At 28.1% G+C, this 141,606-nt stretch overlaps 15 protein-coding genes and 2 long non-coding RNA genes across 19 annotated transcripts; 5 read left to right on the top strand and 12 right to left on the bottom strand.

The window, feature by feature from the left end:
• Window positions 1-6,423: 6,423 nt before the first annotated feature.
• Window positions 6,424-7,619, bottom strand: LOC126549279 (uncharacterized). 3 transcript variants are annotated; one of them, XR_007603427.1, is made up of 4 exons: window positions 7,531-7,619; window positions 7,376-7,465; window positions 6,710-6,786; window positions 6,424-6,622 (listed from the first exon to the last, which is right to left on the bottom strand). It is a non-coding gene; the product is annotated as an uncharacterized LOC126549279 (long non-coding RNA). The 3 variants fall into 3 exon arrangements; XR_007603426.1 differs by having other exon boundaries at window positions 7,376-7,453; XR_007603428.1 differs by having other exon boundaries at window positions 7,408-7,453.
• Window positions 7,620-20,732: 13,113 nt separating this feature from the next.
• LOC114129694 (medium-chain acyl-CoA ligase ACSF2, mitochondrial-like) lies at window positions 20,733-31,676 on the top strand. The gene is made up of 13 exons (XM_050197126.1): window positions 20,733-20,956; window positions 23,439-23,616; window positions 23,711-23,839; window positions 23,924-24,147; window positions 24,207-24,324; window positions 24,429-24,524; window positions 25,155-25,303; window positions 25,656-25,833; window positions 28,673-28,780; window positions 30,617-30,765; window positions 30,842-30,983; window positions 31,039-31,149; window positions 31,240-31,676. The coding sequence occupies exons 1-13, from the start codon at window positions 20,925-20,927 to the stop codon at window positions 31,372-31,374; spliced, it is 1,749 nt and encodes a 582-aa protein (XP_050053083.1). The 5' UTR covers window positions 20,733-20,924; the 3' UTR covers window positions 31,375-31,676.
• Window positions 31,677-35,695: 4,019 nt separating this feature from the next.
• Window positions 35,696-48,365, bottom strand: LOC114129690 (elongation of very long chain fatty acids protein AAEL008004-like). Its single transcript, XM_050211083.1, has 8 exons — window positions 47,970-48,365; window positions 42,245-42,324; window positions 41,911-42,101; window positions 38,016-38,096; window positions 37,535-37,591; window positions 37,371-37,476; window positions 36,574-36,710; window positions 35,696-36,468 (listed from the first exon to the last, which is right to left on the bottom strand). The coding sequence occupies exons 2-8, from the start codon at window positions 42,306-42,308 to the stop codon at window positions 36,292-36,294; spliced, it is 813 nt and encodes a 270-aa protein (XP_050067040.1). The 5' UTR covers window positions 42,309-42,324; window positions 47,970-48,365; the 3' UTR covers window positions 35,696-36,291.
• A 28,713-nt stretch (window positions 48,366-77,078) lies between these two features.
• LOC114129693 (uncharacterized) lies at window positions 77,079-82,448 on the bottom strand. The gene is made up of 2 exons (XM_027994493.2): window positions 82,289-82,448; window positions 77,079-80,068 (listed from the first exon to the last, which is right to left on the bottom strand). The coding sequence occupies exons 1-2, from the start codon at window positions 82,367-82,369 to the stop codon at window positions 77,084-77,086; spliced, it is 3,066 nt and encodes a 1,021-aa protein (XP_027850294.2). The 5' UTR covers window positions 82,370-82,448; the 3' UTR covers window positions 77,079-77,083.
• Window positions 82,449-85,585: 3,137 nt separating this feature from the next.
• On the bottom strand, window positions 85,586-86,733 carry LOC114129689 (uncharacterized). Its single transcript, XM_027994489.2, has 2 exons — window positions 86,655-86,733; window positions 85,586-86,574 (listed from the first exon to the last, which is right to left on the bottom strand). Exons 1-2 carry the CDS (start codon window positions 86,703-86,705, stop codon window positions 85,753-85,755), a joined length of 873 nt encoding a protein of 290 aa, XP_027850290.2. The 5' UTR covers window positions 86,706-86,733; the 3' UTR covers window positions 85,586-85,752.
• Window positions 86,734-87,926: 1,193 nt separating this feature from the next.
• LOC114129691 (uncharacterized) lies at window positions 87,927-88,643 on the top strand. The gene is made up of 2 exons (XM_027994491.2): window positions 87,927-88,038; window positions 88,162-88,643. The coding sequence occupies exons 1-2, from the start codon at window positions 87,988-87,990 to the stop codon at window positions 88,456-88,458; spliced, it is 348 nt and encodes a 115-aa protein (XP_027850292.2). The 5' UTR covers window positions 87,927-87,987; the 3' UTR covers window positions 88,459-88,643.
• A 3,635-nt stretch (window positions 88,644-92,278) lies between these two features.
• LOC114129682 (uncharacterized) lies at window positions 92,279-93,614 on the top strand. The gene is made up of 2 exons (XM_027994482.2): window positions 92,279-92,451; window positions 92,686-93,614. Exons 1-2 carry the CDS (start codon window positions 92,398-92,400, stop codon window positions 93,574-93,576), a joined length of 945 nt encoding a protein of 314 aa, XP_027850283.2. The 5' UTR covers window positions 92,279-92,397; the 3' UTR covers window positions 93,577-93,614.
• A 3,811-nt stretch (window positions 93,615-97,425) lies between these two features.
• Window positions 97,426-98,682, top strand: LOC114129688 (uncharacterized). Its single transcript, XM_027994487.2, has 2 exons — window positions 97,426-97,567; window positions 97,654-98,682. Exons 1-2 carry the CDS (start codon window positions 97,517-97,519, stop codon window positions 98,479-98,481), a joined length of 879 nt encoding a protein of 292 aa, XP_027850288.2. The 5' UTR covers window positions 97,426-97,516; the 3' UTR covers window positions 98,482-98,682.
• A 987-nt stretch (window positions 98,683-99,669) lies between these two features.
• LOC114129683 (leucine-rich repeat-containing protein 51-like) lies at window positions 99,670-101,271 on the bottom strand. The gene is made up of 3 exons (XM_027994483.2): window positions 101,055-101,271; window positions 100,562-100,773; window positions 99,670-99,953 (listed from the first exon to the last, which is right to left on the bottom strand). Exons 1-3 carry the CDS (start codon window positions 101,170-101,172, stop codon window positions 99,687-99,689), a joined length of 597 nt encoding a protein of 198 aa, XP_027850284.2. The 5' UTR covers window positions 101,173-101,271; the 3' UTR covers window positions 99,670-99,686.
• Window positions 101,272-102,027: 756 nt separating this feature from the next.
• Window positions 102,028-108,509, bottom strand: LOC114129692 (radial spoke head 1 homolog). Its single transcript, XM_027994492.2, has 5 exons — window positions 108,279-108,509; window positions 103,756-103,975; window positions 103,364-103,608; window positions 102,608-102,725; window positions 102,028-102,456 (listed from the first exon to the last, which is right to left on the bottom strand). The coding sequence occupies exons 1-5, from the start codon at window positions 108,396-108,398 to the stop codon at window positions 102,170-102,172; spliced, it is 990 nt and encodes a 329-aa protein (XP_027850293.2). The 5' UTR covers window positions 108,399-108,509; the 3' UTR covers window positions 102,028-102,169.
• A 1,469-nt stretch (window positions 108,510-109,978) lies between these two features.
• Window positions 109,979-111,335, bottom strand: LOC114129684 (uncharacterized). Its single transcript, XM_027994484.2, has 2 exons — window positions 111,267-111,335; window positions 109,979-111,204 (listed from the first exon to the last, which is right to left on the bottom strand). The coding sequence occupies exons 1-2, from the start codon at window positions 111,315-111,317 to the stop codon at window positions 110,179-110,181; spliced, it is 1,077 nt and encodes a 358-aa protein (XP_027850285.2). The 5' UTR covers window positions 111,318-111,335; the 3' UTR covers window positions 109,979-110,178.
• Window positions 111,336-113,970: 2,635 nt separating this feature from the next.
• Window positions 113,971-114,757, top strand: LOC126555873 (histidine-rich glycoprotein-like). The gene is made up of 3 exons (XM_050210803.1): window positions 113,971-114,065; window positions 114,129-114,279; window positions 114,351-114,757. The coding sequence occupies exons 1-3, from the start codon at window positions 114,015-114,017 to the stop codon at window positions 114,755-114,757; spliced, it is 609 nt and encodes a 202-aa protein (XP_050066760.1). The 5' UTR covers window positions 113,971-114,014.
• LOC126555874 (uncharacterized) lies at window positions 114,745-114,956 on the bottom strand. Its single transcript, XR_007606987.1, has 2 exons — window positions 114,866-114,956; window positions 114,745-114,787 (listed from the first exon to the last, which is right to left on the bottom strand). It is a non-coding gene; the product is annotated as an uncharacterized LOC126555874 (long non-coding RNA).
• A 1,403-nt stretch (window positions 114,957-116,359) lies between these two features.
• Window positions 116,360-120,050, bottom strand: LOC114129686 (integumentary mucin A.1-like). Its single transcript, XM_027994485.2, has 2 exons — window positions 119,674-120,050; window positions 116,360-117,241 (listed from the first exon to the last, which is right to left on the bottom strand). The coding sequence occupies exons 1-2, from the start codon at window positions 119,737-119,739 to the stop codon at window positions 116,648-116,650; spliced, it is 660 nt and encodes a 219-aa protein (XP_027850286.2). The 5' UTR covers window positions 119,740-120,050; the 3' UTR covers window positions 116,360-116,647.
• Window positions 120,051-123,315: 3,265 nt separating this feature from the next.
• LOC114129687 (proline-rich protein 36-like) lies at window positions 123,316-125,574 on the bottom strand. The gene is made up of 2 exons (XM_027994486.2): window positions 125,432-125,574; window positions 123,316-125,246 (listed from the first exon to the last, which is right to left on the bottom strand). Exons 1-2 carry the CDS (start codon window positions 125,483-125,485, stop codon window positions 123,708-123,710), a joined length of 1,593 nt encoding a protein of 530 aa, XP_027850287.2. The 5' UTR covers window positions 125,486-125,574; the 3' UTR covers window positions 123,316-123,707.
• A 9,475-nt stretch (window positions 125,575-135,049) lies between these two features.
• On the bottom strand, window positions 135,050-136,003 carry LOC114130222 (uncharacterized). Its single transcript, XM_027995151.2, has 2 exons — window positions 135,927-136,003; window positions 135,050-135,863 (listed from the first exon to the last, which is right to left on the bottom strand). Exons 1-2 carry the CDS (start codon window positions 135,975-135,977, stop codon window positions 135,264-135,266), a joined length of 651 nt encoding a protein of 216 aa, XP_027850952.2. The 5' UTR covers window positions 135,978-136,003; the 3' UTR covers window positions 135,050-135,263.
• A 1,443-nt stretch (window positions 136,004-137,446) lies between these two features.
• On the bottom strand, window positions 137,447-139,982 carry LOC114130223 (uncharacterized). The gene is made up of 4 exons (XM_027995152.2): window positions 139,832-139,982; window positions 139,374-139,439; window positions 139,034-139,108; window positions 137,447-138,922 (listed from the first exon to the last, which is right to left on the bottom strand). The coding sequence occupies exons 1-4, from the start codon at window positions 139,880-139,882 to the stop codon at window positions 137,894-137,896; spliced, it is 1,221 nt and encodes a 406-aa protein (XP_027850953.2). The 5' UTR covers window positions 139,883-139,982; the 3' UTR covers window positions 137,447-137,893.
• Window positions 139,983-141,606: the final 1,624 nt, after the last annotated feature.

Here is a 141,606-nt window from a genome sequence, read left to right as displayed (position 1 = left end):
TTATTTATAGGTACAAGAACGGATTGTGGATGTAAAAAATCAATTCGCATCCGCATACGCATATTCGTGTAATCGTGTTGTTGTGACGTAAGTATATACCTTTTGCCAACGGGCACAATATATACCTAGGTAATAACAATAATTTAGGTTTTTTAAATTTACTTACTCTATTAAGGTTTCATACGTCAATTGTTATTGTTTGTAAGCCAGTTTTATTTAAGAACTATTCAAAATAATAACTACTTACTAACAAAGTTTAAAACAAGTAATTACATTAATTTAGCACTTTGAATTCATTTGAATCCATAAGATGGATAACTTATACACATGGCTTAGTTATTCATCCAACTGTCAAACTCATTGTGCATTCCCATTTTCCTTTAATCGTGCGTTTCATTCAAATTTTATTGTTTTGGAAATTTTAATTTTTAAAAGTTAAAGTTAAAGTATTTTTAAGTTTTCTTAAAGATCATACTTTTAATTAGGTAGGTACTTAGATTAATTATAACATATTAAGATTTCTCTAAAAAGTACTCAATTTTATTAACAAATAAAAACTACCTGTTTTTACGGCAAATTATTAAGTAAATAATTTATTTAAAATGTTGTTATAAGAGCAGTTGTTTAAATTAGTTCTAAACTAAAGCATTAAATTCTTTGTATTAATGTTGCTAAAAATACTTGAATTTATTTTAATTTATTTATTTTTTATACAATAAAAATTTTCCAGGTATAAAGTACAAGGCTAAAACATTATGTCTATTTTATATTTTAAACATAAAATTATTATTTGTACAATATATATACTTACATTTTAATAACTTAGAAACTATTCGTTCGAAAATCTATTTAGATAATTATAGCATTATTTAAAAAAAAATAACTTTTTAAACAATATTAACAATCAAAAAATGGTAATTATTATAAGACTATAAGTTATAAGATATTATAAGTTTATATTGCTACAATACACTCAGTACATCTCGGTATAATTTTAAAGTATATTGGTCTTACTTTTTAATCTTAAATATAATTTAGAACCAAAAAATCAGAAATTGAATACATATTAAGTGCGTTATAAAAGGATAAAAGCATGTGACCACATATATTTGCAGAAAACCACTCAGTATAAAACTATATTATGCTCTTTACTCGTAAATTCAAATAATTATACATGTGAGTTAACAATGTTAACAATGTACAATGTTTGTATGAAAAAAACAATGTATTTTTGTGTTCACATAAATTTGCTGTAATAAATAGAAAAAAATACATAAATTTCACAAAAATCTGGACAGATTCCTGTCAAAGTGATAGATGAGGGGGTTAACGTGACGACCCTGACCGACTGATATCTCGAAAACCGACGGACGGCGAGCGACCTGTGAGACATTATGCACGTCGGCGACAGGTTTTAGACCTTTTGGCTCTTAGTGATCGTCTACACTATACGATTGTATTGCGTATACCAGCGGTTCCCAAACTTTTTGTTTGCAGCGTTTTGTTATGAATACCATGAAAGACAGAACAAAAAAAAAAATTCTTTAAATATTAAATTATTTATAATGAACCGTAGACCTCGGTGCACAGTCTGGGGACCACTGAAATATACTACTTACGTCCTAGAATCTTTTAATAGGTAAGTTGTGATTTGTGACTGGTTCAAAAATGTCAAAAACAGGTCAAAGCCTACTTGCGTGGCAGTACATTTTTTGCACTTTTTGTTATATCTTAATCGCGTCCCAAAATCGATAATTTGGATGCACTTAGTTAATAAAGACTTGAATTATTAGGATTATTCCTATGCAAATAAAGACTAGATACAAGAAATAATATGCTATATATTTTATAAATACCATATGACTGATGTGCAGGACGAGTGACAACAACGATATAAATCTTATTTCATCACCACTAGAATATTTATGTCGTAAACTCGTAAGTACCTACCTACTTCTAACAGTAAATTACAAATAAATAATTTGTAAAATTGATTTAACACACAAGCGTGGTAGTAAACGATACTAATACAATAAGTAATTAGGTAGTTAACATATAGATTTTAGACTTTATCTACCTATATCTAATGTTTTGTTAGTTAATAAATAAACATTATTTAATAGAATATTGTTCATTAACTTCTTAATTGTAAAATTTATAATTATGTATTTATGTAGGTATAATATGTGATCCAGGTTACAAAAAATAAAAAATAAAATTGGAAATTATTCAATTTTTTTACTTAATTATTTATTTTTTGTTAAATTAAAATTAATAAATATTTCAATATTAAGAAATAAAATATAAAATTAAAAATATTACTAAAAAAATAAACCATTGATGTTTAATAATAAATCAATAATAACTATCGAGTTTAGTGATAGGATAACATTGATAATAATAGTGATATAACCATTAGTCCTCCAAACAGGACTCAAGTTACTAGTCAAATTTACAACCTGTAAAATAAATCTCATTCTTGGTGATCTAGGACAAATCACCGTCGTTACTTCATCGTTGCCGCTTCACAGTCACCGTATGGTCAAAACAATTTTGCCTTCGAAATTTCAATATAAGGTCACTTTGCTGTTAAAAAATATCCGATAAAATACGTCTATAGGTTAAATGAGCATATTACTACTAATCTACTACTAAAAGTGGTTTTTATTTTTATAAAAACTGTATATATGTTTTGAAAAATATTCTGACATCTTTTGTCACACCGCGCGTGTGCGGGTTTTTGTGTGTGAGGTTTGTCATAACTTACAATTTGAGATTGACGATAGGCGCACATGAGTAATTTATTATAAATAGGTAATACAATAAGTAATAACTGGTAATTCTCAGTCTAAAGTTGAGTGTGTATTAAAGTATGTTATATATTTTTATCATCAGTAGTACTTAAATGGCCATTGTATACAGATCATCCGTCGACGTAGTCTCTTGGTAGATAATGGTTGTTCTAGAGAGCTTTTTATTTTGAGTGGACTGTAATTTTTTTCTATTACGTTAATTAATTTTTTGTTGATATAGTAGCTGTTGGTTTTCGTAATATTGCGAGTGTACTGACTGAAACATTTGCGTTTCGTAATACGGACGTGGTTTTGTCTATGACGTCAGTAACGTGATTGAGTCTGGCAGTGTTTGAAAAAAGACAAAGCCACGTGGAAAAATCCCGGTGGCGCTGGGCGAAAGACCCATCGCCGGTGGTAGTTGTTGATATCGTCAACAATCGTTGTTGTTACGTCCGTAGAATTCCATCGTCAAGCGAAAGCGTCCGGCGTCGATCATAATTGGGTTGACGGTGCAGTCAATGGTCGTTCTTTATGATTAATTTATCCCTTTATTCCTTTTGATTTTACTGGTGTTTCCTTGACTGATTATGATTTATAACCACATAGTTTGCATTAATAACCCAATATGCCCTGTTTAACTCATCCCGACACTCAATACGAATTGTCAAGTGCATAAAAACATTACGATATAATAATCACTTATCGTAATTACAGAAATGCACGTATGGTCATTAGGAATAGATCGATTGGGCAAGTTTGTACATGTTGTCCTTTATTGCAATCAGTGCCTGCCACCGCCCACCGGTCAGCTTTGCACTCCACATATATCTCTGATCACACAGTCGACGTGAGGTTAGTAAGTAGGATCAATTCTACGTTCATTCCCGAAAATCAGCATGCCTGGATGCTGACTAACCATGTCGCTCATGAATCGAATGACTCAGATGCCGCTATAGTTGAAACCGAAATTGCTGTAACTAAAATTAATATTCGATACCCAAAAAACACTAGAGTTTGCATACATTTTAATAAAACGAGTGTACAAGTCTTTTATATGTAGTTTAAGTAAATAATGTAATAATTTTTTAGTGTATTAAGTTAAAAATATAAATTACTATAGTATTTAATATATTTTTATATTATTATAAATATATTGTTTATAACGAAGAAATCTAACGATTATTTCGACAAATTATAAATTGAGTTCCCTAGTCCCTATACATTTAAACATTTTTTTTTTTTTTTTTAATAATTCTTAAAGTTTATATAATTTATTTATTATCTAAAGTTGTTAATGAGAAAATTTTAACTCGATGATAGTTATTCAGGTCTAGACAGAATTTTTAACTTTTGGTAGATCAAACAGCTTCGATGTATATTAAAATAATAAAAAATATGATTTTGTGACCAAACATTTAAGATTACGCCTTTCGTTTTAGTTTTTACATAAGTATATACCTATTACGATTGGTAAAAATATTGGAATTATATTATTAATTCACCCATTTTTCTGAATAAACTAACAAAAACATACTAATAACTTTTTTATAGACTAAACAATTAAAACCCAATTTATGTGCCGATTTGATATTATATGATTTTGACAATACCTTGTGAAATTATCTCATTATTTTCATTATCTCATTATCATTTGATTCATATATTCTGAACTGCGCTAAAGATTCTTCCATCTGTCGTTAGTTCTAATATGTGTTCCATGCACAGTGATCATTTTTCTCGTTCTTTGACGTTTTCTGTTTTTTTTCTCCAATTTTTTTTTTTTTAGCTGATGTTTATTCATCACAGTCACAGTCACTGAACCAGGATAAAACTCAGTCATGCATAGGCTTATCACCATCATGAAACTCATCAGGATTGCAATTAATGGTTGGTCAGAGTCTGATACTCCGACACGTTCCCTAAAAAACTCTCTATGTTGATATAGACTTACAGTATTGTGCAGTGGTATTCTATACATTTAATCAAATTAGTGTGTGAATACCATATCATTTGTATTATAAACGTCTGGTTAGGTTTGAAAATCTGGCATCTTGTGATCTATTTATATTAGGTACGTCTATACATTGCCACGTATAAAATCACACTAATAAAATGGGTATCAATTGAACATTTGATAAAAATCTGAGGCAAAAAATTCAAATACATAAGTACCTACACCAAATGTGAGCGTAATTTAGAGCAGAAATTTTAGGAGGACTAGCAGTTCCACTTTTGAAATTAGCATCTTTATTATTTATGCAATTTGTGAACTAACTGAAAAATAAGGGGTTTTAGAGTTCCTTATTTTTAATTGAAATTGTGTCACTGGTATCAAGTGATTTTAAAAGGGCTCAAATGGGATGCAATGCTATATCAGTCGTGTCCATCAACGTATTATATTATTGTTTAATATATAATGGTGTAACATAATACCTATAGAAGGTTTGATAAGATGATTGTATGATACAATAATTATTATTTTTACTATTTTACAGTGTGATTAATATTATTGCTATTTGCTATCAATGTTGCAGTTTTTACTAATGAAATTATAAGAATAACTATTAAGCCATTATCCTAAAAAAAGTTTACTTAGGTAACACTAGTTAAAGTTCTTTCAAAATGTAAAATGTAGGCATTATAAATGATTGTTCACCACGAACATTTGATATGATTTCACGATATTGTATTTTATAATTAGTCAAAATAAAAGTTATCAAAAGTAACATTACTTTATAATGCTTCATATTATAATCAATAATCATATATAATTTATTTATATAAATCGATTACCAAAAACAGGAACATCTGCTGTTGACCATTGTACATAAGATTTTCAAATATGAATACTACTGAGATACTTACCTATATTATATTGAACGATTCACATTGATCTTCCCATTTTTCCATTGTATAGTATAATTCACACATAGTTTGATTCATTTTATTTTATCCTTGAAAAAAAGTCAGTTGATCGTGATCAAAAATAATGTGATGTATCAAAATGTTTAATAATACCTATTACCAAACAGATCTCATATCGGAAATTATATATTACACGTGTCTTTAATCAAACCGATTTTGTTTTTTCTGAATTTTATACATATATGTCTATAGTATGTTACAAGGTTACAAGGTTATATTATAATACAAAATTATAAATAAATAAGAATATTTTTAGAAAATAATTGTGCGTCGTGTTGATCAATAAACAGTGCGACCCCCATAAACTTGTAAATGCTTTCACTATATTGGAGCTTGGTAATTAAGTCCAAGCATAAAATAATTTAGAAGATACATATTTTGATCAGATAGTCAGTCTACTATATCCTTATTCTCTAGAGCAGCGTTTCCTAAATCAATAGTGGTTTGCGAAATTTATTTGATGAGTTGTGACTCGTGGTTACGACAACAATTTTCATACTCTACTATTTTTTTTGTATTTTTTATAATTTATTTTATTTATTTATTATGTATTTATTATTCAGTATTGTATTTTATAAAATTCTATGATAAAAATATTATTTATTTATGGCATAATTGATTTTTTTTTTTAGTAGGGGGTCGCGTACCTAATAAAGATTAAATTTATGGATCACCATTGCAAAAAGTTTGGAAAACACTGCTCTAGAGTATAAATATTGGTCACTAAGTTGAAATCGTATTCATAACCTGATAGAATGGTCTTAATCTGCATACTTTTGTGTTAGGTAAAAGGAAACAATACATTGATCGACAAATGCATTTTTATTTGTGAATATTTTTACTTTTCCAATATTCTCATGTACCTATTGTACGTTTTTGGTGTATTATCAATACTCATTTTACTATGAATTAAATATTATAATATATTAATATTGTTATTTATAAGTTTATTTATTGATATGATTTATTTAATTATTGATAACGTTTACCAAGTCTCCTTCGAGTTCGTGTTCAAGGCCAAAATCACTGGTTTTGTGTATAAAGACACAGTGTCTAAGGTTTGGTCCTAGAAAGTCAAAAAATTTATTTCTCAATAATTACAGTATAATACTTTAGCTTCTAAAACATTATGATTATAATACTATGAACGTCAGCAGATAATAATATTATCAAAATAATATTCATGTAGGTATGCATTGTACGTATAAGATTAAAATAACTACCTAATTCATGGGTGGAGACTAGAGAGGTTGTAGGTACGTCAAAAACAAAATTGAGTATATTATGATTTTTACAATTCAAACACATTCGGCGTGATATGTCTTTACCCAAATATTCTCTATGTGAGTAAGTAAGTAAGAGATGCCAGTATACTATAATTATATGATATATTATCAATCTATCATGTATTTATGTTGTATTATAAGCTATTGGTATTTTGTATTTAATTATTGGTCAAATATCATATTATTTACTACGTGTAGAGTAATTTGTTTAATATTATATAGCGTGGTAATGAACGGAGAATAATAAAAAAAAAATTGGTGTGCTTAAGACCTCACGGCAGATGTGAAAACTTCAACAAGGTGAAATTAATAATACGAAATACAATTTTTTTTTGAATTCTATATTGATAAATAAATTATAACTTTTACAATGTACTGAATTATAATTCTGTATAAATTACTCCAGTGAATTTTGCTCTGAGTGGCCTTCATCTGCATCATCATACTCTAAAAATGAAACTATAGGTTTATGGTAACTTAAATATGAAATTAATATTTTTGAACGGAATATATTTTCTAAATACCTAAAAAAACTCCTTTTTTGGCAGTAATTTGTCGAAACACTTCTGAGTGCAACAGAAAATTAAATCAAAATACTTCAAAAAATATCTATATTAAATGCTGCTGATAAGTATTGTTGATACTTGTTGTTGCTATAGCGACAGTTATTGCTATTAGTCGACTCGAGCCTACTTCACCCGGCTGAGCGTTACATTATTAGAGTGACGGCTTAGTTAAATTCAGTACCCACAAAAAGTGCTAAACACGCCTAAAGAAGTTTTAACTTGAATAATTACTCGTCACCTAACTAGTATTTGATAATAGGTACATTTATTTTATAAACAGCTTAAGATTAAAGTTAAATATAACTCTTAGTATATAAGTACTAAGTAGCTTATAAATGCGGCATGACAGCCCACATTGTAAATACAGTCCATATCACTAATATACAAATTTAAAATGAGTAGTTATTAGTAGTCATAAATGGTAGTTGCATAACGTGCGTTGATTAAAACGCATAGCAGTATAAGTTCATTTGTTTTAAGTTTTGCTTCAAGATCAGATTTTGTAGGACGTAGGTACGTTTTAGCGCTGTTTTGTAATATTGTTGTTGTTTTATCAAAATTTCAAAATTCTTTAATAATAACTATGGCTCGGAGTTAAAAGCATAGTAAGTAACTAAAAAAGCACAAGATTGTTTTAAAAAATCAAAAAAGAAGCATATTTATTTTTGATAAAAGCATGACCAAAAATTAACATGAATTAGTTATAAAAACGAATAAAAAAATTTGAAAAATTAATATAAATTAAAAAAAGAATGAACTACCAAGTATGTATTTACCTAGATTTTCAGTAGTGAAACTGACTCTATTGTCTGACAGAATAATTTTATTCGTGGAAAACGAACTCTCTACATCCATTGAAGTGATCGATGCATACTTCATACAAGAGGTTTCAAATTAAAACACTAAATCTTAAATTTTGAAATGGTCAATATCGATGTTATTGGCATACTGACTATATACGAGTAGGTAATATTTGCTATAATATTATGTAGATATTGTAGATCGATAATCTATACGTTTAATACATTTAATACACACGCTGATACGAAAACAATAATAATCTAATATCCGCATTCTGGGCTTTTAAATTTCTTATTTTGGAATTAGAATGATATGAAACGAATTTATATACAAAAAAAAAAGAATATGCTTCTTTTCGGAGCATATATATATATATTATATTTTTTACAACAATATGATTGGCGATAATTTTATATGACAATTTGATCAATTATTCCCATGCTTAAACAGTTTTCAAAAATATTTATACAGATACTCTATATAGTAATAACCACGGACTAAGTTAGAATGGACTGATATCGAATGTTTTATCAGTATGACACAAATGTTTCTCTAGACAAGGTATACAGAGTACACTACATTAGGTTAGATAGCGTTGAACAGAGTGTACTTTTGATGACTGTGGAGTGTAGCGGGGCAGAAACATTTGGGGATCAGACCCCACAACCTCACAGTCCTTACTATTATCAGTTCATTCTAACTAAGTCCGTGGTAATAACTAATATTGATACGAGTATCAATATAAGACAATCGTATAAGTCAATGATAAAATAATATTATAGAGAAGGAAAGATGAAGCCTGCTTTTAGAATTCTCTGCCTATACCAACCCAACACGCGATACTACCATCTAGTGCGTCGCAATGATATTATAAAATTTTACAAATCAACGACAATGATAAAAAAACATAATGTAGCCAATAAAATGTTCCAGTTGTATAATAATATTCATTACACGAGATTCATGGATAGTATTTATCAACTTAATGTATATGCATTCAAAGGTTAAAGAAGTTATGGGAAAATGGGAAATTAATCATGATTTCATTACTTACTGTGTTTCTTCCCTTTTTTATGTACATGATTTTAGTATTATTACGATTTTCTCAAACACTGCCGAAAATTCGTCGAATTTGATTAATTTGAAATCGTTTTAGTATTATAATATGATGTGGCACATGAAATTTTTTGAGATTTATAATCATCCCAAAAATATATAGGTAATATATTATAACTTTCTTATCTCCCTCTTCACTGTTATTACTATTATTGCGCCGCTGTCGCGCTATTATACGTGTGGAGAATATGAATAGTTGTTACTTGTTGGTAATGTAATAATAAAAATATTTAAAAATGTTGTTCATATACATAAATGCAAACAAATTTTTGGCACTGGTAATTTAAACGCAAAGAGTTCTAATATAGGTACTACTGTCAAGGTCTGCAATTGCCTGTGATCACGGTTGGTATATTCGCAAGCAATTGACATGCATATTATTATTGTTCAATGTTGAGTAAATGTCGAGTATTTAGAAATTAATGACTCTTTTGTCCAAAACCATGTATACATTAATTTTAAAAATAGAATCGTCTTCACGCACCGGTTGATTACTTAATTTGTCAAGGTAAAAAATTAAAATTGTATAGACCAATGACACGTCAACATTTCTTTGGTAATAAGTATTCTATCATTTAATTTGTAAATTTTTAGATTATTGTGGTGAGTTCTTAAATCTCGCATTAGATCGTATCAAAACACATAATTACCGCACGGGGAAATAATAAAAGAACGACAAATTTTAATCATGAACAAAATGCATTCAGATTACGATAAAGCAAGTAATAATCTTAAATAGATATAGTAACTCTGATTGTAAGACTAATGTTCAGAAATGAGATGAATTTTACAAATTCTATTTATAATTTATTTGTAACTACCTGAGTGCATGATGATGCATATTTCAATTAATTATAGTTAACAGAAAATCAAAGTCACTTCATTAATTTGCTCTAATTTGAGCAATAGTGGCTATAATAATAGTCAATACTCTAGAGTCTAGATAGAGATGGTAAGTGAAGCAGGAGTTTCTTGAAAATGTTTTGTACAATATTCAAACATTTCAAACACACTAAATTGTAAATGGCTCAAATAATAAAACTATTGGTTCAATATAAAATTTTTACATTTTTATACATCTATACTACGAAAATAATTTTTTTTAATATGAGATAGTCAAAATGCGTTCGAATGAAAAAAAATTTCAAAATGTCAAAAAGTATAATTTTTTTTGCGAAATGTAATGTCGATTATAGAGTTAAAATTTTTATCTATACGAAGTACTTTTTAAAAAACTTATAAGAAAAAAAGTGTTTTATGTTAAATTTATTACATGCAACTATTGAAAGTCGAAGAGTTGTTTACTGATTACTACAATACTTGATGTTACCTTAAATATAATTAGTATATTTAATAAAAATAATTATTGATAGGATATATTTTAATAATTCTGTATTAATATTATACATTTTAAATTTATTCTAAAGCTATATAACCCGACTTTGTCCTAGAAATCATTATTTCTATTTTGCTATTTATTACCTAGCCATAGTAACATATTATAAACATTTTCCGTAGTAATTATTTATAAAGATCTATTAGTGTATAAAATTACTTGAAAAAAAAACAATTTTTTATATGGTAGAAAAACACATGTAATAACACATTATGTCTTAATGACCTAATAGATAACCAAATATAGTAATAATAATAATTTAGTAATATTATACTTTAATTATTTTATTAAGTTTTCTTTACCTCAACACAAATTGTATCATAATATAATTATTGTATCTATATTTATAAATAATAACAAATTACTTATTCGGCATAGTCATATTCTCCATAAACGTTTCATGTATATTATTAAAAAATGTTTTATTTACATTTTAGAAAAAAAAAATAATAAATATCTACAAGTTACGGACTGTATTTCAGTCTTAATATTGTGGTTTTAATGTTATACTTATCATTGATTGTGCATAAATAAAGATGTAAATAGTAAAACATCGTATTATGTGTATTTTTTAAGAACTCTAAGAAAAGTGATGTATTTGATCATATAAATAAAACCAGTTTACTGCGTTAGATGCATACAACATCCCCACCTAACGTCCACAATTATAAGCGGAGTCGTGCGACAGAAATCATCTCACATCAGGTTAGGTTAGGTTAACTTAATAGTATATACATATAATGCAACTATAAATATCCATTATAATTCATTGTTTTAAAAATTCTACTCAACTAAATGTAATACCTTTAGTTTGTGTAGGTACTGTCGTATTTTAGATTCTAAACGAAGTATTGATTTTACAATGTGTACACTGTACAGCATAACTTTTGTCGAAATAAAGCTTAAATTTTAAACTTTAGGGGTGGTTTCCAATAGCAAAGTGAGTATCCTTGGTGCATTATAAAAGTCAAAAGTAAGAATTTTCCAACAGTTTTCAAAAAAATCGGAAAAAAAAAAGTGAAGGGAAAACAGCAATTTTTACAAAAAACCAATTTTCGACAAAATTGACTTTTCTAAATATTTTTTTTTTTTGAAATTTCGATAACAAAATTTTGGGTGGGTGCACAAAAAACTTAAAAATTTTAATCAAGGTTTCTCATTTGTTATTCTTATTATAGTTAAAAAAAAAAATCAAAAATCATTTGTCACAAAGTTAAATTTAAAGAAATATGTCAAAAAAATCTGTAAGTAATTTTGTAGTTGAAAATTCATAAAATTTTTTTTATTTATACCTATTTCAGGTTAAAAAATTCAATTCTGTTTTCCATAAGTTTTCCTTCAAATAGCTATACAGAAAAACTCGAAGCGTTGTTATAGGGAACAATGTTATGAGTGTTTGAATCTTAATTTTTTACTAAGGCGCATAACGATAACCAATAATCCTCAAACGATTTTAAATATTTCCCATTATTTAAAAAGTATAAGTCATAAATACTTGAAAATTTCACCAGTTATTTAGATTGGAATTTTCAAAATATTTCACTTATTTTAAAGCTATTTATAAACATTTGAAATATTTAATATACATTTTTTTATAAATATTGATAAAATTGTTTTGGCTGAGCCAAAATAGTTGAAAATTTAATGCAAAGTTCTTCATAAGTTAATCTTATTGTGGTTCAAACATTTCAAGAATACATATTATGCATTATTTTATAATAATACAAGGTTTTCCATAATTTTCTTACGATAATTACAAAAGAACTTGAACGTTAGCCAACTAAAAAAATGTAGTCTTAAATTCAAATGTTTACAAAATCAAAAATTTACTCGTTTTACTATCAAATAATTTTAGATTTTTTATTAAAATTAAACACAACTAGTCGTAGAAACTTGAAACATACACCATCCGTTGAAATTGACATTTTCTCTTTATGATTTAATTTTGGAGTATTCACATCATTAAAACAAACCAACCTTTTCACAACCCATTGGAAAATATAATATCTTAGGTTGACAAATCATCTCCGATCAGAATCGTTTTTCATATACAATGATACCTATCATTGGATTCAAATTTAATACATAATAGTAACCTATACTGCTGTACAGCAGAGCATCATTTTATCGCGTTTTGCCATCTATATTTATTTTTTGAAAAATAAATATGGTTCATAGATCCATCCCAATGGGCTATGTTACCAATGGCTGTTGTAAATAATATTAAAAGCACACACATATAATATATATCCGTTAAATATATTAAATTATTACTTTTTATCTTTTTATCGAAGATAATATTGAATTATTAGTGGTTATTATTATTCTCAGTTATGAGATATTATTGTAAAATTTAAAAAAAATTAAGTATAGGACAGTAATGCATAGATTAGAATATTACTACCTAAATAACTATTGGTAATAAACTTCAACGGAGTTATAACAATAGATATCTGGTATAGTGAAACTTACGATTATAGAATCATAATTTATAATAAATCATACATCTTTTGAGTACATGCATTTTTCATCAAAATTGGTTAGTTTAGTCATAATTGTATTTTATTAAGTATAATATATATATTTCATTAGAGTCTAATTGGGTTAGAATTCTATGTCTATAATAAAATTCTTTGTAATTTATGAATAGTTTATACTTATAAAATATTTAATACAGAAACTTTAATTCAATTAAATTAAAATACAATATAGTTCTTAATATAATGTATTTATGTCAAATATAGAACCATAGAAATTAAATTTAAAAACGGGTACAAGATACGATAGAGAGCGTAGCAATGTATGTATATTATAATAATAATTCTATAATTCTAAAAACGGTTTTATAGAGTTTTTAAAAAGGCATTTGTAGTATAATACAATTCATAAACACAAAACGTAGGATAAATCAATTTTAAATAAATAGTGATCTGTATAAACTAGCCGTTTCAAATCAAATTCATAACAAATAAGACTGTAGGCTCCTAAACTGGTGTGCTTGATTTATCGTGTAATTCATGTTATTTCAATTTTTTAAATGTGTATTTATTATGGATATTTAATTATTGTTTCAACAATAATATATAGTTAAATAATAACATAACAATAAATTAAGGAAGTAGTTTAATGATAGTTACAGACAACAGTCGTTAGAGAGTGTCAGAGTGCTTGTTGAACATCGAAGTCAGGGAAGTGAAGGAAAACCCAGCTAGTTTAGTATATCAGAATATAATATAAGTGTTTAGTGTCAAATTAATTATTAGCTTGAAAATAAATGATAAATATAATATAATATGTGTAGTTACATTATTATATATAAGTGTAGCTGGGTAATTCATATACAGTGGTTGAAAGCCATAAATATTTTACCACATCAAGGTCCATAGCCTATAGGATAAAGTTTAGTGTATTATTAAAAAACTTTTTAAAAAAACAATTTTTATAATAGCTGTACAAGAAAGAAGATGTTACAATAAACGAATAATCAAGAATGGTTATGTAATTGGTTTATTTATTAAGAAATGTATTCTGATTATAACATTTCCAAAGAACTGGAATTATTTCTGTAAAAAATAAAAAGTGGTTGAAATTATATAAACAAAATTATACATTAATCATAATAATTAATGTTATCATAATTTATTTTTATATTATAGAATACCTAAATGTATAAATTTGAACTAATATTTATTAAAGTTTGTACTGGATAAATCTTATGAATTAAATAATAAGAGCGGATCCAAAGGGTTGAGGGGGTGAAAGTTTGGATAAACCTAACCTAACCCTACCCATATCTTTAAATATGCATGATATGTATGTAATAATATAATATATTGGGTGTTCCGATTGTTTTTGTAGATAATATTATTATAAATTTACAAAAAAAAAGAAGAATATTATTATATTGTGTCTAGTGATTAGTGTGTAATAGATATTTTTGTTGATACGTTGCATTATCGATCGTCGTCAATGATAAACAATTTTCGAACTGGATAGTTTTAATCAATATATCTGCAGTAAAACCATCAAAATAAAATATATTTGACAAATCCATAACAATGTGTTAACAGATGTATTACAGCTAAATGATTGGAACCAATAATACATATAATATCCCTAGTTCTTTTATTTTAGAAATTGAACAAATTACATAAACAAATAAATTTACATCACTACATAATATTAATAAAAATATAAAATTAATATTTTGCCTAAAAAACAATTAAGAAATTAGATATTCATACATTAAAATATAATACTAATAATAATAACGTAATAATATATATATATATAAATATAAATATAATATTATTTATTTGTATATTGAAGACGATAATAGTAGGTAGGTACCTACGTTAAAAAAAAATAAAACATTAAGTTCTATTTTTACTTAAAAAATTTGGTCGTAGTATTAGCAAAGAATTATATTTAATGATATCTCATTATTTTTAGTATTTTTCCAAGTAAATATTATAAGTTTGTAGATAAATTATTAGGTATTGGAATTTTTTTTTATGGGTATGATTTTATTAGTCTTTGGAATGTACCGGAACGGTACATTAAAAATAATAGTTGAAAAAGTAATACTACGTTTGAACACCACTCGCACTTATTACAGTTGACTGTAATAAAATATTATACACAGACCAGTAGCCGCTAGTATCCGTTGGGTGTAGTAATTGCATAAGTACGTAGTACTGATAGTATATTGAGTCCAATACCAGGTGATCTATTTCACATAATATACACTCTTCATTTCATAAACTTACGTTGCATTTTACGTTAGGTTAGGTTAGGTTAAACTTACCTATTATACTCAATGGTATTAGGTTGGTACCTACTGTGGTGGAATTTTTAAACTTTAATAATGTAAGTCTACAAATTAAATTAATAGAAAATATCCATAATACTTGCGTCATCATATTGTTTTTTTTTCAACTAAAAACCTAAAAACCGATTGAAAAAGGCAATTTTAAAAAGGAAGCATCATTATTTTTTAGTTTTGACCAATAAGAACCAATTTTCATTCTGCGATTTGCTACTGCTACTGCTTTAAAGGTGATATTTTTATAAAAAAAAAAAAAACATAGTTAAAACATATCATAGTTTAAAAATAAAATCTATAAAAACATAATCAATTTTTTCTTGCCAGTTACTTTTTTTTTGTATGTGTACATACTGTATACGATATGTAGTTGATAAATACTTCAATTTTAAACTTTGAAGATGGGTTTGGATAGAACATTGAATCTAATTTTTACTTTGAAGAATAAAAAATAAAATATTCCCACTATTTTTAAAATAATCGGGAAAAACAAATAAAAAATTAAGGAAAAATAAGAATTTTTACACAAAATCAGTTAATGATATCTCTAATGAGATTTTGTTGCAATTCATAAACAAATATTCGTAGATAATTGAAAATTTCACCTATTTAATTTTATATACATGGTTTTTTATAATATTTTAACTTTTGAGCTATTTATAGGGATGATAAATTTTAAATTTTTAAAATTGTCTATAAATTTTGATTAAAAATTATTTACTGGGTTTTATTACTTAAAAATTTTATACAAGATCCCACATAAGTTTTTCTTATATCTGTATAAAAATATAAAAATATATAGTTGAATTCAAAATAAATACACCCTTTATTATAGTGACCCGTTCGATACCTAATGTACTACAGAGCGTAGGTTTCTAATATCTTGCCTACTTTTTTGAATTTAATTTCTTCTTTAAGTTAGTATGTACTTCATATAGAATTAATTTAACATAATACATTTTTATATACTTGAAATTATTTTAAGCGTAAATATATTTTTTTCTGATTTAAAATTATTTTATAAACAGATTTTTTCCTGAATTGTATTCCCTATAAAAACACACCTATACGTTTTACTAATATTATACTACTTCCCACGACATTAATTATGAGTTAACGTAGCTTGGTATACTAAACACGACCACTTAACTGCCGTAAGAGAGGTCAGCAGAATGACGGAATATATGCAAATATTATACCTTTAGCTACGTAAAATATTTTTGCTGGCGTGTTGGAGTTGCGAGGGTCATTGACTGTTGTTTTTCACGTTTACTGCAAATCGTTTCAACGCTGATGGGATGTTGCCGGTGCTGTTTGCACATTTTTGGTCCAACTATGGATGAACAGGTTTTTTGTAAACAAGCCGTATACTTTATTCTCTCACACTGATTGGATATTATACAATTATGGTTTATTGACTACAACAGTCAACAACAGTGATAGTACTAACAGGACGTTTCTGAACGTTTGCAGAATGCACGTGCAGGACCACATATTATACTGCTGTTTTTTAGCAAAAAAAATTGTTTAAAAAAAAAAAAAAACTGCAATGATTACAATAGCTTTTAATAAATTCTTAACGGAGATGCAATTGTTAGTTGATTTTATTAATCAGAGCTTCAAATTTTCACCACTGTTTCCTGTCACTGTATCTAACTGTTCTAATAACATAAATTACAAATTATAGATGAATTTGTTTTCAATGTCATTAACCAATAGAGTTGAATTGGAAAGTTTTATTGCTATACTCTTTTATCATTAGATGAATTATTATTATCAATACCATAGAGAAAAAAATAGTGTCACGTCCATAATACAATGTTTTAATATTGTAATACTTATACCTATATTAATATGCAGAGCTTTGAATTTAACATATTAAAAAAACTGTTAACTATGATCATAATGCATTAGGAAATAAACAATAGATATAAAATGATTTTGTTTTAGTACAACATTATCAAATAAACCTTTGTCAGGATTACCAATGTTTGTTGTTTTTTTTTTTATTGTTTTTATACATTATACATGTTATGTACTGTGATCTATTGTTTTGTTGTTAAAGATAACAATTAAAAACAGATGAAATATTTTTTTTTCGTAGGCATTCATCAACAAGTAATATATTGACAATAATATGGTAAAAAATAATTTTCTTCAGTAAACAATGTTATATTATAGGAAAAATAATCTGTACGATTGCTTCCCTATCTCCACACAAAAAATTAAACTATGAACTATAAAAATGTGAAAAACAAGGTTTTGTACCTATCAACATGTTGTAAAACTTCACCACTTAAAAAAAAATTTTCTTTTCTTTTTGACACATTATTTTATAGGTATTGTATACGATCTCAAATTTGTAAAATTATAACTGATGAGCTAAACATAAATAAAAATGGTTAATGAAATGTATTTTGATCTATTTATTTATATTTTTCGTTATAAATAGAAAACTTCAACTAAAATAGTCATTGGCCGCTATTGTGTGTTATATATTGGTCTTTAGTACATCATAAAGATTTTTTCTGATTTGAACTAATACTACAATATTTTGAAAATATTATGTTTACTGTTATCGTATCTACATCGTGATCCTACTGATTCCAAAACGAAATGTTTAGACGTTCAACACCTCAGACTCAGTGATTAATTTCAGCTATCTAACGGTGATGTAGTGTAATATGGGTTTATTGAGTTTATGATGATTAGAATTAAAATACTAGACAAAACTGTTTGCATGTCAAATGTCAATGACCCAATGATGGGTTAAGCAACTTAAGGTACAAAGGCATAAGTTTTTATTTTGACATATAGGTATATTATACAGTTTGTATAGTTATTCATTTTTTTAATATGCTGTTATCTTATTTCAGCATAAATATTGATCATTATACCATATACATTTTTTTTTAATATAATATAGTCTTCAAAATTTTAATTTAATTTGTAATAGCACATTTGTTTAATTAAATATTTTAGTATTTTACATGAGTGTTTATTAAAAAGAAATTGGGTTAATTCAAGTTGTATAATACTCACGTAGAAAAAAACTATATAATATATAGATATATTATATATATATATTATAGCTTAATGATAATGATAAACATTAGGTAGGTTTAATTTATTGAAAATACTAACTGGCTTTTAGTAAAAAAAGTATTGAAAACGATTAATATTCGACCATTAATCAGTCTTTAACCAATTTTTTGTTTAAATTATGGTAAATTGTTGGCAGTGAGACTAGATCATATTATTATTAAATAAATAAATATTATAGTAGGTATAAACAATCATGAGTGCAAATCTTATATAATATTAATACTATTTTCGTTAGGTACATCAACAATTACAATTTACATATTTCGGCTCGTTGATTATAATTTATGTAAATAATTGCGTAGTTTTGTATACAAGTCTGAAATTAGATTGATATAAACTATAAAGGATGATTTGCTATACTTATAATAGAAATATTCAGATATAATATGCATAAATATTGGATTATGTATGATGTGTCAAAATACATAAAAGTATGATAAGTATGTTATAGATGTTTTAGATATATTGATGTTTTATTAATCGTTTTTAAACTACGATTTTTAAATGCTTATTCATTAAGCTACTAACAATTTTTTTTTTATCTTAATTATTGCGAGCTATTGATAGTAGAAAGCTGATTGATATTAAAATGTATTGGTTAATTATCAGTTTAGAAAAACAAGATAAAACTGTTAACATTACTGGAATTATAAAGAAGTTATTTCAATGCGCATTAGTTATTATTTATATTATATAGATTTAAATAATAGTTATTTTACTTATTTTTTTTTAATATATATATATTATAGTATATACATACATACATATAATAAATTTAATTTTATGAAATGTATTTAAAATTAAAACTCAGAAACAATAATAGTCACTTTAACGGTCAACAGTATCTACACGATGAAAAATATTTATTTTTTATATCATTAAAATACCTGAGTTTATACTTACATGTATTACTTCGCGAGAAAAACACATTAGCACTTAATACACGTACAATTGTTTATTGGTACTAAAATAACCTATCTCATATTATTTAATTAAGGTAGGTAGGTACTCATATATTATTTGTGTTGGTGACCACACAATTTTTTAATACATTTTTATTTACAAATTGTGCAAGTATTATTAAAACACAAATACATCATAAGTACATTTATAGGAACTTATTTATTCACAATACATGGACATGGGCATAGAGATAATATTACAACAAAAATAGTCATAGATATTTTGAGAAAAAATAAAAACTAACCTAGGTAATGTTATTTTTTATTTAAATTTTTAGATAAAAAATTCTTTTATCATCTATGAATGAAACATAGAAATATAATGAGCAGCGAGTTAAAATATAATTAAAAATATCTATAGGTATCATCGGTATCGACCTATATCAGATACGTCTTCCCTAATAAATTAAATTATATGGTTACAAAAATCGATTTAAATAAAATTTAAAAGTAATTTGTGAAAATTGCTGTTAAAAGTGTTGAGTTTTCTAATGGTGATATATTTTGATTTGACATATTACAATTAAATATTTTTAATTTATTTATTACATAATAATGTAGTACCTATCTTACATGTGTTTATACTAAATATTTTAATAAAATTGTATTGTGTTGCTGTGGATTATAAATACAACTTAGGGAGTCAATACTTAGTGTAAATGTCATGTTCGAGGTTTGACAAGATAAATAAATAAATAAATTATAGAAAAAAATAATAATAAATTGACACGTGTGTCAAGTCAATTCTAAAAATCAACCTTTGTAATTATACTATATTGACTATTCATAGAATTATTATCAAAATATTGAATATAATAGGGGGCTATAGAAAATACTATTATAAATCAAATTCTGTGAATCATAAGGAGAAATAAAAAATTTTAAATTATAATTTCAAATAGGTACTATGCAAATACGAAATAATGATTTAAATTTCAATGGAACGTTATTGTTTTAGTTAGTCGTTTTTTTACAGGTGTTCATTTTGTTATAACATATTCAATCAGTATTTCATTTGAGTTAAAGTTTATTTGATGATTAAAATCACAATAATTGATCATCTGCAGATTTAATAGTTTACAGTACATATCGTATTCAATAATTATTATTGTTTGTCAACCTAAATAATAAACGTAACTCTTATAAAATGATTGAAGATTATTTCGGAAAAGGAAATAAGTAAGCTTAAATTGTAATTTTATATTCGGGTATAAGAAGTTAGTTTTTAAACTAAACTATTAACAACAAATCTCGGAAAAAGCGTAGAAACATAATAGGTATATTAACTATAATATTGTTATAGAACTATTAATTATTGCATTATTTATAACGATGTTGGGTAATTATTGGGTACAGTATTCTACTCAGATACAAAGCCTCACTATTCATTACTGTATTGATTATATTACAACGATACATTTTTTAAAATTAATTTTTACATTTACATACTAACATACGTAGGTACCTACCTATCTAATGTTATGACGTAGGGCCAGTGTAAAATATAAATCAAAAATACAATTACAAATATTACGTTTTTACCTACGAGCTTAATAATAACCATATAATGTATCTTATATAAAATACTTAATTATTATTATTGATAGTTATACATTTACATGTTGTTTACCTATAAATAGTATTAAAAGTAATTTTTTATAATAAATTTGTAAGATGTATTTGAACCATAATACATATAGAATTCAAAAAACCTTCGATTGATCAATGAGTATAATCGTGTAATTAAAATTCTGATACATTAATAATATTATAGTAAGTATCTATTGGTATATTATAAAATAATATTCTATACTATTGAGTGAGTTTATAAGGTAAAACATCATTATTTTAAACAATGAAATATATATAAAAATTTGAAATAAAATAAATAATAAGGAATCCTAAACTACAGTATTTTGGTAAACTAAAACGCAGTCTTGATAATAAATATGAAAAATCATATTTTTTCTAACTACAAGCATGTATATTGTATGTACCTACGAATATAGATATATTTAATGATAATTAAAATTTGTATTTATTTAATTTCGTTGAAATTCACAACTATTTCATCGGTAAATTCAAGTCAATTTATTAAACGTAAATCGTCTATAATAGTAAAATATAATCTTTTAAAATAAATTTCACTATTTGTCTTGACATTTAAGAGAAAGTTTATAGGCATATTATAAATTACCTAGTAATAATAACAGCTAATAATATCCGTTAACGATAAGCAAGCGGCGCGAAGAGTAGTTCATATTATTTACTGAAATATTGATAAAAAAAATATATTATTGCATAGTTAAATTAGAACGTAATATATATATATATATACCACTAGGTAATAAAATAAAATTTTAAATATTATTATCTATTACAGAATTGTAAGAATACCTGAATAACTTAATATTTAAAAGTATCATATACCTAACTCATCACCTACTCAGAAATAAAAACTGAGATGTATTTTATTAATTAAGGATGGCCATGTACCTAAATTATAATGTATTTTGATTAAGATTTCCGAGTGCCATCATGTTTAAACGTTTTACATATTAAAGCAATGTAATATATTGAAAATACATATATATATAGGTACCTACCTACTTGACATATATCTACCTAAGTTAAGCATAATTTATGCTTACCACAAAACGTCTCTTTTAGAATCCCATCCGGCCCATCCAGCCAAAAACAAGACAAATATGGTTTCGTGTAAATTTATTACAATATGATTTATGCTAAGTAATTTTACATATCACGTTTTTTTTTTTTTGAATAAGTTTTATAAAGTTATATATTTTAATAAAATGTTGAAAGAATTAATGGTGTTGTCAGTATAGTAACACTAAATGACATTCATAATTCTAAATGAATTCATCATAACCGTTAACAAAATATTATTATTATTATTGTAATAATTTGTTTTTAAATTGTTTTATTTTAAATCCTTGAAAAGACAAAATATGTGTCTATATGATATTCACAATCATATTTATTTTCTAGTTTAATTTAGTTTAAACTTTTATGAAGGTTATATACTTTAGGTTGTGATATGTTATATCTATAAGATGATCTGATGATTTATTAAAATATAAGTATAATACCCTAATAATTTTACTATATTCCATATGTTATTAAGAATTGCTACATTAATGTTTTATATACGACTTAATTTATTACGTGCTTTATTTTATTATTATTATTTTTTTATATCAACATAACATTATACAGTCCTTGTTTTGAAGGACGATTTTTTTTAAGTCAAACTTATACATATAAAAATCAAATACATTATAATAGTTTACAAAATAAATTTAAATTGATACAAATAATACAAATTAACTAAAAATATACGTGTTAGATGATGTGCTTTTATAATTTAATATATTTTTTTTAATTTTCAATTTTAAAACTATATAGGTGTTAGCCCCAAAAAAGTTTAATTGTAGTAGGTATTCTTTTTATTCTTGTAAACTTATATATAATATATATAATAATATAGTTTAGTGGATTATGATTTGATGTCGTTTTTATTATTGCCCTTGTATTTTAAAACTTTTTATAAAATATATGTATTTATGGATAATTGTACTTAATATATTAAACAATTTATAATCTTGGAATATTTATATTTTTAAAATTTTATAATTGCCAGGTCCACAGCTTCTATTATTCCAAAACCTAGTTATTATAAAGGCCCTAAAAATGAACCGTTGAAAAACATAACCGTTGGAAATTTGGTTGATGAAGCGGCAGAAAAATACCCAAACAGAGAAGCTATAGTTTCTGTTCATCAAAATCGAAAAATTACGTTCTCAGATCTCAAACATGAGGTTGTAAAAATGAAAGGACCATATTTTTTTTAGCAATAATTAATCTATATAATTAATTAATATGAAAAAAATTTGTTTGTATAAAACTAATTAGGTAGACGAGTTAGCTGCTGGTCTTTTGGAAATTGGGATGAAACCAGGCGATCGGTTATGTCTAATGGGTTCGAATTCGTTAGAATGGGAAATTACACTATTAGCATCAATTAAAGCTGGCATAATTGCAGTAAGTTTAATTTCCGATTTCTGTACTTTAACTTGAATAGAATAACACGAAAAATGAAATGAGAATTTTATCTTTGATTCGTAGGTAAATATAAATCCATTGTATATGAAAAATGAACTCCATCATTGTCTTAGCAAAGTTGACGCAAAAATGCTGATAGCTCTCGAATTTCACCCAAATCAAAACTATTACGAGTTGCTCAAAAATATTGTTCCGGAAATTGCTCAGCAACCTCACGGTAAACCGGTTACTACTAGACACTTGCCAAATTTAGAATTCGTAGTGATGAACACAGAAAAAAACCTACCGTAAGTCAACGAAATTAAGTTTATTAGATTAAATCGTTGTATCGCTTATCATATTTTAGTGGAGTCATTAAATACTGGGATGTATGTCAATCAGGCACGATAAAATCAACATCATACTTGAAAAAAATTAACCGCGAACTAAATCCTCAAGCGATATGTAATATACAATTTACTTCTGTAAGAAAATCTTCTTTTACACATTATTATATTTTTATAACAACTACGACAGATATTTATATTTTCAATTAATATGCTCTCATTACAAATTATAAACATTACAGGGGACAACCGGTGCACCGAAGGGAGCGTGTTTGACTCATAGTAATATTGTGAACAACTCATATTTCTATTGCAAGAGAATGATGTTGACAGAAAAGGTACTTGATTTTTGGACAGCACTGATTTCAGGGTGTTATTATGATCATTGTTACATTTTAATACGAGTTTAAAGTTTCTGAATTATCAAACATTGATAACCCAAAATAAGATTTTCTAATAATGGTTAGGTATACACAAAGAATAAAATTTAATATGCACCTAATATATTATTATAGTCTAGCGTTTATTATACTCTAAACATTTTTTTTTTACGAATAATACAATTTTAATAAATCTATATTAGTTACTATACCATATAAATTACTCGTTTAAATCAATTACATAGTATACATATCAACATTTTCAAAAAAACATGTGCTTAACCATTTACAGTAAAAAAGGGCATTTACTGATTGAAAAAAATCACAGGACACTTCTTACATATCATAAACTATATAAGTATTTGAAAATATGATTTTTAAGTATATATACTTAAAAATCAAGGTTTTAAAGTAAAATAAAAAAAAAAACAGGAGGGAGCATGCTTGGTGAATCTGTATAATAATGATGAATTGATTCTTATAATCTGTAAATTCAAATTACTTAAAATAATAAGAACATTTATGCTTAATACTCATATCTATCTATATAGAGTATTAGAATATTAATTGAATATCAATTTTAAACAGGAACATCGAATATTGTTACAAGTTCCTTTCTTTCACACTTTTGGAACTGTGGTCGGTATTATGGCAAGTTTAAACAGCGGTAGCACACTAGTACTACCAGCGTTTGGTTACAAACCTATTGAATCTGCTAAGGCTATTTTTACTGAAAAGTAAGTATTTCTGATGGTAATTAATATATAATATGAAAAAAAAAACAAAACACTATCATCTATACATTAATATTAATCTGAAACTCAATGGAATTCATTATTATTCATGAACAAAGTAAACTTAATAATATATTGCAGAAGAAAAACATTACTACAGTGTACGTCATACAGGTTGCATACTTGCATATATTAATTTTATTAATCAATCGTTTTATTTTTTTTAATTTTCTCAAAACGATTTAAGTTTAGTAAATGATAATAATATAGATGAATTCGTTTTATTTTGAACTAATGTATAACAATATAATGTAGTGAAATAAAATATGTATTTTGTAGTATTTCATGTTAATAGGTGTACAATTTTGTATGGGACACCAACCATGTACATAGATTTGATTAACGCTTCCAAAGAACTATTGGATCAAGGGCATACATTTACCACTCCTGAAATTGGATTATGCGCAGGTGCACTGTGTTCGCCCAATTTATTCAAACAAATTAAAACCACGTTCAATCTCAAAAGAATCGCGGTAATATATATTTTAATATGCGAAAAAACGATCTGCAGTGCTTGTATTCGTGTACACAATTTTAACGCGTTTGCGGTCCGATATATTTGTTGCAACGCTTTCGTCACAAACATCTGATTAAATAATCGTAGTGCAAAAATTGATAGATTCCACCTCGTTAAGAACTAAAACCATATTATGGGTCAAGCGAAAAATTAAATTTGCAGTTATTCAATCGTATAATATCTACGCTACGAGAACGAATAAGTATGAAGTATATAATAATAACCGACCAGAGGGGAAATATTACAGTAAAACGTATTCTATAATGGGCGTCTAGCGCTTCACGTGTGTTGTAAATATAATTTATGGCCGAATTTGGAAATATGTGCTGAATTTTCGTAACAGCGTCTAAACTTAAATGATCTATCTCATAGCCCCGCACGCCGTTTCTTGTAGGTCTTTACTCGTGTATCATAATATCGCGTAAGTAATTAATTTGAACTATAATAGACTGGCTAGCTCGTGTTCGTAAAGTGGTTATATAATATTGCAAATTGATGCTTTTCTTATAGTTGTTTACTTACGTATACATATACAGTTAACACACGTGTATTATATATACAAAATAACATATTATGTACATAAAGCCATATAATGTCATAATATCATTTTATACTCGTAAAACGTATATTCCATCAGATTTCAGATTAGCATACTGAATAGGCACCTATTGTGTATACAATTATATAGATATGTATAATAGTTATAACAACATCAGTCAAAACCTAAAAAGTAAAAAGGGATGCTACTTACCTTTAGTTTTCTCGAATTCGGCTTATTTTAATATTATGTTATCTATTTGTTATACATCATGTATATTAATATAGTTGTTTAAAATCAATAATCAGTGGTATGTGAGTGTATAAACTCTGACCGGGATTAACACGCGGGCACTAAAAATATTGATTATTTATTCCGATTCGATAATACTTTGTATTGATAAAGTTATTACGTATATAATAAAAATGACCTAATTTAATTCATAAGCAACAAATAATGTGCATACATAATTGTGTAAAACTAAAAGAATCGAAAGTTTCTGACAACAACGTTTAAAAAGTACAAAAATAGCGAAATATCAATTTATATAAAACGCTTCATCACGATGTACTATCTAAAAATAAATAATTTCATGATTACGTTATCACGATTTTAAAATAAAAAACAAATTCAATCGTGCAATTTTTCAATGATATTAAAATAATAAATAAAAAAATTCTTTTTGGTGGAAAATTATGAGAACTATCTTCTAATTAGGGTTTCTCTAGGTAATATTAGATGATTTTCTAAAATGAACATAATGTATCTTTAACAATTTAATAAATTGAAAATTATCTTATATATAGACATTGGTCTGTCCATAAATCAATACCTACTGAGCTTACAACGAATTAAAGTACATTTTACGACTTGCCATAATTAACGAGTCGAGTTAACAATCATCATAATTAATACCAAGCTTATATTCATAAACATATAAGCAATATTGGTATTGATAATGAACAACGAGCATTTAAATAGTAATTAAATCACTAATTTAAAAGATATGATATTTTATGATTCAGACAAATTCGGAAAATTTGAATTTGTTTTTATTATAATTAAATAAAAAAGAGGCCAAGTTGAATAAGTTCAATATTTATATTATTTTTATTACTTAAATACAATTTTATCAATTTTTTTTAAACCCAGGAAATGAAATATTAAGAATGGTAGGTACCTATATAGTTTCATACAATTATTTTAAACTAATATGTTTATCAATATGAAATAGTAGATCAATGACCTGTTGTTGGTCCTTATCTGGAATTTATGTAACGAGAACTAATTATGACTAGCAATTAGCATAATTCTCAAATTTGATAAAATCTATATCAATTTCTCTAACTTTTGTACTGTAAGATTAGAAGAGATTTATTCTGCAATCCATTAAAAAGCTCAACAGAAAATAAATTAATCAACACGAAACTAAATTTTAATTACTAGGTATAATGTATTATTATACATTGCTTGTGTGTTTTGAGTATAAATCATAATTAATGATAAGTTTCTACGTATTAGGCAGAATTTCTCTGGGGAAATTGCAACCTTGGCCACAATGTCTGAAGTTCCAAATATACCTGATAATCAAGCAAATATGGTATTAATTGGTAAAAATATAAATATTGAAATAGATGTGAGAAATCTGATAATTTTTATTTTCATAGATATTGTTTTTTGTTAACTATGAACGATTAAGACACCAATCAATAATATAATTTTAACTAACTATAGGTACTTTATAATTATTCTGACGATTTAAATTTTAATATACAAGATGTATTATTAGTTTCAAAATTATAAATAAGTACAAGTAAAAAAAAAAAAATCCAAAAATGAGATAAAGTATGATGGTTTCGATTTCTGTGTAACACAAAATCGATCCACCCATAAATAATAATAGTAATTAAAAAATAGGTAAGTACTTTACACTATGTTATGTTTTTATTGAATTTCCTTGGAACTAAAATATAATCAAACACATTTTCTATTTTGCAACAGTGATTGCTTCAGATACCTACACGTGTATGTTACTTAAAAATAAACTTATAGATTTTTTTTTATAACTTGATAATTAAATAACATGTTTACCTACATGGTATACCTAGTATAAATATATTATTATAACAGTATAATTCTATATTTATGAAGGAAGTGTAATTTATTTTATACAACGATAATAAGGCTAAACGTCTAAACGTTTACACTATGACTTGAATATTAAAATTTGTATATTTGAATATTATTTTGATTTCAGTCGATCTACGGCATGACAGAAGCCAGTCCTATTGTGTTCCTATCTAATGTTGATGAGTCTGAACACAAATCGCTAACTACAATTGGTCAAGTACTCGATCACTCCGAAGTAAGTTTTAGATAAAAAATAAATATAGATATGTTATTAATTTTATTTGTGATCAGATTCGCAGATATTTCTTGTTCACCTTGAGTTAGTGCTCACATAGGAAAAAAATAAGCTAATGAACAGTACATATTTATATATTAATTTGTTTTGATGGTTTCTGCAGTTTTTTTTTTTTTTATAGTATGTACCTTAGACTTTAGAGTGTTCCCACACAATTTTATTGTAAAATATCTATAATTGAGTTAATTTTTATAAATATGCATAAGCTAATTTTAAATTGAAACAGAGTTATGAATTCAATGCCCTAAAAATTATTTTTATACGGTCCATAATAATATAATTATGCTGTATTTTTTATTTTGTTAATAATTATAAAAACCTAAAAATATAAATATAAAATTAATAATTTGAGGTAGCTTTATTTTATTAGTTAGAGCAGGTAAATAATAATAATATTTGGTACTTAGATGATATTTAAATAATATTGAATTATTGTTAAAATAAAAATAACCATTAACAAATATTTGAGTATAGGAAAATTAAACTAAGCATTTTTTTTATTAGAAATATTAAGTTTAGCTTTTTTAATAACAGATACATTTATTAAACATTTGGTTATTATCGAATGGTGGTCTCTTTTTTTTACAGTTAATTTGATCTAATATACTATATAAAAATATTATACTCCAAACATGTTTTGATACATGTTTTCGTTGTCTTGTGTCAATCGCGAGATGAGTTGACATTTTCAAGCAACAGGCGACGAGTACTAGCGATTTTTCATTTTTGTTTAATGGAGTGCATTCCTGATTCAATCTGCCAAATTTGCCCTCAATATAATATAATATAGCATTTTAGAGTCTGCTGAGTCTGTAATATTAAAAAAGTAAAGCGACGGTAGTGTATACAAAATAATAATTATATTAAACTACAGATCGTCATGCGACGTGTATCAAAATTTTACTAGGATTTTATTTGTTAGACACGCATATATTATAATATTATTTAATTATAATTTATACAAACAGTTTTAAATTGTCGTCATAGAGGTGACGTAGGGTCAGTTAGTTATACAAAGACACTTGCACAGTCGTAGGTATATATCCAATTACGTACAATTTTATTACTGTTCAAAATACGAACATATAAAAAAATATATTATGCTAATACAAAATAGAAATATAAAACAACCATGAACATTCATTATCGTCTAAAATATTGTGCAAGCAAAAATAATATACGGTGCTAGGTACATTAAATTTTGCATATTTTGAATACTATTGACTTGAATGGGAATTGTTTATCATTATTATTTATAATAGTTTCTGAATAAATTGAATATTATGTAGGCAATGCTATTTATGTACAACCCCGAACCAATTAATAACTATTATTAATAAATATTAATTAACTATAATAGTAGAGTTATATAGTGCCAAGTTCAATTTTAATATAATTTTTACACTTATAAACCCCTTAAACGTTAAAACTGTAGATAAATTATACATATTTTAGTGCAAGGTTGACTAGTCAAAGCGCCGTCCAATTATATGTATTTTTCCGTTTTATATTCTGTATTGACTGCATTAGAAAAAAAATAATAATAATAAAATAAAATCATACCAAATGTATTATCGCTATGCAAGTTTCATTAAAGTTTCATGTTTAAAAGTTTAATAATAAAAATAAACATTTAAAATTATATTAAAACCGCTTGACAAATGACATGACAAAATCGCAAGACTTTTCAGAAAATAAAATATTAAATTTTAACTTTTTAATGTGTTTATTCATTTATCATAACACGAATATAACACTATGATACATTATATTCAGGCTAAAGTTGTGGATAAAAATGGGGTCACTGTACCAATGGGCAGACCTGGAGAAGTTTGGTTTAAAGGATACAATGTTATGCCTGGCTACTGGAACGACGAGGAAATGACGAAGAAGGCAATAGACGACGATGGTTGGCTTAAATCTGGGTAACTATCTATAACAGAAATGTTAATTATTTCTCTGCATGGAAAAATAAAATAATATTTTGTTTTCGATGTTTAGTGATATTTTAATTATGAGCGAAGATGGTTATGGCGTGGTCACGGGCAGGATTAAAGACATTATAATCAGAGGCGGTGAAAACATACAACCTCAGGCAATCGAGTATTTTTTGGAATCTCATCCAGAAATTATCCAAGCACAGGTTTGTACTGAAAACCAAAATTTTATTTTTAATAATTTTGTTGTTCTTGTAAAAGGTATTTGGAATACCAGATCAGAGACTTGGTGAAGTAGTATGTGCGGCTATAAAAGTTACAAAAGGATCTACTGTTGATGAAGAAACTGTAAAAAATTATTGCAATGGCAACGTGAGTGTTATTATTATTATATTAACAATTTATGCAGAGTTACAAAAGAGTTCATACATATTTCAACAAATTTATTTCATATTATAACAGATAGCAAGATTTAAAGTTCCAAACCACGTTATGATCATAGACAATTTTCCAAAAACAGTCTCTGGGAAAATTCAAAAGTTTAAACTTCGTGAAATCATGCAGGATTATATAAAAAATATGAAAAATGGTCAATGATATTTGTTAATTATTGTTTTGGTTCAATGCTTATATGAATGAATAATTAGTCTTATAGCAATTTATCGGAAACACCTAGTTGCAAATTATGTTTTGAGTTCATATTGAAGTAGGTGCAGTTGTTAATTAATAATGGTCTTTGTTGAAACATCAAAAAGATAGTTGCATTATATTCTGAACATACTATGAAGTATAATTATATAGTTTTACATATATTATATACCACCACAAATGATGTATATAAAATATGGTTAATATTATATTGTACTATAACAATATAATATACGTATATCATGCTATTATATTATGTATGTGCATTTAATAAATTACCAGGATAATAGTGCTTAATTGGACACGACGTCAGAAGTTTGCACGATTGAAATATTAAATTTTATAATTTTGACGACTAAGGTTGGAAGATGAGCATAACCTTGTGTAAGTTTTCTCATCATTTTTCCATGTATTAAAATAATAATGTTAGACCTTCAAAAAAAAAAAAAAAAGATTAAAAGAAATAAAAATACGCAAATATGCATGTTCAAAAACGTTAATATTGTTTTATGAAGAAAATGTATGCATATAAAAAAAAAATAATAAATTCTGGACACGATATTAGTGCCGGATTACACTATGCATTTTGTCAGTTACTGATTTAAAAAACACATCAAACATTTTAATTTAAAAAAGGGTGATCAAGTGGATAACGCTCTACTGTACAGTATGGATCGAGTGGACATCGAACATAGAGTAAGTAACTATAATTTATGTGTTCAATTTGAATGCAATGATAGTTATCATTGTATACGAAAAACGATTCTGAATGGAGATGATTTTTAATTGACCAAAATTCAAGTTCTTTTATAATTATTGTAAGCTAATCTTATAAAAAATCTCGTATTAAATTTTCATATCTTAGCTATACATAAAAAATTATTTATATACATTTATAACCACACAAAATAATTTACAAATATTCATAATTTTGACGAATTTTGTCAATATTTGAAGTTCTAACGCTAATAAAAAAAAATTGTGCCTATGTTTTTTTATAATTTTTAAATCACTATAAGACTAACTCATGAAGAATTTTCATATATTTTGAAAAAGCTGAACATTTTTTATCGGCACTTATAAAAAAAAAAACGAATATTTCAAATGCGTATAAATACTTCTAAAATAAACGAAATATTTTGAAAATTAAATTATGTGAAGAAAATGGGAATCTTAACAACTGGTGAAAGTTTCAAGTATCTACGACTTATAATTTTTGAATATAACAAATATTTAAAATCGTTTGAAGATAAATTGTTATCATTACACGATTTCGTAAAAATTGAAATTCAGACGCTTACATAACATTTTTTCCTATAATGACTCTCGAGTTTTCCTTGTAGTTTTTGAAGAAAAACTTATGAAAAACTTTCTATTGAATTTTTATCTTTATTAATACTAAACATTTCATGAATTTTCGACTACAAAATTACTTGCGAGTATTCAAGATTTTGATATACTTATATCGTACAATTTTGAACTTTAAACGATTATAAATAGTAATTGTGACAAAAACTTTTTGATTTTTTTTTTAACTGCAATAAAAAAAACTTATAAGAAACCTTATATTACATTTTCAATTTTTTTTTAATTGAAATTTCAAAAAAAAAAAACACTTAGAAAATTCTTTGATTTTAAAATAATATTAATTTTGAACCCTATATTTTTTAGTTCATTGCACACGGATCACAGGAAAAAAAGAATTGAAACTTATTTAATTTATATATTGTTGTAATAGGTAACAATAAAAAACACAGGTTACCGTAAAATATCAGAAAATCTACAAGTAGATAGTTGTCTTTGGTCAAATAAATTAAAAATATTGATCGAAGTTCTATACACTTTTTTAATATAAATGAAGGAGCGGCGTATGAGTTGATTCTTGGGTACTAGTTTAACTACATCGATACCGTTGAATTTTATTGATACTGTACTTATGTATGAATTGATTCCCTATTGTTGTATATTATTATAGTAACAAAAATAACAGATGTTTTATCAAATATTATTCAGTTTATGCAGTCGGAAAATTATTATATTAAATATTAAATGCAGGAACAAGGGGAGTAGAAAATCCAAAAAAACCTAGAAAAACAAATTTGTTAAGATAAGTGATTATTAAGTATACTGGTAATCTTATTCTCAAATATCAGTTTTTAAAAACAATGTGTTTTAAATTTTTACCTATCTACTAAATTATAATATAATACAATAAATAATTATTAAATAAAAATTGAATAATTTTCAAAATATAAAAAAGAAGAACATTGTTGAGAGACTTGTCAGCTAACCCCCTTGTGGTGTCTTTTGGGTTACGCTGATAGGCTGAATATTTTATAATAATAATATAATATTATTTAGTTCACCAACAATAGGGAAACCAACTTGTACATACCTCTTAATAGCCAGAAATCAACTAATACATAATATGGTAGGTCTCTGAATCAACTCACCGTCAGCGAATGGTGGTACTTATATTATAAATTATAATCTATTCGTTTCCCATTTTTTTTTTTTTTTTTTTTGTACATTTTTGCAAATTTAATCTTAGTTATCAATTTTTTTCTTTTGTAATAAACATGGTCTGAAAATAGCAGGCAATAAAAAAAGGTTGATTATAGACTCAATTCTATAATTACTACAAATGTAATATTAAACATAACACGATTTAATTCATGATACATATATCTTATGTATATTTAACACGAACTGGTTATGGAAACGAATAAAAAATTTTGAAAATTGAATTTAAATTAAAAAAGAATAAATTACCATGTATTTCTCTAAGTTTTCAATACTAAAACTGTCTCTATATGTTGTCCGACGGAAAACTTTTATACATAAAAAAAAACTATTCTCTATATCCACTGAATTGATCGGTGCATACTTGACACAAGAGATTTAAAATTACAACACTAAATCTTAAGTTTTGGAATGATCGATATCGATGTTGTAGGCATACTGACTATATAGGTATTACCGGCTATAATGTAGATCAATAATTTATGCATTTAATAAACAAGCCGGTAACGAAAACAATAAGAATCTAATTTAATCATTTAGTCTGCATTCTGGGTTTTTACGTTTCTTATTAATTCATTTTTTTATTATTGCTATAGTAACATAATAAACATATAAAAATTCTACAAATGAAATAACTGAAAAAAGCATTTATGCATAAAGTAAGCCGAAAAATCAAAAATAAATTGGTTTATTTGGAATCAGAATGGCTTGAAACGAATTTATGTATACAAATTAGATTTCTAACTTATATATAAAAAAGAAGTATCTACTTAAATATTTGAGCCCAATTAATAACCTATAACTGGTAATACATAGTTTGAATATGTAAATCTGCGAACTTTTCGAAACTTAAAAATAGGCAAAAGCAACATATTTTAATTATCTTTTTAACTTTTATAATAATATATCACAAAATAATGATTTTATTTATATTGATTCGTAGCATGCATTAATTATATATTTACCATTACTTATTAGTAATTAGTTGTTTATAGTATATACAAATTAAACTCTATTTAATTGTAAGTATGCCTTTACTATTTAATTATATTATGCCTAAAGTATATTATCTATATAGCTAATAAATATATAAAACATACTTGATACAAAATTAATTTTTATAATATTAGGAATTACCTTCAATTATAATATTGATACCTGATAACTTGAAAGTTGACTTTAATTAAAAATAAGAATAACAAGTTAAAACATTCCTAAAAAAAATGTTTCGGGACAATACAAATGTTTAGCAATGGATTGCTTGGTCATTATCATAATGTATTGAAATAAACAACCACTATTAAACTCAATTTAATAGGTACCTTCGTATTTCATTATTTTTAATCATAATAATTTACTATTTTTAATTTACTTAACATAAACAACTTCATCTTTGATAACGTCATGTAGTGTGATACTTCGATTTGCTTACATGTTTAATACTCCTTAATATAATATGTGTTTCGTGTAGGTACATAAGAGTATCATGTTTTGCATATATTTACTAAAACAACGATCATATTTTTATGATCTAAATGGGCAATAAACGTCTATATAAACATTTTTAGATTAAAAAAACGTGCACTACAGTCTTAAATGGTTGGTTTTGATTACCTACATATCATTAGTAATTATTAATTATTGTTAATACATTTTGATCAGAAATCGAATGATTTCAGATATATTGTTTTTAAATAAAATATAATAGTAAAATTTGTCTTTACTTAAAACAATAACGTTACAGACGTCTAGTAAACCTTTTATAGGTGTATCTTTTATTTGTTAAAAATAATATTGTCATTTGAATAATGTATAAACATGAAGTCTTATTTAATCATTTATAAATGTCTAATTATAATATAATGTCTATTCATTTGCATTACATAGTAAATTTATAATTTTATAATATTGTATATTCTATAATATAGTTATAATAGTGTCTAAGAAAGATAACTCTTAATTTATAGTTTAATGAGCATACATCAATTTATAGTTGAAAACAATTATCACTAGTTTTTGATTATCATAATTATTTATATTAAAAACTTAAAATATCAATGCACAGATTTGATTGTCGTTAATGGCCAACGAACCAACGTACATTTTTTACTTATATCTAACTTTTTGGGAACAACTTAAATAGGTCACATTTACAAGTACAAAAATATATAATACAAATGGGCTGTGGTTAGACACACAGTGCATAAATAATTCATGAGTTACAACTGCTTATGCAGTTGATACAAAACGATTATTTTCTTAAAAATTAATTTTGTAATAACTGAATTGTTTGTATTGGTATTATTGGATTTTAGTCACTTCATGTAACGCTCCGCAGCACTTTTATTGTGATTTGAATTGGAGGAGCTTGTTCTTTTTATAAGCCTGTTGATAGAAGTCGAAAAAGAGAACGAAGAAAATGGTCGAGTGGACCAAAAGGAGGGCGGCCACTAATTTTGGATATCCGCAGTCAAAAAATAGCACTTGGGCCGAATGGAAAAACACTAATGTGAATTGAAGCTGTGGAAATCATAAGACAATATTATAGTTAATGACCGTAGAAAAAAGTTTATATTTAGTTTTTGTTGCTATGAATAATTATTATGACATAATATCAATACAGACCAATTGGATGGTAGTCAAATGCTTCTTCCACCAGAGGTACTTTTGATATTGAGGTCCCATTGCGGACATCATATAGTAAAAGTACATTATTACGTGTACCATGTTATTCACCAAGTTTGAAAACGTTCCATGGCCACCTAAATAATATAATAAAAACCATTAATCAAATACTCTTTCTTGTTCGATTACATAATGTTATATGAATTTATCACTTGGGTTAAAAATATATATCAATTAATTATCCGTGTATGATATTATGTTATATTTTGTTCAATAAAAAAAAAAAAAAGTAAAAATAAAATAGGTCATCGAAATTAAAAACGGCATAAAACAATATTACGCCGTTGTTTTTAAAAAAAATATATTTATTATTTTATTACGAAATGGCGTGTAAAACATTTACAAAATATTAAAAAATATATTTTTTAAATAACTTGCATAAGCACGACGATGCTATAAATTAATTATAAAAATTAATTACCATCACGCACTAATGACGTAGGTACTTTATGTAACTAATTCAGATTTTATAATTTAATTAAATACATCATATTATATTCATGTGTATGTATTGTGGTAGCAGTGGTGCTATCATTCCGTGACTAGAATATTTGTTGTAGACGATTATATGGAACCTACACTTAAGCTCGATTCCTTAGGGTATTTAAAACGAATTATATTTCGAGTTTCCTAGCCCTGCAGCTCGTGGGTTTGAACTGGGTTAGAATTACTTTTTGGATACCGCACAGATGACTTTCAAACGTTTTTTTAATAAACGCAGTAAAATATGTATTTACCGGCAATGAATTTGACGCAAATCCATGTTTCGATCGGTGTCAGCGAATGGTGGTACAGATGGAGTAAGCTGATTTGGTTGTCCTTTTTTCTCAATACGAAAAATGCCTGAAATAATACATGGGTATGAGTGTTACATAACATGCAATGGTAATTTTGAATTTACCGTGTCAACAAATTCTGTTAATTTGGATATGTAGTACCACCAACACAAGTTAGCCATCTGAAATACAACCGAGTCCATAAATATTTAGTAAACATATAAATACTAAAGTACTTCACAATACGCGCAATGAGATTTCATAGAAATTCAGCATTTATAAAACATTCAAATTACTAGTTGGTAAAGAGAGATGATGGCCGCAACTGTATAACACCAAATATCGATATAATCGTTAGTTTTTTTTTGCTATCGTAAAATATTGACTTGATTATCCATAAAAAAAAATATGTATTTTGTATCAGAAAAGTATAATGAAAGTTAAAACGATTAATTTATTTATTATAGTTACAAAATAATCTTAAAAAGATTTCGAATATTTATCACGATGTTGAATAGAATATTACTCGTTAGTCGTTGGCCATCATCATTCCAATACCATAATAAATTATTAAATTTCGCGCGTCAAAACTGTTATAATACATACCCTCAGTGCTGTAGGATTGTGTGAATAGTCGACCGGTTGACATTTGTAGCTGTAGTCCAACAACCATCCACTCATCAGATGCTGAAAAATAATATTAGAATGTTATTTTTTATTGTTTTTTTGTTTTTTTTTTTATCATTATTAACGACGAGTTGTATACTATATTGCAAATGCCTATAATACTATCTCTCAACTATACGGAAATAATTATTATTCTCAAATCCATATTTCATAATACGTGCATTTTTCGACAAAAACTCGAAGGCACTATGTATAGTATACCTAGCATTATATACGCCTATGTAACTAACAATATTATATATTTTACACGATAGCTTGGGGCGTGCACAACGTACGTTCCAGTGGTCGACTGGGTGGCACAATAATTATTTTATTCATTTCATTTCTTTTTTTTTTTTTATCATCATTATTATTATAATTAATGGGTTCTCGGCAATTTTTAACGTTTCGTAACGCTAAACACTGGCAAAGTACAGTCACTGCGGTTTGTCATAGGTAGATTAATGAAACGTATCTGTACAGAGCCCATCGAATAAACGATGGAAGGGTTATGTTTTCATTTCCCCGTGTATACGGTGTGTGGGTTGCAAAGGTTACAAAATTCCTCAAAACTCATCGTAGCGTCAAAATTGTTGCGCAAATGTTATACTATACAATTTGACTGACCTACATATGAACATTTTAAAATGAAAATCTGATATAAAATTATATTGTTATTACACAAAACAATTAATTGGGATCTTATTATATAAAACAAAAATTATTGTTACATTATATTGTATAATATTATTAAATTAACTTTAACTACGTATTGTTCATATGGTTCGTTTGACATATTTTGTACCTGTGTATAATTCTTAAGTATTGTACAAATTTTTGGAAAATATGCTGGGATATATTATATTTTTGTCTACGAGAAAATGTTAGTTGTAGAATTCGGAGTTCAAAATGATATTATCCTTTTTAAACGTTGTTTAAACTTAATTACCCAGATGTAAATAAATAAAATAATAATTATCCTTTATTAAGACTAGTATTAATTTTATAATATATACGACGTATAATTTTATCATTAATCATTTTTTTTTTAATTTGTTTATTAAGTTAATTATTTGTACATTTCAAATGACTTATGCGAACAATTGAACAATACGTACAATCAAAAAGCAAATCATTATTGGATTTTTAATAATTATTGTCTAGTTAAAAGATGAATTGATATTTATTGATAATATTTATCATTAAAAATAACGGTAACGGTTTTTTTGACACTGATTTTGTATACATCATATCTGTTAACAAGGCCGTGCAATTATACAGGCTAACGGACTATAATCTACTGCATCAACAAGGACGAACAGGAAAAAAATAATAATTACGGCTAAGTACTATAAGCGATCTATAACTTTATCCTTAAGTCACTAATTGCTTCAACGAGACAAACAAATTAAATAATACGATTAGAATTATTTTATCTATAATTGTGGTCTCTAAATTTGCCAACAGTAAAACTAATAGGTACCTACATAAAATATTATATAAAAGTTGTTAAAAAATGTTTTAGTAAAAATATAAAAAAAATATTGCGATCGCACTCTTCGTTTCATGATAAGGATGACGAATAGCCATCAAAATAAAGAAAAATACTTCTATAGTCTATAGTCTATATTCTATATTCTATTGTCAATCCTCTACGGTAATATAATAATATATTCTACGTTTTATGATTCGTATTATTAATCGCTCACAAGAATTTTTATTTTATACAACTTTTTATGGAAGATGTCCGTGGCCCCAAAATCCCATTGGTGGGTAAGGAGTGGCGATGACACCAGACAACAGAACGTCTCGTTTGGCGGGTAAATTTATGTCGTTCGTGTACTTAACACAGTCTTTGCTCTCGCGCGTACGAAAGATATAAAAGCGGTCGGTCCGAGTCCGACCGTTGGCCGTTGGCGCGAGGATCGCGACGACGGAACAACACGTGGACCCGGCTCGTGATCATGACCTCGATGCAAGTGACCCGACGCTGTCAAGCTGCGGCTCGAGTGAAAGTGTGAGCAGCGGCAGAAGAAGAATCTGGCGAAGACGACGAAGAAGGAAAAAGGAACGTGAGCTGTAGCCGGGCCGGGGTTGGGTCGGCGTGGAGATTGCATCACAAGGACGGCAGCAGCAGGGCGTGCGGGTTGCGGAAAAGAGGGGCGTTTGTTGTTCGACCGCGTGTTACATCATAACCCGGTAGATAGGTGTACGCACACACTCTCGTTGCCTATATGTTTGGTATATAATATTTAATAATAATAATATAATACGCGCGAATGCGCGATGGCGGTGTTTACCGAGACGTATAGTATTAGAATATAATAAAAAATTGGATGCGTTTAAATTTGTCAAAATAGGTATGGTTGGCTTAAAAATAAAATCCGTATAAAATTTGAGTTAAAAACATTTCGAATTCGATGATTACGAGTATATTGTTGAAAAATGTACACTTATCAATCCTTTCGTCTATTTAGTGAATAGGTACTTCCATCGGTATAGTAAGAGATTTTTCGTATTTGACTGTAATAATATTATGCAGCGCACATATTACATGAAAATAACTGAATGTAAAAATTAAAAATTCGACTGAGATGGACGTATTGATTTTTCGAATCATATATGTATATTTTGGTACCCGCTTCGGTCGCCGACAACCGTCTGCATAGAGTCATCAATATCCAATAAATAAACTCTACGGGAACTCCACTGAATGTAACAATTGTATAATATTATGGCAACATCGTGAACGCCACTGAATATAATAATACGCACTCGTACAAAACAGGTAAATACGCTTGAAGCATAACGAGTTGTGCTACGTATGCCGAAACGACATGGATCTGATCGCTTTCAGGTTTTGTGTGTGTTATTTAATATAGCAACACGGCGTGATTAACTTTTGAATGGCTGAAAAGCCAGGAACAATAAACGACGACGTGGAGTCAGTGCTGTATCCATTTTTTTGTTATTTATACGTTGTGTGATTTTGTAAATTCCAATGGCAAAGTTTAGTTTTTGGTAAAACGACGAGAAATAAAAAAACTAACTGGATGGAAATGGGTCAAGGTCAGATACGTCTACAAATTCCCCGTAAGCGTAGAAATCGCGACAGAGCTTCCTCAACCATCCGTTCGTCCTTTTGTCACCATTCGTTATCTACATCGTATCATATTATTACGCTCGAGTGAAAAAATGTCTTCAAAAACTTAAATAACTGTCTACGAAAAGAAAATAGTCAGAGTCTATTTAAAGTTTTATCTCAGATTACATCTTCCTTATGGTATAATTAATAATTAGTAAATATAATAAGCTTTCAAAGGAATGTTCAAATATTTATAAGAAGTGTGTATTTTGTTTTTTTTTTAATCGTTAAAAAAATAGTACGAACTATACGTAATTAATTCCGGTTCTCTATAACTGTGATGAAATAACTATTTGTGCTTGCCACATCAACCAGTACGATAAATACAGGTATTAGCTGATTATTATTATTATTATACATATTGTTTATTTTTTTAGACATTCCGATAAATTTCAACTATACGGAATAAGTTGGCTTGTATTATATAACTGAATAAATTATTATTATTTAATATTTTATACCCATGGAAATATCATTATACCCATCCGAAGAAGAGTCTGACCCACTGACACTCCAAACCACGCATATTTCATTCTATCACGCGCCTCACTGACTTTCGTTCTTTGGTGTTAAAACGTGTTTTTATTATGCAACGGTTTAATATGATTGACAACAGAATTTTAAATATTGTGAGATATGACGTTTGAAAGTCGCGGTGATCATTATTTAAATTTTTGCAATAGATCCTACCTCCCACAGCATGACGAGACTGAAGATGACTTGACCAGCATTGTACCACACTAGTATATTGTTCAGTTTGAAGGGTTTTCGGTTGGCCATTACTTTAGGCCCCAGGTATGTGACGATATATAAGTATGTGATGACCATGATAAGTGTTGGGAACGGGCTGTCCATCAATGGCCAGTCGTTCACTCGGGGGTCTGTATTAAAAATGAAAAAATAATTTTTTTTTTGTAAGAAAAAATGATTATTGAGATGAAAAATTTGATTACTTGTACAGCATTTGTGTAATATAATTATTATATTATTTCAAAAACAAAATTAAAAATTAAAAAAAAAGTACCGCTTATGGAGTCCACAAGGTTTACGTATCTGTCGATGGCCATGTTCACCAGAACCGACGCCATGTTTCATTCGTGTTATCTAAAACAAAATAAAAAACAGATTATATAATAAACATTTTGTTTTTTTTTTTTACAATGGAGGAACTGATATTTTCTCTGGGTCGTTTCAAGGCGTACCGAGGAAATTATTGCAAGGTCTTGGTCGGTTCTGTGGTGAAAAGTACCAACACAATTGTTCTCACAGGTGTTTAAAATTAACATTGACGGAAGAACGTTTGAAATTTGTTTACCAGATTTTTTAAATTCGAAATATATATGTTGATTTACGTTTGAACATACTATTGTCTATCATACTTCTTACTCTGGAAATAATTCTGAGACTAATATGTATATATATATATTACATAATACCTACAGCATATAGAATCATGATTTTTGTAGACTCAAAAATTAAGTTCAGTTTATTAAGAATATGAGTTTAGCAATAAAAACTTCTAAAATATTTATACTTATACCGTAATTTAAGTTAAACATAAGTTAGAAAAAAAATCCAAAATAAAATAAAATTGCTATCATTTTGACAACTTATGCGTTTTATTCTGTTACGGTGAGCACTGTACATAATTATACAATAATTAGATCCTACGTAAAAACCAGTGACGTGCCTATGGTTTTATTTACCCTAGACAGTATTGTAATCGTGCACATTAAAATACAATGACAACAATTTAGCCAAATTTTTAATTTGTTTGATGTAAAATTGTAGTAGGACAAAATAATATTATAGCTCGAATGAAAAAAACAGAAAACATATAGCGTACCGACGTACACAAAACAAAACAAAAATAATAAAAAAATTGCTGAAAAAAATCCAAACCCCATTAATGGAATAATAACAGTGTTGAACGCCGCAGTAAGGTCACAATATTATCATTACAGAAATGATAGAAGTGATATAAGGTCACTAGTCGAAGACGATATTTAGTAGGTAGGTACATGGGTACTATCCGATGTCCTGTAGTGCACTGCGATCGCGTACAAATCACATTATTATCACGGATTCACTAATAATAATATAACATTTGTAAATTGTAATGATTAATATTTCATACTGTCAGCATGTAGGTCGAGGTATCGCGTATCGATCGCGTAATTACATTATTGATGGTCAATTTATTAATACAACAGCAGGAATAGTGAAACTATAGACATATTCGCTCGTTGATTATACACACATTATGTGTACCTATAATATCAATACCATAGCGATAATAATTATAGTAGGTTATGTAAACCATTGGTAGATTTGTTCTCCATAACTATTAAACTATATTATTATATAGTTCTTATGCGTTTTAAAGATATTCAATATCTAATACGATATTAATATGTACACTGTACAAGTATATTGTTGACCTATAAGTTCAAATAAATCACAATCCTCGTAAATAAAAAAAAATTCATACTTATAAGTTGCATAAGAAGTGAACAGTTTAAACAAAAAATATATTAAAATTTTTTATAAGTTATAACATATTGAAAGTTTGTTAGAAAATACGATAATAATATTACTCTTTTGAGGCATTTATTTGCAATAACAAAACGTAAAACTATATGGTAAAAGCTATATTATCGAATATGAGCAATATTATGCGATATTCGACCTATGTTCTATTAAGTAAAATGAAAATTCAAAATAGCTTTGAAAAAATATGGTTTTCTACATACCGCCGAGCCGACACGTATCAATACATGAAAAACTATAATTCTCTATTCTTCGTAATATGGAACTTCATAAAGCAGAAATATGCTAACCGTGGAGACTAGAGTAAGTCTCAAACAATCATAAAATGTTCCATAAATGTTTAGACTATCAAAAAATAATCAACTGTGGATTGAGTTTTAGATTTTTTAATTTTTTTTTGTTGTTTCAGTAAACAAATTATATATACTTTTAACTGTTTACAAATTTATTTTAAACATTTCAAGTAGGTTATCCTACTTGCTGTAATGCTTGTTTATTGCTTTGTAATACTAAAACATGAATTATAATATATTATTATGATGTGATTTGGATTTGATAAAAATAGCCGTATGGACGCTTAATCGTTTTTGCAACCCAATAGGTACATATAATGACTATAGCATTATTATACTTTCACAAATTAGGCAACCGATACCATTTGAGTTAAAGAAATAAAATAATCTTAAGTACTTAAGTAGAGTACCCTAAAATATTTATAATCATATTTAAAAAGAATAACAATCTATAATTGTAGAAAAAAAATTCTATTTGGAAACAACTTATTTTTGTTTAAGAAAATGTCGTAATCGCATGTGTTGACTCCGTTTTATTATCGCGAAACAAATAGACTTTTACGTTTACCACTGTACAATTTGTTGTTATTAGCTAAAACATTAGTGTGAATTGATCAATTATTAGACTTAAAGGAAATAACATTATTTTCGTTCTTTCATACGTCTTAATAATATTTTACTTTTTGATTTTTAAACGAATAATGAGCATAATTTATTAAATGTTAATATTTTATATTATACTTATAACTTGCAATAGAGCACAGATAATGTTCTTATCTTTATACTTGATAATAAGCCAACTCACTCTAATATTTAATTTAACAACACAAAATTAGAACGGCTGAATGAAGATTTGCTAAGTAATCTATTGTAAGTCGGAGACAATAGTACAACACATACACTGAATTTATAAGTTATCAATTACTTAGATTTTTAATAAAAATATATTTTATGATATTTATAATTATATGTGATATATATTTTTAAATAAAATAGTTTTTTTTATAATGTACTGAAGACAATATTTTGTAACGAAGATCTCATTCATTCATACGATTACAATTACTTATAATGATTTAAAAACTTCAAATTTATTTCTAAATAAATTATTTTAAATGCTAGGTTAGAAAAAATGATGTAAGATCACTCAGAAAAATATAATGTGCTTCTAAAATCATAACGATCGAATTTGTTAATGAAACACAAATTATAAATCACATATTAACTTAAATTGAATTTCCAATTATATAAAGAGTTATTATAGTATTCACTGACTAATTAACGATGAACGATGCAATGAGATTTGACTACTTTTTATTGAATAATAGTAAAATTTACTTAATATAGAATTAGAAAGTAAGTTAACCATATGTGTTCTGTAATTTAATAATATTATAAATAAGTAATTATTAAATCGTTATTTTAAGTTTAACAATAAGAGAATAGAAAAAATAAATGTGTGTGCTTTACTGCTATACAATGTTTTTGAAATTATACTAGTAATATTGTAATAGTAATTTATTATTTATTCAAATATATTGTATATTAATATATATTTATCACGAGAACATGAACATCGTCTTTTGTAGTAATTATTGTTTACCATCTGACCATTATCAGTTGTAGGAATTTGCCAATATGTACAATAATGTTCGAAGACCTTGTATATTTTATTGGCTATAAAAATTTAATAATATTGGACTTTTACCGGGAGAACCTTTGTTTAAGTCTTAGGATATTATTCAAGGCCCTCGTAATACCAGTACATATATTATATTCGTCCTATTTAGTACTTATAAAATTGAAATTTTCGTTGTACATTGTTGGAAACATACGTAATGCGCATACGAAGTAAGCAACCTCTTTCCTGCGATCCTTTCACTCTCGAGCTTGTCCAAGTATCAAATACGCCTGAATCATATAGAGTTTACGTGATATTATTTCATCAGCATAGGGTTTTGCTCATCAATTAGATACAACGAACCTCAAAATATTTGACTATCGTGACAATTTTTAATTACGAAGAATTAAAAATGTCTACTAAGTAATAGTGAAATACATTTAACAATTTTAGGAAAAGAGATCCAAAATTTTTATTAAACTACATAATATATAAGCCTATATAAGTCTTTCGGTTATAAAATAATTATTATTGGTTTTTAAATTTTTTCGATTTATCTCAATTAGATAAGAAATATTATGCTGAGTTATTCATATAATTAGATTTTATTTATCCTTAATATTAATTAAGTCTATTTTTTCATTGTTTAACATACTATCATGTGTTTGTACGCTTAGTATACCGCTATTGTTTTCAACTGAAACTTTACATTTATCGAACATAAAATATTTAAGACAAATTCATTGGTATAGAGTGTGCAGTTATCAATATATAAATCTATGAAATATAAATGATAAATTAAATCTTTATTTCTCACTTCTGACGGTTTTTAATATATTGTTATAAATTGATATAATATAATATATCCACTTTAGTATAAAATGTCTTATAGGAAGTACTTTAATTATTAATTTGGGACCGGCTTATGATATTCAGTGTTCACTATAAAAGATATTTTAATAACTACTGATTAAACGTGTAATATTTGTAATCAATGTAACAGTTATATAATAACTTATGTATTTTTTGGCGGGTTATTTGAAATTGACCGTTATTACGAATGTGTTCATAGCTATCAGTTAATATAGATTTCACTGTTAATGCCCATAGAATAGATTTATTACATTTAAATAATATAAAAATTATCTAAACAAATATATACATATAATATTTTGTTTGTCAACATTAAAATAAAAAATGTTTAAAGTATAATATAATATCAACCATGTTAATAATATTATATAATTTTATTAATATTTAATTTTGTTTATTCGAATGAATTATGAATTAAAATTTCAATATCAACAGATATACATTGTTTCTAAACATTTTACTGTTGAATACCTTTATAGTTTATTCATAACTTTTTATATCCATTGAAAATAAATCTTTTAATCGTTTATATAATTTGTTACATGAATAATTACATCAAAATATGTACCCGTAGTCAAATTAATATAGCTATTATGTAAAATAAATGTTTTTGTTTTTCCCTTGTGACGTGTATAGTGTAAAATAATAAAATATATCCAATATATTATATTTGGTGAATTTAATACGGACATAAGCAGTTAAATAATACGTGGTTCATAAACTAGTTTAAAGCATATTGACCTAGTGTAGCGATTTCTATAAAAATACATATGCGGTTATGTAATTTTTAATAACTTGCTATGTACTTTTTAACGCAACATTCACTTACATTATGATAGTATCAACTTGTTATATTATTATATAGCCAAATGGAAATAAAAATTAAGTACAATTATATGTAAAGGTCTTTTACAAACTTTTGTATTTTCTGAAAAGCGATCTTCTTCATAATACGTACTCGTATTCGATTATACGGGCCTGCCGCCTACGTAAAGACCGACATCTATATACATATTTAGTGACAAAACTACACAAGATACCTACTTTGATACTTCAATTCATATTATTTATAAAAGTCATCTAAAAAATATTATTAAATGTTATGAATTAATATTATACAGTAATCTGTACGATTATTTAGTAGGGTTAGTTTATATTAGTTGTAATAATATGGTGACGATTCCGATGCTAAAATTGAAAATATTTATGGTATCTACAACCATAAACATTTTTCTTAACAATTTAACATTGTTATACTAGGAATTTTAAAAATCATATAGAACGAAATTAAAAACGATTTCCTAATTTTATGATTATTAGACTGATTTAATCCAATAATTGCCAGATAATATTTTAATTCATAGATTATATAATATAATACACTTTAATTATTAATAATACAATTTAGATACCTGAGTTTCGTTGATAAAGTCACTAAAATCGAAGCTCTCCTGACGGTTTTTCGCACTCTATCCCGAAATATTGCGATACAAATGGACGACGTTCGTATCAACTATCAAGTGAACCACTGTGATTCGTCACCATTCACAATAATTGCGATAAAAAACCGTTTCGTCACAAGCATAATTTGAAGTTAAACACTTTTTCAGATTAAAAAATGAGAACATCAGTAAAAATACATGAAAAATAATGAGATATAATGTAGACGAATATGAAAGAGGTACGACGACGAGCCTGCAGCGCCAGACTGGTTCGGTTTAAGATTCGAGCTCGCGGACTCTCGACAGAAATGAAAGTGAAAAAAAATGTAAAATAAATATATATGGTTATTGCAACATAGGAGGCATATGTCTGTCCGCTCGCTGGTTTTATACTCGCGTAATCCGCATTAACTTCCCCACTCAGGTATCTGTATATTATGTGTACCTATATAGACTTGTTGGCGTAATTATTTGTTTTGAGGGTCAGAACTAGGATGAGTCGAAATCGACTCCTTCTTTCTTTCTCTATCTCTCACTTACCCTTTCCCCGAGTACGCAGTATAAATCTCTATGTACCTACCAATATCTACACCTAATTCATAATTGACCTTTACATCGCACTTGACTTCTTTTTTGTCTAATCGCTTTGTCCGATTGCCTTGACTTGTGGAAATATATAGCATTGTCGTTTCCCGAACAAATTGTTTCAAATATTTTTTGTGAGACAACACAAAAACCATTAATAATATTAACGGACAAATTGTATTATATAAGTTTATAAATTTGTAATAGAGTTATGTATTTAGTTTTTAATCCTATAACCTATATTTTATTTTATTTCTTCACATTCGACATACGCACTTTTTTTGTTGGGTCAGAGGTGGTAAAATAGGTCACTATTAATGAGTATCATAGTAAATACTTTAACGAGTTTGATACGTTCAATTTTTAAATAAAAGTATTTAGATATTTATTTTAACAAATAATATAGGTATAGGTAAGGTTAACAATCATCAAATTAAAAAAAAAAAAAACTATTTTATAAAAAATTAAAAACTAAAATGCTATACCTAATATTTTATTATATACATGTACCATAGTGAATTATTTAATACCTATCAATTAACAATTGATTTTGAAAATTTTCTATTACTGCACCTTGTTAGAGAAAATAAAATGTTTAGAAAAAAGACATTTTAAATTATGATATTTAGAAAAATTAAGTATTAATTTTTGCACATAAATGAAAAAAAAAATTTAGTAAGTAAGTTTAAAGTTGTTGAAGTTGACGAAGTAGACGAAGTACAATAAGTTAACAAAATGTTGATTATTTTTTTTTTTTGAGCATGTTCGATTGGGTTTTTATTTAAAAATTTTAATTTCTGAAGTTGTAATAAAGACTATATTACATATTTTTGAAAAAGTACATTTACATTATTTAAAGTTAATTAAAAGTTAAAATTCGTCGTGATCTGAATAAAGTTTCCATTCAAATAAATAAATACAATTATAAAAACCTAACTATTCTATAAGACGTGATTATTTTTCTTACCATGTCATTTTTATCGTACCTATATAGTCAACAAACCACTTATCTAGAAAATATCTACATTTTTACCCTTTTATAAAAATCTTATTTCAATAGCCTTCAACATTATATTTCGGTGATAAAAATGTAATAAGAGGGGAATTTGTCTTTATATATTACTTTTTTTTAAAAATTTATTTAAAAGAAAAACGTGGCGTTAAAATCTATGTCATGCATACAGGTGCCTACGTACATAATACATAGTTCGCACCTCTAAAAATTGGTGTAAGCACGCTGTTTATCCATGCATGGTGAAATAAAATCATTATTTTGCATCAAAAACCATGGTTATGTTACAGTGTCAAAGAAAGAAGTTGCCGTAGATAGCGAAACAAATAGTAATTTGAAGTTTCTGTTACGTGAAATGAGTTATGTACTTAGAATGCATTATTCTAAAGCCCCCCAAAAAATAATACACTGCAGTGAAAATTGGGACCTACTTATATGGTGTCTTTAATCTTTTTATTTTATAAAACAGTTTTTTGTTAACACGAGTGAAAAATGAATACAAATAATGTGGTGCGTATGAACGTATATTATTGTATATAATATATTAATAAAATATTATATCAATGTGGTTATATACATATATATATATATATATATTATGATGGATTTATGTAAAAGCAAATTATGATATTTTAAAATCTGCGCTTACTCTCAGTAGGCATATTCATTAACACGAAATTATAATATAATAGATATGAAAACTAAACGTAATGTATTTTATCAATGAACAACATTTGAATATATGTTTGTTATGAAACTATTATATTATTATGTTCAGTGGAATAATGATGGGTATTATAAATAAGTGGTCATAAACATATGAAGAAAACAATAACGTTTTATCGTAGAGTGTTTTTATTTATTTATCATTTTAATTTGTGTAGATTGAATATTATCTGTGAAATCTACCACCTGCTACTCCATAGTAGGGTTCTAACACGTTCTTTTAGAAATTGTAAAATAGATTTTATCTTTACACGGATAATGACTTCAGTTGTTATTATTTCATATTCACAGGTGTGCTTAACTCTAATCACAGATGCCGCATAAAAATTAAAGCTGCTCAAATGTACTATCACTGCTAAAGTGCTAACCAAATAAATAATTTCAAGAAGACACGTCATAAGTATTCAAACGTTTTTAATTCTAACGTACCAATTGATCTAGTTCAGTGGTAATAATAAATTATGGAAGAATATTTGCAATTTTTATTTAGGTTAACTTGAGATTTTTGGGATTTATTCCTCACATTTTTATTTGGTTTTCTAAAATCTTAAAAAACCATGAGGTATAAAAAAAAATTGAAAAGTTTTCATTGTTCAATTTTTAAAGAATTTAAATTCACTTTTCCCAATCTAACAAAAACAACGAATTTGTTTAATTTTCTCCGAATTTCTCTCTAGTACGTACGTTTGAAAATTTCAAAAATCAGAATTTCAAAAAATTCATTATTAAAGGAGTATTGAGGAGCGTATACTTAGTGAGTCATCCTGTATATTCGTTTAATTATAAGTACGATTAAAATATAATTTCATTAAAACATTTTTTTATAACACAGGGCACACAAATCCTAAATAAATAACTAGTTTTATTTGATATTATAGAAATTTATAATAATATAATTTATAATGGATTGTGTAACATGTATATTAATTTTTAATAATACACAAAATAGTTTTCTTTGTTAATTTATTTTTAATAGAACTATACAAAATCACTTTGGTTAAAATGTATACCTATAAAAAATAATTACAGTAATTATGTTGTTCTATTGATAAATATTTTGTCATTGAAGTATAATAAGTTATAACAAATAATTGTTGTTATATACACACCTAATGGAATACGAATTCCAATACGATCAACAACCAATTATTTGTAGTATTTGTAGTATTTGTACAGTAGGCCCTTGGAGAAGATCATCACATCAAGCTGTTGTCATTAACAGTGGGTGAGCCTATAAAATCTCAGTGTAGTATTTATTGACCAACATCTGTCATGGTCGACTTGTTAACAAAAAATGGTGGTAAAAATACAACATTGCCAGTGGAACAATAGAAATTCTCGGTTTAATAATTTAATTTGAGTACTCAAAAGAAAAAAAAGGGTAAGTGGGTACCTCTCTGCTGTACATTAAGAGCCGTGTGTAACACTATTAGATCTATAATATTATAGGAGTGTTAAATTTGAATCCAATGATAGGTATCATTGTACATGAAAAACGATTCTGAACGAAGATGATTTGTCAGCCTAGGATATAATTTCCAGTGGTTGGTGAAAAAGGTGGTTTATGCTTTAATGGCCTAAATACACCAAAATGTAAGTTCTTTATAATTATTGTAAGCTAAACTTATGGAAAATCTTGTATTAAATTTTCAACTCTTAGCTACTTATACAAAAACTTTTATGATACCTATAAAATAATTTGTAAATAAGTATTTTGAATCCGCCAAAAAAATTTTATCGACACTTCAAAAAAAAATTCTTAAAAAAATTGAAAATTTCAATTGACTATAAATAGCTCAAAAAAAGTTAAAATATTTTGAAAATCAAATCATGTAAAGAAAATGACAATCTTAACCATATAAAAAAATCGATTTGGTCGAAAACTGGTTTTGCGTAAAAATTCCCATTTTTCCGTCACTTTTTTTTGTTTTTCTCGATTTTTTTGAAAATTGTTGGAAAATGTTTACTTTTGACCTCTATAATGCACCAAGGATATTCATTTTAACATCGGAAACCACCCTCAAAGTTTGAAATTGAAGCATTATTTCGACTAGTTTTGCTGTACACAGACACAAAAAAAACACACGTCATTGTAGAATAAATACATTCATCACTTCGTTCAGAATTTAAAAATTGCACGATATATACATATAAATGTATACATAATTAAAAAAATTGTATGTTTAATTATATAATATTAATAAATTATAAAATAACAAAAAAAATAGAAGTAGAAATTAATGTATTGTTGATTTTACAACGAAGATTATTTTTGGATTTTAAATTTTTTTTCGTGTGCCAGTAAAAGACACTAATTAACTTTTATTTTAAAAGGTTTAAATGTTTTTTAATTATAAAATAAATGTTTGGCAATCTTCGTTACTAAAAAGTTAGACCATCTCAATTCAGAATCATTTTTAATCGTCTTATTTATCATTGAGTTTACATTTAACACATAATCCATATCAGTGGTTATCCAATAACAAAGTACAATTGATTTATATTGTACAGCAAAGCAGTTAACTACTTTCCCTCTTTCTTCCTGATTACTTTAACCAACTATAGATGTTATTTTATTCCAGAAACTTTCCTTGAAGTTAACAGATCAAAGCATTAATTCTTCTGCTAGAAAAGATGTCTTTTTAGACCTAAAACATAAATCAATAAAATAAAAACACATTTCATTATAAAATCAACACATTATTCACTTCACTCAGAATATAATACGATTTTATAAATATGATCTTGTCCCCTATTTCAGTAGTTAATACATATAATTATAATATTATCCTGCGCAATTGAAAATGTTTAACATTACAATATAATATAACGGTCAGGGCCAGAAATTGCTAGGTTCTACAGCGCCTAAAGCGAGTTATAATCCTATTGCAGAGTCCTTACAAATGGTAACTACAAGTTAAAGTTATATTATTATTTTCGTAATAATAGTGACTAACAAGTGATATAACGATTTGAAAAATTCCCAAATTATATTTGAGAGCTCAAGGAGGGGTGGCGAGTATTGGTGTATGTGTATAATATTGATCTCGGGAGTGGGAACTGGGAGTAGAAATATGTAGGAACAATACACATTTCGTAGTGCTTTCCATCATATCCATTGGTCACTACAGGTACACCTACAGTTAACTTCTATTCATCTATTGAATAAAATTAATATATTTTACAGTATCAAAATCTTAACACAATCTACTTAATAATGTTTCAAATCGTATCTAGAAATAGCTAATAATTTATTAGACAGTGCACTGGTATATAATATGTTATATAATCGTTGTATGGACTTACTTCTATGACTATATTGTATTGTTTCCTGTGATGTTATGATCATTAAAATAGTGAGTGTTATAGCGTGTACCTAATTCGTATATAAATGCTTAATATAGATGCACACTGCACACACATTACTCGTGTGGCGTTTAATACAAATCAAAAATACGGTTAGTTAATTCATATTATGTTTGGTTTGACTACAAAATTAATAAATTAGACGTAGTGATTAATTTAATAAGGACCAAGTTTAACTAAAATATTCTAAGGTTTGACTGAATAACATGGGTAATTTAACTGTTGTTGGTTTCAAGGCAAGTTTTCCAAAATAATATAGCACTAGCAATACAAAATTATTTACGAAGGTTACAGAAAAATAATAAGGTAATAATTGAGTAATAATATTATAAGTTAATCATTCGAGAATATTGATTACATTAATATTAAAATGCCAATGAGCACTTTTATTAAAATTACTTTTGTTTTTTTTTTTTTAACCATATATTTTTCTTAGTTTGTTAATTAGTTGTATAACCGTCAAAAATTGTATGATATAAACATTTAATCAGACATTAAAGAAACTACGAAATACGAGTTGAAAAAATTGTCGTACTATTTTAGTTATTTGATTTAATTTAGTTTTGATAGTCAACATTATAACTTTAACAATTAAAGATGAGTTACGACCTGCTTACCGTATAGCTTACCAGCTATAAATGTATGGATAAATTATTATTAAAATATATTTTTTAACCATTTATAGATACATTATTATAGAATAATAAATCTTAATTTAGATTAACATTTGATTTTTTTTTAAATTTAAGATCACATCGATTTAATTTAAAATTATTGATTAGTCATCTTCCAGCATTAAGTATGTTCAATAGTCAATAGGTATACCTTTATTTTACGAACCACAAACAGTAAAATACATTTATACCTCATTCATTGTCAATGATTGAATATCCGTATAATTACATTGTTTTGGTTTGATAAATTGATTGATTATTACAAAGTTGTATTCGTTGACAAAATAACGTTTAACATTATAAATTATAACAAGCAAATCATGTATACTTAACATAAACTTCCTTGATATCCTTAATCATTGCTTATTTAGTCTTAATATGAAGCAATTAGTAAGTACCTATTTGTTTTTTATTTTGTTGATCATGATGAATATCTATATTAAAACTAGTTTTAATGTTTAATAAAATTGGAAGTCGCATAAATAAATTTGTTGCATATACTGAAATGCTGAATGCTTAATATTCTGATTTATATATAGATATCCTGGGTACCTTTAACAATATATAACCACAAGAGGGTGGTAGCACAAAGTATCATCACCATATTTTATTCTTTGCATTCATTCAAATTTCGATTTATGAAATTTTAAAGAATATTCAAACTCATTTTCAGATACTTATACTCAGATTCATTATAGAAATTATTAAAGAGTGGTTATATGGTAATACAAAATTAATTTTCAAATGAAAAACTCCATATTCTAATTTGAATTGGAAAACACATGTTTTTTTCGAACATCGATGACATATCTTAGTTAAAATTTGAACAAGCACACTTCTCTAAGTTATTAAACTGTATGTACCAAAGGTTAAAAATAATTTTTTTTACCTGATAGAATACAATAAGTACAAAAAAAAATATTAATATATTAAAATAAATTATTATTATTTGCAAATTTTCAAATTATGAAGTTTTTATATCTTTAATTCATTATTTTGAACTATTATCCTACTTCATACAAAAAGTTTAATAATTAGGAACTTGCATAATTTCCTTAACAATTCATAGTAATGATCGTGTTTCTCATTAGAAAATATGTTACGGGTATAAAAGTTTGTGTTAAGTATGGATAACTTTTATTAATTATTTAAGAAATATAAATATTTCAAAATGTAACGTTTATTAGGTACCTACAAGTACTTAAACATTTCAAAAATTAAAATTAAAATAAATGTAATACTAAAGAAAAAATGGAAGTAAGCAGGCGTGGTGAATCATTTAGTGTATTATACACATAATATATTTGTAAATATTTATTGATTGTTAACTGCTAAGCATTGCTATAAAAATAAATAAATTACATCCATGACGGGTTTATCGAAATAATTTAATTTGTTCACAGCACATTTACCATAAACTGTTTATTCCAATCGAATGAGTTGTGGTCAAAGACGACAGAACTTTAGATACAACACCAGTTTAATTCACCGTGAAGATTTTTCATCCAATTAAAGTGAATTAGAAAAAATAATTTGGTTGTTATATATGAATCAATCCAATTGCTCATAAGCTATATATTATTTAGTATTGTGTTATCATTAACAAAGTGGTAGAGTATGGGAATTCCCCTATCACTCAAATCTAATAATTATTGAAAGAATTAGTAATATATATTTTAAAACTATTTACAAATAAAATAAAATTAGTAAAAATATAAGATTTTATATGATGTGTTAATATTATTATGTTTTATGTATACGACCAGTAAGTTTTAATGCACATTAAAATTAAAGATTTATTTGTTATAAAAATAAAAACTACTATACTACCAGTGATCTAAACATTAGAGCCTGTAATTAGTTTTCTATGGTAAATTAGTTGTCAAATCATTACGCCTCGTAAATATTTTGTCTATCATAAATCATTGAACGGTAGAGAAATTTCTTCTAGTCATTTTCCCACATTTGTGGACCTGTTATTCGCTAAGCAAAAATGTATATATTTGTGTAAATGTATTAATTCATAAACTATAATGAGTACCTATGCAGGAAATAGACATAGCACATATTATAAAAAAAAAACACAATTTTTTTCATAACATTAATTATCTGGTTTATTTATTTTATTATAATTATAATAACGTATACTTTTAATTTCATAATCTTCGACATGCTTATAATAAATATCAAAATATCAAATATTGAACTAATACTTAATATTAGTTAAAGCATTTAAAATTTAACTAAGTGGAGTGATGAATCACAAGTATGCTTAGAGATGGTTACCTGGTTGATTAACCATTTTTTCACTCGCTTAATAATATTACTAAATATATCATTGCGCCGTCTCGGCGGATATAGAGATTTTTACCGCGAGACGCGTACCCATAAGTATATTCGAGCAGTTGTCATCAAACCAAATATTTTAATTTTAAACCAATTATGTTTTGAGTTTTGTACGCGGATAAATGAGCGATGATACGAAAACATAATAATATAATATTATATACTGTTTCCTAATTATAACAATACATTTAAGAACTCATTAGCACACGCAGACGTCACATAAAAATCATATTATTGTAAGGGCCTTGTCAAATCATTGCTGGCCGCTGCAGCCGCACACGGACATATTATTATATTATTTTATTATCGCGGCGCAACGCAATGTCCTTACCTGCTGTATTGTCTAATCATCACGTCTGTCACATTGCATAAATTCTAGCTAGGATATTGTGCCAAGCGACTCTTATGTTGTCTGCGAACGACAACAATATTCTTCGAAAGGATTGTTCTACGGCTGCTTGTTACCGGTCGTCAATCAACGGGCGGTCTAATCTCCGGCGACTCTATAAGAGGCAAACAACAATATAAATCGCTGACATCGTATGCCAATTACAATCTCGCATCATTGTTATTTCAGGATGATACTAATATATTATTTGAATAAAAAAAAAAAAAATTAGCAACTATTTAAAACTGTGAGTATATGAGCGTTTATTATAGCGGTTAATAACACCAACAGTATAATAACGATATAATTGTCGTGTTTTTTTATTTATTATTAAGCCGTATTAATGTTATATAGAATAAGATATAGGGTCAAACCAGAGCTAATGGCCGCGTAATGGCCAAAGATTAAGTAGTTAAAAATGTTTTGTTTTGTTTTGTTAGTTTTATAATCATAGTTTTAAGCACACATTCAAATTCACAGTCTAATAAAATATACAACTTTTTAGTTATGAAAATAAACAGATAATAAAAAAATAAAACAAATTTAATAGTTTTAGATTTTATGCTGTTAACCTTATAATGTTATGTAGATAAACTTCAAACAAATTTTGATTTCTATTAGCGATGGAGACTTACTTTGCTACTGTTTTTGATCTTATACTGTAGGATAAACTTGTCTTCAGACTTTTTTACATGCTGGGTATTCATAAATAATCATCCTATTTTCTGCTCGATTCTCAACTTAAGACTTGCAATCACAGCTTATGCATTGTTGGTATTTTATATACAAAATATTCAATTTAATATCTATAAAATAATTTATACATCTATACAAATAATATACAAGTCCAAAACATTGTATACAATTATATTCATAGACTTGGCGAGTGTTTATGATTTAATTTTTCGACCCACATATAAATTGCTTTAGGATGATTCACACAAGAATTTCGTTTTGTCTCACGTTTATATATATAAGGTTACTATTGGTATTAAAGAAATAAAAGAGACCTTTTAATAATCCATTCATATATATTTATGTATAAATAAGTTATTATATTTTGTAGTTTACATATTCAAAAACTATTCAGCCAATGTTGACGTATATTTTAGAAATATCGGAAAAGAGAAAGTGTAAAAAGTTGTTCTAACTACATCCAAAAATATACCAAGTGCAATATCCAAACCATCACAGCCAAATTGCCCATTTCAGTCGAATTCGTTTACAAAGTGAGGTACACCAACGCTGATTTGTTTGTATACTAACGTATGCTAAAACCGAGTACACTTATATATTAGAACATTGTATTTGTTAATTTTTTGGCGGATAGCTAATTATTACATATTATTACAAGAATAACGTACTTAAAATACAAGAGTAACAAAAATACTCAAGTATTAAATATTAGGTAAGTGTATTGTTGGATTGGTTATGAGTTGTCAATATTTTTTTTTTTTTGTAATCACATGAAATATCCTAAGTAACATCTGATAATTTAAAATTGTAAATAATTATAGAATACTTAGTTGATGATGTTTCTTAAAATATCTAATACGTATACAGAGCTTTATGGCCATATACTGAAATTATCATAAATTTGGTACCTATATATATATATATATATATATAGGAAATCCTAAAATAAAAACTTAGAAAATGTAATAGGTACTTGGTAACGCTATATTATACATTACAATAACCATACTTAAGTATACATTACCTATACATTTCATCAAAATTTTCGATTCATTATAATATGATGTTAAAACTATATGTAACCATATACCTACATATAAGTATATAACCTATATGATTACTATATCTATAAAAAAAAAATGAAAATTGTGAAAAGTTATAGGTATATGCACAATACGTACCTATCTAAAATTAAATCATTTAAAATGTCGTACATATACGTATTTCAATACCTACGACTCCTTTAGGTTAGTCCTCCTAAAATTCTAATTTAATGCAAGGTTATCTGTCAAAAATATTTAGTAGTACTTCGAAGCGGAACACACGGTTAATTAATTCAATAATAAAACATATAATGTTCCACATAATTCATAATTGCTAGTGTAATTTTACAAAGTCTTAGCAGAATGACATCAACAATAATAAAGGTAACTACGTATAAGTCACTCTTTAATGACAACTTTAATTATAGCGTCATTTCAGTGCATTACATTTTAATTGTGTAGTTTAAAACATCGTATCAATAATATTTTTTGATATATCCGTATTTTATGACGAGTCATATAAAATTATCATAACTCATAAAATAGTTATATTATAACTCATTTTATAGTCTGCTCTACCTAGTAATACATTTTAATGATGCATTTATATTGTTTTGTTTAATGAACTCAGAAAAATTTGACCATTGAAATGTAACAGTATTGTTTGTATTTTGTTTGTCATCACTCATCACATTAGCTCAAGTCTCGTGGCCTGCTCGTTTTTACATAAAAAAAGGAAAAATGCGCATTTATAAGTTCAAAACGTATGAAATTGTTAAATTACCTATGTTTAAAATATATTCATATAATACTAATACAATTTGTTGTTGTTATCATTTTAAATCATTCATGGACTCAATTGTCTGAATTTTTATTAATTTTAGCTATTAATATATTGTTTTTATATTTAAGCACTTTAAACAAAATTTATTTCTACATTATACTTTGTTTATAACTCGTTTTTAAATTATAGACATTAAAGACGTTTTTAAAAACCTTACTTAAGTATAAAAAAAAAACATATATAGGTTTATTAATATTACGTTACTCAATTTTGATTGAATATTACTTGACACAAAGTACATCTATTTTAAAATGATCGCCACAAATGGTAATAACATTTATAATTTATCAACGTAGACGTGTGTTACAGATGACAGATAATAGATATTATATAGTATACTATTAAACTAGCATTGAAACTAGAGAATTTTCCTATAATCGCAATTGAATACGACAAAATAACAGAAGTTTCTTATCAAAAGAATCGTGTTTACATTATACATGATAAAAACCAAATGAAATATTTCAAAACATAAAAAAAAATTAAATGTTATGGTACTAAAATATTAGATATAAACACGTGGACCGCGATGTTTAAAAATGTCACTAGTCAGCTATTCTCTCAGCTTCAATATGGCAATGACCCGTCAGTTATTCTACTTGTAATAATAATATTGTATTATATAGGTAGGTACAAAAAAAAAAAATAAATAAAAATATGTCGTGGCAAAGAAAAAATTTGCGCACACCGTGGTGGGCTTAGCGTTAGCAATAAACATAATATCATAAATACGCACTTGAAAAATAAAAATATATTATGTACATGTTAGTATGTTACCTACTTACCTATTTACCTACACTGTTACATATCAGACTCTATATAATTATTAGTGGTAAACAATTTAAAATTGCTTTTACTTAAAATTAATAAATAATAAATATTGCAGAAAGACATATTTTGGTTCTAAACGAATAATACAAATAGGTACACATAAATTATATTATTTATACATCGTTTTTTATTTTTTCAATATATTATTGGGAAATGTTTAAATACGCACTAAAAAAATACTAGTTTTTTTTTTTTTTTAATATTCAGTTGGACTTGTGCAGTTATAATCGATGTACTGTTTACACTTCGGAAACATTAACATTCGGTGACCTTTGATGTTTCTACGTTCGCAAATAAAATAAACACGTGCAGTAAAATTGTTTGCTCGCAACGCCAGCGTATAAAACAAAAGCGAGAGTGCCGTGTGACCAATGAACGCGAACGGCTACTACTCGACCTATACGTATAATACATACCATGTGCATAATTTGTATATTGTACGTGTACGTCAAAACCGAATAAAATAATAATTATAATTCAATAGCAACTGTTGACCTATACCCGCTAGTAGCTTGGTATATATAGGTATACCTCAGGTATATAATAAAATTCACATTCGACATCTTTTTGACCGCTCACGTACGTCCAAATAGCGTGTGGGTAGGTGTAGGTACGCATACCGCGCCACGCAAGGTATGTGCGTACGGTTACGATTATATAATTCCATGTATACCATCACAGAGGATACCGGTATGTATCATTGGTACCTAACTCAGACGAACTGAGATATTAATAATAATTTATAACGTGACATCGATTTTACTACAAGTCATACCAATGTTCTAGTTAAAACGATATTGTGTACGATAGTTTATAATGATATACGAACACACACGTTACATGTGACCAAAGTGTAGACAGCTAAACGTACAATTTTGTATGTGTGCGTAGAACTATTGCCGAAGGATTGTGTCTCATCAGCCAAATTATGGTTGGACGGTTTGTTAGTACATAATATAGTATTGTATTACAAGCCGATTTGTAAATAATAATAAAAATGTAATCATTGATTTGTTTATCAATTGCATTAAAATAAAAAAAAAAGAGCGTCAACTACTACCTATATATTTATGGGACTTGCAGCAATCGTACCCATACGTTATAATAATAATAATGTGTACGTCAGTGACAAAATGTTTGTACAATTTTTATATTTTTCTCGGTAATTTAACATTTTATAATAATATATCCACACGCAAACCGTGGACCGGCAAATCCGGAGCTACGGTCGTCAGTCGTTCGAATGTTACTATATAACTATACGATGGCGGCAACGCACATTACAAATAAAGACACGCATGCACACACACACACAGACACACACACACACACACAAACACATACACACAGACACACAGACACACACACACACACACAGACACACAAACACAGACACACAGACGCAGACGAAGATTGTAAACAGTCTCGATGGGTTATATAAGTTTGACGCGCACTGTCGTCCGGAGTCGCCAGAGTTGCATCACGCTTGCACACACGATATAGCGCTAGGCAACAACCCAGTAGCACACTTAGAGCGGTGTGTGTTCTTCCTAGTTTTTGACCTCATTCCGAGCGTAGAATCGCTTTTTTTTTCACTTCGTCTCCCTTCCACGCCGGCCGCGGTGTACCCGTAGCTATGTATATTTTATTTTCGCGTATATATCGTATTCGATAATGTGCATATCATTATTATAATTATTACCACCGTTGCTTATTAGTAACGAGTAATAATAAATGCCACGCCTGCTGTTGCGATCATAATAATAATAATATTATGTACGGGTAATAAAATTAGGTGTATGTCGTCCACGTCGACGTACGGCCGCGAACACACGGAACGCGGTCGAGAGATGTGATGTGATGATTGGACGCGAGCCTGCAGTATTATGCAGTGTGCGAGAGAAGAGACCCTAAGGATAGCATCGAACGCGTATTTTACAATATTATCATACCAGAATTAGACAACTCTCGCGATAATATATATATAAGTGCTTATTACAGTTTTGTTAATATTATTTATATATTCGAGTGTAAATTATATACATTTGCGAAAACTCTCGTTTTTTGTTATGCATATTATATTATATATATTATACCTATACGCGTAATACCAAAAATAATTGACACTATATTATTATTATTATTATTAATGCTGTAATGATTGTGTTTGCGTGTCTTAAGTAGGTATATGAGTCAAGTCTACATTTTTATATTCTCTCTCTCCTGAAAAAAAATAAATAAACACTACGATACATTTTGACTACGTCTTGTAGTGCGAATTCTTTTCGACGAGATCATGGTCGTAATTTTTACATATAAAATTGAATTTAAAAACATTTCATTGGACAATTCTATTTATATAAACAATACACGTTACAAATATTTATGAGTAGCATATGATGTAAAATAGTAAAATATTTTACTATGCGCTGTATACCCGAATATTAATATTTAATAGTTAATAGCTTATAGACAACAAACGCAAAGATATGTTACATTTTACGCGTCATAATGCTTCAATTTAAAAAAGATTTAAAACCGATTACAGCGATTTTAATAATTTCACAGCTTAAGTTCATATAAAGTAAAGGACTGGTGTAATTTGATCCAAGTGTTTGCAAGCCGCCTTCGTTGCCTTGGAGTAGACAAAATGAAAATCGTTTTACCGGGAAATCGGTCGAAGAGCAAGTCGCGAGTGATTTCAACGTACCTATAGAAATTGGTCAACCCGCATGAAAAAGTCTTTTGTAAAATCCTTGTCGGTGCTGTCTTGTACGTGAAAAAAGTTAAATTCGAATGCATGTTTGAGTGTTAAGTGGTTAATAGTCAACGGAAAAAATCAATTAAACAATTAAACCTCCCGGATAGACAATTCGACTACGTCGGATAACGGACAATGTGGGCACATAGGTGAATTAATAATGTAATATGTATTAAGCATACAACACATGTACTACTGTTACACTTGAATATTATTAAAAATTAGAAATATACATACATGTTAATTACATATGTATAAACTAGATACATCGAAGTAAATTTAAACATGTATATATTGTATTTGAATTAATAATTTTTGTATAAAAAAAAAATCGTGAAAAATCCGGGCAGCTGTTGTATACACCATCGTTATATTATGTCAGAGTGAGATTCAATCTTGATACTGGAATAGGCATTATTACCTGTCTGTCGAATAATTATGAAAACCTATGCCTTACGCTTATCGACTACTTTTTAAGTTGAAAACTGATTCCGAGCACTTAAACAGTTTTAGAGTCACAACGATTTATGCATTATATTTTATTGTATTTGTCTGCAATAACTGTGTATAACTGTTACATTTACTTTACGTTTAAAAACACACACTATTTGAATTCAAATTCATAAATTATCTGATTACATGAATATAAACAAAAGACATTATTTTATTACATTTGCAATTTGGCGTGAAAAAAATAATAATAATATTACCATATATACATTCACACATATTGTAGTAGTACTACAATTTAAATTTGTAATTTATCATTAATTAAATACAGGTATCTATTAAACAATTCAAGCATGAACTGTTTAAATCATAAAAATTCAACTACGGAACACATTGTATATACGCTTCACAAAGTAATACTATGTCGGTAATAAATATTAAATGTAGATTACCTATATCATAAACAATAGCATGTAAAATTCATGGTGTATTCGTGTAGCTATTTACTCACCTATAACCTATAACATTATGCACAAATATATTATAATATATACTGTCAAGTACACGAATGCACAGTACTAATAGTGATACGAACTTTGTCGAGAAACACTTTAATGCAATAGACTCTGTTGAATTGAGCATAACCCGTGGTCGAAGATACGTGTAAAGGTTAACGAGAACTAAACAATATCGAATACCTACAACGATATATATATAATGTAATTTATTGAATAAACAACGGTATAGTGTACACGAGCAAAAGAATAATGTGCGTCAAAACAGCTACACAGACGTCATCGCTCTACGAAGATCTGCAACACGTTCACAGAAACCATATTGAATTATAATGAAGTATAGAAAATGAAATAATGAAATGCATACACCGTATTAGTCCAAAGACGTTCGATTTTCTTCTACGACGTTGACGTTTTAGAACGATGGTACACCGTACGCCACTTATGTTGTTCAACACGAATAGGTTTAAAACATGTAAATTGATTTAACTATACGCTACGAACCGTACGCCGGTTTGCGTCCGCATTTCTAATTGCTCGTTTTAATCACACGAACGGAATCGGCGTACGATTTGTGCACGTACGGCTATTAAACGACACGCACTACACGAATATGAACATAACGAATCTGAAAAACACGAAACGGATCTGTGGAGAGAAAAATACCGGAGAAAAAGATCCGAAAGATCGTCGGTCGGCGACCGTATTTGTTACCGCTACCGGTGCTACGAAAGAATATTACGAAAAAAACGATCACACGTACTATATGGGTTTTAAACGAAACGCTCGATACGAATACGAACAGAATAGGACCGAAAAAGACCGGAAAATATTTAAAACTCTAACAAAAACCAAAAACACTTCATAAGATACAGCATACATCTAATTGACTATACACAACTTACAATTACTATAGGCCATTACAGAGTTTTTTTCTAGATTTATCGGTGCTTCATTAATGTATACATATTATTACATATATAGTAGGCACTTCAATATAATAATGAATGGTTTTTTAGATATTTATTATTTAACACGCCTACCCCTTGAATGTAATGTATTAAAATCGGATTTTAATAATAAACATATAGAAAATAGTGTCTGTATACATACTTAGGTACGAAAGTATTTAAATAATCACTTGTCTCACACAACCATAGGCTATAAAATATTATAATAACATGTTTGGCGGGGTATATTATTTGGCAATACTAAACATCGAATAAGGCGATCATTATGACACCTATCGGTGAAATGAAGTAAATTCTATAAACTGTTTAATCATACTTGAAATGACACGCCCTTTAGACCTGAAAATAACAAATAATTAATTATTATAGTTTTAAACTATGGTTCAGCGGTGTATTCGGTTTTAAAATATATGCTATGTATTTTGTTCGTTGTTTTAAAAAATAATTTTAATTGTTCATATGATATAAAGGCTAAAAAGAGTTCATGTTTAATCATAAACAATAATACGTATGCCTTATTATGCTGTCAGGTTTTGATTGTATATATATATAAATATACTTATTTATTATTAATATATGTAAACTCAAGAAGCTTATAACATATTGCATCAATTAATCATTAATTAAATTGAAACGACATTCTATGGACCAAATCTGCCAACCGTAGATATGCTCACCACGAAAAATATATCTAGACCGAAACAAGCGGGTCAGACTACGGAGGATATTGTGCAATAATTATTATATTGTGTCTTCTAACGAAAGTGATTTGTAATTTGTCATTATGTTACTTACTTCGTATTTACTTACAGTATTTTAAACCTTGTGGAAGACATTTCTTTTTTTTTCACTTAAACTCTATTTCGTAATAAAATAATAACAAATAACACAATCATTATAGCTAAATAAAAAAAAAATCTCATACAAGATACAGAGACTATAGCTTAGCCTTATCTCGGCACAAGCTAGCATGCTATATTGTTAAATAATTAAAAACAATGATAAATCGTTGCGTTTTAAAAACAACTCTATTAGATACCTTTGTTTGATAATTTGACAAGTAAAATTTTCTAAATTATACGTTTTGATATACAATAACAACAGGAGTAAACAATATAACATTTTAATTCAATACATTCAATTAATAATAAATTACGAAATGTTTATTCTATTGATTAGGTATAACTAATTCAAAAAGTATTTTATACCAATTAGAACTTGAAAACGTAACGATGAAAAAATATCGGAAAAGAAAAAATTTTAATTAAAAAAATATTTAGCAAGTTAAAACATATCCAAATTTATTTGTTAAGTAATAAACGGAGTTTCAATGATTAACACGTGGTAGTGTTATTAAAAAAAAGTGGAGGTTGTAGAGGTTACATATTTCTGTGACATCATAAAAACATTTTTTATATAAAAATCTAGACGTAAACCAATAAGTCTTTGATTTATGTTTATATTTTATTTATTTTATTATATTTTAATTTTTTTTTTTTTTTTTACTACGATGTATAGTTATATTTTAATATTTTATTAATACTTATTATTTAAAACATATAGGTAATGTATACATGCACATTTTTTATTATTGAATATGTTATTATGCATTTCATTTCATTAATTATAAGAAGGAAAAATAGTCAAGAAAATGTGTGTTCTGAGAAAGGTGGTAATTTATTTGATTATTTCTAAACATAAAGCGTTGATAAGTGTACATATGCGACACACCATACACGTGAATATAGTAGTAATTGTGTTATCAACCTACGTTTAAAGTATAATATTTTTGGTGCAAATATCAAAGTTGTTTTATTCATAATAGAATCATCTGGAATTCAAAAAAGGGATTGCTTGGGTCGATACACATATTCACTATTCAGTGATATTCAGAGTTCAAACGTATCATTATTATTATTCTAAAATATTCTACATTTTTATACATTCTTATCCATCTTTATCTATACTATTGATAGTAATTATAAGTCGTAGATATGTCGAGCAGGGGAGTGATTTCATAATGTGTTGTGGTCGCCTCTCTATATTATATTAAAGTGTAACAAGACTATTTAACAAACTTCCATTACAAATGTTACTATACTTGTTAAATAGTCCTGTTACACTAATACACTCTGTATATAGGTACACGTCAATGTAATCGAATTCGTAATACGTCAAATAAAAAATGTACAAAGTCGACTTCATCATAATGATTTGCGGATTGAGTCTGTACATTGCCTATATAGGTGATAGGTATGGGTATCTTTGTACATTCCACCTATTACACGTGTTATGTGTACTATAGTGTATTATTATTATATTATATACTACCGAATGAAAGTTATGTGATTATCGATCTCTCATATTGAATATTTGAATACATAATTAAATGTTGCAAGTATATTCGTACAAAATAAAATATATCATCTATGTTATGTATACATAACATTTTTTTCAAAATTAATTGAATATGCGTAACTATTTATAAGTTATTATCATCTCAGAGTGAAAAATTGGGGAAGTCAATTAGCTGTATAGTATGTGTCTAGTGTACTTTCATTGAGTAAGACATTGTAGTCTGTAATAGTGAAATGGAATGTGATAAGCTTAAATTCAATGATAAAATCACTGGCAGGTTTTTGAATCCCAAAAAACTCTGGCCAAAAGTTATTAATTATGATAAACAAGATTTTTATTTGTGTAAAACAATGAACTTTTACTTCGTTCAAATACAAAATATTATATATATATAATGTAATGTTTCCTATTGTCAATTCATATACATATGTATAATAGGTATCTAATGCTTTACATTGGGTTTTTAGGGAGAGAAATCTTATTGTATACAATGTATATTATAATAATTTGTTCATCTTCCACCTCAATAAACTAGTCTTAAGGTACTTTCTGTTTGAATTTGAGTCCAATATTTACCTAGGTACTAACTTTGACAAATTATTATGATACGACAAAAGAATATTTTAAATATTTTGCGAATTTCTTACACACCTATTTGATAATATACTGTATATATATTGGTATAGTACCAATATACGGCAATCCACGAATGATCAAAATTTTAATCATTTTCTTTAAATTATAATAATTTTTTAAATTAAAAAATGTTATGTATACATATTATATACCATATGGTCTTTTATTAATTTACGCTATCTGACGTATTAGTACTAATGACGCAAACATGAACATCACTGTAAGTGATGAATTATTATAACACTTATTATAATTTAAATGTCGGGTTTTTTGAAAAATTTATCATTAAAATGTGCAAGATGTGCACCAACAACTTACAACGAAACATCACAAGACGTCTATGAAAATAAAAATAAAATACATAATATCCAAAGCGCGGTCATGGTAATAATAATGGTGCACGGCCTTGACGAGGCCGTACCTATCTACACGCGACTACAACATCTGCGCGAGAGAGGAAAAACAACAAAATACTGTTTGGAATTATTGTTGCCGTATTGCCGAACACTTTCAACTCGTTTGTGTACGGAAATGTCTATTACCGTAAAAACAACGATGTATTATCATCATATTATTATACACTGTTTGTGTGTCGTGGTGGTACTAATTAATATAACACGAACTGCAGTGCTTACTTTGACGTCCAATAAAAACAAGTTTACACAAAACGTGATAATTCGAGCGCTTTGACTACCATGCCAAAGAAACAACCGAAAGAAACAAACTAAACGTACATGTTCGACATCGTGATGTGGGGAGGATAGATAAGTGACTAATTTAAAAAAAATTTTAAAAAAATATAAAAACGAATTTGCAATTATTTTTAATTAATTTACACTACTATCAACGGGTGGTAGGTGGTATTAATTTGAAGTCAATCGGAAAAAGTAGTGAGGCATAACTTCATATAATTATACCTAACGTAGATATCGATGTCGTTGTAATTTCGTTGCCCTATCATGGCTGTCGTTTGAACGTAAAGACGAAATGGGAACGGCTCTTGCGACCGATCAGGCATTAGTCTATAAGTGAATCCAGTAATACAGTACCATTTTGGTATCAGTATAACGCTTATAAGTACACCATAATAAAATATGATTTCAAAACCGTAGAAAAATTGGGAAATAAATTAATACTTTATCAGATCTACGCACGAATAATACAATTGTTTTATTCTGCCAACGTAAAATAAAACCTTATTATTTGCCAACTCAATTCAGTTATTTTGAGTTTTGAATGAGATTAACCATTTTTAAAACTAGTTTACCTAGACACTCTTGAAAAAATTTAAATTTAGCTACATAATATTATAATTTAAATTGTTTTGGTCAAAAGTTATATTTGTTTAGTTTAAAGCTTTTAATATATAGCTATTTAGGTATATATTTGACTTGACGTATCAAGATATCTTGATTAAAAATTAATAGTATAAAATAAACAAATGTAATATCTTATCGGAATGACAAGAGAATTATATTCCATCTATTATAACACGTCATATGCACTGCGCATTGCATCGACTTTCGTCATAGTTGAATTTCGTTCGTCATTATTAGACGTATTTTGGTGTTGAAAACAGTTTAGTGGTAAATTTAATGATTATATTACAATAAAATGATTTTCAACCACCAAAACATAATAATAAGTAACATTTTTATTGGTTAAAACGTTTGATAGTATTATGATAATATTAGAGTAGGTATTTGCTTAATTTATACATTACAATTTGTTATGGGGGGGAGGGAAAATGCCCTATCGTCAACCACTCCTTCTTTTAAGGTAAAGAGACTTGTAGACCAATCTAACTCATAAAGTAATATACTCACATTATATAATATTACCCTATGACCTAGCTTCGCCGTTACAGTTGAAAAACGACCAGTAAAAAACCGCAGGGTCAAGTTGTCACTGTTCTCAGATATCGCTTGACTCGTTTTTGTAGCGAGTAAACGTACCGTGCGATTTATAATGTACAATATTTATATTATTTTAGTTTTTTAAAAGAATTATTTAATATTTTTTACCCTGACCTATTATATATTTTTAAGTGGTAAAATTACGGATTTAGGCATACTGATATTATATTATATACTATTATTATACTTCTAAAAGTATTTTAGGTATACAGTATTGATGTACCTATATATTAAGATATAGTTTATTATGAATATTATGAATAACTAGGGCTGCTGCAATTTTAAAGCGTAATAATTAATATGTAACTAAAAAAGCACACAATTGTTAAAAATTAAAAAAGAAGTATGTTTAATTTTTAAAAAAGCAAAAAAATACACGACCAAAAATTAACTCGAACTAATTATAAAAACGAATAAATCAATTTAAATTAAAAAAAGAATTAATTACCATGTATTACTCTAAATTTTCAATAGTGAAACAGATTCTATATATTGTCCCAAGGAATACTTTTATGCATAAAAAATTACTCCAATGAATTGATCGGTGCAAGGAGGTTTAAAAGAGGTTCATAAGAGGTTTCTAATTACAACACTAAATCTTAAATTTTGAAATGGTCGATAGGTATCGATGTTGTAGGCATACTGACCGAATAGGACATAAGTACTACAGGCTATAATATTTAGATCGATAATTTATTAGTTTAATACATTTAATAAATAAACCGATAATGAAAACAATAATAATTCGATATTCCTAACCATTTAGTCCACATTCTGGGTTTTTACGTTTCTTATTAATTCAATTGTTTATTATTTCTATAGTAGCATAATAAATATATAAAAATTCTACAGCTAAAATAACTGAACGAAAATTATTTTCTTAAAAGCATTATTAATAATATTGTTGATATAAAATCGTAATTTAAATTAAAAAATTGTATTGTTGTTACCTTCACCTACCTATATTTAAATTAATCGAATTAATGTTTGAGTACATGCTTAATACTTAATAGTGCACTTAATAGTAAAAACTTAAAAAGTAAAAAAAAAAAAAAAAACATGTTTATAAAATTTCTTAATCATATTTTTTTTTTACAATGCACTACATGTATTGCTTTTATAGTCATATTTATTTATTTATTTATTGTTAATGTATTTATTTTGAAGTATAGCCATATCAAAAAAGTAATTATGATAGAAGTAATCAGTTTTAATAGTCAATTTTTCAATTTTTTTTTATGACGTCTAAATGGTTTTACAATGAGATACATATTATGCATTGTTATAAATAATGTAATATCTAATGTTTTTTGTCTTTATGTTCGTTACAACCAACAAACGGTAATGGTTATTAAATACATCCTAATAGCTTAATTCTGTTTTTATCTTTACAATTTAAAAAAAAAATCGTTTTCACTGTATAGATATCTATATAATATTATATCTTTCTCGGACTCCAAACGATCAAAGCGCTACCGGTGGCAGTTTGACGTGCGATTTCGTAGTCATTTACCACAATCAGCTCTTTATTCATCTCAAGACTGTCATAATAACTAAATTTCAGTAACACTTTTTACTAAGTCAAAATAACCGGTTACACAATGCATCGAACTTATTTTCATAGAACTATCGTATCAGTTACCCGGTTAAATGAACAATGCTTATACAATATAAATTACAGTGATATTCAACTCAAAAGTCGAAATGATACACAAAATAAAATAAAAATAATATCGAAAATTCACAACAATATCAGTAAACATAAGTACACAATAGAAAAATTACTGTAGAAAAAAAAATATACCAAAACACGTTTACACGTCTCACTTCAGATGAAATTCGATAGAACTCGGTAACATGCCTATCGTCGAGTTACAGAATACCCATCGGAGGTCAGAACGATAGGTAAACGACGTTAACAGATAGTCACCGGTACCAGGATCGCAGCTGAACACACGACGGTCACGGGGCCCGATCGATCGCTGGATCCGACGAAGTGACCGTGACGGCTGCGGCGGGCCAAGGATCTAGCGATCGACCGTCGCATACATTCCTAGTCGGAATTTAGATCACTAGTCGACGAAACTTGGTCGGTCAATTACTTTTTTTTTTTATATCCACGTATTCAAGTGTATCGTACGGTGTCGGCGAACGAAGCGATGTTAAAATATCGACCAAAAAATAAAAATAATAATATCATTGTCAATATTATTATGGTCGGATTGGCTTATTGCCTCACAATGTGTGGAATCTACAAATCGAAAACAGTTGATCTGAGATACTCAATACTCATATTCGGGTATTATGTTACTGTAATTGTTCGTATGTATTGTAATTAGAGCATGGACTTAATGCCCTAAAAAAAAAAAAAAAAAAAAATGATTAAATGCTCATATTATTATTATTATTATTATTATACGTAGGTATATTTTATAATTAATCATGATTAATTATATTATTATACTATTATGATTTATTAGGTGATAGTTAAGATAATAAGATCAGTCGTAGATGATTGTAAACAGTAATACAGTATAGATACCATAATGTTATTAAACATAATTATGTTTGCAATCTGCGCTATTTGGGTCTGACGAAATGATCGTCTGTTTCCAAAATATTACGATCAGAGATCGTACCGCCAAAGTATGACATGTTTGATATTAATTATTAGTGTATAATATCATACAAAATTAATATTAATTATAATAAATGTAAGTGCAGTTTTTCCAGTCTATGGAAATTTAAATTATTTTTAGGCTTTATGAAATTTTAAGAAAATAATATTAAACATATTATACTGATTTTCTCAACTTTCTATGTGTTCTGTATATTTATTTTATTTTTTATATTAATTGAATATGAACCATATAATTAACTTTTTATTCCAAAATGTATAATAATTTTAATTCACTAATAATTATTAACCCTTACACAATTTTCTACACGGAAAAATTTACCAAAATATTTTAGTTGAAAAATATTTAGTTGATTTACAAATTCACAAGTGACAATTGACAATTTAAAATTTAACACTTAAGAAAATTTAAATTTCAAATGACGCAATGACGATGACGGACACGGTATAAAGAACAAAACAGTAAAAAGAAAAGCCGATTTTCGATCACTCAGTCACTGCCATAGAGGTAGAAAAACCCGATATAGGTAAAAATAAAAATAACAGTGTAACCGCGAGCCGTTGTCCAGTGAGACCAGCAGCTGTTGTCAGGTGTAATATTGCGATAATTACTATAACAATTTAAACAATAATAAAATACTAAAATCTTTTAGTTGAAATTACTAAAATATAGGTAAAAAAAACTAAAAATATTCATTTTATAGTTAAGCTTACTATCTTAAGTTAGTATTTCTTACTATAATTTAGGCAAATTAACTAAATATTTTAGTAAATTTTTTTTCCGTGTATGATATACATTTTCTTTTTATTGTTAAACTAATTTAAAGTTAATAATAGTAATATTTTATTGCAACAAAAGCCAAAAGAGTATATAATATATTATAGATTATACTATTAAACTTACTGTGGAGTGTGGACTGTTAATTTACTTAATTATTTATTTAATTTATTTAATTCATAAAGGGACGTAGGTCGTAGAATAAATATAATTAATTACATCATAATATTATATATAGACACAACAATTTATGTTATTATTATCATAATTATAATCATGATAAAAAAAATATTTTACGAATATACCAATGTTGATTTTTTTACTGTAAGAAGACAGTGAAATTTCGAATATTGAAATAAACATGACGATATATATATTATTATAGTTACTATAGCGTTTGTTGTACCCGAGTAAAGACTCATATCGAGGAAACAATAATTATGATTACGTCGTAACATTTGTAATAATTACATTCGCATTAATCATGATTCATGATGTATGATATACCACGTTCACGAGCAAACATTTAACATGAAGATTATGAACTATCGTGTTGTACGTTTGTTTACATTGTCATACATTTATATTAATTTCAAATGCGTGATTGTGGTGAAATAGAATATTAGGGCTTGCTTATTAAAATATGATCGTCATCGTTTAAATGGCCAAAGACAAGGTTAAACAATGCCGGAATTGTGTATACGTATTAGACACATCATACATGTACACAAGTAAATTAATAATAGTAACAATAATGATTATTTTTCAAAAAAATTGAATGATAGTCATAAACAAGTGATAGTGTACTTAAAAATTAATGAGTTTGGTGTATACCCATAAGTAATTTTAATTACAAACGGGGTTTTTTTGTTTTATTTTTAATGGTTGTTATATTCTTTGAATGCGATATTATATTACTATCCCGGTGATGGTAACACGGTTATTATTTATTTGACTATCACCTTATAATCTTAAAATCGTTCAAGGTAAATTTATGGTTTCTGCAAAATTGATATAAAAATTTAGATTAACAGATAACAGAAGAAAATCAGTAAGTATACTGTATATACTAAGATATAGTATGTTTAATATTGTTTTATATAAGATTCATAAAAATGTAATCAAATTATGTACTTAAATAATCCTCAATAAACTGAACTAAATTACATTTGGGTATCATTATTTTTTATATTAATTATTAGACTATTAGAGTGTAATAATATAATTAGTAATTAATATTACAACAACATTTAAACAAAAAATAATTAATATCGTAGATAGAATAAAACTATATGACTAAATTACATAGATTGCTCAATGATAATTTTACTCTTTAGAAAAAAATCAAATGATTTTTTAGATTTATATAATGCACTATATAGTTTTGAAAAATGTATATAGTATATATGATATACGGTAAGAATTGTAAAAATGTACGGTTATAATAATTTTTTTATTTTTAATCTTTGTATACTGCATTTATTATGCTTTCCGTTGATGACCTTTTTTGAATTAAAATGAATTCATTATTATTATGTGATTCTCACTTCAAAGTTTATAATTCTAGGTAGTATACTTATTAGTTATAAATATTTTCAAAAAAAAAAAAAATAAATAAATAATAAATAAATAAAATAAACTATCAAGGACTTTGATAAACCCAGATAAAAAATATACTTATAAACTATAATAATTATACATTCTATAAACCATAATAAACACAACATTGTTTTCTATTCAGTAATATTAATAGTTAAACTTAATAATTTATTGTTTAATTATTATTAATTTATGAATACCATTATATTTTCAAGAAATTATTCGTTTAAAATGATTCATAAAATGTAAGTGTACTTTTATAATAACAGTAATTCAAAATCTAACGATTCATAATATTGTTCTATATTTTTATTGATATCAGTAGGTTATTAAACTGTTTTTAAATAATATTACCTTTAAATGTGTTGAAGAACTAATTATATGTTTTAAAATAAAAGTGTCAAACTATTATTCAATACATTAATATTATAATTTTTATTTTATTTGTATTTTTTTGTTAATTTGTCATTAAACTTAAGTGTCAAAAATAAATTACATTTATATGTATATAATTTCATACAATTATATAAATAAATATCATAAGCATTACAAAATTAGTAAATAATATTTTAATGGTTTAATGTGAAACAAATTCAATTTCTCTTTTTGTAAAAATTATAAATAAATAATAAAAATATAAAAATAATTACATTATATTACAAGTATTAGGTAAAGCTTAAGTGTTACAGTATAAAACATAGATATCCAATATTTTGAAAATATTTCTAGTTAGAAATTAGTTAACTCCAAAATAAGTAAGTTAGTATAATTACATGCTATAATATCTTAATAGTTAGTATCGTTATATTGTTTGTGTTTTTATAACAAACTATCCACTTTTATAATAATACTGTTGTAAGAAATGCATGATGTAGTATTTATTTGGTTGAATTTTTTTCTCATTTGATGGGAGTTGTTTGTTTTTTGGGGAACACGTATACTGTAGTTGTTCCTGTGGCATTTTCCGGATGAATTATTTTTAGGTTTGAATCGGTTTCAGAATTGTTTTCATTCGTTTGAGTTTGGGGATCTTCTGAAGAAAAATTCAACACTGTTACTGTGTCATAACTTTTATCGAACTGGCGTGTTTTATCGCCCGGAATCGGTGTTGAATTGCTGATGGTGGTGAAATTGTCAAAGCGATCGGTGGCGACACACGGCAAACCGAGTCCAACTGGTACCACTGGGGCTCGGGGAATGGATTGAGGAGATTGGACGTTTTCAACGAAAGTGAGTAGCGCGGTTCTGGGAGTGTCACTCAGCAGGCGGGGGTTGGCCGTCAGGAACGCGATGAACGCCGAAAGCAACGTCCCGGGAAGGGTGAGGATCAGGCAGGATGACTTGTTGAGTGCCGATATCAGTAAGGCGACCGTTGAAGGCGTGAGCGCGGGCAGCGCGGGTCCGGTGACGAGGGCGCCAAATAGCTCCGTGACGATCGGGGCCGGTATGGCGCATAGGAACTTTGGTGACACGGTACACAGTGCCTCTACGAATGCGACAAGTGTGCCGGGTGGCAGGGTTTGAAGCAGTGTAGGCATAGAGGACAGGATGGCCAGGAACTTAAGGAGCGTGCATGACAAAATGGAACCAAGGATGGCGGGGGATGACGCTAAAAACCGGAGAAGGTCGACCAGGACGGACAGCGGAAGGTCGGTAAATATATTGGGGAACGCGACGAGCACGTTGATGAGACCGTCGAGCGTGGGCGGCGGGAGTGAGGCGAACGCCTGCTGCGAACGGAAAACTCCTAGCAACAGGGCAGAGACCGTATCTGGCGGGAGGGAGACCAGGACGCGGGGTTGGGCTTCTGCGATTGAAATCAACAGGTGAGCGACGGCGGTAGGCCGCAGTAACTCGAGCGCTAGCCGCGAAGAGGCGACCGCCTTCAAGAACGACAGCAACAGACCGGGTGGCAAATTCTGGAGTAGGAGTCGTGACGATGCCGCCTTGATTACGATCGTGTTGAGCGTGTCACCAACCAGGGCGTCGAGGACCGCGGAGCCGTGGCAGCGACGCGCAGCAACGAAGCGACCACGGTTGGCCGGAGCTCGTGCACAGTCTTCGGGTCGGACAGCGCCGCCAGCAGAGCGCACAGGGCCATTGCCGGTACAGCGCGAACCGACTCGGGTTCGGCCGCGGACAGCAGCGAAACGATGAGGGAAACATCGATCCGTTTCAGCGTGGATGGTGTCAGCGCCAAGTTGGTGCAAAAGTCGGCTAGCGTGTCGGGTGGCACAGACGTGGCCATTAGCTCGGGCGCAGACGACAGCAGACCCAGCAACGAGTCGAGCATGGCGGCCGGTGCTGCTTCCATTAGGCACAACGACGAGGACAGGGTGGCGATTAACGCGGCTAGGCACTTGGACGGGAGGCCGCCGACCACGGCTCTTGCACCGATCGTTTCTAGTAGACCGGTCAGTATGGCTTCCGGTACGGCGCACAGAAGACACGGCGACGCCGAGTTTGCAGACGCCAACAGGTAGACGATTTTCTCGCAAGGCATGGCGGCAAACCGGTTCGTAATCGCCGTCAGCAGGTTAACGAATACCATCGGTGGCATTCCGATCAGCAGTCCGCGGTAAGCGTTCAACAGGTCCACTAGGTTTTCCGCGTCCGTCGACGTCAGTCCGTTCGTCACCACGTCCGGAGACGTCAGCGAAGTCAACAGCGCCAACACCGCGGTCGTCGGTATCGAGCGCGAAGCGGTCGGCGCGGCAGCGTGCAACGCTACCAAAAACCTCACGAAACAGTCTACCGGAATGGACGTTAAGAGCTGTTTGTTAGCCGATAGCGAGACCACCAGGTCGACAACAACTCTGGGTTCTAAAGTGCTGAGCGCGGTCTTAGACGTTGACAGAAACTCCAACAGGTCTCGTATCGTCACGTGATCCATAACGGATAGCAGACGTGGACACATCGAGATGGCGGTTATCAATTCGGCCAGACACTCGGGGCTCAGGCCATCCAGCGCATCGGACGAACCTAACGATTTGGCTATCTCACCGATAGACTCAGGCGGTAGTGAACACAGTGCGGATGACGAAAGCGACTGGGTGGCGACGATCAGTTTGATCTGCTCTTCTAACGGTACCGCGAACGGCGACTTGACGATCGCTTCGAACAGGGCAGTCAAGGTTTTCACAGGCAGCTGAGCCAAGAAACAACGGACTTTGGACAGAAAGCTCACCAAAGACGTCAATTCGGCCGGTGGCAACGAAACGAGTGCTGCGGCGTCCGTTCCGAGAAACTCGGTGAACTCGGCTATCGCGCATGGTGGAATTGCGCAGAACGCGTCCGAATTTTGATTTTCGATTTGAGTCAACAAGTCCAAGAGCAACGCGAGCGGGATTTCAGACAAGCGGTCGGGCATCGAGAACAGTTGCGTCAGTATGTCCACGTAGACGGAGTTCGGGGTCGCTTGTAACGCGCCGGGAACGGAAACGAGCGTGGCGAGCACGTTTACGATCTGAGCGCCCGACAGCGCGGACGTAAGATACGGACAACACGCGATACTCGAGAGGAGTTTTGAAAAATGATTAGAATCAAGCGCCCTCAGCGAGGACGTGGAAATGAGCGGCGACAACAGTTTTCTGATATTTTCGGCCGGAATCTCCGTCATCACGCACGAGGCGGTCACGGAATGGACGAAATCGACAATATCCGACAGCGGTAGGGCATTCAAGAGCGTCTCATTAGACACTGCGAACGCCACGGTCAGGTTCACACAGCTCGCCGGCAATTCTGCCAAAAACGATCGGGTTTTGCACAGTATGCCGATCAACTTGACGCCGTTCTCGACCGACAGCGCATCGGTCACCTCGGGTGAGGTCAATCGCGTCGCGTACGCTGACCGGACGCACGCGGGTATGTCGCCGATCAGACCGGGCGACGTGCATGTGACGCCGTACAGCAGGCCGACGATCGCTTCGGCGGTGACGACGTCAGTCAGAGCGGCCGACGACAGGTCTGTCAACAGCTGGACGAGTGCGGCTGGCGGGATCGCGGACAGGACGCCGGCCGGTGACAGCGCTGTAAGCAGCGGAGTGATCTTGGCGGGCTTCAACGAGCTCAGGGAAAATGGCGGCCGGGTCAAGACGGCCACCAAGTCGGCCAGGGCTGTGGCTGGTATTTGATGGCCAGCCACGGCGAACGGTCCCAGGAGAGCGTCCACGGCGTCCGTCGGAACGCAGCCGAGCAGGGCGGGAACGGTTTCGGACAGCCGGCACAGAAAAGCGATCGTTTGTGAGGCGGACACCGTGTGGTTGCCGACGGTCGGCGAAAGCGCGATGGTCCTGACGAGTTCGACCAGGTCGGCGGGATTGGTCGAAAATGCCAACGGACATTTGGCGGACACGAACGCGTCAACGACGGTCGATATTTCGGCGGGCGTGAGCGAGCCAAACGCTTTGGGTGACAACACACGACCGATGAGCGACGCTCTGACGGCGGGCGATAGCCGGCACAACACGGTCGACGATATCTTGGTCAAGAGGCACAGGATCGTGGACGGCGGCAGGGCGTCCGCGATTTTCGGGCTCAGGAATATCGCGGTTATCAGCTCGGAGACGGTGCGGTCGGGCACGACTTTCAGCAGAGACGGCGACGCGCACAGCGTGTCGACCAGACGTGCGACGTTCGGCGGTTCGATGGAGTTCAACAGCGACGGCCGTCTAGACAGTTCGTCCAAAACGTTGAAAACCGTCGGCGGTGGCAGATAGGAAAGCAAAAACCGCGACGTCTGCAGAGCGTTCACCAGCAACACTATCGCGTGCACCGCGGGCGTGGGTAGCTCCGTTTCCGTGCCGGACAACATGGCCAGTTCCGACGGCGAAATGCCACCATACGAAAAATCGGAAGCAGCCGGCGATGACGCGTCATACTTAGAAGGCTGCAATATCAGTGTCGTCGTAGTCGTGTTGTTCGCACAGTCGAAACCCTAGAACACGGTGATATCGTTTAATATTAGCGAATAACCGACTATTAACAATAATCAGGAGATAAGCATGCAGTACATTATTAATAATGTACAGCGTATAAGAATCAAAGCAGTGTAAAATAATTTTTAGTTAATGTTTACTATCGATACAACGTTGAATTTTCTATTATTCCCAATGGCCTTGAATGACTTAAGTTTTTAGCATATACAATAATTTATTATTAACTATTCAAACAAAAAGGCTACCTGGCTGTTTATATATTTATGAATAATATTCTTCGAAATTTAGTATTCGTGAAGACGACGTGTAGTTCATCTATTATGAAGGACAAATAAGTCATTACATATATATTTGTCTACAACTATTTCCTTGTAATAGTTTTTATTTTCTCTAAATTTAAAAAATCATTAAAAAATATATACTACTAAATCATTATAGGTATCTAAAATATATAATATTCACACCGATATTATACTTATCCTCAGTAAAAACAATTAAGTAGTAAATTAATCCGCAACGAATTTTGAACTATAATACTATTATCAAATCGATACTTTAGGCAGTAGGTCAATATTAGCTTATTAACGGAACATCAAAATTAAATTTAATATTGACCTATAACCTACAGTACTGCGATATAACTCGAGAGGCGTTTAACTCTCTACTAAAATGATTCAGGTTTTAGCGTTTCAATACAATATACCCACACACGTTGTTTCATGCAAAAGAATAAAATATTGAAAATCTAATAAAACCGAAAAAAAATTCTTTCGAAAAAATATCAACATACGTAGTTCCTGACTTACCAAGTGTTGATTATCAAAACGACTATTTCATACAATAATAAAGTACATAGAGATAACAATCGAATATAATAAAGTGACATTCACTTGTCTACAAAAATTCGATACTTATATAATAAATTTTTTATATTCACGCTCACTAATTCATTACAAATCAGTTGTACTACATTATTGTGGAATTTCGACAGTATGTTGATGTAATATTTGAGTTAGGTATTCAAAATAAAAATGTACTTAATTTTTTGTTTAGGTAGTTTACTAATTAATACTATTGGTTAAGAAACTAAATCGATATGAAGGTAAATATTATTCTTTTGTATGTTTTTAATAGATAAAATGCATATCACACAGCAGTATCTTAATATAATTTATAATATTTATGGATGGAACTTAATTCTCGTATTTAGTAAACATTCAATATAATATATGTTTATAAGTATAATGTTGAAAATATATTATGAAATATTTAAAAAAAAATGATCGATACCTACTCATTATTTTTTGTTATTAATTTGAATAACCCTACGGATATTAAAGTTATAATGGCTTTTTTAAACGACTGGTTCCTCATTATAGGTAACATATAATATCAGTTAAATACATTGGTAAATGGTATATACTATATAGGACGGTAAGTAAGTACCATACAGTAAACACTTCAAAACCGGAAATTAAATTTGTAAAATCACACGTCACACTCGACCAAATGTACTATTTCCATTTATGATATTATAATTATCACAAATGCCAATGAGTAAACAACCCAGATACATGAACATATTCTCTAAATCCATAATTTTGTACAATAACTGATAAAAAAAATATTATTGATATGGTTTTAAAATTTAAGCTAATACAATTAATTATCTGGTGATACATTAGCTTAAAATTAAATTAAAAGAGTAATTTATGGGAAATCCACACGATTAAGGACTAAAACGAATTATTCTACTATAAGCGAGATGAAATTTAAGTCAGTAAAATCAGAAACAAAATAAAATAAAATAAACTTTAAATAACAACTATTATTAGTAATGAAAAACATTAGGTAAACTCTGTGTATAAATAAAATAAAATAAAATATAAATAATAGTTTATGCATCATATTTATTTACCTCAGATTAAGGAGTGCCTAAAGAAGTACAAATCATTGTCACGTTTAGGTCACTCACTAACAATAATAATAATATTAACTTAAATTATAACCATCTACTAGACGCAAGTTATAAAATCTTAAATACTAATTATTAATTTATAATATTGCTATGTAATAGAAACCCAATTGCTTGGTTTAATGGGCAGTACCTATTTTATATGAATATATTGCAGTTTTCAAAACTCGTAAAAATATTTAAAGACGATAAAAGATGATAAAGTTTTAGTTCAAATATTAATAATAATAATATCATCACTCACCTTTAATTTCAACAGTAATATTACGACGCATGTGATTTCCGTTAATCGTTTCATTTTTATTGTACGCAATTGTTGGACCATTCATACATGAATGTCCGGGTCCGAGATTTGACATGTACTTATAAATAAAAAGTCGAGCAGTTTGTAAATCTAAAAGATAATGGCGCTTATTGTCTGATAGTTGTGTAAAATTGTTGATTTAACCATGAGAAGTGTGCACTGTGCAAGCAGTGATTTTTATCGCGAGTTTAATCATTTCTTCTTCGATAATATTATAATATATGGTAAAATCAGAAAAAAACGTATAATAATTTATCGATAGGCAATAAAAAAGGCATGGTTGTAATTGAGTAGTTGAATTATTATTGTCGTGGCCTCTTGCGTCAGTGAATGTAACTGACAAACATTTTAAAATATCGAAATAAACAAATAAACGCTCGACAGAATAATATTGATAAGTTTCGTCTGTGTTGGGATATTGGATTTATGTATACATTATGTTTTAGAAGGTTTTTTTTACCATTAGCATAAAGTTTAATATAGTAACTATAGTTGGTACTTATACACATTACTCAGTACCTATATGTAGCTTATGGTATCAGAATAACCATAATATATTGCGTTTTTTTTCATATAAATATTTAATATTTTGGGTAATAATAATATTATTTATCATTTTAGTAAATTGTTTAGTTTTTAGTTAAAACTCGGTCATAAATATTAAAATTTTTTAATGCCGCCGACACTTGATTTTTTAATAATTTGAACGAGTCGATTTTTCGAACGTGAAATCTAGTCATTACGTCATTCATTTTATGAGTATGCATTATGAATTTATATCTTACTCGCGTGTAATCGTACTATGTATAGTAATATCACACACTTTTTAACATTATATTAAAAATATTAATATAATTCGAATGATCCTTACATATATTTTTTCGATAAAGATTTTATAAATACTTTATAACTTCTGATTACATCTCATAAACGCACAATTAATGACAAAATAAAGCCAGTATTTAATGTCGAGCGATTTTTGTAATTTATTTGCATTTCATAATAATTTTAAGGCAGAACAAAATTTAAAACTATAAAATAACGATGAAATAAAACCATTACAAGATCAACCGCAAATCACAAGTACAATATTATTACATAATCAAGGCGAGACAACTAGTTATAATTTTTAAGGATTTAAGTTGTATAATAAATTAATCATGTTTATTTATTGAGAACCGAGCTCTGGGTTGATCAATACCAATGAAAACCAACGCCATTTTATTTCGATAGTTTTATGTTTGAGAGACCGAAACTGAAACCACGAAAAAAAATCTCCCTTATACATTCCTACAGGTTATCATTAGCAAATATAAAATATTAAGTTGAAAATTGATAACATAAACTAATTAAGATTTGTGATGGAGAAAATTAAAAATTAAAAAGACAAAGCTAGTAAATTATTTGAAATATTATATTATAATACTAATTTGTTAAGTTTGTTTTATTGGGGAAAAGAATTTTTTACAATTAAAAACAATACACTGTTTTTTAAAAAGTATAAAAACGGTTTAGTTTGAACGTATGTATGATTTGTGATCAGAGATAAAAAAGGATATAAATATAATATGTGCTAAGTTTAAAAACCAATAATTATAGGCATTATTTCAACCTTGTTTTACTTTTAAAGTTTATTTTATAAACATAATAATATTATTATAATATGTAAATAATATATAATTTAATGTATGGGTTTTCTTCATTGGATTCACTACATTGTACAAAACAAATTTAAATGAAGAGAAATCTTACTTTTTATCATATTATAATTCTATTTTATTATTAATAGAAAAAAAATGAATTTACAAATTCTAAATTAATAAAATACCTAGGTACTTATTGCTTATGACTTTAAGTCAACATCAGTCATGACAATAGCTTGATTTGATATACCTACCTATATTGTTGGTTTTATATATTCTACTATAGTCTATAATATTATAATTTAATATATTATATTTTTAATTTACAATTCCAAGTTGTCTTAAAATTAATTTAAAGTATCTTAAATACAACTATAGTTAATAAGTTACTACTATAAGAATTAATTATTTTATTCTAAACTATAATAGAAAACAAAATTCATACTTTTTTTGAAGATGAAATATAAAATGTATTTTTTTATTAAATTATTCAAGCTTTTTATAAAAAAACATGGACTATCAATATCTGCAACTTTGTTGTACACATTTTAAATGAGTATACTTATATTAGTATGAATAATTCTAATAAATCATATTGAATATTATTTTTAAAACTGAAAAGCAATATCATTTATGAAGTTTTTTGTTTTATGTTTATAAAAATGTTTTATAATTAAGAAGATACATAATAGTATTACCTACAAAATGTATTTTAATACGACTACACTGTAAAATATAATTAGATAAAGTAGTAAAAAAATAAAAATATAAAATATGTAGCAACAAATAATCAATCGACTTGAACTGTAAAAATTTCGATATATACCTAGTAGTAAAACCGTAATTTCTAAATTTAGGTACCTACGATGTTACGTATCTTTTTTTTAAACATTGAAATTCATAAACCTATTGAGTATTCATGGATTAAATTTACATCAATAGTATGCATGTACATTCACATAACATGATTTAGATAATATTAATAGGTAATATAATTATTGCCTAAATTATTTTAACGTTTATCAGTGAATGAATCGTTTTAACCATAGACGGTTATCAAAATACTGTAATTCCAAAACATAACTTGGTTTCGCTCAACTATAGCTTTAATTTAACATTAAAAAATAGAGAAATAGTTACTCAATAGTTAACACATATTAATTTTAATTAAAAAAAAAGTAACTTCGCGACTCATAATTTGGTTATTTAAGTGTTATTTAATGGGTATTCGTTGATTGTCCACTTGTATTAGATATTTAGATGACAATATTTATTCACGTGTATGTAGAACACCGATCAAAAAAGTATTAATTTGAACATTTTCAATTTCATTATTCTCGATCTATATTATTTTACCATAACACCCATATAGATTCACGGAATAGATAGGTTTTAAATTATAAAAAATATATAGGACGAGTATAAAAAATGTGAATATATATTATATTGAAGCCTCTCCTCAATAACGATAAAATTGTTAAAATTGTTAATAAATACTATTTCAGAATAGTAACTGGACATAATATAATAACCAAAATGCAAATGAAATTATATTTACTTACTATGTTGTGAAATAAATAAAATAAAACCAATCTAATAATTATGACGAGTGATTTATATTATAGGTAAGTTGGTAAGTAGTACTAAGTACATATAACATTTGTCATTAAACAGAATAAATTCATTGTTAGTAACAAAAAAAAAAAATATTTAACGTATAGATGTTAACAATATTAATTGAGTGGTGATGTCATTGACAAACTAACAGACGCATGGCACTTTAGCAACAATTGGTGGTTGGTTGCATGGACCTGGTGGTGGGTAGCACGGTGCTGGACATGGACACGGTGATGGAATCAAAAACAATTGAGGTAGACCAACCGGAGTTTGGTAAACGATATCAGGTTTTTGGATGTACAGACCGGGATTGAAGAACACCTTTGGCAATGGCGCGGGTGGCAACACGACTGGTGGAGTCGGTAACGGTGGAGGTAAAGCAAAGAATATTTTGTTTGGATCGGGAGCCGGTGCACATGTGATAGATTGTTCCTTAATTACATTTCCATCGTTGATGACGATTGGGCCGGGTGCCGCTCCTGGAAGTATGATGGGTGCGGGAGCTGGGCTTTGAGTCAGTTTGACGAGCAAGTTAGCCGCTGGACCGGCGGGAACAACGATTGGCGCTATCTTTCCGGCTACTGACGGCAATTGGACTATCAATGGTCCTGGTGCTGGTCCTGGAGCTATGACTTGAGGTGCGGGTGCGGGGACCGACAGGGTTGTAGCTACGGTGGGGGCTGGTCCAAAGACTGGTTTCAGTGGGGGTGGGACGGGGAGTGTGGCAAGGGGTGAAACAGGTGCCGCTGCTTTAAGAGTAGCTAATAAAGAGGCTAGAACCGCTGGACTAATTGGTGGAGATGGTATGCATGATGGTACAGGTGGGACTGGGAGACATGGGGCTGGTAATGGTAGGGGTGGTAAAGGAAGGGCTGGAAGACATGGGGCTGGTAATGGTAGGGGTGGTAAAGGTAGGGCTGGTAGACATGGAGGAGGTAATGGACATCCACATGGTATTGCTTCGACCTTATTATGATTGAAAAATAGAACAATTATACTTTTTTGTTGATTATAATGTAATTAATATTATTAATTTAATTGCTTACCTTAGCCAAACAAACCACCGCCAAAGCGGCTATAAATCCAAAACTATTCATAATTTATGATATTACTAAAGGACAAATACTATTAATAATTCTCTTAAAACATTAGTATTGGCTCTTATATACTTAAAAATATTTGTGTTTGTCTTACTTCCACGTTCCTTTAACCTGATTACCAATGTTTATGAATTGATACGGTCGATATAATTGACAGTATATTATTGTTAGTTAAAAAAGCATGACCAGTCATTATCAAATTGATTGCAACGTTTTAAAATCATCATAAAATTATCATACACTTATTATTTTATTATTAATAATCATGTAAGTAGTAATACGAGATTATTATGTTTAAAAATTTTAAAATGTAATGCTGCGTACTTTAATTAAAAAAAATATTTTTGAATTTAGTGTTGTTACTGAAGATTTCTTTGATCTTTATTTGATGTTTTTTTTTTTTTTAATTAAAATGCTATAAATAAATAAATTATTAGAAAAATGTTCTAGGTCTATAAAAATTAAATTAATTTAAATTAACACTCTTTATTTGCAATAGGATAATATCGGATTATATTTTATGACATAAAATTTAAAATTCATAAGTATATTTTATTAATAATTTAGTTGAGTAGTATCTATTGCATCATCAATAATAATTTAATTATATTGTAAAGGCTAAGGATCAAATTCGTGGTGTTTTCAAAAACTAGGTACTTACTGAGAAATCAAAAATATGACTAAGTTAAAAAAATGTTTGCCGGACGACTTATTGTTTCCGTCTTATTGACGCATAGTATAGAGGTCACACTTAAGGACGAAAAGTCCTTGTGTACAATTTACTGTCAATGATATGAAGATATAATGTTTAAAACCACTAAAGGTGTATATAATATTTATTCAATTTTTTAACTACTTAGAAATTCTTTTTTCGAAAACAGACACATTGTTGACTATAGTTCATCCAAATTGTTGAAAGCTTCAACTGTTCTTAGTAATATCTCAATTTGTATTTTTTTTTTTTTTTTAAGTAAGGGCCAAATTATTATTGCTTTTTCCATATTAATTCGGAGACATAAATAAATGTATTAATAATTTATTTATATAAATATGCAAATTTCTATTATAAACGTACAGTATATTAACCTTATCTAATCAATGACTAATTTATAGTTTACAAACAACAAAATTGATAACTTGTTGATTGTACTGTTCTAATCAGTTACAGAAAAAGTACTGATGTGGATAATAAAACAATAATGTTAAAGTATAAAAGCCTAACCGGATAAATGGTTTTTACGCAATATTCGACGTCGGTTAACCGTCCACTTATCACAAAATGACGATATTTAGAGCCGTCGTAGCTTTGGTGGTGATTTGTTCGACCATGGTAAGGAATAGTATGTATGTATAATGTATATTGTATATATATTATATTTAATAGGTATATATATATATAATATAGCAGAGAAAAAAATCATAAAACTAATTTATTTTATTTTATGTTAATAAGGTCATAGCTGACTATACAGATCCCAAAGAACCACCACTATCATTGTTACCGGAAAACCCATTTTCAGGTCAATTTCCGGATCCTTGCAAAAGTCTTCTTTTTCCATTTTCATTTCCTTTGCCAGAACTCATCAACAACTTTCCACCCCCAATTTTTTCGACCTTGTTACCGTTCCCTTTTTCTAAACCAGGTTTCAAATTTCCACCTTCATTACTGACACCAGATGTACCCGTAGAATCACTACCAGCAACACTGGAAACACTACTACCAGCTGGACCAGAACCGCTTCCTGCTTAAGAGTTAAGACACATTATAATTCGTTTCCAACAGACATAACCACATTGTTATAATGAGCGTCACACCAATTTTAATTATCAAGATTATAATATAATATTAATAAAAGCATAACAAATAACATTTAACCAATTCTTAATTATACTTAAATAGGTAGGTGTGTGCATATTTTTTATTAGCTCAATAAATTATGTTATACTACACATCTTATTTATTATAAATATATGTATTATTTTATTTTATAAAATTAAACTAGATACAGATTGGAATTTTGTAAGTCAATTCAATATACCAGTATTTATACATACAATATTTAATAATATTATATCGCGAACACGAGAAAACATTTATGATATCGTTTACCATAAACCATTGATCGTTATACCATCATTAATTCTATGGCATTGCAGTTATTTCTAATTTTCTGACAAAGCCATCAAGTAAGTTTTGTAATAGAGTAAGCATCGATTGTACTTCGTTATAAAGTAGTCACTGTAATCGTAATGGGTGTCTTAAATTTTAGTTCAATGATACATTTTTGTGTACGATGAAAAACAATTGTGTGTGCGAAGGCAGTCTAATTATTTAGTAATAAAGATTAACAAATTATTATTTTAATTATTAATAATAATTATTAACATATTATATTACATAATAATTTATTATGATTTAAACAAATGTTTGACTTTTACTTTCCCCCAATTATTTAAAAAAACAAAATAGGTACTGAGTATCTACTTTTAATTTTTACCACTCAAAAATATCAACTAGATCGAATTTTCTACTAGAATTTTCCCTCAAATTAGATAATCAGAGTATTTTTTTTACTACAAACGTATATTAAAACACAAAATTAAACAAACACATGTCATCGTAAAATTATGTATTCATAAATTATGTATATTTTTATTTATTACCTATACGTACTTAAATTTATTTTTAATAAATAATTGAATGTTTTCTAATACTAGATAGTGCCAATTTTAAAATTTTAAAAAAATTTAGAAATTAATGTAAAAAAAAAAGAAAATTTGAGTTAAGTATATTCATTGTAATAGTTGTATTTATATTTTATACTTAATACATGTCATATGCATATGTTCTATAGAGTTCAAGACGTCGTCCAATATAATTTTGTCACATTTGCAATATAACTTGAAAAATGAATACAAAATAAGAAATAAGAACTCTAGTTAAATTATTTTATTGAAAAATCTATTTACCCCTAATCATAATAAATAATATTTTAATAATTCCAATTTTTATTTTGCAATAAATAAAAAAACAAAGTTACAATGTACCTATAATACACACTTAATGAATAGATAATTTATTAATCTACTTTTAAAGAACATTAAAAATGTAGGGAAAAATTCTTTTGAACATTTAATTCATAAACAGTAGGTATACAAACATTGGGTACATAATACAGATATGTACACACAATACTTATTCTTATTCTTATTTTGTATCTAAATAATAATTATATTAAAAATTTCGAATTCAATTAATAAATAATACGTTATCATAGATTTTGTGATAGATTTGTATACGATACTTCTAATTTAAAAAATCAGAAAAAAACCGATTGGGCACTATTATTTGATTTTAATTACGTTATATTTGGAATAATTGTTATTTATAAGACTTAGGTATGCAGTATTATAATTTATATTATACACAGCGTCATTGACCGTTGAATAATAAAAAATAATCACAATCGTTTTAGAGTGCATTAGGTATCAGGTATGCTGTTGTACACATGTTTTGGATGAATGTAAAAACACAAAACAATAAACTGTTCAAAATAGCAATAGGAACTACACCGTTCTTATAAACAGACAATGCAGACAGGTTCACTATAGTAACGGAAAATAACGTTGTTATGACTCACAAATAGGAGTAAAGTTATAACAATACATTTCAAAGGAAAAACATAAAAAATATAGATGATAAATTAATATTTAAGAGATTTGATAAAACATGGAAAATTTTTAATTTAGTCTATTTCCCTAATTTTCGTTACCTATTATATTATTATCGATTAAAATAAAATTATATTTGTAATATAAATGTACACCGCAGTAATAATTTTACTTCTGCAGTATAATATGCATTTGAATATTTTATTGTGACACGAAACATTTTTACTGAAGCATTGATAAATCATAATGAATCTTAGTTATTTAAATGATGTTGAGACTTATTGATATAATAAATAAAATTAAAAACATAAATATCACGTAACAAGTATTACATTTAATTAATTGATTTGTGACTACTAAATAACTAAAATTACATAATAATATGCTTAATTAGTTTTGTTAATCGTATACTTCTAAAAAGTAAGAATTTATAATATTTTAAGAAAAGTGTCGAATACATTTTTGATCTATCAATATTTCGCACAGCTTTAAGAATTTTCTAATTTGACATTTGAAAATTAAAAATGATTAATACATAATTAAAATAGTATTGTCATAGAGCTCAATGTGCTGAAACATTTTTGAAACTATAAATAAATGAAAAAAAAAAAAAATACTTAATAGTTTTGATTTATGAATAAGCCATCAAAGTGATTAATAATAATTAATAATGACCAATTTAATGTAGATGTTGTTTAAGTTATTAATTTGCATTCGTAATGTAGATGTATTTTTTTAGATTATGTCAAAAATAATATTGATAAACATCGGGAACTCATTTAGAAAATCCCCATAAGCACAACGTAGAATTATTATTGTAATTAAGGAGAATTTTTTTCAATTTTTTTTTCTTATTTTCCTTTTTATATTTATTACTATTAAAAATTAAATAATTTATTATATATAATAAATTTTAGTAAAATTTTAAATATTATCTCGGGAAACAAAAGTTTTAAAATTTATTATTATAATTTATTTCAAATGAAAATTTTTGTCATTTTTTTGAATGTTGATTGATATCAAATTAATTTCTATAATATATATTATATTATTTATAGATAAACATTATATTTTTTACGATTCATACTCTAAACCGTTAACATAAACTTTATATTTTTTTTTAAATATAGATAGTTACTTATTGAATAGAACAAATTATTTTGTAATTGATATTAGTTATAAAATAGAGCATACAATATTATCGGCATAGTTAAAAGAGATAACTAAATACATACACTTGAAATATTTATGTATTTCATTTAAAAAATGAAATAAAATGTTTGAATATTATATAACAATAATAGTTCCAAGTTTCATAAAAATAAATTTATTGTGTATCTATGTAGTATCTTTTTTTATTTTTTCTTCGAAATAATATAGTAGTGAAATTTATGGCTTTATTATATATAGGCAGTATGAATGTGATTATTTTATGTAAAATTATTAAAGCCAAATATTGACAGTTCTACATTTTTGAAAAAAGTACTTATAATTACAATTTATAAATAGATAATTGATAAATATAGAGCTAATTACGAGTGAATAATATATATATATATAGGTAGTCATATTAATCCTTGAAATTGTACGAATATCACAATGAATAATTTTTATTACTATTATTTTAAATACAAACCGTTAGAAATTTGTTTTTGTTGTTTTTTTAGGTTTATTATTATAAAAGTTGACTTCATGCATTTTCGTATCTACAAGAAATCAATTATTAACAACAACACAAAACAAGATTGGTAGGTACACAATTTTAGAAAACAACATTATTGCTATCTTATCTATAGGATTGGTCTGTCGTCTACAGATATACTAGACGATTTTTCAGTCATTGGTATATCGTCACACTCGTTTACCGTTGCATCACGTACAACGGACCTACACTCGTGGAATCGTCTTCATTTATCACCTCATTATATCCAATGAATTCCAAATTACATATATAAGGAAGTGTGAATCACATTATAAGTGCATTAAGATTAAGCTCGTTATCCAGTCAAGTCTTGGGATGAAGTGGTCGACTTTAGTTGCCTGCTTGATTGTGTGCCTCTTGGATTTTAAGGTAATAATATCACTGTGAAATTTCAAGCGATTAAAACACAAACAATAAATTGTTTTTAATGTTTTAACCTATTGTCCTGTCGTATCAATAATATTGTTGTAAATACTACATAATTATCGAACATTGATAAAAAAAATATCTTTTATGTCAACCTATGTATTATACAATTATTTCTCGAATAAGAAATTAAATATTGACAATTATTTATTTCAAACATTTATCTTTTTTAATTAGGTTTCCGATGGGATTTCCCCGGTTCCTTGTTCCCAAGCTGGCTCAGATCTACAAGACAGCTTCGTAGATGTGGATCAGCCTCCAGTTTTACCCTCGCCATTAGCCCCCCTGTTGTCCACTTTGTGTTCGTCGTCAACACTCAAAGCCCTACCACCTTCAGCGCTCGTGTCAATTGTTAATATACTGTCAGCAACGCCCGAACTTTTCAAAACATTGCCACCGCCTACGCTCGTAGCCTTGTTGAGCGCTGTCTCGTCGTCATCTGAGGTGCTAAATGAATTGTCACCAATCTCTCTTCTCGTCTTGCTCGCCGCCGTCTCTTCAACAACACCCACATCAATTTCTTCTGTACCACGCACTGTGCTGTTTCCGTTATTGAAAACTTTGACTTCTTCCGGTCTGCTTCCGCCACCTGGTTCCGTACAGCCGAACACAGTTTTCACACAACTACCACCCTTGCCGCCACCTGCGCCACAAATCATAGTTCCCGGTCCACCTCGAGGTCCATTGTATATAAATCTACCAAAAAAATTGCCTAGACCACCGCCGATTATCGTACCGACTGGACCTCCACCATCTATCATCGTGTCTATCCCTCAACCATATCCAGCACCGCCACCTTTAATCATGCCATACGGTACCCCAGGTCCAATAGTGATTAATGAAGGACAGAACACCTGTCCTCCGTCCACCCAAACAGTGTTATCCGCCCCTGAATCGCCAAAAATATTTTTTACCACACATCCGTCAAAATCATGTTTCAACTCGATCGATGGTAAAAAATCGCCACAAGACTATTGTCAACCACAGTTTGAAATTCCTAAAGTGTATGCCTTACCACCCGGTGTTTTGCCAAACCAATATTTCCAAATTGATAAAAGAAGTGCTTAAACACTCATTGTTTTCAATATTTAAAACCACTTGTAAATCTTAATAATGTAAATAAATCATGAAAATTTTGATTGAAAAATGTTTATTTATTTTTAATTACGTTTTGAAAGGGAGATATGAGAATTATATTTAATGTTACGTCCGGCCACATCGATATATACATCAACCAGGGAATGAATCCGTTGTGATTTTAGTGTATATTAAAACAATTTTTATAATGGCAACTTGCATAAAATTAAATATTTAAGCTTATAATTACGAGGTTCAAGCAGTGTTACGGCCTGATTACAAAAATACGGATATCGAGACCGTGAGTGATGTTACGACCAGCTTCTGAATGTATCGAATATCCCTAACCGACTGTATAGCTCTTGTCTCGGTCTCCCTTTTATATGATCATCATAAGGAGTGGGTGGTGACTGTTAATATGGGGGGTCTTGAAAATGTATTTATGTATTTTTGTCGAGTCTCATCGATAAGACATCGAGTTTTGACTTTTTAATAAAGAGACGTGTGATTCTATTTTAATGGCTAAATTAATTATTATAAGACATTCCACGCTCTTTGTCGTGTCCTCGTGTGTTTGTGTTAAAAAATGTATATAAAACATATTATATACACCATATTATAATGTATAATATTAGCACAGGGTCCGTAACATTGATTAAGATGATGAGGGGGGGATATTTTTTTAAATATGTGCTGACTGGATATACATTTGTATGTTTGTGTTACACAATCAATATAATTTTGAGACTTTTTGGACTTAAAAATTAATTCACCCTCTACAGTTAGTATACTTTTTAAGGTGTTCACTGACAATACCTTTCAGCATAAAATCATAAACTATGGAATGATATGTACCCATCACCTCCATCCCCCGCACCAAATACATCTTTAGTATAATATTTTAATGATAAGAGCATAATATTACATAACATTGTGTTACAGATTATTCATTTAGAATCTAAATTATTATAAGATTTAAGCAATAATAAAATTAAGATTTATTTCAGTTAAGCAAAATAAACATATGACTAACGTTAAAATAGTTACTAATGAACCTCTAGTATATTAAATTGAAATTATATTAATTTTAGTACATAGGATGCTGCTGAACCTTTTTTTTACCTTGATGAACAATTTTTTTTATTCTTGTTAATTGTTATAGGATTTAAAAATGTATTATTTTCACGACTTTATTTTAATATAATCTTGTAAAAATAAATATTGTGGATTAGGTATCTAAATTGAAGCTGCAGATACGTAGCGTATTGTTTAGAACACAACCTAATTTGAGGCACATAATGATTGTATAGTCATATATAGTTCAAAATTAATAGATCTTATAACTTATAATTTAAAACGAAGAATTTCTTTTAAAATATATGTAAATTAACTGTAAAAATCATGAACGTTCATGAAATAATCTATTTATGTATACAATTTTAAACCTCTTCAGTATTTCTGTTTTTAAAAGAAAAATGGTGTATTATTTTGTTTAAGTTAGGTTTACGAAATTTTATCAAAATCGAAAAAAAAATAGAAATTATTTTACGATTAAAAATTATAACAATAGCTTATCAATAATCATATAATATATATAATGTCCACATAAATTTATTTATTTATTAAGATTAAATTTAAAATGTTGAAGATAATATGTCATCCACTCAACTATTGGGGTAATTTTTGGTTCTTGCTCTATCAGAGCTATAAAAACTATAAAAACTACTAAAAATATAAAGTTGTTAATAAATATTAAATAAGAATGATATTATTTTCTTAAAACATTGACCAAAACATATTGCATGTAGTTTAGTAACGTATGTAGGTAATGTGACGTAACAGTTATATGTAAAATATATAAAATTAAACGTTGACTTAAGTCTTAAATTTATAAATAATATTAGTTTACCAATTGAGGTAATCATTTTTATCATTGAGAAATTAATATCACCAAAAGTTGAAAAATTTAAGATAATATAAGTAGAACAGTAATGCAATTGAATTCCTTTAGTCGGAAAAAAAAATGTATTGTTTTTTATTCGTTCACGTTCTTTGAAACTGATTACAAAAATTACTACACTATCATCCTTATTTATAAAATACCAATAAGTTGATGATTGCAATTATCATAAAAAAAAGAAACACGTTCATATAGTTGGTAGTTAATACATTAATTGATAATTACATTGAAAATCCAATGCATTGTGTTTATATTGCTGTATAATCTAGATAGATTATTAAAACACGCCATGGTACCTGTACCTTTATTAAAGTTCATGCTTTTACATAATTTATAATAATTTTAATAATAACATAAATACTGTAAGGGTAACATACCTAATTATTGTGCTAGCTGATCCTGCAAGGCATTTCACGTGACTAATCAACTAATGACAGCATAAGTTAACATCTTCTGAAATGCTGTTCAATGTAAATTACAAAGATTTTTAACACAATCAATTGAGTAGTTTTGATCAAATATAAATTACAGATCCAAAATTATATCCAACCGTAATAACTACTTTATTTTTGTAAAAAGCCCAACAATATATAAATAAAAATAAGTCGCTAAAATATCGCTTAAATACGTCGCTAGCCATCAATCCCTTGTAAAACTGTGCAAGTCCCTCTTTAAAATGCGAAATTTCACATCTTCACGTAATCAATTTCACAAACTGAAATAATATGTTTTATATGGTTAAAAATATTAATATATCTTATTATCATATTCAAATCAAAGATATACTTTTTTCACGCTACCAATTCATTTGATCATAATACAAAGATTCAAATAATAATTTATTTATTATAGAATTAATTTATGTAGTAAAATTATAACTATTTATAAAAGTACTTGATAACATAAAAAATAAAAATAAAATTCGATTTTAACACTTGTAATAGCATGTTATAAGTGACACATTTTGAATTTAATAATAAAAAAGAAAATTATATTATTCTTTAAAAGATATAGTTTCAGGGTTTTCATATAATAGTATTACGTATATAAAAATATAAAAATAGAACAGAATTAAGTTTTTTTTAAAATATAACTACATTATATATATATTAATTAAAAATCAACTATAAATACACATTTCACTTATAAGTTATAATTATAGATGGTATTTCTGGAACAATACTAACAGAACTAAAATTTTATTAGAATTTTGAAAGTATTACTTTTTTTAATTTTCATGTTTTCCTTTATGTTAACAAATACTATAATACATATTTAAACATATAGCTATTTAATGTGATTGATTTCTGTTTAAATGAATACTTTAAAATATAAAATAACTGATTTATAATTTTTTTTAATGAAAAATGAATTTATATTTTTACTTGAAAATGAATTCATTGCATAGGTATTACATAGGTACACTACGGAGAATTTAAATTTATATAACTTTGCATTTACTTTAATATAATTTATATATATATAAATCGTGTACATAATAATATTATATGTCAAGTACCTATCCTATACTGTGAGTCTGTGTATTCATCAAGTAAATTTAATATATTATAATATTTGTTAATAAATTAGACAAACAACAATTGTTAAACTAATTAAAATAAAACCTATTGAAAAAAATTCTAATTTATAATATTAATATGCTCAAAATAAATATCAACAATGACCTCTATTATACATTGTCATTGATATAAACTATATAATATACCTACTATATCTATATCAGTTGTTTAACATACTCATGTAATAAAGATATTTTATAAAAACGTTTGATTGATCGCATATCCGTTATCATTTTAAAGGAACGTGGACGTAAGTAAAACAAAATACAAACAGTTCAGAGTATAAAAGTCGAACTGTTTTATAGTATCACATACAACATTTAAAGTACTCTCGCCTTCACATTCATACAGTGCGTTAAAAAAAAAAAAAAAAAAAACAAAAACAAAAAAAATGAAGACTTTTGGATTCATAGCCACTTTGGCAGTGGTTGGCTTAGCTATGGTAAGCAATTATTATTGTTATTATTATTCATATAATCATACACTATATTTAAAAGCTAATAAATAATCATGGTTTTTAATAATTAGATCGAAGCCACACCATGTGCTCCACCTTCATGCGCCCCTCCTCCATGTCTTCCAGCTCTACCTTTACCACCCCTACCATTACCAGCCCCATGTCTTCCAGCCCTTCCTTTACCACCCCTACCATTACCAGCCCCATGTCTCCCAGCTCCACCTGTACCACCATGCATACCATCCCCACCAATTAGTCCAGCGGTTCTAGCCTCTTTATTAGCTACTCTTAAAGCAGCGGCACCTGTTTCACCCCTTGCCACACTCCCCGTCCCACCCCCACTGAAACCAGTCTTTGGACCAGCTCCCACCGTAGCTACAACCCTGTCGGTCCCCGCACCCGCACCTCAAGTCATAGCTCCAGGACCAGCACCAGGACCATTGATAGTCCAATTGCCGTCAGTAGCCGGAAAGACAGCGCCAATCGTCGTTCCCGCCGGTCCAGCGCCTAACTTGCTCGTCAAACTGACTCAAAGCCCAGCTCCCGCACCCATCATACTTCCAGGAGCGGCACCCGGCCCAATCGTCATCAACGACGGAAATGTAGTTAAGGAACAATCCATCACAAGTGCACCGGCTCCCGACCCAAACAAAATATTCTTCGCTTTACCACCACCGTTACCGACTCCACCAGTCGTGTTGCCACCCGCGCCATTGCCAAAGGTGTTCTTCAATCCCGGTCTGTACGTCCAAAAACCTGATATCGTTTACCAAACCCCAGTTGGTCTACCTCAATTGTTTTTGATTCCACCGCCATCCGCATGTCCAGCACCGTGCTACCCACCACCCGGCCCATGCAACCAACCACCAGTCGTCGCTAAAGTGCCATGCGCTTGTTAAATGATTCCGACAACATAAAATTTTGAATGTACAATTGAAAACAATTATTATGTAGAAAAGACATACTATAGAAAATTTTGGACAAAAATAAATACATTATTTTAAACGGATATATTTGTAAATTTAATAAATTCATATACGTACATGTAATCAAATATTATATTATTTTCAATAACAAATAAATGAATTTTAGTACTTGAATATATTATTCAAATTCAATTTGATTTTTGATTTGGGAAATCAAAATGAACAAATCATGTTTTAAATGACACATTTAAATAATATATTTATCCTAACCCTTAACAAAATAACTTTCATTTTAATAATTTATTAATAAATTCATAAATAATATTAATTGTTATTAAAGATGAGAGTCTATAATATCCATATTTTATTCCTTGCTAATCGATGCTTGGTAAATTTCAAATTTTATTTAAATTATTTCGTGACTTTTTTTTATCGTTTGCTAAGCTGCTGAATATTGTATACACAATTTTTTAATTTTTACGATCGCTACGTTAACCGAAGTAATTATACAGGTTTAAAATAAAATCTGGTTCTTTTAATACTTTGCAGTTCTTACTCGAGTTGTATCAAACGAATAATTAAGACAAAAGTATTTAAATATTTGCCACTCACCAGTCACTAAACCTCGTAAATGACTGTCTGAAAGCAGTTAAATGATTAGGTACATTTAATTTGTTGGTCACTAACCTCTATCATTGTTAGTTGGTAAGATAATAAACTAACAAAATATACTAATTGCCTCCATATTATTATCATCATTAATATATTAAAACTAGCATGTAGTATACATTTTTTTAAATTTTAGGTTGTTTATCAATAAATAATAATACACTTACGTTTCTTTTTCTACGCCCTATGGAAATACGAATATAATAAATTATACAATAGCATAATAATATAGCTATTCGTTATATTTGAATATAAATACACAAGTTACAATTAAATATATAAGTATTTTATATACCTAATGTAAAATTTTACACAATTTAATTGTAACTTAATATATTTTTAATATTGTTATGAAATATGAATTTTGCTAGTTACATTTAATTATCAGTAGATAGTCTAAAAAGTGTTTCCAGACAAAAATGATCTTTGTTTATAGAATAAATTCTTATCATACGAGAATAATACTAATAAAATGGTAAATAAATAAAAAAATTATTTTAAATATTATTTTAGTTTATAATCTTGTTCACTGTACATAATATCGGTGAAGCAACACTTCTCTCTTGACGAGTGATTAACGAAAAATCTAAGCTTTTAATTTGTGGAAGATAAAATAATACAAGATTACGGTATTTAGTTAGCCGTGATATCGGATTTCCGTGTAGAGTTAGTGTTCGTAATTTTGATAATGGTTTTAATTTCAAAACTTCCTTAATGTCATTTATTTGATTTCCATGCATATACAGTATCGACAGATTTTTAAATTGCAGAAAATCCTGAAAAATAAAAACAATTGAAATAAAAATGAGCTATATTGTTTATACTTATTAAAATATATTATCTAATCATTAACAAGTCAACATTGGCGATATTTAAATTAATAAAATAAAATAAATATATTAGAAGAAACCTAACATTTATAAGTATTTATTACACGATTGATAAAGTTCTATTTTCAGTGATTTCCGATATAATATTTTATTTATGTGGTTAAACTAGAATACTTAAATATCTCTAACTTATACCTAACCTATGTATTTTATTACAGAGAATTTGAAGATTTTTTACACATTTCAGTTTTGTTAAAAATGCAAAATAACTCGAATATTATGTTCGTTAAGTTTAAGCAATTTGTGTATTTTTTAATAATATAACTACAAACTCGACTATTTTTCTAGGTTTTAGTTGTCCTCGACCAAAAATTAACATTTTGATATGCTCTAATATAGTTAAAAAAAAAAAATTAAAATACACAAATTTTACAAGACTCCGAAGATAAAAATGAGATCATAGTTCAAATAAAAACAGTAATAATGAATATTTTCTTCGTGCTGACCTTAAATTTTACCACACAATTATTTTTAACGAGCTTTCGCAACTATACCTGACCGATGTTTTTAAATTCATTATGTGAAACGTCAATCCAAGTCAGATATGCCGGCAACTCGAGCAACTCTTCGATTGATTTGTTCAAACCTTGTAAGCTTGTTAAATAATTATTATTTAACCAAATGGCTCCACAGATGAATTTTTTGTTGACACCTCTATCGGGCATTCCATGGACTCTTACAGATAATGGAGTTTCGTTTATTAGATCTAAAATAATAATAATAATAATAATTAAATAAATCTTATTACAAATCATCGGTGTAAAGTGTGGTAACTCAACAATTTTATGTTTTGCAAACATTTTCTTAAGGTAAAAATTACTATTGTGCAGTATTTTATGTACCTATTTAATATGTAAAAATTAATGTTTGTATGTGGGTATTGAATGTTATACGGAATTTTTGAATTAGATTATTTATTAAGACAATTTTCTAAGTGATTATACCGATAATGTTAAATATTCGATTGATAGTCGCATTTATTCTTACTGTTAAGCATTCTAAGACCCTTAGATGAATAATCTAAAGGCTTTCCTAATTTAATGTCCTGTAACAACTTCGGATCAGTATGTAAAAGTTTTGGTACGTTTCGATTTGAATCATTCATAGTTGTGGATTTTGATTTAGTGTAAAATTGTTTAATGTGTGTTTAAATTGTAGTATTAATATTTTTTTAAATAAACGTTACATTATGATTATAAATAAATAAGTTATTTTAATAGCGTGCGGCATTTGTATCCAAGACAATAACGTTATGTTTTATGATTGTTTTTTCAAAATAAACATTCAACTAGTAATTAATATAATTTAAAAAAAAAATACCAATACCTATGTAGGTAATTTGATTTCTATAGTTATTTTAAATAATATAATTATTATAGATGATATTTAAATCTACTTAATAATATTATAATATAATATATTGTTTAATTAATAAACTAAACATATTAATTGACGATGATTAGTATAAACCATTTTTTTTACTTCTTAAGTTTATATTAGTATTTTTATCATACCTATATATAATATATTATATCGTTTGAATTATAAAAACCGTTGGAAATTAATTTATAAAAAACATAAAATCAACTCAATGCAATACTATTAGAGGTAGGTAATAAATAAAAAAAACTAATGGCATCTCTCAGTGAAGCTAAGTTTGCTAAGAAAAAAAATATTAATAAACACCTTTTATTTCTTCATAAAATCTTAAAATATTTCATTTTCATAAAATGTCTTAAAGATCATATTTTCAATACAATTCATATGTAAAAAAATACATTTATTTTGTGTTTTGTTGAATAAGAATAAAAATGAAAAGAAAATGGTTGCTGATAATGATTTTTACGTTTATTTTTATTGATTTTAAGGTAACGCTTGTATTAGGTACCCAACCAGCTACAAAATAGAATTTTTTGGAGTACTTGTTCAACTCATAAGTAAAAATACATGTATCATAATATCATGTTTTAAGAAAGTAATTTTTATATTTTCAACAATATAAATATATTAAATTATATTGATAGATCTCGGATATCAATTATACATGCATTTAGAACGTATTACTAGGTATTATAGGTGATTTAATTATTATCGTTATGATTTCATTCGTCTTGTTCGCGATAATTCGACGACTTTGCATCGGCTTCTTGTAGATTATATTTTGACTCGGTTTCCAGATCTTCCATTTCAGCCCATAAGTCGTCTTTGTGCTCGTACATTTCTACACGACTCATCGTTGGCGACGGGACGTCCACCACAGATACTTTTTCGTCAAGCAGGAAACTCGTGTCGCACGAAGATGTCACTCTGGCTACAGGTCGTGATTTTGGCAGACTCGGCAGCATACCACTGATGATCGGTAGTATTTCATTTGACAACCACAATGATTCTATATGAAAATTGTTGCACACGAACAAAAATCAACATGGTATGTATTATGATATAATATGGTTATATATATATATATAATGTGTGTGTGTACGAAATGAAATTTAATAAGTAATCGTCGAATGAATGATGTATATGACATTATTGCTTACTGCATGATTTGTTTTTTAGTTCATCAGATTTAGCGTTTTCGTAAAATGGATTTTCGACGTAAGTACCACTTTGCATGCACTTCAAATATTCAAACACAAAATATCCTTTTCCAGAAACCTTAAGCAACAGTATTCAAGTGATATTAGACTTCAAGCCATTTTATTTTAGATTTCTGAAGTCCTTACGATAAATACGTGAATACGAATGTTGCATACTTGTTAACATTTTAGTTATATAATATAATACAAATAAAAATAAAATAGTATAAGACTTTTTACTCGAATCAAAAGCTGATAAAATAAGAGTGAATACTTTGTTATATTTTTTTTTTTTTTTGAAAAATTGAACTTTGATAAATTTACTCTTAATTTATTCGTATTAATAATATAATTTTATTTTTCATATTTTTAAGTCATTGAGTTTATAGCTAAATATTAAATAATAGTTGTAAAAATCAAATAAATAGGAATAGAACAGTTATATTATTTTAAATTAATTAATTTTAATTTCCGACTTGTCACTTATTGACTATTGTACAGTACTAGAAAAATATAAAATGGGCATACATTAAAAAAAAAAAAGGTATAACATACTTGATATTTTTTATAGTAATAAGTAATAAGTAATAGTAATAAGTATTTTTATTTTTTAGCACATATTTTATTATTCTATATAGCATATTGTATACCCATTTTATCTTTTACTAAGAGTGTATAAGAGTTTTAGTACTTACAATAAATTTAGATATTACTAACCATCTCATTGTCATCCCACGTGCCATGAAACGTGAATCCGGTACCGTCACTAATAGGATAGAAAACTTGAAAGTTGTTGACTTTTTTGTCGTCCAGCCACATTCCTTTCAAAATGGCACCGGTCTTACAAAACGTATATGTTCCCAATCCGTGTTTCATATCAGATTTCCACGATCCCGAAAACTTATCATTATTTTTAAATTTGAAAACGCCCGTGCCGTCTTTTTTATTATCTATCCAAAAGCCTTTTCAATGGTTGTATGTGACAAACAAAAATCATCGTTCGATTTTAAAAATATATAAATTATAGATACATACAATTTTTTTGAAATCTATACCAATTACAATGTATAGAGGCATATTCGAGTTATTATTATAGTATTATGGGTCACCTTCATATTTGCTCTTGTCCGGATAACGCATCACTCCTTTTCCATGCCTTAGACCTTCCCTGTAACAACCCTGGTAAATCGCGCCGTTCTTAAACCTGTACTGTCCACGTCCGTGCCTGTGACCATTTTTATATGTTCCTACGTAGGCATCGCCATTTGGTAAGATAGCTTTACCGAATCCGTGTCGCTCATCGTTGCTATTACGTTGGCCTTTATATGCCTGCAAAACGAAACGAAAAAATGAGCCTATGAAAATCAACTTGTTTCGGCTCAGAACGTTGCCAGTACGGTCAATGAGCTGTGACGAGTTGCAACAGTGAATTTGAAACAAAATCTGCCGATAACTCGGCATAAGAAAATTAGAAAAACGGTTTCAAGAGTGGGTGACGTGAATTTGATAAAATTAAGTACATTTTGTTTCAAAGGGCTTGTTCTATTTCTGTTAAATAAATCATTCCCAGATTTATACGCATAGCATGTTTCTGACAAAATGAATTTTTTTTTTGAAGTTTCATTAAATATTAATTGGTTGACTTAGAGAAAAAATGAAAAAAAGTTCTGTGTATCACACAATAAAAAATATTCCAACCACAATAAAGTTGTAATCATAATCGTAACCACGTGTACAATTATTTTAATCTATTATATAAAAATAAGTCCGGTTTTCCTCCCTGACGCTATAACTCCAGAACGCACGAACCGATTTCCACGGTTTTGCATTCGTTGGAAAGGTCTTGGGCTCCGTGAGGTTTATAGCAAAGAAAATTCTGGAAAATTTAGGAAAAATTCAACAGAAAAGTGGGGAAATCGTTTTTCACATACAGCGCCATCTATTATACATAGCATGTACTTCAAACCAATAGCAACGGTGCGTGATAAAGTGTGTGACAGATAGTCATTATTCTCTGCTCAGTTAATTTCATTTAAGCTCAGTGTAAATTATGTGGATCGTGCATTTGAAGTTAAATTCAACACTCTGTCCATAGTCCAAAATGCCTAGAGAACGACGTGCGAACATCGGCCGCCGCACAAGACATGCAAGCCAGCAACAAGTCTATTCAAGGAACTTAAGAGAAGAAAGACAAAATATAATAAGAGAAAATGACCGATTGAGACATCGCGTGAGCACACGAAGATCATTGGCATCATACAATCGCTTGGCATTCCAATATGATCCCACTGCGAACTACAGTGATGATGAAAATTTGGATATTGGACGAATGACGACTATATGCCGATATTGCAATAAGAAATTCCAACGTCGCAAACAAGGAACCCCAGTTCCAGACTGGCCACAGGTGTTTTCAACTGATGCACTAGGTCGTATGTACACTGTTCATCCTAGAAACGATGAATGTTTTTATTTGCGACTGCTGTTAGTAAATGTACGTGGACCGAAATCATTTGCGCATTTGAAAACTGTGAATGGCCACCAATGCCAAACATATCGAGAAGCATGTCAACTATTGGGTTTGCTGGAGAACGATTCTCATTGGGATTTAACACTTGCAGATTCAGTTGTTTCATCAAATGCGTACCAAATACGAACGCTGTTCGCAATTATCATCACCACATGTTTTCCTTCACAACCAATTCAGTTATGGAACAAATACAAAGACGCCATATGTGAAGATATCTTGCATCGCTTGCGTATTCAAACGAATAATCCTGACATCCAAATAACCGATGAAATCTACAATGAAGGATTGATTCTGATTGAGGATCAATGCTTGACTATTGCAAACAAGCTACTGATTGAAGTAGGAATGATTGCGCCAAATCGATCGATGCACGATGCATTCAACCAAGAATTAAATCGAGAGCTGCAATACAATGTTGATACATTGCAGGAATTCGTTAGAAATAATGTTCCGTTGCTGAATGAACAGCAAAAACAAGTATACAAAACATTAATGCAAGCGGTGGACAATAATACTGGTGGTCTATTCTTCCTGGATGCACCTGGAGGAACAGGGAAAACATTTGTCATTTCATTGATTTTGGCCACTATTCGATCAAGATGTGACATAGCTTTGGCGTTAGCATCATCTGGAATTGCGGCGACTCTTCTAGATGGCGGTCGTACTGCACATTCTGCGCTTAAGTTGCCACTCAATTTAAACACAATTGATACTCCAACGTGCAATATTTCCCGATCCAGTGCAATGGGAAAATTGTTAATGCAATGCAAGCTCATTGTTTGGGATGAGTGCACAATGGCACATAAGAAATCACTTGAAGCACTTAACTTCACACTGAAGGATCTTCGGAGAAATAACAACATCTTTGGCGGCTTGATGATATTGTTGGCAGGCGATTTCAGGCAGACGTTGCCAGTAGTTCCCCGTGGAACGCCTGCAGATGAATTGAATGCTTGCCTAAAGGCATCACCTTTATGGAATAACGTAAAAACATTATCGCTAACCACTAATATGAGAGTTCAACTTCAAAATGATCAAAGTGCTGCACAATTTTCCAAACAATTGTTAGATCTTGGAAATGGAAAAGTCCCAGTTGATGCGACATCTGGATTAATTACTCTTACCAACGACTTTTGCCGATTTGTAGACACTCAATTAGTTCTTATTGAAAATGTTTTCCCAAACATTAGTGAGAATTATAAGAATTATGCTTGGTTAAGTCAACGAGCAATTCTTGCAGCAAAGAATAATGATGTCCACGCACTGAATTTCACCATTCAATCAAAAATTGCTGGCGATTTGGTGACATACAAATCCGTTGATTCAATAACAAATCCCGATGATGTAGTAAATTATCCAACGGAGTTTTTGAACTCTCTGGAGATACCAGGATTTCCACCACATAACTTGCAACTGAAAGTTGGTACAGTTATTTTGATACTGCGTAATTTGAATCCACCGCGACTTTGCAACGGTACTCGACTTTCGGTAAAGAGACTTATGCCGAATTTAATTGAGGCAACCATTATTAACGGAAAGTACGCAGGTGAAAATGTATGTATTCCTCGAATACCAATGATTCCGACTGATCTTCCGTTTGACTTCAAACGATTGCAATTCCCAGTTCGCCTTGCGTTCGCAATGACAATTAATAAGTCGCAAGGCCAATCGCTTAGTGTTTGCGGGATAAATTTAGAAAATCATTGTTTTTCACATGGACAGTTATACGTTGCGTGTTCACGAGTTGGGAAACCATCCGCTTTGTTTGTGTTAACGTCAGACCAAAAAACAAAAAATGTGGTTTACCAAAGAGCACTACAATGAAACAATTAAATAACACTTCATTTTAGTAGGTAATTGAAATGAATTTATTACTGTTGTGAAATGAAATAAATATTTTCCTTTTCAAATATATAACAAAAAAAAATTTTTTTCTTTATCTTTTAATCACCAAACGAAATGTTACATAAAACGAATCTGGTGGCGAAACGGAGTTCGCCGGGTCTGCTAGTAGTAAATAATTATTAGACTAGTATATTTATATATTGCAATTAAAAAATAAATAAATCATATGAAAATCATGTGAATAATTTATTTATAATTATATTATCTAAGAAAAAAATTATTACATCAATCAATCAAGATATTAAAATATTTATATATGTAATAATAGAAGTACACACAAATCATATAAAAGTACAAATAATTCATAATTTTAAAAATTCACATGATTTTATTAAAATAAACCTTTTACTTATTATGCTATTTTTGTGTGTTACTATTTATATAACATGTTGTCATTTTGTCATGTCATAATTTTGAAAAAATATATAATAAGCTCGTTTATTATTCTGTAGGTAAGTTAGAATAACCAATGTGCATGGAGCATTCTTACCCGTTTGCAAAGAGTGAAACTACAACGTGCTATATACTAAAATATTATTTTAATAAGGATAGTATAGACACACTAGGATTACTACACTATCGTTACGTAGTTAGAGTTTTATAGCTATCATGAATATCTTAGACGAACGTTTTACCTTCCGCTTCTAAACATACACAAAGCAAAATCTAATTTAATTATCAAAATCAAATATAAACATTTAAAAATAACAAATAGTATAATGTATTCTTATAGGTATTAGTAAATAGTTTGTCACAAATAATAAAAAATAGTTCTGAGCATTATTATTTAGGTAAATTTGTATGATACCTAGGAAACTAATGTCAGTTGAAAAAGAAATATTATTTTTAAAATAATTGTTTTAATAGGATTTCGATATTTTTTATCCATACCAAATGCCAATCGTTTTATAAACGAATGTATATCTGTTACCTGTGATTATTGCGTATGGTGTTTTACTGGGACACAAACAAATAACAAAAAATTGAACAGTTGGAAATACATTGCAATCGCATTTATGTTTAATTTACTGTTTATTTATTGTGTTTGTTTAACATAATGCTTATAAATTTTATTTTTGCATTATTGTTTGGTGATAAATTAAACTAGTTAGAGACGTGTTAAAAATTTCAAAAGCCAAACTATCGTTTTTAAAGGCAATTTAATGCCAAGTCCAAATAATGATTAACAGTTATTACCCCTATTACAGATAGTGCATCGTGTGCAAAATCGGTTTCGTCGCCATATTCGTCTTCTGGTGTATATTCATTTCCAAAATTATGTTCGTCTTCGACGTCAGAATAAAGTCCTCTATTCATGTTATTGATTTTTTAAATATTTTATTTTACTCAAGGAAAATCTTAGCTTTCTATGGAACTATGTACACATAATATTATACATAAATTTAGATTCTACGATGTAATTTTGCTAGGTAACTATAGTATTATAAACGCTTATATTTTTTAAAAATTTCATAACATTGATAAATTGTTTTCGGCATTCATAATACATATTATGTTTTTCTACGTACAATAAACGTCATCAATAATTAAAGACACAAAATAAATAATACTTTGCTAACTGTTTAATGGTTAAATATTAAGGGGAGATGCTAATTAAGTACAAATATGTGATGGTTTAATGCATTCGAGGTCCGATGAGTTTGTACTCGTTTGATATACAATTTAATGAACCCAGTCTTTCAATATTGTCTATAAGTTTTAAAACGCAGTTTCATATTCTGCCCGATCATATGCGACTTGTCCCAACTCCAGCAGTAAAATAAAATATTTTTTATTTTAAAAATTATCATTGAAATAATTTTAGGTGGTAATGAACCGTTAGTTGTCATAAACACATTACTATAGTGTAAGTGGGACCTAATCCAAAAATTTGATACTCTATTCCTTAATTGTCTATTTCTCACCACAAACAATAGAAGCTAGTTTCCATTTTTTCCCATTGTTTTCCATCGTTTTTTTGTTTTGGAAATATCATGTCTTATTTTATATATTCGTAGATAAATGTTACGATAAATTTAATACGAAATAATTAATATAATAGATGGCACTGGCAACTTTAACTTTTTTAGTTTTTGTGTTCTAAAATAAAATTAAACGAATATCAGAGGTCCACCATATATAGGTAACCAGTCAACAATAATTATCATAATATATTATGTATAATAAGTTAATGATAACAAAAAAACACAATATATATCTTAGTTTGATAAAAAATTTTCTATAGGCTATTTAAAAAATTATTGTTTGTTTATAGATAGTATTTTTTTTAATGGGAAATACAATTTATAAATCATTCCAAATTAGCCACCACTGCAATCTGTAGATATTATATGTATTGACTGAGTGATTGTCAAATTTGGATCTTTAAGTCATAAAATCATTATACAAGTCGTTTATAACTGACAATTTAGAGATAACTAAAATAAAAATATATCAAATGATAAACATATGCCAAAATCAAACCGGAATAATATTCAAAAGTAAACAAACTAAACATTTACGTTACGTTTAATTAAACATTTATAAAACATAACCTTTTGTCCCCATTATAAATAATTAAGATTGACTAATGTTTATGAATTTATTAAAAACAGTTGTGTTCACTGTCCACTTACTACAATATTTCTCCTGTTTATTTTTATTTTGTAAAAGAAATGTAAAACACGTTTTACGTGGCTTTTTAATTATAACCATTACACTAATATCTATGCAATATTAAACTATTACAACTTCATAAATTTATAGATCGAAGTTTATTCGCAGTAACAATATAGGTAAACATAAATTAATTGTGAATTTTATTACCTAAATTATATATTATAACAGGTAAAATATTTATAGGTATTAAATGAAAAAATAAAACAAAATTTAAAAAGTATAACACAAAAATTAACTTTTATAGTTTTATAAAATAATTGTACATACTTGTTATAGTATTATGGTAAAAAGTACGAGTATTTGATTAAAATAATGATAAAAAAAAATTAAAAATCACGTGTAATAACATTAAATTTGTAGTGGTAGGTTGTATGAATCCAGTACGTCAATATTTAAAATGTTATGTTGACGAAATAATTTAACAGCCGCAAGGGACCTTAGCGACAACTGGTGGTTGATTGCATGGACCTGGAGGTGGGAAGCACGGTGCTGGACATGCGCACGGTGACGGAATCAAAAACAATTGAGGTAGACCAACCGGTGTTTGGTAAACGATATCAGGTTTTTGGATGTACAGACCGGGATTGAAGAACACCTTTGGCAATGGCGCGGGTGGCAACACGACTGGTGGAGTCGGTAACGGTGGTGGTAAAGCGAAGAATATTTTGTTTGGGTCGGGAGCCGGTGCACTCGTGATGGATTGTTCCTTAATTACATTTCCGTCGTTGATGACGATTGGGCCGGGTGCCGCTCCTGGAAGTATGATGGGTGCGGGAGCTGGGCTTTGAGTCAGTTTGACGAGCAAGTTAGGCGCTGGACCGGCGGGAACGACGATTGGCGCTGTCTTTCCGGCTACTGACGGCAATTGGACTATCAATGGTCCGGGTGCTGGTCCTGGAGCTATGACTTGAGGTGCGGGTGCGGGGACCGACAGGGTTGTAGCTACGGTGGGAGCTGGTCCAAAGACTGGTTTTGCTGGTGGTGGGACAGGGAGTGTGGCAAGGGGTGAAACAGGTGCCGCTGCTTTAAGAGTAGCTAATAAGGCGGCTAAAGTAGCTGGACTAATTGGTGGAGATGGTATGCATGGTGGTACAGGTAAGGCTGGAAGGCTTGGGGGTGGCAGAAGTGGGGCTGGAAGACATGGTGGTGGTAAAAGTGGGGCTGGAAGACACGGGGGTGGTAAAAGTGGTGCTGGTGGACATGGTGGTGGTAGAAGTGGTGCTGGGAGGCATAGTGGTGGTAGAAGCGGGGCTGGTAGACATGGGGGTGGTAGACATGGGGGTGGTAGGGGTGCTAAGCATGGTAATGGAGGCGGTAGGAAAGGGAGTGGAAGTGGTAATGGTGCTGGAGGCGGTAAGCAAGGTGCTGGTAGTGCTGGTGGATAACAAGATGACCCTAGTCCATAGAAAGATGGTGGAAATCCATCACAAGGTGTTGGTTGTGCCTTTCAATAAAAAAATGTATTTAACTCGTCGGTTTAATATTTTTATTGCCATTATTTCTTACCTTAGCAAAGCAACACAACACTAGAGCTGTTATGGTTCTTAAAGTATTCATTTTTCGAATAACAATTGAATGAATATAACATGAAATAAGTTATTCAATTTGTTTGAGTTTTATATTCAAACCTTTCGTATTTTGTTTTTAACATTTTCACGTTTTTTTAATCTTACTACGGAAGTACAACTAAACACGTATTTTTAAAAACCCTAGTCTAATACATTTTAACAGTTGATATCATTTTTATCGGTAAAAAATGCATAAACCGATTTTTGTATTGAACATATACCTTCAGATTATAAATTATTTGGAACTGATGTACACTCACATGTATAATACATATCTTATTCTTAATTCTTCATAATAAAATCAAGTTCATCATAAAATAATAAAAATTATACTTACTCAGTTGCACATAGACGTGTAAAATCAAATTATATAATGTATAAATTATTCAAAAAAATGTTATTGAATAACCAATATGTGTTTAAAGAAAATGAGTTAGCATACAATGAAATATGTGTGCGTATTCAAACACATAACTTTAGATTTGTTTATTAATCAATCACTAACAGATGTAATTTAAGGAAGTAGGTATAGAGAAAGGTTTTTTTGGGATCAACAATACATTTTTAATTAATTAATTTAAATTTACGGGTTTACTGATCCACATGTTTTTGTGTCTTACTATTTTTAATCAACGTTACATCTGTTGACTCTCAAGGTTATCACTTATTCCCTACATTATTTTGGTTTTATAAAATTGATGTCTAAGATGATATTACTAATTTTAATATTTTACTTAGTAGCTGATAAAAACTTTAAACTCGTAATTTTCATAGATTATTACATAATTGAACAATAAACATTTAAAAATATATTTAAAAGTGATATTAAGAAAATATTATGTATTTGTATTGGAATATATGTTAAAACCCATAAAAAAATATGATCAAATAATGTTAATTTTCTAAGAGTAAAGACATTACTTGATCTTGAAATAAAATGTACCTAATACTTAACTGATTTTCAATTAATATATTATAAATTAGATCAGAAATAAGCTTCTACAAAATTTGGATTTTTTTAAAAAATGTACTTGTTGTTTTAAAAATTAATCTATATTAAAAAAATGTATTTCTCATAAGTCCATTCTCATTGTTATACTTCAATACTTATCTACTTGACACCATACTTGGTAATAAGCTCAAAATTTAATCAAAATCCTAAATGTCTACAAGATTTTTATGATTTCAAAGTTGCATTTACAAAGTTCATCATTCTTTCAAAATAACGATACCGTTTTTTGAAAGTCAAACACTAGTTTGTAATAGTAGTTTTTGCAAATTAAATTGTATTAAAATATTAAATAGTATGAAAGATTGTCCTAAAATTCCGTAAAATTTATAAAAAATAAATCCAACAAATTGTCGAATTGTGAATGTATTTATATAAATTTTTTAAAATTTAAGTATATACTTATTCATTTCAAATGCCTTAAATGACTGAAAGTCATTAATGACAAATTATTGATTATTTTATTAAATCTCTAACAGATTTTATGCTATTATATGTTTTAAGAATAATATAAGTACATTCGGTTTAAAATATTTTAATTGTTACAATTAATTATAATCATTAAATTATTTTTCGGTATGTATATATTTTGTTTACATGCCTGCCAATTTTAAAATAAGGTATCTTTACTTTTTTCGTTAGCTAACTAATGATTAATGATTAAAGAAAAAAAGTTATGTAAGAAATCGTAATTTATTTTTTAAAAAGGATTAAAATATATGATATTTTAGATGTTTTATTTGCTAATTAAAGTAAATTACTACTGTTTAATATTATATAATATATAAAATGATAAATTAAAACTGAAATTACATTTTGGAAGAAATTAACACATCATTTATAGTAAAATATTCAATAATTTTTGTTAACATAAATTTAAAAAGATGGTTTGAAATATTTAAATTTAAAGCTAAATTGTATTGATCATTTGTATGCTATTTTACGTAGGTACACAATTACTGATACATATAACACTAAATATATTAAATTTTTTTTAGTATATTTGATTTATTATTAAATTAAATCAACTTTTTATTGAAATATTATTAAATACATTGTATTTTATTATATTACATTAGATTTATTTGTATTCAATGAATTTGATATTAAGTAAAAGATTATGATTAATGTACCGAAATATTTTGATAAATTACAAGCAACTATAATTAATAATATTAAAGAGGAAACATTTAGGAAATATGATAAATATTGTAATATTGTATTGAATAAATTATAATTCGTAATGAATAACCTCGATCTGAGTTTTCATTATTAAAACTAAATATACTTATTTGAAAGATACCTCAACAAAATAACATGATGTTATTTATTTTATTTTGTATTATTGAATTCGATGTTTATTCAAACTTCATTACTTTTTTTAAACTTATTATCGGTATATTGTTATGTTAGTTTACGCATTTTAAGATTGAAGTTGAGTATTTAGTATTACCAGAAGCAAAATCTATATCTAATAGTGAAAACACATATCTATGTTGATATGTACACAAAATAAAAAATAGATAAATTAAGATTAATGAAATCAGTGAGAAAAAATGAAAATAAATAAACGTGTAGATTTGTAAAACAAAATTTATACGATTTTAGTATAAAAGCTAAACTGCACTGCTAATTTAGATATATTATTCAACAGTTCTTCAAACAAATACATACAAAATGAAGACTTTAAGAATTGTATTTGCTTTGGCATTGGCCTGTTTGGCTAAGGTAAGAAACATTTTAAAATCCTTACGTACCTGAATATTATCTAATAATAATTTTATTATCAAGGTTGAAGCAACTCCTTGTGGCACATGTGGAGGATTTCCATATCTTCCAGATCCTTATCTAGACCTTGGTTTGGCACTGCCACCACCACCATGTCCACTACCACTTCCACTTCCTCTTCCACTTCCTCTCCACTTCCTCTTCCACTTCCTCTCCACTTCCTCTTCCACTCCCTTGCTTACCACCACCACCACCACCATGCCCACTTCCACTTCCTCTTCCTCTTCCACTCCCTTGCTTACCACCACCACCACCACCACCATGCCCACTTCCACTTCCTCTTCCTCTTCCACTCCCTTGCTTACCACCACCACCACCACCATGCTTCCTTCCACCACCACCACCATGCCCACTTCCACTTCCTCTTCCACTTCCACTTCCACTCCCACTCCCTTGTTTACCACCACCACCACCACCATGCTTCCTTCCACCACCACCACCATGCCCACTTCCACTTCCTCTTCCACTCCCACTTCCACTCCCACTTCCTTGCTTACCACCACCACCACCACCATGCTTCCTTCCTCCACCACCACCATGCCCACTTCCACTTCCACTTCCTCTTCCACTCCCACTTCCATGTCCACCACCTCCGTGTATTCCACCTCCAGCGTTGGTACCAGTACCTCTAGCACCTTTACCTTGTTTTTCTATTCCACTACCTCCACCACCATGCCCACTTCCACTTCCACTTCCTCTTCCACTTCCACTTCCACTCCCACTCCCTTGTTTACCACCACCACCACCACCATGCTTCCTTCCACCACCACCACCATGCCCTCTTCCACTCCCACTTCCACTCCCACTTCCACTTCCACTCCCACTTCCATCATGCCTACCACCTCCTTGCTTTTGTTAATAAGGATTTGCCCATGTTGTTTATATCGACAATCGTGTTACTATTCAATATAAATATTTAAAATGTTTTCACTTTATAAAAAAATCCACTGCATAATACATATACACTAATCTTATAGTAAAAAACAATCATATATATACATATAAATACCTATATATATTTTATATCAGTTAATAAAAATAAATATTTCATCTCATATACTTATCATTGTCAATTATTCATTAATATCTTGTTATTAATTCATAATAGTGAATTGAGAAATTATTGGTCCAATTTATTTGAAGGTTAGTTACATAAATGTATCATAAAATATATTTTATAAAATGTAATATTCATATATTTAAAGTTTCAAATATGTAAGTACCTATTAACTTTAATATTTGAAAAGTCAAAGTAGCCATTGCAGTATTTAAAATTCTTATGCAATTAAGTATAGAATATTATTTTTTATTTCACAAAAAAATATTAATGGCTATATATATATATATATATATATATATATATATATTATATACTATATAGAAACAGGATTTTTTCTAATTTTTTTCTTCTATTAAAACAAATATCAAGAATCATTTTATGAGAAATTAGTATGTTTAGATTCAATGTAACCGAGGTTTGTAATTAATATAAACCGTTTTTATTCTAGATAAGTACTAAAAACAAATAAGTTGGTATGAAATTATTTTCATCTTTTTTAAAAAAAAAATTGCAAGACAATTTATAGAAACCCTTTTATTTAAGTATCATAAATATTAAAAATAGTATAAATTTTTACCAACCAAATAATTTGTAACTTATCATTTTTTAATAAATTTTCTAAAACTGTAAATTTATCTACTTAAACGCTTACAACGCTATCATTCAAACGCAGATTTTTGTGCCTAGCTATAAGTTGTCTTTAAATTTTTGATTCTTATTCATATTAAATTTATATTTTATCATAATTGATTACAATATAATATAAATAAAATAATCACACAATCAAGCCTATTCAGCCTACAAAAGTAATGCAACAGTGCAATTTATAAATAATAACAGTATAACTGACGGTACTTATTTGAAATAAAAAATAATTACAATAAGTAGTGGATAACTGATAATCTGATAGTGATATTTTATATCACAAATCATTATTAATACATATTCTCGTTGATTGTGGTGGTTACTTGTGAGTGATCAAGTGATGGTACCTATCTTAAAATAATATGTTCAAAATAATTATAGTTATATTACAATGAAATATTAATGTTAACAATAAAATTACAATTATTTTATACGCTTATAGATAAATGATATCAAATTTATATTATAACCACGAGTCCACGACTGTCGTTAATAGAGCCTAAAAATTATGAATAATCATGTATGTATTTTAAGGTTTTCTAGTTTTGTATATTATATATAACGATATAACAAAAATTTTTAAACACCATATATTACCTATATTTTAACTTCGTGACATTTCCACAGACCAATGTACGCTACTGTTGCTGTTCAACACATTAAGAAGCATAATATCTTCACATTATTGATTATTGCAGAGAATAACATACATTTATTAAAATATATTATTGCTACTTAAATAATATTTAATACATAAAATGTAAGTATAACATCGTGTGTACATGATATTAATTAAAGTTGTCTTCCGTCGAGTCGTTCAAACTGGTTTTGAGTCCTCACAAAGTGTACCAGCCTTTCGGAACAATTTTGGTAACGTGACGGCCGACGATGGCTGTGCGGTCGGTGCAGAAGAAGGGATGGCCGATACCGGGACGAACAGAGACATCAATTTTTTTAATGTCTGAGGAGTCGTCGGTGGACAGGCGATTGGCGAGTCGGACGGGGTTGTCGGTAACACTGTCTGAGTTGTAGCCGAATCGTCGGTTTCGTATGGTGTTGACGGTATTTCTGTGGTAGGTGGTGCTGTTGAGGTTGATGGGGTTGGTGTTATCGATATGGGCGATGGTGTTGATGGCGGTGAAACTACGATTCCGATGAACCGGGCGAAAATTCGCAGAACTTCCGGAAACTGATGCAGTGTGTAGTTAGGCCGGTGTTGGTGCTCATTGGATGGCACAACGGCGGTCTTCAAGAGATCGGCCAACGCAGCAGCGACGGCGGCGGTAGCCGGAAAAACTTTTGGCTTCGATGGCCCACACCGAGCCAGAGGTGTGCACTTTAAACTAATCGCTTTGGTTGAGTTTTGTGCCAAAGACCGCGACGGCGCTGTTGGAGGAGCTCCGGAGCATTGCTATAATGACAAACAAATTGTATATCAGTTATTATACTCACTGCTCATACTCGGTGCTCGAATGGAAAATAGAAACAAAGAAAAATGTTTTTTTTTTCTATATATATATTAATTATTGCATTTATTGTTTATTAGATAAAGTTCCACCATGGTTATAACTTATAATACTACCATATCAAGTTTGACTGGTAAATTTATTATTAATATTCACTTTTTTCGTAACTAATTTTTAAATCATAACAAACTTAAAATAAATCTCATTTTAACGAATAGAAAATTAACAAAAAGAAGACTCAAAACCGGAAAAATGGAACTAAAAAAGTATATAAAATATACGACATAGTATTTTATACAATCAATTAAAAAAAAAAAAAAAATTAAATTAATGTATTGCTAATTCTGTTTTATTGAATTTATCTGTAATCTAAATAATTATCAAATTACATAATATGACAAAATATTATTATGTTGTACCGTCGTAAATCCACCAATATCCATAGTATAGTTAGGATAAAAACCTAACCTATAACAGTTATGTCGATTTGAATTTCAAATTTATCAACATCTATACTTTTTCGTTTTTTTTTTTTTTTTTTTGTTGTAATAAATGTGCACCTATAAACTTAATTTTGTAATATTTTATTATTGAAATTATATCATATTAGTGACTAATATAGTGATAATAATTATTTGTACATATAATAAAATTCCGGTGTTTTATTTATTAATAATATTATTTTTATATTGATGAAATATTGCAAAATAACTGATTAAAAACGTATATATAATTTGATATATATAAATGACAGATACTAACAATATCATTTCCATTGTTGCAAAGTAAATCTGCTCGCAATGTAAAAAAATTTTTAATAAGATCGCTTAGACATTATTTGCACATAATGTAGCACAGTGAGTATATGTATTGATATACTACTATGATAATAATTTAAAATATTATATATATATTATAAAAATATAGTTTAACAAAATTAACCACGAACATTTTTAGTTATTGAGTTTTTTATACAGCGAACAATCTTATCACAACACTATCTTAATTATTTTATAGTTACCTAAGTATTCAAAAATGTAATGAATTTATCGATTTTAAATATATGTCATAGATGTAATGTGTAATCATTATAAAATTTAATCATTTGATACTTGAAGGTTTTTTTTTTTTTATCTAACATTGACCACAAAAAAACCATACATCGAAATATTATAACAATTCAACAGTTAGACGGTCAATTAAATAATTACTTCGTGAATCTTTTCAACTTCACCGTACAATATATTTTTTTAAACATAGATAATCGAATGATTTTAAACCGATTACAATTAAATTAACACAACTATACCTTTAATGATTATTATAAAAAAAGTGGTTTAACGACACCTATAATAATTGTATAAGCAGCCACGTACATACATTTTAATTATATAATAAATTGTTGTTGCATTTTATGAACGCTGTATAATTAATAATTATAGATTTAAATAAAAATAATTTACTATACACGAAATATTTATTCGTATAGTATTATATAATATTAAAATGCACTTTTAAAAGTACATACGTGATGCCCGAGTTTATATTGTCTCCGTCTTATATTGCAAATTTGCTTTTAGCTAAATTTATTTTGTTTTGTTAGTTCTCTTTTATTTAAGTAAATTGAACTATCGATAGACTAGTTGTTTATTGAATTTTCGTTATTTTATTTTTAACTGATTTATGATTATTATGAATTATCTTAATATTAAAAACACTCACAACTCACTATTATTTTCACTTCTAAATTCGAAAATAGATAAATTTGCTGTAGTAAGAAGAACAACATAACATTAATTCTACTGAACGTAATATTTTATGTGTTGTACGTTTGTAAAACGGAAACAATAACATAATATGAAGGTATGACGTTTTCGTTGCAAGATTATTATTTTTCTCTAATGGAGAAAATTACCCAGTGGATGATTTATGCAACCATTTATGTACGTCATCTAGTAATAAGCATAACATCAATGTTGTTTGTTGTAACATCTTTTTAAAGATTGTAAAAATTATTAACAAAAAAAAAAATGTTAGTTTAATAACCTAATCCAATAAAAGTTATGTTTTTAATTTTTAAAACAGTTTAGATAATGCACACAATTACAATTATAGTGTTTTAAACAAAGCAATTGTGTCTGTTTATTCTGTAATGGAGAAAAAAACCACTTAACAAATATGCAATTCATCGTAAAAACTTGTTTACGTTAAGAAAAACCTCCGAATTTTCAGTCTTAACCTTTAATTAAGATATATTAATCTGTTTAAAAAAAAAAAAAACACTGTTTCAAATGCATATATATCTGCTCACTTCTTCTGACGTTCTAATTTTCAAATCATATAACTTACTATTCAAAAAATAAATTATTATACATACCGCAAAATAGGAAAAACTGACGAATACCAATGCGTACACCGTTGAGATGACTTTGAACCATTTCATATTTATTAGTGTTCAATATAATATACTTAATACAAATGTAGGCATATATGGTTTGACGATTAGACTGCGTATGAACAATAATATAATCTCTTAGTTTCTATAATATAAAGTAGGTACCTACATACTTATAATAGCCATGCTATTGCATTATTCCGGACACAATATTATATCAACTAAAGATAAGTCAATCTGAACGCCAGTGGTCTTTAATTTCATGTGTACGCTTACATAATTTATACTATGAGAAAATAAAATTTTTCCCGGCACGTAAATAACAATTTAACGATTTACCGTCATCGCAGTCAATTTTCAGCGATGTTTTCCACGTTCCTACAGGTGCCACTGATTATTATTGCTTATAATGTTGTAACTGAAACGATAAGCAAACCATAATAAATGCTATAGTCTTAAGTGAGTTATTAAAAGTAATTAAAATTACCATAATTATTCACAAAATATTACAGTTTAGTTTATTAATCGCATACATTCATTTTGCAATTCAACGTGAATAATTTGTTTTTCAATTGCTTTATAATATTATGTACAAACAATTTATAATTATGATCGAAATTTTTCATGTCACATTTATTTTGATCAAAGATCTCGTAGAATATAGGTATAAAACTAAACGTACGTTGTACGTGCTTAAAAATGTTTATCTTAACAACCATGAAGAATAAACACAAATTAATTATATTTTATTGTTATCGGTTGTACATAAAACAAAGGGCCCACTCAAAGAAACTTGGTCTTTGATCCGATTCAAAAGAGTTCGTTCCAACACTTATATTTTAAAATTTATTTTAGAAACTTTAAACCTGCAGATTATAAATAATTAATCTTTATTAGAAAGTTTTTATTTTTATTTTTGAGAATTTACCCGCCACACCAAGAAGTACATAATATATATATATATATATATACTAAATATTATATACCTAGTTATTGTATTCTATAGATATTGAAAATTTTTTGTATAGTACAGAATATTACTTGTGATAATAACAATGGTATTTCGGTTTCTTTGATTGCCTAAGTAGTTTTACTATGTTTAAAAACCAATGATGATTGATAGTTATAATTTTCCAAGAGTAGCATACTTTTTATTTATTTAATTTTTTATAATTTTATTGTATAAAACATACACAATTATGTAAAGTTACAGTCCCCTATTAACTATTTTTTTTTTTTTTTACATTATAATTTATAAGTAATTAAAACTAATTATGACGGTCGAATAAAACCGTTTAAATGATAAATTGAAATTTAATATTCTATTTTATTAAGATAAACGTCATATAGGTAGACTTAAGTACAATGTGTACGGTAATTAAGATATGACATAACAACATTTATGATAAAATTTCTTTAATTATAATCAGATTACATGAATACTAAAAAATTAATATTAATATTAAATTAAATATTTACTTATTAAATAACTGGTTCAAGTGATGAAATCCGTTAATATTTAATTAGCAATGAAAAATGTTCAATCCTGACTCATTTCCCAATATAATATGTACTTAAAATAGAAGGATCAATTTTAGATACCTATACTACCTATAGTCTACTCATTCTTATACTACGAATATTGGGTATATAACTCTTTTGTAAAACAGAGTTTAATTTTTGATAACATTCAAATGTCTTTTTTTTACCTCATCCCTTAGTATAAATTACAATTAAAAAATTTCTAAATATTTGTTTATATAATTTATTTCAAACAAGCTATTAGATAAATTTTATTAATTTCAATAGTTTGCTTCTATATACATTTGAATATTATTGCTACTACCATTAAAATGGTTTAACTACTTTAATACGAAATACTTTATTATATACTTTTTGAGTACACAGTATAAAAAATAAATAGCAAAATATAGAAACATTATTAATATTATTTTTTTATCACTTTAAAAAATATAGTGGTGTACATTATTATGAAAGAAATGAATAAGTAGCAGGTAATAATGGAATAATAGATACAGATTTATTTTTATTGTGACTATTGAGTTTCATACCCATCGCTTTCTCAACATCCACATTTGTGTTTCTGGAAATATTGAAAAGTAAAATCTTTAACAATACATTAAACAATTAATTATTAAAAACTATCTTATATACTTATAAAAGAGTTGTCATTGTTTTGTTTGATCATATATATTATTGTATAATCACTGAAATATGTTATATATAACTGATTTTTATAATTAATGACTGTACAATATTTTGATTATATATAATAGATTTATATTTAGAAGTGTATATGTTATGCAAATAGAGTAATATTATATAGAATTCAACGTATGATTGTAGAGCTTTAATGATAGTTGTGTGAAACTTTTATCTGATGGTCACCAAATAATAAGAGACTAGAAATAATAACTGATATTTAGAGGTGGTCGTTCAATATAATAAAACTAACAATATATGACTACTCCTGCAGCACACAACTAAGTAGTCTGTTAACAACAATTGTAGTATATACAAGTTAGTATATTATACATACAAAAATACAAAAATAATTCCTACCATAAATAGCCATAGTTTTCTTTATTCTAGCTTTTCTTCTGAGTGTCCAGTCTTAAAAAACACTTACACTTCTTTCCAGACACTGAATCATTTTTTTGATCTGTACTCATTGAAAATAATCAGTATTATATTACCCACTAGATTGACTGGTGATCTGTGATTCGATTTATTAATTTTATTGTACTATAAAATACCTGCTTTGAAAAAAATAATTTGGTATTTAGTATATTAACAGAATTTGCACAAATGCAATTTGATGACACAGCAATAATTTTCTTTAACTGATCAACATTCTTAGAAAAAATATCACATTTTTTCTATAAATTAAATTATATAACATAATATAGTTTAACTAATAGTACAGTACATACACACACACACACTACCTTATACACATATAATATAAAAATTTACTATAATAAATTTTCTGTAAATACCTATAAAAATTACTTTTAAATTATCAAGGCAGACAGAATAATCAACAGATAGTTTAAGCCTTTGACGACTGCATTAAGATATGATTTTTTACCTGGCTGAGCTGTTTTAAATTCAAAATATTGAGACATTTTTTCTTTGATTCGTGATTTGCATTTTATACACTATAATTAACAATAAAACATATTATGCTATAATAGTCATCGGGTTAAATTAATTAAATATTGTTTTTCAAAATTGAAACTTGATAATTTTTTTTATATACCTATGTAACCGTTTAAGACTACACTTTTATTCTGCCAAATTTCGATCCTAATATTACTATTTATAATAAATTATTATCGGATATTATTATTTTTAATATAAACTTACAACTATACGTTTTAAACTAATTAGTTATGGTGTTTTACCTATTTTCCATGCAACCATACATTACTCAGGCACTCAGTGACGTTGTCTTGTGTTAGATGTGTCATATGCTTTCCCCTGTTCCATAATTGTTTTATGTAGCATATTTTACACCGAGCGTCGTGCGATATATCTTAGCGCGTGACAATCAAATAGTTCAACTGATATTCCGAGAATACGACAGATAAAACAATAAAATATATCTATATGCAACGTTTAATGAAATAATTCAACATAGTTTTATTTTTATTATTATTAATATTATTGTAAAAAAACCGCTGATTAGAAAATACATTAAAAAATGGTTTTTATTCGTTTTATAACATAACTCGTATATTATATTATACATATATTATCACAATAGTCTAAATTATAAATACATAATAACGATGTGATATAAATAAAAAGCAATAATAATTAATTTGTAAATAAATTATAATAATATAATTATACAATACAAAAAATAATAAATAGGTACATTACAAATGGAGATGTGTGTTTTCGGGGAAAATAAATCGAGCTATATTATGTTATATAATGTTAACAAGGAACTTTTGAGAATAGCGGAAGACAATTAATAGGTTTTTTTGTTAGCATCGGTAGTTTTGGCAAGCTAAGTGGTTGCGGAGCTGGTAGTGTTGGTAGAGTTGGTAGAGTGGTAGAGTTGGTAGAGTTGGTAGAGTTGGTAGAGTTGGTAGACGTTTATGAATAATATTAAGAATTTGATCTAACGATCCAGGTTTATAATAAAGTTTCTTAAATTGATTAGGTTGGACATCAATTGGTTTTCCTTCAAAAGGAGTTGGCAAAAGGATAAATACTTTAGATACTTCCGGTTTATTTACGGAAACAGTGGGCATAGTGGATATTTTTGGAACAGGTACATGTAGTTGCGGCAACTTTATGCTACCACTCGCTAATAATTTAAATATAGATTCCATTTTTGATTCTAATATACTGTTACCTGCTCCTTTATTGAAAAATGATGATAATATCGACAGCGATGCTGGATTCGGTAACGGTAGGGTTACTGGAGGTATTGGGATGTCATTACATGGCTCCGGAACACCCGATAGTCCTGAAGGTCCACTTACTGGTGGATATGCGTTTGGAGTCTGTGATATTCCATTGGTCGTGGTTGGTAAGCCAGCCGGCAAAACGGGGACGGTAGACGCTGGTCCAGTAGGTGACGATATAAAAGCGGAAGCTTCCTTATTAACTACAACACCAGGCGCACTTTGTGTGGGTACCGATGACGCACCAGGAGAAGTTATGGCAGCAGCAGCTTCGGCGGTTACCGCGATTGCAGGCGATACAGGCCCAGCTAACGGAGGCTGGGCGGCTGGTGTTATTACGGCAGAAACTTCCTTACTAACGGAAACACCAGGCGCACTTTGTGTGGGTAGCGATGACGCGCCAGGGGAAGTTATGGCAGTAGCAGCTTCGGCGGTTACCGCGGTTGCAGGCGATACAGGTCCAGCTAACGGAGGCTGGGCGGCTGGTGTTATTACGGCGGAAACTTCCTTACTAACGGAAACACCAGGCGCACTTTGTGTGGGCAATGATGATGCGCCAGGGGAAGTTATGGCAGCAGCAGCTTCGGCGCTTGCCGCGATTGCAGGTGGTTGAGACGGAATAGATGATGGCACCACAGCAGCAGAGACTTTATCCGTGGCCACGATTCCAGGTGATACAGGCAAAGTTGACGGAGCCGGACTGGCAACAACACCCGCGGTTCCGGTAGCTAGGACGGATCCCGTAGCGATAGCTCCCGGCGCTCCAACGGACAACGATTTGCTAATCGATACGAATACGTTTTTTGGTATAGAACTCACAAGAGTTGGATTTGCTGATAACGAAGTCATGAAACCCGTTAACACACCTTGAGGTAGGGCATTCAGTATGGCCGGGTTACACGATAATTGTGTTAAAAAATCAGTAATTAAAAACGGCGGGACAAGGCACATAAGTTTCGGGCTGGACGATAGAAGATTCATAAAAGTTACTGTTTTTGTGACAGCGAGAGCTGTCTTTAAGTCGAATTGACCGACGTTGATTTGTGGCTGGTATCCTGACTGTAAAGACAACGAATTATCATCGTAATATTGTTTGAAATGTTGTTCTGAGTTCTGTGAAAAAAGATATAAAAAAAAAAAAATCAGTAATTTTGTCAAAAATTAAAGATCAATCAAAATGTCTATTGTCTCTACGATATACATTATAGTGTTATATTATAATAACAATACTATTATATATTTGACGAATTAGAAAAAAAAAAAATATTATTTAACTTATATATATATTAATAACGTACCTTGGATTTCAGAAGTAGTATTAACACGCAGATAAATAAGGCCGATTGTTTCATTTTTATGTTTGAATTTTTTTTTTAAATTTTTTTTATAAAATTATTAAAATGATTGACTGTGTCAGAATGCGTCAATTTTTTTGATTTCTCTCCCTTTTATAGTTTTCGCCACGTTCTTTCGAACATACCTGGTTTAGACGTAAGATACGAGACAGTGGTCTATAATCGGTCAAAATTATTATCTCAATTATGCAATTAATTTTTTTTTTTTTTTGCAGAACGATCCGACATTAAGAACTATGAACAAAATATTTTATCACATTATATGGTTTATAATTAACATGCATTTAATAGTAATTTCGAGATACTAACATTTTTTTGTTAGTTTTATTTTGGTACAATTAAGTGAATAATTTTGAATATTAAACGTGAACGCAAATGATCTTTGTAGAAATTATTTTTAAAATTTTGCAAGTAGGTATATATTGTATTTTAACGTTATTTTTAACATGTACATTATCCCCATAAAGATGAGTCAAATAAAAGTTTAAATTTATTAATTATAGATACAGAAAAATCTAAGTTTCTAGGCAGTACTTAATTTACATTGTAAAAATCTTTCTTTTTTTTTTTTATTCAAAAATGTTTAAATAAAATATACACACACACACACATTAAAATATAATTAATATAATTAAAGTAAACTACAGATTTTCTCAGAAAATTAATACAACATTAATTATACATTGACTTTGAGAGACCCCCTCGTGCACCCTATTATGTCATCTTTCTCTAAATCTTAAATAATCTTTACATTTCTGTTACCTTAGTTTATTTTTTTCATTTGCCTAAATAATAATTCTTAAATATAATATTTTATTGTATACACACACACACACACACACACACACACTAAATGCGTGTAACTAATAGCACGGTTAAAATAATCAACGGATTAAAACGAAACAACAATATATTATAGAGAACAAAAATAGTTTTTTAATTAAATAAAGTTAAATTTTGTTTAAGCCAAATCGTTTTTATTTAGTCTTATTTTTAAATAAATCCACTAAAAAAATAATGATTTTATAAAACTCAAATTAAAAAAAATATGATGTGATATCAAGTTTTTTACATAGCATTCTTTTTAAGTATACAATGAGATGTATATTTTTTTCTGTATATATATTTACAATATGCAAAACACATATATTATGTGTACAATATGAGGTGAATTACGTAGACAATATTTAACGAATGTGTAAAAGGACACTACGAAAAATAATGTACCAATGTACAATATACACCTTAGCACGCACAATCTATATTTAAAACGTTTATCAATGTGGAAGTGCATTAACATTTTGTTGGGATGCAGAGTACTCAACGTGGAGTGCAACTCTGATAATCTAAATTTCAAAGTTTAAATACTTTGTAATAAAACGTTCCTGAAATCAATTTTTTTTTTATAAAATTAAAATGCACGTTGAATTAGAAAAAATATAAACTTAAGACAATTTCAACGATAAAAATATTCAAAAAGATAAATATTTTTTATATGTTTTGTAATGGCTTCAAATTATCTAGAAAGAATTATTTATTTATTAAAATATATTTACTATTAAAATATTCACTGTGCAAATAATTCTGATTTACCATTAAAATTTACTATAAAATATTTAAATACTTTATTTTACCATTACCAAAACGAAAAAAATAAAATAAGCATCTATAATTTCCAAACAATAAACACAATTTATTATGTATATCATATAAAACTATGTATAATAGGTAGGTACCTAATACCTATAAGCTAAAACATTTATTTGTATTTGTAGGTATATACCAAGTTTTTACTACTTATTAAATAATACCTAATAGATAATTTATTTTAATATTATTTTACATTATAATTCAAGAACAATAATTAGTGAACTGCATAGTTGTACATATAGAGTAGGTACATAGCAGGTACGGAATGTCATGTAACTCACAATAATATAAACCTACTTTATTATGTTTTGTAATCATTCAACAATAATATTGTAAGAATCATACACCATCAACAGCTATGTAGATCGTGCAAACCAATTCAATAAACTGCAAACAATATTACCTACCTTAATTTTGTTTCTTGTACAGGTCCTGTCATATTTCAGTACACACTACTTTTGTGTTTGAAAAGAATGACACGATTTCTATTACATTGATAAATTGGACGTATGATAAGATACCAGCCTAGATTTGCTTTGAATGATGCATAGTTAATACATTTACTGAAACACCAATAATCAGTCTTGTAAAAGATACTTTTAAAAATAGATACAAATACATACTAGTGTACTATTCAGAAAGTATTTTAAATGCATTTCAAATATTTTTTTTTTTTTATTCGGTTGGGCCAAAATTAATTTTATATTTTCTAATTAAAAATTGTAATTTTACATTAAATTGGGTACTATTAGACCCCGTTTTACAGTTTATGATTGAAAAAATATTATGAGTAATGTATTAAATCTTTCAAAAAATATTTGATTTTCAAATACAAATATGTCCAAGACAGTATTTAAATATATTTGCTCAAACACTTTACAAGACTGCCAATAATATACTTGATTATTATTTCAAATGAAATATCTATAGCGAATTTCGATAGGTAAGTAGTTATATGTAATTTACTAAAAACATATACAACGATATTCAGGTTTTCGGACTGTTATTTTGTTTTTATTAACTAATGAAAAATATTTTTATTCCTGTAGTTTTCTTCTGTGTATTTGTTAATTTTTTAGGCTATAGAATTTATACATATCTATTTTTAATTTTAAAAATGTATTACATAATCTGAAAAGAGTTTAAATATCTATAGGCACATAAATTAAACTATTTGAAGAATAACATTTGAAACAACTAGTTTTAAGTGATCTTGATTATAGACATGTTACACAATATTTCGTTGAACGGTCGTGAACCTAAAAATAAACACAAAATAATGTAAATCATCTAAAATTAAAAATTAAAATATGTGTTAGTTTCTTAGAAGCCTACTAGGTATGTGTAATAATACACATATTTATAAAAAAAAGAAAAGAAGATAGCAATTTTCAATATTATAAATATAAAATATTTTTATTCTGCACAGCGGCATTAGTATATATAACTTGTAAGATTGTCGTGCTTACGTCGTTTTATGAGAGTATAGATATTTAATTATTTTACATTTACACTATTTTTTATTAAAATAATATAATGAATCTTGTTATTATATCGACTATCATAATATTGTTAGAAATTGGCTATAAGTCACATAGTTTAATCTTTTAAGCTTAATAAGATAATAAATGTTTGTATTATTCCTTATAAGGCTGTAGAAAATGTGTTTATCGGCGTTATGATAATATGAATATAACTACTGAATTTATCGCACAATTACTGACTTCAATAATAATTATTGTACATAGATAGCTGTTGAAATTTCTATGGTAACATTTACAACACACTAAAATAAATCTTCTTTCCATGTCTACGAGATTAAATATTTGGCAAATGTACAGATATAATCTAAAGCACAAAGCGAAAATCCAGAAATGTTAACGACCAGTTTAGATATTTTGCTCTTTATATAATATACAATGGATATCAATTTTCCTCTTTATACAAAGCTTGATTAGACATAAATGTCGATTTAATAAACACTTCCATTCTATGTATATGACTAATTAAATGGGTTTTTTTTAAGTATCTACAGATACTATACACGTGTCTTCTTAATATGACCGTGTTTTTGCAATATAACTATATTTGACTGCATTTAAAATTAAGTGTTAGGTTGTAATTAGTAAGTTTATATAAGTTTTAATAATTTAAAAAATATATATAGTTTTTATACCTACTTTATATTATATTTTTGTGGACTTAAAATTAATGGAAACTAAACGAGAGGAACAATCAACACATTTATAGAATGTAACAGAAAAAACAGATAATAATGTAATAACTGCCATAACTATGTAATAAATTTTCATCTTATCATTAATTTAAAATATTTTTTTAGTTTAATTTTGATCATAGTAATAATAAAATAAAATTATATCAGGAAAAATTAGCATTAAATATTTCTAATAATTGAGCGGTCGAAAATTAGAAGGTAACAAACATCAGAAATACATCAAACACGAACATTGCAGCTACCAACATTACTCATATGTAGGAAAAAAATCTATAGCGACTATATTAAATAAGTAATAGCTAATAATTAATTACTTATAAATTATGATTACAAAACACAATTTGAGAACTATTGTCCTAACAGTTATGTATGTTATATTATTCCCAAGCACTCATTGAATTTTCATTATTATTCACCAGATTCACCTTATGATTTAAAACATATTATATTCATATAATAATATTCGTATAACATTATGATATTATTTATAATATTTTATAATATGTATGTAAAAGACAAACTGACGAAAATACATAAGTAACAAAATAATACGTGTCGTCATTCAGAAAGTTATAATTATTAATTTATAGTCCGATTCGGTTGTTATTTTATACTTATATTATATACCTAGTAAATTGTTAACCTTAAAGTGTACATTATAATATTAGGTTTAAAGTACATTATCATTTATCAAATGGATAATATCACATTATGTGGATAAATATATAGGTTTCATTAATCGTAAACATAATGATACGTTAACTCAAACTAAAAAATACCGAACGACTACACAAACTAATACAGCAGGGTTATGATTTTTGACTTTGAAACGAATATTGAAATTTGAACGGTTATAATAACAGTGTGGATTATATTATGTTTTATCTGCCTCATTTATTTGAAACAAAATGTAGGTTATGAGTAGTTATATCAACAAGAACCGAGTTCATTGCTCATAGAAACCATCAGATTTTTGTTGGGTCGGCCTTCACTTACGTTTTCAGTAATAATATTGTAATAGACGTCCTTAGATTGTCTTTAAGGTTTTCGAACTACCGTCGTTTAGAGTGTTTATATCCTAATATTAAATATAATATTAAATAGTAGGTAGGTGTTCATAAACAGACTCCGGCGATTGGCGAGGTTGGTTTAATTTCAATTTGAATATTAATTAACAATATTAATAAAATGCGTTTACAGAACTTTGACACGCGGTACCTTCAATTTAATTTTTAAACAATAACGTGTTATTACCCAGTATTATAGCTACACAAAGTGTGTTACATAGAAAATAATAGGTATAATTTCATAGTTCTTTAGTCGCTATCACAATATTTTCTATGATATTTTTTATAAAACTGAGTTAAAAATGTTTGTATTCCACTATATTAATGGAGAACAATTTAATCATCATTTTTATTAATAACATTATAATATCATATATAATATTATACACGTTACTTTCGGTTTTTAACAATTATGATGTACCCAACTGCCGTTGAATCATCTCTAATATCATTACGTCAGAAATCATGTTTAACAGGTTTCTACGAGTGCCATGAAATATATTACTATACATACGATGCTATACTGAATTCGGATCTAATACGAACAATAACGTTAAAAAAAAATCAATTTTGTGAGCATTGTTATAACTTTACAACCAATAATACTAAAACTAAGTCTAAAATTGACTTCAAACTTATACACTTACATTGAGTGATATCTGAACTACTGCTTTCAGAGTATTGTTTATTTTAGAACCTAGAATTACAAGTATAGGTACACTATCTTAGAACACGAATTTTTGATTTTTTTTATACCATCGTTGGCCAAGTATTAATGTATTTAGTACTCCTTATTCAATCGTTATCAGATATAATTAGCACGATCCTGGGTACAAGAAAGGAGTAAAACGCAGAGTGGTGTCAGTTCCGCGTGATCACCCAACCGGGATTTAAGCTATTGCACAATGCGATGGTGAACATTGATTTAAAATATTTTAAAAATATGTATATTAATTAAAATATATAATTTTTACCTAGAATATAATTAAACGGTTCAGAAAACAGAACGAGCGAATAATTAGAACAAATAGTTTATTATTAATATTTCTTGAATAACTACATATTAAATACCAAAATAATATATAAACACGTGGTAAATCTCACCCATACATAATTTATAGGTTTTTTTTCAAATACGATTCAACTATAATTGTGTTAATTTACTTAAATTAACAAGGTCATTGATACATCATACCATAGAGCATTACGTGATTGATATAATTTACTATTTACGAATTAATGTAATATAATTAACTACCCATTAATATTAATTACTTTATGAATAAATAGTTCAGTTAATTCGCAGGTGAAATCGTAAAGCGGAGTGTCAATACACATTTAATAAAATTACTCCAAAAGTTTAAGCTATGTACTATTAGGATATACTTTAATGTTTTTCATATTATTTACAATAAACTTATAATCATTAATTCACCATAAAACTACCTAGTTGGTATAAGTATTAAAAAAAAAACTACTTGTATACCTATTTAATATTTTATAAATCATTAAAATGTATATAATTGACTATTGAATATTGTAAAAAATTTTAATTTATTTAATAACAGTCAATAATTTCCTAGACTTAAAACGCTACGACTTCATTCATATTTCTAATAAAGATTACAGGTTTTGATTATACTGTCTTATACCAACATTTAATTTATTATCATATTTGTCTTTCACGCATTGACGGTATTATATTTCTTAAACAAAAAAGTTTTGTTTTCACAAACAATTTCTCTCTTTAAGACATATGTGAACGAAACATTTTACGCTGTCAACGCCACAAATTATCAACAAAATTGCATTCTTTCATAATAATCAGTGTAAAAAAAAAATTGTGTCTAGTTTGAGTTTAATACATTTTATTGTTTTTTTTTTTTTTTTAATACTATCCGATCTATATAATATTATTCTGAGCGGCAATAAATATAAAATCATCGATTTTTCCGGATAATTTATTCATTATTTAGTTTTTATAATATTATTATTATTATTTATTTATTCTTTTTGAAAACACATTTTAGGAGAAGTGTTTCAAATGTTTCAAACATTTCATAAAAGAGATCCTTTAGCGATTGTCGCTAAATTACATTTTTGATGTTAGTCATATCTATAAATAATTATTATATTGGTATTGTCTTCATACGTCTATTTTCTACTTTAGTATCCTGTCTATTATATTATTATCATCATCATTATCATCATTATTTTAGTAATTTCGTTACATATTATACTTGGATTCTTTTTTTCTTAAATAATAAAAAAAAATCATGGTCATAAGTCATAACACTCATAAAATATTTCAAAACAACAACTGTCTGAAGAAAAGAAAATTAATTATGTTTTAGTTACATAATAATATACAAATATTTATCTCACTATACGCTCTGGTTAAGGATGTTAATTAAATCCTAAGTGGTATATATATAAGTATTATAGTATTATGTATCTATGGGAGTATGTTGTATTGTATGACATAGTTAGTAGTTCCACTATCAGTTATTATATGCTTGATAATGAATTTTTTTTTCGGCGCCGTGGCCGTTACCTACTTTTCGGACGGATAACCATCAGTGACATTCAGCAAGACAGTAGCCAGTACCTAGGTGAATCACGCAACTGTAATGTTTATTTCTCTCTACGTCAATGAATCAAAAATACCATGTACAAATGTTTATCGAAATACGTGTTACGGATAATTATAACATTGTTATTTCAAGATTTACGTAGTTATTATCAGTCGAAATTGAAGTGAACGCTATTCCCACAAGTATCTACTTTTTCGATTCACAATATGATTCATATTTATATTACTTACTACTAGATATTCCATACGAATATACGGCTATAAACTATTAAAACTAATTTATTACATGATTTTAATATATATATATATATATATGTGTGTATAGTAACTCGTGTATTTAGGTTTCTTGAACTAATAGACTACGTTTCAAAGTAATTTTTTAGAGTATTTATATTTTATTCTGCATTAATGATAAAATCGATTTTTATAAAAACTATTTATTTTTTAATAATTAATAAAACAAATTATCTATAATGAATATGATGCAGATAGGTATCGAATTAAAATATAAAAAACACATTATAACAATATATCAACTTATTAATTACCATATTATTATTATTATTTTTATCTGTATCTATATTTAGTTACAAGGCAAACGATACCTAATGGATATATTACATTTAATAAGCTTTATAGCTTACTATTAAAATATATTATTTTATAAGACATGCTATTTGTGTTTTGTATGCTACAAAATAAATTTAACGTTTGTTAGTTTTGTTAGTAATCGATTAATTGATATTCTAAATTATTACACAATTAATAAACTCGGTAAATAGCTTGAACATACGAGTACATTGAAATTGATCATAGTTCTCACTTATAATACTTCAAGTACATAAAGTTATAAACATAAAGATTCTTCATTACGTTACTCATTTGTACAATCCCAAAGCCAGTTATATTTAATATTTCATAATTTTAATGGATACTATTTCTTCTTATTTCTAAATCAAAATATTTACAGAACATCTAGAAACTGGCATTACCATTTGCCATTTATCACTAGTCAGTTTTCACTATACATGTTATTGTCACTACTATAACTTATATTAAAAAAGGTAAAAAAGAAAGATTTTATTTGCAATAAAAGACAATTAATAATAGGGATCATAATTAAAACTTATTTTATACAGATAGTTTGAGAATTTCGAAAAATTACAATGTGTTTAGGCAAATTTTTTTTAATACTTTGATATGCGTTTAGACAATATTTTAACAATCCATTTTTATTTTTATTTTGTCAGGCTTGTAACTGTTTGTAAATTCCGTGTATGGTTAACAAAGTTTTACTTATTTATTTATTTATTTATTTTTTGATAACAAATTGAAATAAATTAAATGAATGAAACTAATCAAATAATATTTTAATAATAAAAAATTTATTTGTTTATTTGTTTTTAAAATTATTTTTCATGGACATTTTAAGTTCTAAGTCTTCAACTTTAAAGTTGTTTAAATTGATATGAAATTCCCTATTGATTTTATATAATATTTTTATCTTAATCTTTACAGTCTTATCTTTTATATTTTATATTATATAATTTCTGCCCAAACATATTACTTTTATTGTGTAGGTAAAAAAATAATTTATCCAAACGTGTAACGCTTATTTTATACAAATAAATTATATAATATATATATATTTCGTACTTAATTTAAGCAGTTTAAGCTAAAAATGATATTGTTTTACTAGTGAACAATTAACTTATTAATAGGCGTGAATGTATATTGTATATAGTTTATAACTTCAAATATAAATGATTATCACAAGAATTATTTTAATCGATGGTTTATATTTTTACGAATTTCAAATACCAATATAATATTATTTTAATTTATTGAACTAATGATTTCCAATAGTCATTCATAGTATAGTCTTATATTAATTATTATATTAATTTAACATATTGCATTCAATTCTGAATTAAGCTTAATGATAAGATATAAATAGCAAGCATAGAAGGAAAAATAAATATAAGATGAATATTTTATTTTTTTAATTAGTTAAATTGGTTTTAATAAATCTTTTATTTTTTCCAACGTATAGGTACAATAGGTATATTTATATAATTTATATTAGTTAATTAGTATTTAACAGTATTTTTTGATTATAACATTTTCAGAGAATATTATTTAGTTTTTATATAAAGTAGATGGGTATAAAATTATACAATATAAAACAGAAAAAATATGACATCAATCAACAATATGGGGTAACCTGTATTAACAGAAGCAAGGCGGTGGTATACATGGTGGTGGTGGTGGTGGTGGTGGACATGGTGGACAAGGTGGACATAATGGTGGAATAGAGAAACATGGCAGAGGTGCTAGAGGTACTGGTATCAACGCTGGAGGTGGAGCACATGGAGGACATGGTGGTGGTGGTGGTGGTGGTGGCAGACAAGGGAGTGGAAGAGGTAGTGGCAATGGACATGGTGGTGGTGGTGGTGGTGGTAAACAAGGGAGTGGAAGAGGAAGTGGAAGTGGAAGTGGAAGTGGGCATGGAGGTATTGGTAAACATGGTGGTGGTGGAGGTGGTAAACAAGGGAGTGGAAGAGGAAGTGGCAGAGGACATGGAGGTATTGGTAAGCATGGTGGTGGTGGAGGTGGTAAACAAGGGAGTGGAAGAGGAAGTGGCAGAGGGCATGGAGGTATTGGTAAGCATGGTGGTGGTGGAGGTGGTAAACAAGGGAGTGGAATAGGTAGTGGCAGTGGGCATGGAGGTACTGGTAAGCATGGTGGTGGTGGTGGTGGTGGTGGTGCAAAACAAAGTTCTTGAAGATATGGATATCCGTTACATGTGTCACAAGGACTTGCTTCAACCTTGATAATAAAATTATTATTAGATAATACTCAGGTACGTTAAATTTGAAAAAGTTTTCTTACCTTAGCCAAACAGGCCAATGCCAAAGCAAATACAATTTTTAAAGTCTTCATTTTGTATGTAATTGCTGGAAGAACTGCTGAATAACATATAAAAATTAGCAATGTGGTTTTGCTTTTATACTCAAATCGTAAATTATTTGTTTTTCAAAAATTCACGTATATTTATGATGATTTCATTCATTTTATCAGTAATTTATTTGTTATGTATATAGATTATAGATATGTGTTATTGCAGATGTGTGTTTATATTATACGATTTAGATACGTATTTGTATACTGATATTTTTATCCATAAAGCAACAGACTATATGAAATATAGTCTGTAATAGAGCTGTATTAAGATTATACCAGTCCTCTGCACCAAAAGGCAGTTAATTATTACATTTTTTTTTTTTTTTTTTTTTTTTTTTTATGGAGGTATATTTTTCTGACTTAATTATTAAATATTTATTTGAAAATTTATACTTTAAACTTGCATAATTTTTTTTTTTTTTATATACCTATATATTTGAGAATAAAACCAAATAAACATACACTCACTGAAACACCATTATATTGATTATGCAATTTTATATCTGTGAATAGTAAATTAAAATTTTGTTTTTTCTCATGGGTTACTGAATATTACAAAAAAGATTTTTGCAAACAAATTATAATAATTTAAAATTTAAGTAATACATAAGAATGTTTTGAGTATAATAGAAAATTTATAATTGTATCAAAAGAAATTGTTAAGTTATGGTGGATTTTTCATTTTTCCTATAAATTATTAGTGCACTATATTTTAAATATGGTTAATTATTATCAAGGTATAGTAAAGATTGTAATTAAAATTAAATTAACTTTAATTATTATTAATTCCAAGCGTAATTAACTAAATTCTTTAGAAATTCTATAATAAGTACATTGAGTATAGTTTTTTCTCAGGAACAGAAATTATTTCAAATTTAGTCAAATTTATTTACAAAAATATAATTTATACCTATCTAGTAATATAATAATAGCAAAAAAAAATAATACTATTATAAGATATTTGTTCAACACAACAATACTATACTCAACTTTAATTAATTAATTGTATGTTATAGTTTCTAAACAATTTTGATGTATGTATTTTATACTCACTTAAGTTAGGTATCAAAATAAAATTAAGTATCTTCAGCTATTTTTGATTGGAATTCAATAGTCAATAAATAGATAAAACATAAATATTAGCTATGAACATTTTAAGTCCTATTTAATAAATTATATACAATATACATCTTACATATTTATGTGTTTAAAATTGAATATTTATAACATACAAACATTTTAAAATCTATAATTTACAATTTCATTAGTGTAATATAATCACATATTTTATCATAACTTTTTAGTTTTTAATATCAAAATATTATCATAGAAAATAAAAAAAATATGAAACAATTTAAAAATGTCATGTGAAATGACATTGTACATTGAAATAGTTAGTTTAAAAATATATAATTATTTTATTTTTTAACTAATAAAAAAAAAAAAAATACTATTTTAAATTTGTCTTTATTATTGTTATTTTGTTTCATTCAAATTATTTAATAAAAAAAAAATATTTTTGATACAAATAAAAATTGTAATAGGTATAAATATAAATATATCTATCCATACAAATTATATAATTTAGAAAATTTGCTGTAATATAACTTGAATCGCAATGATCAGCTAAAGCTGCTGTGAACTTTTAATTAATTATATAAAATAAAAAAAAATATATTAGAAATCCAAATTAAATAACAAATTGCGTATTACTTAGATTAATATATTTTAAAAAGGAGCCATACAACGACAACAACATAGAAAGTTTAATATAAATTTGTAATACAAAACACTTTAAGAATAAAATACAAATAGGTATAACACAGATGTTCGAGCTAATTAAAAATAAAATATCATATATTTATATTTGGCATGAAAAAATACTTGGATATTTACTAATTTCTTTCTTTAACCAACAATGAAAATTCACTTTCAGAAATGCAAACTAATGAAGAGGGTAAATAATCATTTATTGCATTTAATAATTGGTGCATCGGATTTAAAGGAATATTCTGTAGTATTGATGGACATGTTGCCAATGTGATTAGTAATTTGTTCACATTGTTTGGTTTTAAGGAACTCAATATTTTTGGTGAACTTATTAAAATACTGAAAATTGAATCAAAATTTGTTGGTGGTAAAGCTTTTAAGAGCTTATGTGATGAACCCATAACGGATATCAGCAAGTCGAAATTATCTATCGACATTACGCCCAACCATCTAGCGGTCATTATAGGACTAATTATTGAAACAAGTACCGATGTCGGTATTGTATTTATCAGGAAAGGCGAAGAGCCATCAAGTGTGACTAACAACCCTTCCAGAAAACCGTAAGTAGTTGAAGGTGGTAATTTATTCAATAGTTCCTTAAACGATTTGCATTCTATGAAATTTAATAACGAAATTAAAGTCGGCAAAGGCAGATAACTGACCGTCGATTTTGACATCGAAAGCACAGTAATCAAATTCATTGCCGATAAATGAGTTAAGTTGTTAAAAATTTCAGTAGAAGATGCCATTCCTAATATTGAAATGAAACTAGCTTTCGGGATGTTGTTCAAGACCCCTGGGGATAGTGAAAGTAATCCGTTTAAAAACGATACTATATTTTTGGGGGGGATTTCGCCCAGTGCGCATTGATTAATTGATAATATTAATACTACTGAATTCATGCATTGAGGTGGAATCATGGAAAATAATTCTGGTGGTGAACATGCTAACATGTTGAATAAGTTGATGACCATTTCAGGTGGCAGTGGAACCACCATATGGTCGTGCAACGACGTTATGGTGGCTACAATGATCTTTTTTTTTTCGTCCAGCGACGAGTTGACCAGTGAATTTTGAGAACTGCATTTTATAAAGTCTTCTGCACACTTTATAGGGGTTAACGTGTCATGTTTGGTAGTATGATGCTCCGAGCTCTAAAAAATAATAATTTTTACCTTAACTTTGTTTAAAATTAAATGTACAAGTACAAAATGTTTTTACAAGCTATTTGAACTGTAATATTTGTACAATAATAAGATACTTACAGTTTTTATTGATATTGAATTTTCTATTTCCACGGTCATTTCATGTAGTGTCTTGGGTCTATCAATGTTTGATTTCTAAAATAAACATTGTACATAATAATATTATATTACATAAGTGTTATTCTCAAAATAAATAATGTAGGCAGGCAAACAATATTATTTAAAATTTCGATATTGATCGTTTTATATACTTAAAAAAATACAAGTTACCTACAATAATTTAATGTTGACGCAATATTCAATCATTTTTTTTTTTTTTTTTTTGATTTTCTAAAGTACCTATTTAATTTTTTTTTATGATAAAAAATCCGTATGTTTAATAAATTAATAAATTACTTACTGTTACTATAACCGATGTATTTAAAGGTTTTAATCCAAATTTGCATAAAAAACATGCATATCCATTCTGAAAAATACATTTTAATTTATGTATTTATTATTATTGTTTTATAATAAGTCATTATTATTGGATTAAGATGTTGTTTTCTCAGTAACTAAAAATAATATATCATTATCCAATAGGGATCATTATTTTACAATACGAGTGTATAATAATATCAAAAATGTAACATATTATGTAAAAAAAAAATACACCAATATATTTTTATCATAATTTAAATGAATGAAAAACTTCATAATATGCAATACCATTGATCATAAATACTTGACTAAATTATATTTATAATTATTGATAGTACTTATAAATAATAATCTAATTTGGTTTTAAAACGTCAAATCAATAAAAATGAAAATAACTACAATATAAAACAATAACGATATAATTAAATAGAAACTTACTTGAAACACTGAGAGACTGAAAAATAAAATAAAAATAAATGGTTTCATCATTGATTAATTTTGTTAAGTAGAAGAAAAAACGGTACAATTTACCTGTGGTCAAAACGTTCACTGAGTATATTATTCCATTTTATACATACTTTAGGAAACTGATAATGTAAGATAACATTTACAATTTTGTACACTATATTTTATCTACTACAAGAACAATGTAAATAATATTATATTAATATATAATATATATGTATAATGTATATAATACTCCCTGTAAATTGTAATACGAGTATTATCGAAGCATACTATAACGTATAGTGTTTGGTGTACACTTACTTGCATTTTGCGTATACATTTTTTTTTATCTACATCATTGCTATTAATTATATGTTTAGGTACATACAATAAGTCAAACGCACAGCTATTTATCGGGTGATTTCTTTTTCTAGTACATTTAACTGCTTTATCTAACATTATATTAATATTTTTCTATGTAAATATTATAATATTGAAAAGAAGGACCCGTAACAACATGTTTAAAGTTGGTCTATCAACATTTCTTCATTAAGACTGTATTTCAGACATAATCGTATGAGACATAATTAATTTAACAAACCATAATACGTATAATTAATATGTAATCCATTTAAGAGAACGCTACCTAGACAGAAATAACCACACTATATTGGTTAATAGAATGCGCTGCTCTATATGTGTCGCTCGCGTGCACAATAATCTAAGTGTCTGTTTTTGTACTAATTTTTTCAAAAACTTTTAACTTTTTTAAAATATTATTTGTACATTATACATGCCCGATCAAAACGATATTAAAAAATAAAATTATATTTTTTATAATCTTTTAATAAAGGTAAAATAAAATAAATAAATAATTGGAAAATCGCATATCGCATAGACATCAAACACAATACGAGTAGGTACCTACAACGTTTTTAACATTCACACGTAAAAATGTGGACACGACTAATCAAAACACAGAAGAATATTTAAAAGACGTTAAATACGTCACCTATACTTAAAATTGAAAATCCGCACTATTAGTACTAGTAATTAATTAATGATTAATATATTTCATCATAAAACATCGTAGTCTACGGTATAAATCGGCATATTGTAGTGACATTATGGTTACTATCACGGTTGCGATAGTGTCGGGAACCTAACAACTTATCGAACACTCTTTGATTTCAAGGCTTCAGGCTCCCAAAGGATTAGTTTTGGGTTACTGTTACCTCGATTTCTTATTAACAAATTATATAACGTTACGTGGGCTATATTTGAGCAATGCACATAGATAGATATTTTAACGATAAATCTAGGTTTACGTGTACGTGTGTGTGTGTGTGTGTACATAATGTACTATTATACAATACTGCATATTATAATATAGGGGAAACGAAATTCCCACGAATCGTGACTTAAATCACGATTATACGGTTCGCAACAGGGGCAAGTCACCTTTCCTCGAGCCCACTCGATGTGCAGTGTTTCTCTCTTATTCTCTCTTGCGCGCGCGCGCGACTTGTGCGGGTGTAAAAGTACGTTTAACGGTGCCAAAATGTCACTAAAAGATAATCGGATTACGCGGCGAAATCAAAACTAAAGATCGTCGTCGTGCGGCGTTTGCAGTATTTTATTTTTTTTTTTCATCCCCTAAATACACACAAGCGCGCGCGCGAGCGGCTCACTGACGACGATAATCGGGTATTACGGGTGCTCCAGCGGCTACGTCGAGGTGACTAAACTGGGATTAGCGCGGCCCG

Source organism: Aphis gossypii, chromosome 1 (assembly GCF_020184175.1).
Source record: "Aphis gossypii isolate Hap1 chromosome 1, ASM2018417v2, whole genome shotgun sequence".
NCBI lineage: Eukaryota > Metazoa > Arthropoda > Insecta > Hemiptera > Aphididae > Aphis > Aphis gossypii.
The sequence above is the reverse complement of the archived record's forward strand: the minus strand, read 5'-3'. Positions and strand labels throughout refer to the sequence as shown.

Bases quoted from the DNA above. Each gene is read 5' to 3' on its own strand.
- LOC114129694 (XM_050197126.1), top strand. From the start codon at position 20,925: ATGATTGAAGATTATTTCGGAAAAGGAAATAA. The intron at 20,957-23,438 runs GTAAGCTTAAAT...TATAATTGCCAG, and splicing joins TATTTCGGAAAAGGAAATAA to GTCCACAGCTTCTATTATTC. The intron at 25,834-28,672 runs GTAATATATATT...TTTTGATTTCAG, and splicing joins TCAATCTCAAAAGAATCGCG to TCGATCTACGGCATGACAGA.
- LOC114129690 (XM_050211083.1), bottom strand. From the start codon at position 42,308: ATGGCGTCGGTTCTGGTGAACATGGCCATCGACAGATACGTAAACCTT. The intron at 37,592-38,015 runs GTATGTATTATA...GTTGTATTTCAG, and splicing joins ACAATCCTACAGCACTGAGG to ATGGCTAACTTGTGTTGGTG. The intron at 36,469-36,573 runs GTCTGTATTGAT...TGATTTCCACAG, and splicing joins ATTTGACTACCATCCAATTG to CTTCAATTCACATTAGTGTT.
- LOC114129693 (XM_027994493.2), bottom strand. From the start codon at position 82,369: ATGGTCCAACAATTGCGTACAATAAAAATGAAACGATTAACGGAAATC. The intron at 80,069-82,288 runs GTGAGTGATGAT...ACCGTGTTCTAG, and splicing joins TATTACTGTTGAAATTAAAG to GGTTTCGACTGTGCGAACAA.
- LOC114129689 (XM_027994489.2), bottom strand. From the start codon at position 86,705: ATGAATAGTTTTGGATTTATAGCCGCTTTGGCGGTGGTTTGTTTGGCT. The intron at 86,575-86,654 runs GTAAGCAATTAA...AATCATAATAAG, and splicing joins CGGTGGTTTGTTTGGCTAAG to GTCGAAGCAATACCATGTGG.
- LOC114129691 (XM_027994491.2), top strand. From the start codon at position 87,988: ATGACGATATTTAGAGCCGTCGTAGCTTTGGTGGTGATTTGTTCGACC. The intron at 88,039-88,161 runs GTAAGGAATAGT...TATGTTAATAAG, and splicing joins TGGTGATTTGTTCGACCATG to GTCATAGCTGACTATACAGA.
- LOC114129682 (XM_027994482.2), top strand. From the start codon at position 92,398: ATGAAGTGGTCGACTTTAGTTGCCTGCTTGATTGTGTGCCTCTTGGAT. The intron at 92,452-92,685 runs GTAATAATATCA...TTTTTTAATTAG, and splicing joins TGTGCCTCTTGGATTTTAAG to GTTTCCGATGGGATTTCCCC.
- LOC114129688 (XM_027994487.2), top strand. From the start codon at position 97,517: ATGAAGACTTTTGGATTCATAGCCACTTTGGCAGTGGTTGGCTTAGCT. The intron at 97,568-97,653 runs GTAAGCAATTAT...TTTAATAATTAG, and splicing joins CAGTGGTTGGCTTAGCTATG to ATCGAAGCCACACCATGTGC.
- LOC114129683 (XM_027994483.2), bottom strand. From the start codon at position 101,172: ATGAATGATTCAAATCGAAACGTACCAAAACTTTTACATACTGATCCG. The intron at 100,774-101,054 runs GTAAGAATAAAT...TTATTATTTTAG, and splicing joins GGGTCTTAGAATGCTTAACA to ATCTAATAAACGAAACTCCA. The intron at 99,954-100,561 runs GTATAGTTGCGA...TTTATTTTTCAG, and splicing joins AATTTAAAAACATCGGTCAG to GATTTTCTGCAATTTAAAAA.
- LOC114129692 (XM_027994492.2), bottom strand. From the start codon at position 108,398: ATGAATAGAGGACTTTATTCTGACGTCGAAGACGAACATAATTTTGGA. The intron at 103,976-108,278 runs GTAATAACTGTT...TTCGTTTTGCAG, and splicing joins ATGCACTATCTGTAATAGGG to GCATATAAAGGCCAACGTAA. The intron at 102,457-102,607 runs GTAAGCAATAAT...ATTTTCATATAG, and splicing joins ACTAAAAAACAAATCATGCA to AATCATTGTGGTTGTCAAAT.
- LOC114129684 (XM_027994484.2), bottom strand. From the start codon at position 111,317: ATGAATACTTTAAGAACCATAACAGCTCTAGTGTTGTGTTGCTTTGCT. The intron at 111,205-111,266 runs GTAAGAAATAAT...TTTTATTGAAAG, and splicing joins TGTTGTGTTGCTTTGCTAAG to GCACAACCAACACCTTGTGA.
- LOC126555873 (XM_050210803.1), top strand. From the start codon at position 114,015: ATGAAGACTTTAAGAATTGTATTTGCTTTGGCATTGGCCTGTTTGGCT. The intron at 114,066-114,128 runs GTAAGAAACATT...TTTATTATCAAG, and splicing joins CATTGGCCTGTTTGGCTAAG to GTTGAAGCAACTCCTTGTGG. The intron at 114,280-114,350 runs CCACTTCCTCTT...TCCTCTTCCTCT, and splicing joins CTTCCTCTTCCACTTCCTCT to TCCACTCCCTTGCTTACCAC.
- LOC114129686 (XM_027994485.2), bottom strand. From the start codon at position 119,739: ATGAAATGGTTCAAAGTCATCTCAACGGTGTACGCATTGGTATTCGTC. The intron at 117,242-119,673 runs GTATGTATAATA...TTGTCATTATAG, and splicing joins TCAGTTTTTCCTATTTTGCG to CAATGCTCCGGAGCTCCTCC.
- LOC114129687 (XM_027994486.2), bottom strand. From the start codon at position 125,485: ATGAAACAATCGGCCTTATTTATCTGCGTGTTAATACTACTTCTGAAA. The intron at 125,247-125,431 runs GTACGTTATTAA...CTTTTTTCACAG, and splicing joins TACTACTTCTGAAATCCAAG to AACTCAGAACAACATTTCAA.
- LOC114130222 (XM_027995151.2), bottom strand. From the start codon at position 135,977: ATGAAGACTTTAAAAATTGTATTTGCTTTGGCATTGGCCTGTTTGGCT. The intron at 135,864-135,926 runs GTAAGAAAACTT...TTTATTATCAAG, and splicing joins CATTGGCCTGTTTGGCTAAG to GTTGAAGCAAGTCCTTGTGA.
- LOC114130223 (XM_027995152.2), bottom strand. From the start codon at position 139,882: ATGATGAAACCATTTATTTTTATTTTATTTTTCAGTCTCTCAGTGTTT. The intron at 139,440-139,831 runs GTAAGTTTCTAT...TGTATTTTTCAG, and splicing joins TCAGTCTCTCAGTGTTTCAA to AATGGATATGCATGTTTTTT. The intron at 139,109-139,373 runs GTAAGTAATTTA...TGTTTATTTTAG, and splicing joins ATACATCGGTTATAGTAACA to AAATCAAACATTGATAGACC.